Raw genomic sequence first — 115,898 nt, forward strand, 5'->3', positions numbered from 1 at the left:
GAACATGAACAAACTGAAAACGATCAGATAAATAAGATTTAAACCAGCTCAGTACAGAACCTTTTAGGCCAATTAAGTGATCCAGTCTCTGCAGTAGAATTTGATGGTCAATTGTGTCAAACGCCGCACTAAGATCTAATAAAACAAGTACAGAGACGAGTCCTTTGTCTGAAGCAATCAGAAGGTCATTTGTAATTTTAACTAGTGCTGTCTCAGTGCTATGATGCACTCTAAATCCTGACTGAAATTCCTCAAATAGATTATTATCCTGGAGAAAATCACACAGCTGGTCTGCGACTACAATATATACACACACATATTAGTATATTAGTAAATATAACAGTTACATTTTGAGTCAGGAGTGAGGTAGCTGACCAGCTATATTTACCCACATACCTCAGGGAGTTTGCGGCGTTGGTACTTATGACGAGTAACCATTACACTGAGTGTCAAAGAAAGGTCTGTGAGAACACTATGATAGAATATAGAACATCTCACGTTTGTTCTTATGAGGTTGTTTCAGCATTTTGAAATAAAATTGTAGATCAAGGGTTACTGGGGTGATGGAGCCGAAATGGTAAATGGACTGCACTTGCTGAGGCTACCATACATGGTGCCACCTGCTACTCAGTAACCATTATCAGTGTTTAACAGCGTGGGTTTCCTCCAGGTGCTCCGGCTTCCTCCCACAGTCCAAAGACATGCAGGTTAACTGGTGACTCTAAATTGTCCGTAGGTGTGAATGTGAGTGTGAATGGTTGTCTGTCTCTGTGTGTCAGCCCTGTGATAGTCTGGTGACCTGTCCAGGGTGAACCCTGCCTCTCGCCCAGTGTCAGCTGGGATAGGCTCCAGTCATGAATGCATGAGCTCTATCTTGTCTTCTATCACCACCTTGAATTAACTTACAATCCTTCACAGACTGTGGTCAGTATGTGTCCGTCACTTTGGTCCAACAAAAAGGTATCAAACATGTTTTCGACAAAGACAGCCGTCCGTGAACAAAGACACAATATGAGTCCACACACTTACAAAGAAAGTTAATTTGAATTTTGTATAATATTCAAATAATTTCTCATAACCCTGACCAATTTCCATGAAATATTGCGTGCTCACAGTCATGTGAAACAAAGAGCTGTGTCAACAACCACAAGTTTGAATCTACTCATTTAAATGAAGAACAGCCAACAATGAAATACAGTTTTTCTGCTCATCGTGCCACGCAAGTGTTTGTTCTTTTGTTACACTGACACAGTATTGTGGTGACAGAACTTGAGTATTATGATGCACTTTAGTCATGCAAACTGAAGACAAACTCAAACCCACAGTACTGAGGCCTCAGGTCTGAGGCTTCTGCCACCATTTCAGCCATTTGAATTGAAATATTTTGTTCTTGCTTCTTTTTTTCCAGCTTGGTGGATGTCTTTTACAAACCATCGCTGAGTCCTCCAATCTTTACTGTTGAAAAACTGACTTTTAAAACAATTAGAATTATCACCTCAAGGTTGAAACCAGTCAGGTTTCTCTGACAGTTTCCATGCATGTCTATGAAAACATGGATGCTTCACACACCTTCACCTGACCAAATGTCTCCCCTTCTGTTAGACATTTGTGTGAAATTTTGTCAAAATTAGCATATGTATGGAGCTCTTTCAATGCTACGGCTGAGGTCACAGTGACCTTGACCTTTGACCACTAAAATCTAAATAGTTCATTGTTGAGTCCAAGTGAATGTTTGTGCCAAATTTTAAGGAAATTCCTGAAGGCCTGCTTGAGATATCACGTTCACAAGAATGAGAGGACACACGGTCCCACTGACTTTGACCTCTGACCTTCAACCACCAAATTCCAAGTAGTTAATACTTAGAAGTGGACATTGTGCCAAATTTGAAGAGATTTTCTGGTGTTCTTGAGATAGTGCATTCACAAGAATAAGACAGACACAAAGTCACAGTGACCTTCAACCTTTGACCTCCAAATTCTAATCAGTTCAAATTCCCTCCTGGTCTTCTTGAGATATCACATTTATGAGAATGAGAGGGATGCAAGCTCACAGTGACCTTGACCTTTGACCACTAAAATCCAATCATTTCATTGTTGAATCCGAATAAACGTTTGTGCCAGATTTGAAGGAAATTCCTGAAGGCCTGCTTGAGATGTCATGTTTACAAGAATGAGGGGACACAAGGTCCCAGTGACTCTGACCTTTGACCTTCAACCACCAAATCCAAGTAATTCATTCTTGAGTACAAGCGGACATTTGTGCCAAATTTGAAGAGATTTTAAGGTATACTAGAGCTAGCTCTTTCACGAGAATGCTACGGATGCAATCACAGTGACCTTCAACCTTTGACCATCAAATTCTAAAAAGTACAAATTCCCTCATGGCCTTCTTAAGATATCACATTTATGAGAATGAGATGAATGCAAGGTCACAGTGGCCTTGACCTTTGACCACCAAACTCCAATCAGTTCAATGCAGACATTTGTGCCAAATTTGAAGAAATACCTTCAAGGTGTACTTGAAATATCCCATTCATGAGAATGCAATAGATGAGTTCACAGTGGCCTTGACCTTTGACCACCAAATACTAATGAGTTCATTGCTGAGTCCAAGTGGATGTTTGTGCCAAATCTGAAGGAATTCCCTCAAACATCCACTTGGACTTAACGATGGACTGATTATATTTTGTTGGCCATAGGTCAAAGGTCAAGGTCACTGTGACCTCGTCTGTCTCACTCTTGTGAACGTGCTATTTCAAGAACACCATGAGGGAATTTCTTAAAATTCAACACAAATGTGTTAGATTTTAACAATTTGGTGTCATAGCTGTTGGCCTTGGACTCAGTGATGACCTGATTAGAATTTGGCAGTCAAGGTCACCGTGACCTTGTGTCTGCCACATTCCTGTGAATTCCCACATTCTCGATATGTTAAGAACCACTTGAAGAATTTTTTTCAAATTTGGCACAAACACCTACTTAAGAAAGAACTGCTAAGATTTTGGTGGTTAAAGGTCAAAGTTCAAGGTTACCATGAACTTATCTGTCGTATTCTTGTGAACACGATATCCCAAGAACACCTTGAGGGAATTTCTTAAAATCTGACACCAACATCTACTTGTACTCAAAGATGAACTGATTAGCTTTTGGTGGTCAAAGGTCAAAGGTCAGTGTGGCCTTGTATCCCTCTGATTCTCGTGAATGGTATATCTCAAGAACACATACAGCGAATTTCTTTAAATTTGGCACAAACGCTCACTGGGGCTCAACAATAAACTGATTAGAATTTGGTAGTCAAAGGTCAAGGTCAGTGTGACCTCAAAAAAATATGTTTTGTCCAGAATTCGTACATTTATCATGACAAAATTTCACACAAATGTCTAACAGGGTAAAAATAACGATGATATGACATTTTATATCCAAAAGGTCAACTTCACTGTGACATCATCATGTTTTGAAAAAACTGGCCATTATTCAGCGTCATATCTCAGGAACAGAGGGGAAGATATTTGGTGACTCTAATCTTGACACTGTGCTGACTGTATAGATCTTCTGAGTGTGAAGCATCCATGTTTTCACAGACATGGATGTAAACTGTCGGAGAAACTGGACTGGTGGGCGGAGTCAAACAACTGTGAGGTGGTAATTTTAGTTTAAGTCTGTGTAGATGCATGTTAAGAGAAGAAATCTGTTCATGTCCAGTATGAACAGGAGCAGTTATTAAAATGAAACCAAAGTTTCATGGAGAAATGTCTCCTTGATAATGACTCAGAGACACCGGACATCTGGATTAAGATTTTCAACTTGAATAATTTGCTTATCTCGATCCGATGTGTGATTTAGGTGTTCCCTTAATTTTTCTGAGCACTAATAATAGTATAAAGTAGCTTAAAAATACTCAAAATTGTACCTTTGTGCAGTACTTGAGTAAATGTACTTTGTTTAATTCCACCACTGAGACAAAGACACACCTGAGTACACTGAAATGTAATGTTAGAGAGTGAAGAGATGTAAAAGGTCATTTATAGCCTAAATCTGATCACTGTGAATGTCTGTCACTACAGGGCTGTGTGCCGTGTCATCTCACGCTGAACGTCAGTACCATTTTGTTTATGACAAGAAGAACATGACTGCAGCACAAAGTTACTGCAGAGAAAATTACACAGACCTGGCCACTTTTGACAACATGGAGGACGTGACCACCGTGGTGAACATGTTAGATTCTGCCAAACTGGCTGACTCATTCTCAGTGAGTTCACCTTTGTTTCGTTTTCATTTCAGAGTCATTTTGATAACTGTGTGGTTTGAAAGTATTCAAATCTGATCCTTCATATTACTAATAACTTAGTGTAGTGCAGAAATAGCTCAGTGTTCCTCTCTGAAATGTAGTAGAGCAGAAGTATACAGTGTTTTTAGTGGAAACTTCCCTCATCACGTTTCCTTGTTGAGCTGCGGTAAAAACATAAGGAGGGAATTTTGTAATAGGCAGACTGTATCTTTGGAGGATATCCACAGACAGCTGAAGCCTCATATTAACTTCACATCAACCTTTCAATATGTTTTTACACAGATCGACTGTGTACTTACGTTGAAAGTGCATGACGAGGGGATCTCTTAAAGGGAAGTTTCTGTATTTTCCCACCTGGCTCGTTGTGTCTAAGTAACTAATGGGAACAACTTTTAAAACTGGCCCAGTATTAGTCTCTATATACAGACTCTACATTCAGTGAATGTAGAGTCTGTAGGCAAACCCCGGAGATCTTGCCTCCGGAAGAAGAGCGGAAGAGCCCTGGTTTCCGGTTGTAGGCTGTTTGTAGTCCATGTGATATTGACCAATCACATTTGAGCTGGCTGCAGTTGTCGCCACGTTAAACGGTCCATGTGGTGAACTAACGAGGCGGAACATAATTGGCGTCACGGCAAACTCTGAATCCATCGCAGTGGTTCAGCATAGACTCTTTTAGGGCCGACGCCACAATGACATCATTTCATTATCTGGAGGTGCAGCTGCCTCTCCCCCACAGGGCTGTAGGCTCCACAGGAGTGTTAAAATGTGTTTGTCTTGTTGTGTTATTGGAGCCAGAATAGAAGGAGTCATGGCTCAAAACCAGCCGCCACTGCCCGTCAACAAAAACAAAGATGGTTAAATGTGATAAGACCAAAGGACTGGACGGAGGCCATCATCAAAAATGCTCACATGTGCAGCGCACACTTCATATCAGGTTAGGGAAAAAGTATTTCCTGTTGTAGGGATGAATAAGGTTATGTGTATTAAGGGTTATCATGTCCACCTCATCAGAAACTGGGGAGGGATTAAGAGGAAGATTGGATTTCTCTGGAACGCTAACTTTTTAGCACATTAGCTAATGTTAGCTTCCATAGCAAAACAAACAAGTGTGGTCCTCCTTTGTGAGATTGGCTTCCTGTGACATCATCCATCCACTGAGTGAGAGCATACGGGTCGGCCAGTCTGGTCCCGTTGGTCAGTGTTTACTTATTCAAGTAACACTGGCGGTCCCAGAGAGAGAGTGACCTGACATGGTGCGTTGGTAAATTCAGTCTGACGCTCTACACTAAAATGAGAGCCCTGTTGGTGGAAGAAACGGAGCGTTATATTTCTACATGAATGAACCAATGGTTAAGTTGATCGCACATTCACTCCGCTCGGCGCTCTGCTGCTCTGAGAGCGCGGTGCTCTGGATAAACAAACTGTACATTCATACAGCGCTCTGAATTTTATGAACTGGGAATTGTTTTGCCTCCAGCTAAGCCCCGCCCACCAAAAAACATCGTACTGTTTTCTCACAGTAAAAGCGTCTATTGAGCAAGACGGCTGCAGCCAACAGTGGCAAAACTGGCTGCAATGTAATGTTGGCAGGCAGTTGAGCACTGTCAATGTTTGTCCACTAAAAGTGTTTGTTTTTGTCACTGACGGGCTCAGATTGTTATTCTAAATGTCTGAGAACATTACAGAATTGATCCCTACAGAGACAGACCGTTTTGTCAAAGTGTACAATCTTATTCGTTCTACCAGAAACAGCCCCCATATCACCATCACAAAACCCACCAGACTCGATTCAAATAAACAGTAATTTTAGTGTGTAAAGAGGCAGCATGTTTTCAAATCTATCTGGGTGAATTAAGGGTTAATTTCAACTGAACCTGAATTGGGGATTGTTGAAACACTGAAAACACAAAACAAGATGAATTTTGTGAGTTTTATTTTGTTTCTGTCTACTTTGAACTAGGTGTGTTTTATGATGATAAAATTACTGTTTATTTAAATGGAGTCTGGCAATTTTGGGCCTTTTTCTAGTTTAAAAAAAAAAGATCTAGTCTTTAACTAAAAGGTCTTTCTCTGCATGCATCCTTTTTATGATGTTGTTATACACTTAAAATAAAAATCTGATTCTGTCAGTGGCAAGAACAAACACTTTTCGTCGACAGTGCACAATACCCCCAAGTGGTTACACTGCAACCGGTTTCACCACTCAACCCTGGACCAGTTTCATAAACTGTTGGCTCTATCCCTAAGTGCTAAATCGTATGCAGATAAACTTGTTTGAATTTCTTGAGAATGTTTCAGCTTTCATTCAGGAGGCTTCTTCAGCTCTGATGAGAATGTGTTCAAGAAACTCAAGCAGACTCAGAACCTTCACCAACATGTTGTTGCTATTAGCTACTTAGACACAAAAACGTGTGAAAATGGGATCCAGCTTGAAAAATAACGACGTCACCCCTTAATGTCCAGTATTAACGGCAGGAATGATTACAGAAAGCAAACCTGTTTCAATCTTCATCTGGGCACCTGAATATTGTTTGAAGACAGACTTGAAAACTTGTGAACCTGTCCTTTAAGAGTTTTGCAAATTGAAACTCTCAGTCTTAAAATCCTTAAATCCTGTGACAGAGTCATTGAGGATCAAACTGACAGTTTATGTAAAAAATGTTGCTTTGAACAAAAGTTAGAGCAAGGTCCAACTCTTTATATCACAATCAAATACTGATTTCAGAAGGCCTGGATAGGACTGTACGATGACCGGTGCAGCTGGAAGTGGTCACTGGCAGACACAAGTTTCTACGAGGATGGAGAGACGGAGTACAGAAGCTGGAGTTCTGGACAACCAAACAACAAGAAAGGTGCAGAACGTTGCAGTTATATGACTAATCTTGGAGGATGGCATGACAGCCGTTGTGGAGACACCTATCCAGCAGTCTGCTTAGATGACAAAAGTGAGAATATTAACTTGTTAAGTTTTCCTTCTCTGCTTCTTTTTGCCTCTTAGTTTTCATTATTTGAGCCTATGTCAGTCGATCCAGAGAACAAATTTTATTTGCAGCACTTCTCATACAGGTGAGTGTGAGTGTGTTCAAAGTGCTTTAAAGGGGACAGACAATAAAGCTCCGTTTTATACCAAACACTTTCAGTACAGTACCTTTAGTACCAACAGTAACCCTTCAGACATGGTACCTAGACTCTCGGTCTGTTTAGTGTTTCCACTACAAACAGTGCTCCTAAATGTGGGCGGGTTTGTTGTCACTCACTGATCTGTCCAGCACTCGCTGTACTTCCTCATCAGCGGTGACACAGATGGAAGTCTGCACCTGGTTTATCGTCCACAGAACGAGGCTGCACTTTCTCTCATCATCCTGGTTTTTGATTTCATATTCTGGTATCTTGTGTACTTTGTCTCTTGAGTTTTCTGTTTGTGTTCCTTGTTTCATGTTGTTTAGTTATTTTGTAGGTTCTCTCCTTGTGTGTCATGTCCAGTTTTACTTCCTGTCTTTGTGTGTTTTCCCACCTGTTTTCTGCCACACCTGTCTCAATCACAGCTCCACCTTTTAGTACCAGATCTGTGTGCTAGGTACCCCAACAGAGGGGGGGCCAAACATGGGGACGGTACAGAATGGTTCCATTGGTACCATCCACAACTTTTCACAGTGGAAACAGTAAAAAACAGGGTACCAGACTGCTCAGTGGAAACACAGGTGCAGCGCGTACTAGTGGTCGACTATCAGCTGCAGTCTTTGCGGTGTGTTCATGTGTAACTTGGCAGACATGTGGCAAAGTAAGGCGACAGGTCAACAGACACCCACCACCAGCCCAACACTGATTGATGGTTGATCATCAGCTTGGTATGTCAAGGCCTTTCAGAGACATAAGGAGCAGTTATCTTTTGCTGTGCTTAAAGGCTTCTCAGAGGTTTCTCAACTCTGAGTACAGATCAAATACACAGAGCTGAGGCTTGATTTTGATCACTGAAAAATATTTCTCACTGTTATCTCAAGAGCTGATTATTTCAGACAAATAACGAGTATGAACAAGTACTGGGAAATGGTCCAAATCTAAGAAATAGGCTGGAGAAAAAGCTTATTTTGAATTTTCCTTTCCCCTTGGTGTTTTCAGAGAAAGCGTTTACACTGGTCTTCATCAACATCTCCATGACGTGGCCTCAGGCCCAGAGTTACTGCAGAGCAAACTACACAGACCTTGCCAGTGTGAGAAACAAAATGGAGAACCAAAAGGTACAGACGCTGATTCCTGCAAATCAATCAGCCTGGATCGGCCTCTTCAGAGATGGCTGGAAGTGGTCGGATGGAAGTAGCTCGCCGTTTACACACTGGAGAGACAGGAGACCTCAGGGCTCTGCTACTTGCGTGGTTGCAGATTTTGCCACAAGTGGAAAATGGATAAACTGGAGATGTGACAGCAAGAGAGCGTTCATTTGCTATAGCAAACGTGAGTGCTAACCAACGATTCAAATAGTATTTAGATTTAGATTCAGGTTTACTTTAGCATCAGATGAGAATAAAACAAAAACAGTACAAGACGTCAAGGACAATAAATTTTACCTTTATTGATGCTGATCATCTTCATGGAATTGTTTGTAAAGTTAGCGGCAGTGGTGATCCGCTGCAGAGGAAGTTCATGGTGACTTAATGCTGAAAATATACACAGATGTTACTGTTATTTTATTTATAACATTCTGAAAATTTTCCACAGCTAAACCAACAAAGCAGGCTACGAAAAAGCAAGTGTTCCGACTGAAGTTTACAAACACTGACCCCTCCCTCGACCTGAATAACCCTGCTGTGGCGGAGGACATCTTAAAACAGGTGAATCATGTTTTCTGATTTTATGCAACAATAAAACAACCAAATGACTCCGAAAAGCAAATTAAAATAAGACTTGTATTGATCACCACAGAGAAAATTAACGTTACAGCAGTACAAGAAACAGACTGAGAAGCAAACAGCTGAAGAGTTATTAAAATAATACCTGCAAAATAAGAACATTAAGTAAATGACATTTAAAAACTATATACACAATATACACTTTAACTCTTTACATAATATAAACATGACATGACTTGAGCACTGTGCAAATATGTATATGCAAAAGGGTCAGGGCATTTTCAAAACCAACAGGTTGGCACCATCTTAGGTAAAACTAGAATTACCGCTCTGCTGTTGTACGCCAGTTTAACTCCATGTCTGTGAAAACTGTCCCGAGAAATGACACTGAGTGATAACCTGTTACACTTGTGTGGAATTTTGTCATAATTAGCATATTAATTCTTCAGATATAGTCAAAAACATGTTTTGTATGTTTTGTAGAAAGAAGATTTTTGTGCCAAATTTGAAGGAATTCCCTGAAGGTGCACCAGAGATATTGCATTCACAAGAATGAAACAGATGCAAGATCACAGTGACCTTGACCTTTGACCAACTAACTCTAATGGAGCGGAGCATTCTTGAGTTCAAGTTTGTGCCAAATTTGAGGAAATTCCCTAAAAGTGTTCTTGAGATATCACACACACGAGAATGAGATGGTTACAAGGCCACAATGACCTTTGACCACCAAAATCTAATCAGTCAATCCTTGAGTCTGAGTTGAGGTCTGTGCCAAATTTGAAGAAATTCCATCAAGGTGTACTTGAGATATTACGTTCACGAAAATGCAATGGATGAGGTCACAGTGATCTTGACCTTTGACAACCAAAATGAATCTGTTCATTCTTAAGTCCAAGTTGACATTTGTGCCAAATTTGAAGAAATACCCTCCGAGTGCACTAGAGATATCGCGTTCACAAGAATGTGATGCATGAGGTCACAGTGATCTTGACCTTTGACCACCAAATACGTACCATTTCATTGTTGAGTCCAAGTGGATGTTTGTGCCTAATTTGAAGAAATTCCCTTAAGGTGCACTTGAGATAATACATTCACGAGGATGTGACGGATGAGGTCACAGTGATCTTGAGCTTTGACCACCAAAAACTAAAAAGGTCATTCTTGAGTCCAAATGGATGCTTGTGCCAAATTAATAATAAATAAAAGGAATTCCCTCAAGGTGCACTAGAGATATCGCGTTCACAAGGATGCAATAGATTAGGTCACAGTGGTCTTGACCATTGACCACCAACATCTGATCAGATCATTGTTGAGTCCAAGTGGATGTTTGTGCCAAATTTGAAAGAATTCCCTTAAGGTTTTCTTCGATATCGCTTTAATGAGAATGAGACAGATACAAGATGACAGTGACCTTGGCCTTTGACCAACAAACACTAATCAATTCATTCTTGAGTCCAAGTGAACATTTGTGTCAAATTTGACAAAAAAATCTCCAAGGTGCACTTGAGATATCACGTTAACAAGAATGAGAATGATGCAAGGTCACAGTGACCTTGACCTCTGACCTACAAATTCTAATGGAGCAGAGCATTCTTGAGTTCTAGTGCACGTTTGCGCCAAGTTTGAGGAAATTCCCTCAAGGTGTTCTTCAGATATCGCGTTCACGAGAATGAGAAGGAGACGACATAATGCCTCGGCTGTCGCTGGTGCAGAGGCATAGAAATATATAAAAAGCAGAGTGCTCCCCACATGGAGCTTCCATGAATGAATGAATGAATGAATGAATGGGTACAGCATAACTAACAGTGCAGGATGTGATCTGTGTGTGTGAGTGATAACGTTGAGGATGTTTGTGTCTCAGCTCAAGCAGAAGCTGAAGGACAATGGGCTGGGTGACAACATCAAACTGAGCTGGAAGAAGCAGCCAGACAAGAAAATCTTCCACAAGGAAGAGAAGAAGAAGAAGAAGAAGAAGAAAATCAGAAAGGATGAGCTGTAAGGCTGAAGAGTGATTTCTCTTCTTTATGTGACAGGTTAGAGGAACAGAGCTGCAACAATTAGCTGATTCATTGATTAGTCTGAACTGTTTTGATTATCAGTTTGTCCTTTCAGTCGTTCATCAGCCTGGTTCACACCTCTCAGATATGAAGAGTGGATCCTTTTCTTTATCACATATGATCATAAACTTAATATCTTCAGGTGTGGCTTGACTAAAACAAGACATTTTAATCTATCTGTCTGGGTTGTGGGAAATCATAACAGGCTTTTTCACAATTATCTGACATTTTATAGATGAGATAAGTTGACACAGTTTATAGTGTCAGATACTGCAAAATAAGATGCTTAAAGAAAAGATCTGACTGAAGGCAGCTCCAGTGAAAAAACACCTTTTCAAAATGAGCTTTGATGTTTGAAGAGTCGTTAAAATCTATTCATTCATTCATTCATTCATCTTCTAACCGCTTCATCCTCTTGAGGGTCGCAGGGGGGCTGGAGCCTATCCCAGCTGACACTGGGTGAGAGGCAGGGTTCACCCTGGACAGGTCGCCAGACTATCACAGGGCTGACACATAGAGACAGACAACCATTCACACTCACATTCACACCTACGGACAATTTAGAGTCACCAATTAACCTGCATGTCTTTGGACTGTGGGAGGAAGCTGGAGCACCTGGAGGAAACCCACGCTGACAGAGGGAGAACATGCAAACTCCGCACAGAAGGGCTCCCACGCCCGGGATCGAACCGGCAACCCTCTTGCTGTGAGGCGACAGTGCTAACCACCACACCACCGTGCCGCCCGTTAAAATCTATTTTAATGAGAAAATAAATCTCTATTATTCGAGGGTAATATTCATAAATGTGTTGTTGTCTCCCTGTAATGTGTCACAATATATTAAAAGAGTTAAATGGAAAATAAAGCATTTAAGCAAATAAGAAGTTACTTAAAGGTCCAGTGTGATTTCAATGGAATGTAATCAGTGTGTTTTCTTTAGTGTTTAATCACCTGTAAATGAGACTGGTTGTGTTTTCGTTACTGTACAATGAGCTGTGTTTTCCTCATATAAACTGTAACGCTGTGTCTGAGTCAGATTCATTGTATGTGTTCACATATCTGATCAATAAAGCTGATTAATAAAGTTGATTCTGATTCCTGTGAGTTTGAATTTTCACCAGAGGTTCAATCAGCAGTATTTTGTTTAGTTTTTACTGCATGTCAATTTCAGTTTCTCTTTTGTTCTGTTATCATAACTCTGCATGATGTTCATTTTCTTCACATATTTACACCCTATTTGCATTTGTATTTATTTAGACATTCACTGCTCTGTTAGCGTTTCATATTTTATATTTCCCAGCATTTTTCAATTCCTTACTTAACACAGGTTTTACTTTTTCAAAATCAGAATCTGCACCAGCGTCTGTGCATATATTTATCTTTAACTGCATTGATTTCATCCACAGAAGGTAGTCATTATTTCTGTACTGCTCAATCACCTTACATTACAACACCTGCACTGCCAATCACCTAAATTTACACCACCATCATCAGCATATCTGCTGTACTAACAGCTCTCTGTGGTGGTGCTGGGACTAGACTGCCCTCGGTGCTTGTTTCGCATCACGCAAAAAACATCTGATAGTTAAATGAGAGGAGAGGAGACAGCAGCGCTGGTTTGTTGCTCACTGTCAGCTGAGAGGAGGAGACGATCAACAGTCCGAATATCGCCTGTTATCAAGCTGAGTCACTCAGAGAAAGATGTGGCGTACAGGTACAGTGAAGAGACTCAGAACTACAAAGACCATCTGTAGAGAGGAGTGCTCACTTCCAGTTTGTTTGTGCCTCTTGTCATGGCTGCATAACCCCACCAGGGGGCCCCAGGGCACACAAGTTAATTGTCAGATTTTATTATCTATAGTATTCATTTAATGATGATAATAATTATTATTATTATTACTACATATGAATGAATGAATGAATGAATGGAAATTAAATGAATAATTTATAAATAAAGTTGTTGTTGTTGTTGTTGTTGTTGTTGTTGTTGTTGTTGTTGTTGTTCTTCTTCTTCTTCTTCTTCTTCTTCTTCTTCTTCTTCTTCTTCTTCTTGTGTGTCTTTATGTGCTTAATGACCTGAGCTGGGTGAGGGTACTGATTGTTTTGCACTGACCGTTAAAAGACTGAAAACCCTATAAAAAGAATTGCAATATAAATAAATGAAATGTCTGCCCCTAATGACCTCCTGATTGTGGTGGTTTAGGAATACAAATTTATTTAGGAACATGTATCATACGTTTTGTCATAGGTTCGATTGATTTATGGGAAATGGGACATTGATTTGTGAAAAATGCTCATAACAACATTCCAGAGCGTTCCTGAAGAAAAGACGCAAATCCTGACATTTAAAAACTAGAACCAGAATGTTTGACATTTTTGCTTGAAAATTACTAAAAAAAAATTTTATTGACCGATCGATTAATTGACTAATTCCTGCAGCTTGACTACAAACTGAACAGCGTTCATTTCATTGACGAAAACCCATGATGAAAATTTTTCATCAACGACCTTTTTTCCAAGACAAAAACGAGACCATGGTGAGCTAAAAATAGATCTTGATAATAAAGACTAAGACAAAATCTATGTTTCACTTTCATTGATGAGACGAAAATGTTTATGGTGGACGTTGAAAGCCGAGAACGTGCTTACAGTTATCTTCAAATGCTGCATGAGCGACAGGCTGGTAAACTCCAGTAAATAGTCTGCACCAGGATGTTTCACCAGGCAGCAGAAACAGTTGGAGCGGAGCAGCGTCAGCAGTTGGTGCGAGTTGTGAGCTGTAATTCAGCAGTAAATAATCAGCTGTGTGTGTCTGACTGATTTACAGTTTATTAATGGAGAAAATAATTAGCAGATGATCCATAATGAAACTAATCATTTGTTCAAAATGAGCTCCAGCTCCAGCTACAGCAGTAAAATCCTGCTTTTACATTAATGTGAGTCAGAATCATCTCATGACATCATTTAAACTTTAACAAGATTTTAGTGATAATAGTTACGCACTTTTACTGAAGGAACACTTTCAGTTCTGTAACAGATTACTTTTACTGCGTGGTGTTAGCACTTCTGCTTCAGTAAAGTACTTCCTCCACCTCTGGTTCCCACACTAACTGGGCTGAGACACGAGCTGAATGTGATTAGCTGAGGATGTTCCAGTTTAAGTGAATACTGAAGTGGCCTCTGATGTCTAAATGAGCGATGAAAGGCTGCTCTGTCCATCTGATTAACTTTAATCCCTCTTTTGATCCTTCTCTCTGCGACTCTGCTCATAAAGTGAACTTTGAGTTGGTGAAGATGTGCTTCAAGATCGGAGAGTTGAATTAAATTCTCTACTGATTTTCTTTGCACTGTAGTATCAGTACTTTCATGTCAGTAAAAGGTCTGAGTGTTTCTTCCACCACTGCTTTAGTCAGTGAAGTCTGTCAGCGCTCTGCATTAGTGTGTTTAAAGCAGTTTGATTTGTGAGCAGATGACTCTGTGTCATTGTTCAGTGATCAGCTCTGAGCAGAGACAGAGCAGCTCTGTCGTTATAATAACCGGGCGTTTCTCCTCACGTGTGTCTCTGTTGTGGTCTCTGGACCTTTTCAGACCCAAACGAGAAAATCAGTCGTGTCTCATAAACCCTGCTGCATATTAAAAAGTTCACGCCCCATTCTGGGTTCTAACAACCCCAAAACTTAAAAGACATTGCTGTAAAGTTTTGGTGGTTTTCAACTTCTCTTTCACTGGTTTCCTCTCTGACGTCAGAGAGTTTAGTTCGTCAAGTGTTTATTAGTGTTAAGGGAAAGATGTAAGAATGTAAAAGGCCAGCAGTTTATCCATGGGTGGGGCTGAGGGCAGGATCAACAACTTTGCCAGACAGGTTGGACTCAACATCAACACCTCCAAAACAAACGTGATGTGTCAGAGTTGCTTGAGTTTCTTCAAGACGTTTCATCTCTGATCCAAGAGGCTTCATCAGTTCTATCAGCCTGGTGCAGAGTCGCAGGCTTCAGCACCATTAGAACTAAAGAAGCCTCTTGGATGAGAGCTGAAACATCTTCAAGAAACTCAGTCTATCCAGTTTGGGTACCCACTTGAGTCTGTGGAAGACTTCACCCACCTGGACAGCCTCATCAGCAACGACAGCAGGACCCAAAAAGACATCGAAGCAAGGCTGAGAAAGGCTCAGGCTGCCTTCTCCCAACTCTCTTGGTCCATCTGGAGAGTTGCCGAGTGGTTAAAACCAACACTGTCTCACCAGGACCTCGTCACATATCAACGTTTGGTCATGGACTTCCACACAAGACGTGCAAGGTACCCTGGGTATGTTGGTTGTTAACGTTCTGGGACACTCTGTCAGGTTCTCTTCTTTCAAAATACACTTCCATTTTCACAGGAAATGTAATGTTTACATACAGTCTCTTTCAAAATAAACACACTACGTCAGTACAACACTGTGAAGTTACGTTTTTTTTCCTTCAACAATAAAAAGGTTAGGTTTAGGAAAAAAGAACAGGGTTTGGCTTTAGAATCTTACGGGATGCAAACAGCGCTTTCTCAGTTGAAAGTTGGTATTTGTTGGACTCATCATGCGCCCCACTTGAACTTTCCCCACCCTAACTTTCGTCCTTGTCCAGCCATGTTTCCCCCTGACGCCACCGAGAGCTGTAAAACTATAACGGCAACCACCTGCGTATCATGCCAACGCTTAAGGACACCTTTTCTCGTTGCTTTCTGACGCCTCAACTCACTGCCCAAGCACCAGATTTCTATGACTTCGGAATAAGACCATGTTCTCAAAACAGACATGATGAGAGTGGAAGCCTCCGACGAATTTTGAGAGCATAAATAGAGAGATGTTGGGCTTTTAAAATGATGATCAGTGAGTGTGTGTTCGTAACTCAGCCCTTAAACCTGTCAAACACTAGTGGAGAAAGGACAGTTTGGAAGTGTGCAGAAATTATTTGTAGTTGTAGAAAAAATAGTCTAAACGGAATTTTTATACGACCTATCACCTTTATTATAATTTCTGATACATGCATTAGCCTCAGGGAATTAAAGATAGATATAGAAAACATAATGAATAAAAGTAATGACTAAAATGTCATGAACTTTTGTTGACTAAAACTATGAAGGATAAAAATGACTAAAGTGTGATTAAAACTAATGAGCTTTTTCGTTTCAAAACTGAGGGTGCTTTCACACCTGCCGTTTGGTTCGGTTCAATCAAACTCAAGTTCGTTTGCCCCCTCAGTGTGGTTCATTTGGGCAGGTGTGAACAAGCAATCACACTCAGGTGTGCACCAAAACAACCGGACCGAGACCTTCTTGAAGAGGTGGTCTCAGTCCGGTTACAATCAAACTCTGGTGCGGATCAATTGTGGTGAGAAGGTGTTCAGAAAACTGTACCTGAGTCTTGTCATCGCTCCACAGATCTGATGTTTTTGTCTCTTCACTTTGGGTACGTCATCATTTATTCACTGAATCTGACAAGAGAAAAACTTTAGTTGTGACTCTTGAACATTTTTCGAATTTTCAGAATTTATGCAAAATTTAAAATGTGTCTAAAACAAATGGATGGAAATGTACTTACAGATAGAATCAACAAGTTTACATCAAATACAGGAAACAACTTTATTACAAAACAAACAACATAGTTTGGAGACACTGTGTTTTCCATCCTTTAGTGGTTTTCTCTTTTTTCTGGGTGGAAAAGTATTTCAATCACTGGATCAGTGTTCATATTCAGTTCCTGACGTTTGAAAACATTTCTACCAAAACTGTGTAAAGTTACATCAGGTCCAGTTTTTTTTGCCATAATATATTTTTAACCAAACACAATTCCAGGACAGATCTCTCTCCTGTTTATTCATACATGTAGGTTATAGTGATGCTAATCACAGTAGCTACTGAAGAAAAATACAACAATAAAATGGAGACCAGCTCCGACAACATGAAGCACTTTCATATAGAACAGTTTGAGTTTGTCTCTGCCAGCAGAACGATGACTGATGTCCTCAGTAAAGAAGATCTCAGGTGAATGTCCTCCACTGCTCACTCTCTGTTTGGGACTAAAGTGAGTTCATCATTTAAGGCACAAAGTCAGTCCTTGGTGATTTCTGTCCTCTCTGGTCCTCAGACGTCCCCCAAAGGAAACATTTAGCTTGATGATAATCGTACTGTCTGTTTGTTGGATCACAGCGGCTGCGTTCACACTGTCAGATCATTACTGGCTTTATTTTCACCTGGTCGGTCCACCACGTTGGCCCAGAGTGAAATATCTCAACAACTATAGACCTTTGAGGGCCGATGTCACGATGACATCAGTTTGTTATCTGGAGGTGCAGCTGCCTCTCCCCCACAGGGCTGTAGGCTACAGAGGAGTGTTAAAATGTGTTTGTCTTGTTGTGTTATTGGAGCCAGAATAGAAGGAGTCATGGCTCAAAACCAGCCGCCACTGCCCGTCAACAAAAACAAAGACAACTAGGGATGGATAACGTTATGTGTATTAAGGGTTATCATGTCCACCTCATCAGAAACTGGGGAGGGATTAAGAGGAATATTGGATTTCTCTGGAACGCTAACTTTTTAGCACATTAGCTAACGTTAGCTTCCATAGCAAAACAAACAAGTGTGGTCCTCCTTTGTAAGATTGAACTCAAGTTCATTTGCCCCCTCAGTGCGGTTCGTTTGGGCAGGTGTGAACACAGCAATCACATTCAGGTGTGCACCAAAACAACTGGACTGACACCTTCTTGAAGAGGTGGTCTCAGTCATTGTTTGGGTTAAACATGAGCATGTTACAGTCCTGGAGGATTATTAATGTGCACCTCCTCCTGTACTGCCTTAATATGCACATTCAGCACATCCAATGCATCAAAACATTGTTTTCTAGTTGGAGCCGCGCCTCGTTTTCAAACTGTATGCTTTGACTAAAATGAACAATGACAGCAATATAGTCCACGATGAGCAGCGCTACAATCAACCTGCGTAGTTGTCCCTCCATTGTGACATTAGAAAGTGTCACATTTATCTTGCAAGTGTACTCTTCTTCAACGTTTGCTTTACTTCCTGGATTTTTCCCACATGGAAATTCTGACCAATCAAGAGCAGCTTTCTCACACAAGGCATTTGATCTGGTCCTCTTGTAAATGCTGCCGTGAGAACACGAACCAACTCTAGGCAATTATACAACTTTGGAACAACATGAGTCCCTGATTCAGACCAAAGGAGACGACTCTAGGGCTGAGAGTAGCCTAAGTGTCAACCTGCAGGTGGTGCCAGAGGTAAAGTCAGAGGATCATCACAGTCATCAGGATTCATCCTCTGGGGAATGAGAATATCTGAACCAAGTTAAAGTCAGATTCGCTCCATCTTTTACATACTGAAAGATGTTTTAAGAGGAACAACAGATTGGACAGACAGTGTGAACGCAGCCAGCTACAGGAGGAAGGAGGGCTCACAGCGTGAGAAGACGACGTCCACCGCTCACACCACAGAAGCAGTCTGACCCAAAGAATCATGGGATACCTCTGATCCACCTCTCTCTGAGTCTGACTGAGGAACCTGGAGGGAGGAAGAGGAAGAGGAGGAAGAGGCAGCAGGGAAGAGAGACGGACTCTGCTCATTGTCTGCTGTTTCTGAGTCCTTTTCTCTCTCTCCATCTTCTTCTCTGTCAGCTTCTCGCCTCGGCTCCTCCTCTCCCTCCACCTCCTGCCCTCCTCTTTCTCTCTCCTCCTCCTCCTGCTGCAGGACGTTGAAGCGCTCCACCACGCAGTGAGCCGTCAGTCGGGCCTCTGGGTCATGATCCCAGCACTCAGTGACGGTGGAGCAGAAGACGCTCATCCCCTGGAGGACAGAGGACCATAGTTAGACAGCAGGACATCAGAGGACACAAACAGTTAACACCAGGACATCAGACACATCGTCCTTTCATGTGAGTCTGAACTCTGACCTGGTGCTGCGTCCACGCCGAGGGGATGTCCGGCCGTCCTCGGTCCCTCAGCACCAGGTCTCTCATGCTGTCCACACACGGCTGCTCACAGACTTTGGAGCCAAACGCCGGCTCGTAGCTCTTCACCTCTGCGCCAACACACACACACATACACAGAACATTCATGAACGTGTTTCAGTTCAAATGGTTCTCAATTCAAATGGGATATTGGGAATGAGGGAATTCACAGGAATGCAACAGACACAAGGTCACAGTGACCTTGACCATTGACCACCAAATTCTCCAAGTGAGAAAGTGATCAGCTTTGCCACAAAATTTTTTAAAATCTGACACGTTTGTGTCAAATTTGAACAAAATTTACTGGTATTCTTAAAATAGTGCGTTCACAGGGGTGAGACAGGGGAGAGACAGACAAGGTCACAGTGACCTTTGACCTTTGACCAACAAAATCTAATCAATTCATTGTTGATTCCAAGTGGATGTTTGTGTCAAATTTGAGTAAATTCCCTGAAGGTGTTAAGATATCTCTTTCACGAGGATGGTCCAGATGGACAGAAAGATGTCCACACTGACAACCAGAAAACATAACGCCTCCAGCATTATTTCCCAAACCTCAACCTGAGCTGTGAGACGTGTGGACAGACGGGTGGTCCTCTCAGTCTCACCTCTTTTCTCCTGAGGATTAAAAACATAAGGGAGCTCGTACCTCCGATGGCGTGGCAGCGGGACGCCATCTCCCAGTGAACCAGAGCCATGGAGTAAACATCCATCTGTTTAAAGGCCTCCAGGTCCTCCAGGTTCACCCTGGACTCAAGGACCTCAGGGGCCATGTAGCGAGCCGTCCCCACCTGGACGGGAGGACACAGAGAAGCCCAATCAAATGATGCAAATTCTGCTTGTGATTTATTGACCCGCTGCTCAACCTGTACAGTTTACCTGTCCACTGTTGGCGTAGTCGTCCACAGTGAGGGAGACGTCCAGTCTTAATGCCAGACCGAAGTCACACAGAGCGCACTCCCTCCTGCTCTTCACCACGATGTTACTGCTCTTCAGGTCCCGATGTGCCACCGGCACCTACGGCAACACAAACAGATAAATATCATCAAAACTGAGACGCAATCTGCACAACAAAAAGCAACGATTAAGGACGGACTCACCTTTGGTACCCCACCGGGTGTTGTGTCACTGTGGAGATGAGCCAACCCTCTGGCAATGCTGCCTGCCATGGTGACAAGCTCCTCCCAGCTTAGGATGTTTGCTGTGAGGAAGTCCTGCAGGTTCCCGAGGCTGTGATAGGCCAAAACCAGCCAATACTTCCTGTGGGCGTGGCCAGGCGGGCCCCTCTCTTCAGCTGCAAGGAATCTGACCACATTTTCGTGCTCCAGCATGGGGTCAGAGAAGATGGAGCACTCGTTTCTCCACGAGGCGTACTCGACAGCTGGAAACACCTTCACCGCCACAGTCTCGTAGCCGTTAGCTCCACCCTTCTCGCCCTGCAGCAGGCATGCCCTCCACACTTCAGCGAAGCGCCCCTTCCCCACCAGGACCTCCAGCTTGATGGGCAGTGGTTCGGACAGCTGGGTCTGCCACTCTGTCATGCCATTGATGATGTCATTGTTGGGAGATGGACCCTTGGCGTTAGACTCCCCCCTTTCGGGACCCATCACACCTCCTCCTCCTCCACCCTCTCCCCGAGCCCCCACACCACCACATGGCAGGTCGAAGGCCTGGTAGAGCTCTGGGGTGCGTTTTGTGGGCCAGGCAGGGCGTGCAGGGGGGCTGGGTTTGTTGGGACGGTGGGTGCGGTAGAAGTAGAAGGCGGCGGTGGCAACAATGGCCACCAGGACGGGAGGAACCAAACTCACCACCACCACTGGGATCACGTCTTTACTCTGCAGCTTAGAGAATCCTGCAGATAGAGAGGACATACTGAAATCCAACTGTCCATCCATCCCTCCCTCCCTTCAGTAACCCCTCCACCTGTTCATGTGCTCACCGTTGGCTCCCTTGTCGAAGATGAGCTTGTCATTACACTCGTGTTCTCCATGGCAGCCACACACCATCATGGCTCCATCCTCTGCGGGCTGGGGAACCATGTGACACTCTCTGGAGGTGAAGTTCAGCAGCAGGCCGGGATCCACGCCCTCTAGTGGCAGGGTGGGGTTGTGACACATGGTGTGCACCGTCATCGTGTCGTTGTTCTTCCTCCTGTAGGAGCAGAGGAACACGCATCCAAATTTATTTGTGTTGCTGGTTCATTTCTCAAAACGTAAGTGTTTGTACTCTTCTTCTGTATAAAAATAAGTGTTTTGGGTTCACTTCACAAGATATTAAAAGACCTGAACTGTGAAAATAATGTCTCATTTTTATGTGTGAATTTCTGTGTCCATACTTAAATGTCCAAGGCATGGACTGGATTCAGACATTTGGAAAAAATTACACTTAATATCATTTCTTTAGTGTACAAAAACCACACAGTGGCCAACAACAAAACTAACAAAGTAAAACAAAAAAGCTGCAGAAAGCAAAACGTGTTGAAAATTACAGAGATGAATCAATTCCCAACTTCTTGTGGCGTACGCCATTTGAAGTTGCACAAAACAAAGCAAATCAGAGCTAATACTAACACAAGATAATGCTTCACTTACATTAGCTTCACAGCTATGTAACTTTTTAACAACCCTGTTCTCACAAGAATTCTCAGATAGTAAACATTCAGGTGGATGATGATGAAGAGGAGGAGGATGTGGACGGCACACAGGATGTAGAGACAGAGAGGGAGGATAGCTCCACCCCTTCATGCAGCTGCGGTGCCAAATGAAAGACAGGGAGGGAGTGGTGACAGTCAGATAGGTAACTCCAGTGGAGAGAGGCAAGCATTCATTTTGTCATGTATTGCAAATAGTCATGATGAAATAGAACAATAAAACGTATCAGAATCAGTGTGCAGGGTTTCTGTGTGTAAACACTTTTGTTGGATGACGGACTCAGTGTTCAAAGGCCTTTACACTAAGATCTGACACATTTCAAACATCCATATGAAGACTATGTGATTGAAGGACACACCTGCAACCACTGATTTAAATCTCATATCCCACTTATCTCCTCTACCAAGTCTGTGTAGCTGCCTGTGTTTTGTTGTTCTGTCTCTGTTGACTGTTTCTGTTTTTATTTTGTATTGTAATGTGTTTTTGTTACATAACAGGAACCTGTGACACCAGGGATCAGCACGCTCAGGGCCCTGCCCACCCGGCACACAGTGCACCGGACCCTGATTCCTGTCCCTGCGGCTGGTGGGCCCACAGGGTCTCCCCATACCAGGCAAGGTGCTCAGTCTTCAAATATGCCGTGTCATCAAGGTTTTCTTGAATCACTTTTACTGTACGTTCAAGCCAACAGCGACTAGAGCTTACAAAATGGCGGAAGTCATTAATTTTCAATGAGAGCCCGGCAACGTGGGCGACCTGGTCGTCAGCCGCAGGTCTTGGGTGACCAAAGCAACCAGAGCGGTCCGGAAGGGAGTTAAAACTCATTTAACTTCATGGTAATGATCTCTGACGTGGTTCGGCGACAACCAATTGGAATGCTGACGTGCTTCGATGAAGCGGGACCCAGAGAACAAGCCATGTAACTTTGGTTCCTACAGCACACTTGTTCCAACAGTGGATATCGAGAAGTTGATACTTGTGTTCGTGTCCACACAGTCCTTTATAGTGTGTCGCTGTTCAGTTACAGAGACCAATATAAAAAGAATGAGGCTTGGGACCGCGTCGCGGAGGTAGTTGGTTGGTCTGGTGAGTTTTAAAGTGTGTAATGTTAGTAACAGAGGAGAGAATTGCAGGCTAATGTTGCGATGTAGCATGCAAGGCTTCATTGACCAAACATAACTTTCTGTTGACCAACTATGAGCTTTTTGACTGGACAACAGCAAGCAGCAACTACACTGCTTTCAAGCCAGTAGTCCGTTCAATGATTCACGTGATGAGCGACTAGAGCAACCAAAGCTGCCACAAATATTTTTGATAGTCGTGCATCTTGGGCGTCCGCGAGAGACTTTGCCTCTTCGGAAGCTTCTGGTTTGAACGTACAGTTAGTCTGGCCCCTTCCCTGGACCATTTTGCATTGGGAGACCTTATCAAGAGCTGTTAGCCCCAGGCCATGATTACGCAAACGCCTCCGGCAAGTTAGGGTGGTGATTCTCTGAGGGACAGGCATGTCCCACACACACTGTTACTTTTAATTCCTGTCCTGTATAAATAAATAAATGAAATGAAAATAAAATGATTCTTGCCCAAAGTGTGTCTGTACCAGATTTAAGACTTAAGACCAATCAGAACAAATGTTGTGGTGTTTTTTCTTCATCATATAAATACAGTCTTTGGGCACTAATGAGGTCTGACATCATTCAGCTCAAGTTTCAGCTTCAACTTTTATGTTTAGTGTAAAGTCGAGACATGTCTGTCAGATAACAGTGCAGGGCTGCAGGTCTGACAGAAGCTTTATTTAACCTCAGGATGTTTAGTGAATGCAGCTCCTGTAACTGTTGTTGTTTGGTGAACTGATAGTTGTGGCGTTCAACAAACACAATGAGTCTGACTGTGAGTCAGTCTGAGCCGCTCCACTCTGATCTCCATCAACTTTGGCCTGAATAAATCAGCGTCTCCCTCTGTGTTCTGTTCTTCTTCTCTCCTCTTATCTCTGGTTTCCTGCAGCTATCTGGGAGGGTCGGCCCGGCTGACGTGAACAGGAAATGAGAGGGGCGCAGTGAGGGGGATCCCGGCGAAGCTCTGTTATCCAAACAAAAGCCCGAATCAGCAGAAAGTTTCCAATCCTTAAGAAAGTGACGGCAGAGTGTGTGAACGGTCTGACGGGTCGTCATGCTCTCATGAAAAACAACTGTGTGAACGTTTGAAACCAAATGTGAAAAAGACAAAAGAGCAGTCACATGTTGTTTTTTGATTTTCCTGCAGCAACAGTAGCGAGCTGAGAGAAATGACTTCAGGATGTTTCATAATGCTGATCAACAACATATTGAAGCAGCTTAGCTGTACTGTGGTGGACTCTGCTGGCTCAGGGGATCCTGCTGAAGGAAAACAACCACTGCACTTTGATATTTCTGCATTTCTCTGAGACACTGATGGCTCCAGGACATTTTGGTTATGACTCTTTGATTTGAAGAACAAAACCAAGACAGAGTGGTTGACACATTGAGAAAAATACTGAGTACACATCAACACAAATACGACAGGAAATGAGAACACACGCACATTGTGTTGGACATGATGTTATTAAACTCAGCTCAGCTGATTTTCTTTTTAGTTTTTTTCAATCAGAGTCAAAAACACTGAACCTTCAGCTGTTCTCTTTGTTTACTACTGAATATGTAGCTCTGTATAAGCTCTATACATTAAGGGACATATGTTTCCTCTTACCTGTAGGTATAGTTTTATCAGTCTAGATCAGGGATAGGAAACCTGCGGCTCCAGAGCCACATGCGGCTCTTTAGCTTCTCTCTAGGGGCCCTCTGTGGCTTTGACAAAACAATTATATGGAAATGAATAGACCCTTTTAGGGCCAACGTCACAGTGACGTCTGTTTGTTAGCTGGAGGTGCAGCTGCCTCTCCCTCACAGGGCTGTAGGCTACATAGGAGTCTTAAAATGTTTGTCTTGTTGTGTTATTGGGAGCCAGAATAGAAGGAGTCATGGCTCAAAACCAGCCGCCACTGCCCGTCAACAAAAACAAAGATGGTTAAATGTGATAAGACCAAAGGACTGGACGGAGGCCATCATCAAAAATGCTCACATGTGCAGCGCACACTTCATATCAGGTTAGGGAAAAAGTATTTCCTGTTGTAGGGATGAATAAGGTTATGTGTATTAAGGGTTATCATGTCCACCTCATCAGAAACTGGGGAGCGATTAAGAGGAAGATTGGATTTCTCTGGAACGCTAACTTTTTTAGCACATTAGCTAACGTTAGCTTCCAAAGCAAAACAAACAAGTGTGGTCCTCCTTTGTAAGATTGGCTTCCTGTGACATCAATATTCCTGAATGCACCACTCTCATCATCTTCCTCCATTGTCTAAAACAAGCCAACAGAACTTGCTAGCTAATGTCTGTGGAGAATTGTTTTGCCTTCAGCTAAGCCACGCCCACCAAAAAACATGATGCTGTTTACTTACAGTAAAAAGGTCTATAGTGTTTTACATTTTAATTTATCTAAGCTGACCCTAAATTCATTCTCTTGTCTCCTCACTAGATTTCCGTTTTTTGTGGTGCTGTGTCTCTTGGCTGTCTGCTGCTTACAATCTGACACCTGGTCATTAACTTTTTATAAAGTCCCGTCCTCATAAATGTCCTCAACATAGTAAAATAAGAAAAAAATAATAATCTCCAATCAGATGGCAGAGTTTGTGCAGATAAACACATCACCACACACTAACAGTGGGTCATAGTGATGACTAAGAGGGAGCACTGCTGTATGAGACTATACATTGTTTTTTAAGAAACACCAAACTCTGTTGGACCACCAGTCAAACTACAGCAAACACTGTGTTGTGCATAGAGAGAGTAGACGTTGACTTAAAACCAGAATACATCATATGTGACATGAAGAAGACCACTGACCACATGGCGATGCAGATCTCGTCAATGGCGGTGCAGAAGGAGGACAGGGTGCAGTTACTGAAGCAGACGCTGTCTTTGCACACCGGACTGGACACCTCACACCACCTGCACAGGTTGAAGCTCAGGTGGCTGAAAGACTGAACACCTGGAGCACCTGCACGGTCAGAGAGAGAAGATGTAACGTCACATTAGGCTCCTCAAGCTAGCACATAGAGGTGGTAAAATACAACAGTCCAATACGTCGATACTATGAACACTAGAATTCAGATAAATTTCAACTTTTAATTCATTCATTTTCTGTAACCATTTAAACTGTTGGGGGTCACGGGGGAGCTGGAGCCTATCCCAGCTGACACTGGGTGAGAGGCAGGGTTCACCCACCAGACTATCACAGGGCTGACACATAGAGACAGACAACCATTCACACTCACATTCACACCTACGGACAATTTAGAGTCACCAGTTAACCTGCATGTCTTTGGACTGTGGGAGGAAGCTGGAGTACCTGGAGGAAACCCACGCTGACACAGGGAGAACATGCAAACTCCACACAGAAGGGCAGGAAGTGCTGACATGCTAACTCATTTCCAGGTTTAAGGACTCATTCCTAGTGCACTCTTTTGGTGAAGAGCACATTATGACCTGTTTAGGACTCAGAAGTTTAGTGTAGACTTGAGACTTACTACTTACAATGACTTGGTCCCATCTCTCACTTTTACTGTAAAATGTTTAATACAGGACTTTTACTTATAACAGAGCATTTTTACAGTGTGGTACAAATACTTTTACTGCAGTAAAGGATCTGTGTGTATCTGCTCTGCCACGTACAGCATCACATCACAGTGACTGTGTCTGTGCAGCAGCAGCTGGGTGTGTCCCTCTGACACTCATTAGCTCCAAAAACATGTTAGCATGAAGCTGAACGTTCAACTGAAACTAACACCCACGACAGATACACACTGTAGATACACACTCCTCAGTGTGTGTGTGTGTGTGTGTGTGTGTGTGTGTGTGTGTGTGTGTGTGAGATGCTCTGCCACATCATAACAACAGCAGTGATCAGACCCAGATGACACAGAAATGCCAGTTAGACCAAAACAACACACACACACACACACACACACACACACCACAGCGCAGATCTACACAAACATGCAGTCACTTACACACACAAACTCAACCACACTGCATCATAATTACATACTTTATACACACATACAGGACTGTACACATAAACACACAACACTTCATTAACTCTGTATGCACGCACACACACACACACACACACACACACACGCACACACGCACACACACACAGTTGAAGTTATTCCAGATGTTTCTTCCAAACAGAGCTGAAGACAAAAGAAAAAAGAAAAGTGAAGGAGCTCGAGAGGCAGCGAGCTCACTTTAATTACAATCAGCACTGTGAGTGTGTGTGCGTGTGTGCGTGCGTGCATGTGTGTATGTGTGTGTGTGTCTGTGTGCCTCCAGGAATAAATTGAAGCCAGCAGTGAGCTGCGTTCAGAGCCAAGTTAGCATCCAACGCTCCGCCCTCAAAGGCTCATGGGAAATATCTGAGCACTCCACGCTGCCGAGAGGAGGAGGACGCCCTCCCTATCACTCACTCACACACACACACACACACACACACACACACTTTCCCTTTAAAGGAATAGTTTCACATTTTGGAAAAACTACACTTCATCTCCTCTCTGAGACTCAGATTAATTCCACCCTCAAGTCTGCAGTAAATATGAAGCTGCAGTCAGCAGCTGGTTAGCTTAGCTTAGCTTAGCTTAGCATAGCTTAGCTTAGCTTAGCTTAGCATAAACACTGGAAACAGATGGACACAGCTAGCCTGAGAACGTGTCAGAGCATGTCATATTTAAACGTGTAGTTCCTCTGACAGAGTGGCGGTCTTTAATGAGTTGGGATGAGAACGTGTAGAAAGCTCACTGATTAACCAGTTAGATCTGATTTAATCCCCGTAAACAGAAATCAGAATCTGTAGACGTCAGGACAAGGTTTTGGTATCAGAAGTGTTCTGGTTTCCGATTGTAGTCCAAGTAGTGCTGACCAGTCACATCTGATGCATTGGCAGAAATGCAATTCAAAACCTATCAACCATAATCAGATGACAATTAAGCTTTTAATTAGCTTTATTCAAACGTATCTGCGTTCACTTGCAGATATCTGTTTACAGAGGTGAGTAAACAATGACACAGAGGAGGAAGTCTTGGCCCAGATATCTGTTATCCAGAAACCGCTAGATACACCAGAACCTCTGTGTTACTGGTGTTGCCCTCAGAGGCCAAATCACCATCACACATGTAGCTAACGGGTTCAGAGGTTGTATCTGGTTTGTTTAATTTGTACAAATACAAAAATGACAATTAGGGATGCAAACATGTCAACATTACTCTACCATGTCTAGAGCCATGCATGGTGATGTCTGTCTGTCACTTTACTCCCCATATCATAATACAGTGGTTTGTATGATATCTAATGAATTAGCAGCCCACGAATGACACTGCCATTTTAAGAACTTAAAGTTATAAGGGTTAGATTTAGGAAAGTAAAGTTATGTACGTTAAGTTTGAGAAAGTAAAAATACGTACAGTACAGGCCAAAAGTTTGGACACACCTTCTCATTCAATGCGTTTTCTTTATTTTCATGACTATTTACATTGTAGATTCTCACTGAAGGCATCAAAACTATGAATGAACACATGTGGAGTTATGTACTTAACAAAAAAAGGTGAAATAACTGAAAACATGTTTTATATTCTAGTTTCTTCAAAATAGCCACCCTTTGCTCTGATTACTGCTTTGCACACTCTTGGCATTCTCTCCATGAGCTTCAAGAGGTAGTCACCTGAAATGGTTTTCCAACAGTCTTGAAGGAGTTCCCAGAGGTGTTTAGCACTTGTTGGCCCCTTTGCCTTCACTCTGCGGTCCAGCTCACCCCAAACCATCTCCATTGGGTTCAGGTCCGGTGACTGTGGAGGCCAGGTCATCTGCCGCAGCACTCCATCACTCTCCTTCTTGGTCAAATAGCCCTTACACAGCCTGGAGGTGTGTTTGGGGTCATTGTCCTGTTGAAAAATAAATGATCGTCCAACTAAACGCAAACCGGATGGGATGGCATGTCGCTGCAGGATGCTGTGGTAGCCATGCTGGTTCAGTGCGCCTTCAATTTTGAATAAATCCCCAACAGTGTCACCAGCAAAACACCCCCACACCATCACACCTCCTCCTCCATGCTTCACAGTGGGAACCAGGCATGTGGAATCCATCCGTTCACCTTTTCTGCGTCTCACAAAGACACGGCGGTTGGAACCAAAGATCTCAAATTTGGACTCATCAGTCCAAAGCACAGATTTCCACTGGTCTAATGTCCATTCCTTGTGTTTCTTGGCCCAAACAAATCTCTTCTGCTTGTTGCCTCTCCTTAGCAGTGGTTTCCTAGCAGCTATTTGACCATGAAGGCCTGATTCGCGCAGTCTCCTCTTAACAGTTGTTCTAGAGATGGGTCTGCTGCTAGAACTCTGTGTGGCATTCATCTGGTCTCTGATCTGAGCTGCTGTTAACTTGCGATTTCTGAGGCTGGTGACTCGGATGAACTTATCCTCAGAAGCAGAGGTGACTCTTGGTCTTCCTTTCCTGGGTCGGTCCTCATGTGTGCCAGTTTGTTGTGGTAGCGCTTGATGGTTTTTGCGACTCCACTTGGGGACACATTTAAAGTTTTTGCAATTTTCCAGACTGACTGACCTTCATTTCTTAAAGTAATGATGGCCACTCGTTTTTCTTTAGTTAGCTGATTGGTTCTTGCCATAATATGAATTTTAACAGTTGTCCAATAGGGCTGTCGGCTGTGTATTAACCTGACTTCTGCACAACACAACTGATGGTCCCAACCCCATTGATAAAGCAAGAAATTCCACTAATTAACCCTGATAAGGCACACCTGTGAAGTGGAAACCATTTCAGGTGACTAGCTCTTGAAGCTCATGGAGAGAATGCCAAGAGTGTGCAAAGCAGTAATCAGAGCAAAGGGTGGCTATTTTGAAGAAACTAGAATATAAAACATGTTTTCAGTTATTTCACCTTTTTTTGTTAAGTACATAACTCCACATGTGTTCATTCATAGTTTTGATGCCTTCAGTGAGAATCTACAATGTAAATAGTCATGAAAATAAAGAAAACGCATTGAATGAGAAGGTGTGTCCAAACTTTTGGCCTGTACTGTAGTTTAAGTTTAGGAAAGTAAAAATATGTAATTTAAGTTTGGGAAAGTAAAAATATATAGTGTAAGTTTTAATTATGTAGGCCAGGTTTGGAAAGTAAAGACATGTAGGTAATGTTTAAGAAAGTTAAGTTACCTTGGTTAGGTTTGGGAAAATAAAGTTGCGTAGGTTAGGTTTGAGAAAGTAAAGATACATAAGTTAGGTTTAAGAAAGTAAAGTCACGTAGCTTATGTGTAAGAAAGTAAAGTTATGTAGCTTATGTTTAGAAAGGAAAGTTAGTTTAAGTTTAGGAAAGTAAAGATACGTAGGTTAGGTTTAAAATAGTAAAGATATGTAGGTTAGATTTAAGAAAATAAAGTTACGTAGGTTATGTTTAAGAAAGTAAAGATACGTAGGTTTTGTTTAGAAAGTAAAGTTAGTTTAAGTTTAGGACAGTAAAGATACGTAAGTTAGGGTTAGGCATTATCACATAACGTACTTGACGTAAAGTTACATACTTAACGTGACATCACAGCCTGACCTCATACCACCGGACACAAACACCGGTATTCTGGGGGAAAGTCCTGTGTTTGTTTGACCCGACTTTTGCTTCTTTTTTACGCCCGTCATGCATTGGTCACGTGATTGAAGCCCTCATAATTATGTGGGTTACATATGCATTCTGATGCATTACTTTCTATAGGCATAAGTACAAACAACATGAGACAGGCAAACCAAAGCCCTGATGGCTGAATGATTTCTTTTTTTTATTCACTCTGGTAAATTCTACTGTGACTAGGGCTGCCACTAACGATTATTTTCATTGTCGACTAATCTGTCGATTATTTCTTCGATTAGTCGTCTAATCATTTCATCAAAAAATGTGTTAAAATGTTGAAAAATGTCAGTCTGTTTTGTTTCAGTTGAACCCCAAAATTACGTCATCTAATGTCTTGTTTCATACTCATGCCAAAGGGTTTTAGTTCACTGTCATGGGAGAGTGTGTAAAGCTGCCAATATATGATTGTAAGAAGCTGCAATAAGAGTATTTTGGGGTACTTTTATAGTACTTTTCTATGAAAAATGACTCAAACTGATTAGTCAGCTACTAAAATAGTCACCGATTATTTTAATAGTCGATTAGTCATCGATTAGTTGACTAATCGTGGCAGCCCTAACTGTGATCTGAACTAAGATGGAGCACAGGTGTCAGGAGGCCGCAGGATGTCGGAGCAGCTGTCAGACTGTAAATCAAATCGACTGATACTAAAATAAACCCACATGTGTCGCTCAGCTTTGCTCAGATGCTCTCACTTACACTGCTGTTATACAACCATCCAATCACAGCCCACTCCAAAACCACACTCTTGTTTTTTGAATTTGAGAAACAATGACTGAACGTTTGCAGTGAGTCTGAGCTGTGAATATCTGCAGCAGTGATGACAGGTTAGATGGTGCTGGTGTAGTTGTGAGGTAGGTCAGAGAGTGAGTGGGTGTATAAATACAGTATCTGTCTCCATTTGCAATTCATCTGAGAAAAACAGAGAAAAATGATCCTGTTTACTGAAACTGCTGAATATTCAGAACCGTTTGCAGTACAAGAAAAGACTTCAAGTGTTTCAGATAAAAACTTCAGTCTCTTCTCTCAGACTGACACTCTGCCTGACATGTGGTCGAACAGTTAACTCTGTACGCTCTGTAGTAGCACAAACATTATTTCAGGTCAAACATGTGATGTGAAGATGTTTTACTGAAGTCAAAGCAGAAATACTACAGTGTACAATGTCTTTATATACACTCACCAGCCACTTTTTTAGGTACACCTGCTCAATTGCACATTAAGGCAAATAGCTAATCATCCAATCACGTGACAGCAGCTCAATGCATTTAGTCATGCAGACATGGTGAAGACGAGCTGCCAAAGTTCAAACCGAGCATCGGAATGATGAAGAAAGGTGATTTAAGTGACTTTGAACGTGGCATGGTTGTTGGTGCCAGACGGGCTGGTCTGAGTATTTACTGGGATTTTCAGCACAACCATCTCTAGGGTTTACAGAGGATGGTCCCAAAAAGAGAAAATATCCAGTGAGCCAAAATGCCTTGTTGATGCCAGAGGTCAGAGGAGAATGGCCAGACTGGTTCAAGATGATAGAAAGGCAACAGGAAGTCAAATAAGCACTGGTTCCAACCAAGGTGTGCAGAAGAGCATCTCTGAAGCAACAACACCTTGTCCAACCTTGAAGCAGATGGGCTACAGCAGCAGAAGACCACACCAGGTGCCACTCCTGTCAGCTAACAACAGGAAACTGAGGCTACAATTCACACGGGTTTTCTCACCAAAACTGGACAATAGAAGATTGGAAAAACCACATTCAGATGGAAGCATGGATCCATCCTGCCTTGTATCAACGCTTCAGGCTGCTGCTGCTGGTGGTGTAATGGTGTGGGGGAGATTTTCTTAGTACCAACTGAGCATGGTTTAAACACCACAGCCTACCTGAGTATTGTTGCTGAGCGTGTCCATCCCTTTATGACCACAGTGTACCCATCTTCTGATGGCTACTTCCAGCAGGATAACGCACCATGTCACAAAGCTCACATCATCTCAAACATGACAATGAGTTCACTGTACTCCAATGGCCTCCACAGTCACCAGATCTCAGTCCAATAGAGCACCTTTGGGATGTGCTGGAACGGGAGGTCTCATCATGGATCAACTGTGTGATGTCATCATGTCAATATGGACCAACATCTCTGAGGAATGTTTCCAGCACCTTGTTGAGTCTTTGACACCACGAATTAAAAAGGGGGTCCAACGTGGTAATAGCTTGGTGTACGTTATGAAGTGGCTGGTGAGTGTATATATGTTACTATTTGACAGTGGTGGTACAGTGGCATACAAAAGATTGGGCACCCCTGGTCAAAATGTCTTTTACTGTGAATAGTTGCATAAGTATAGGATGAACTGATCTCCGAAAGACATGGCGATAAAGATGAAACGTGCTTTTCAATGTTTTAAGCAAGATCAGTGTATTCATTTTGTTTTGCACAATTTTAGAGTGATAAAAAATGAAAGGAGCATCATGCAAAAGTTTGGACATTTGAGCTCTCAGACAACTTTTACCAGGATATCAGACTTTAATTAGCTTGTGAGGGCTCTGGCTTGTTCACAGTCATTCTTAGGAAAGGCCAGGTGATGCAAATGTCAAAGCTTTATAAATAATCTGACTCCTGAAACAAAATAACTGATGCCAACAAAGCAGAAGAAGACATAAAAAGGTAGCAAAGTGTTTTCAAGTAGCTATTTCCTCAGTTCATAATATCATTAAGCAATGGCAGTTAACAGGAACTGTGGAGGTCAAGTTGAGGTCTGGAAGACCAAGACAACTTTCTGAGAGAGCTGCTTGTAGGATTGTCAGAAAGGCCAAAACCACTGTTTGACTGCAAAAGACCTGCAGGAAGATTTATCAGACTCTGGAGTGGTGGTGCACTGTTCTACTGTGCAGTGACACCTGTACGAATATGACCTTCATTGAAGAGTCATCAGAAGAAAACCTTTCCTGTGTCCTCACCATAGAATTCAGCGTCAGACGTTTGTAAAGGAACATCGAAACAAGCCTGATGCTTTCTGGAAACAAGTCCTGTGGACTGATGAAGTTGAAACAGAACTTAGTGGACACAGTGAGCAATGAGGTATGTTTGGAGAAAAAACTGTTCAACACGGGGGTGGATCCATCATGCTTTGGACTTGTGTTGCAGCCAGTGGCACGGGAAACATTTCAAGAGGGAAGAATGGATTCAGTTAAATTCCAGTAAAGTCTGAAAGCAAACATCACAGCATCTGTAAAAAAGCTGAAGATGAAGACAGGATGGCTTCTACAACAGGACAGTGATCCTAAACACACCCCCAAATCCACAATGGACGACCTCAGGAGGAGCAAGCTGAAGGTTTTGCCGAGGCCCTCACAGTCCCCCCGACCTAAACATCATTAAACATCTGTGGATAGACCTCAAAGAGCAGAGCATGAAGACGACCCAAGAACCTCACAGAGCTTTCTAGTTTTGGTTCAGTTCCTGTTCACACTGTCTCTTTTGCAAACAAACCCAAAGGAGAAAATATGAAGTTCTGACCGACAGGTAACTCATTGATTGGACAGTAATGATTTGGGGTTTCGTACTGCGGGATCACTGTCACACGGAGTCGGATACACTGATGGCAGCTTCAACAACCTTTTAATCAGGGAAAATCCCCTCACTAACATGCATATGTGTTACCATGGTTACACATATGCACTAGCATAAATAGGTTACCGGGTATACGTGGCCTTTATCAGGATCAGTGATAAGATCGTGGACAGATTTGATGATCAGCAGATGGATTTGTTATTGGTTTAGCTGTTGCTAAAATGACATATCTGCTCTCATAAAATCTTGTGGGTGATTTGTTTTCTTTCACACCACAAACACACCGCACCAGAGTCTGTTTGGAAGTGGACCAAGACCCACCTTTTCAAGTGGTCTCGGTTCAGTTGTTTGGTCCGCACTAGTGTTCGACTGGCAGCTTTCACACCAGCCCAAATGAACTGGACTGAGTTTGTTCTGAGTTTGTTTTAACCGAACCAAACAGGGCAGGTGTGAAAGCAGCCTTAACATGCTTTCACACCTGCCCTGTTTGGTTCGGTTCAATTGAACTCAAGTTCGTTTGCCCCCTCAGTGCGGTTCGTTTGGGCAGGTGTGAACACAGCAGTCACACTCAGGTGTGCACCAAAACAACCGGACCGAGACCTTCTTGAAGAGGTGGTCTCAGTCCGGTTACAAACGAACTCTGCTGCGGTTCGTTTGTGGTGAGAAGGTGTTCGACCTGGATCTGAACCAACTGCAGTCACATGACACATTGTTTGTACTGTTACTGCATGAAACTGAATATTTGTGTACTTTTACTGACTGAAGTTGACAATATATATGTTATAAAAGTATAAAAGTATATTTCCCTCTGAGGTGAAGTCGAAGTATAAAGTAACAGAAATACTTGAGTCACGTACAAGTACCTCAAAATAAGTGTCTTTCCAGTGTAACAGCTGACACACAGATATTTATTAGATATTCATCAGCAGCTGTGTGTGTGTGTGTGTGTGTGTGTGTGTGTGTGTGTGTGTGTGTGTGTGTGGAGTCATCAGGCCATCACCACGTCACCTCACAGTCCTCATTAGTACAAATAAAACACTCACACACACATAAACAAACACACACTTTCTTTCAGTGCCAGTCGCTCTCTTCTCCAGAGTCTTAAGACGGAGCCAAGAAGTGTGTGTGTGTTTTTGTGTTTCTCAGATACACTCGCTCTTTGTTAGATGTGAGATAATAAGTTGCTTTTTAATCGCACACACGGTTCATCTGTTCATTCATGTCACTTCAGTTTCAAATCACACTTCACTGAGACCTTTAGACAAATAATATAATATAATGTAATGTAATGTAATATAATATACTACAGTAGTTCATCAATGATAAAATGCAGAAATTAAAAAGGAGCATTAAATCAGCAGCTCTATGAGCCTGAACTTTAAAATCAGTGCTAACATGCTCACAATGCTAATGCTAATATTAAGCAGATATAATGTTTACCATGCTGACCATCTAATTATATAGCGTGTTAGCATGCTAACATTAGCTCATCATCTGTAAACACAAGAGTCCAGCTCAAGTTCTGCAGGTCACAAAGTAAAAGTATTGGACACATGGACATGTTGACCTGAACTTTACAATACTGCAGCACTTTGACCGCTAATACTTTAACTACATAATACTGATACTTCTACTGCATGGAGAAATATTTGTGTACTTTACCTACATGAAACTAAAAAAATGTTTGTACTTTTACTGTAGTGGGATCTGAAGGCAGGACTTTTCACTTGAATTGCAGTACTTTTACTGCTGTTGCTACATGGAGCTGTTAATACTTGTGTACTTTTATTACATGAAGCTGTTAATACTTGTGTACTTTTACTGCATGGAGCTGTTAATACTTGTGTACTTTTACTACACAAAGCTGTTAATACTTGTGTACTTTTACTACACAAAGCTGTTAATACTTGTGTACCCTTACTACATGGAGCTGTTAATACTTGTGTACTTTAATTACATGGAGCTGTTAATACTTGTGTACTTTTACTACATGAAGCTGTTAATACTTGTGTACTTTTACTCCATGAAGCTGTTAATACTTGTGTACTTTTACTGCATGGAGCTGTTAATACTTGTGTACTTTTATTACTTGTGTACTTGTGTACTTTTATTACATGGAGCTGTTAATACTTGTGTACTCTTACTACATGGAGCTGTTAATACTTGTGTACTTTTATTACATGAAGCTGTTAATACTTGTGTACTTTTATTACATGGAGCTGTTAATACTTGTGTACTTTTACTACACAAAGCTGTTAATACTTGTGTACCCTTACTACATGGAGCTGTTAATACTTGTGTACTTTAACTACATGGAGCTGTTAATACTTGTGTACTTTAACTACGTGGAGCTGTTAATACTTGTGTACTTTAACTACGTGGAGCTGTTAATACAGTACTTGTGTACTTTTACTGCATGAAGCTGTTAATACTTGTGTACTTTTACTGCATGAAGATGTTAATACTTGTGTACTTTTACTGCATGGAGCTGTTAATACTTGTGTACTTTTATTGCATGAAGATGTTAATACTTGTGTACTTTTACTCCATGAAGCTGTTAATACTTGTGTACTTTTACTGCATGAAGATGTTAATACTTGTGTACTTTTACTACATGAAGCTGTTAATACTTGTGTACTTTTACTGCATGAAGCTGTTAATACTTGTGTACTTTTACTACATGAAGCTGTTAATACTTGTGTACTTTAATTACATGGAGCTGTTAATACTTGTGTACTTTTACTACACAAAGCTGTTAATACTTGTGTACCCTTACTACATGAAGCTGTTAATACTTGTGTACTTTTACTGCATGAAGATGTTAATACTTTTGTACTTTTACTACACAAAGCTGTTAATACTTGTGTACCCTTACTACATGAAGCTGTTAATACTTGTGTACTTTTACTGCATGAAGATGTTAATACTTTTGTACTTTTACTGCATGAAGCTGTTAATACTTGTGTACTTTTACTACACAAAGCTGTTAATACTTGTGTACCCTTACTACATGAAGCTGTTAATACTTGTGTACTTTTACTCCATGAAGCTGTTAATACTTGTGTACTTTTACTGCATGAAGCTGTTAATACTTGTGTACTTTTACTACACAAAGCTGTTAATACTTGTGTACCCTTACTACATGAAGCTGTTAATACTTGTGTACTTTTACTGCATGAAGCTGTTAATACTTGTGTACTTTTACTGCATGAAGATGTTAATACTTGTGTACTTTTACTGCATGAAGCTGTTAATACTTGTGTACTTTTACTACACAAAGCTGTTAATACTTGTGTACCCTTACTACATGGAGCTGTTAATACTTGTGTACTTTTACTCCATGAAGCTGTTAATACTTGTGTACTCTTACTACGTGGAGCTGTTAATACTTGTGTACTTTTATTACATGGAGCTGTTAATACTTGTGTACTTTTACTACACAAAGCTGTTAATACTTGTGTACTTTTACTGCATGAAGATGGTAATACTTGTGTACTTTTACTACATTAAGCTGTTAATATTTGTGTACTTTTACTGCATGAAGCTGTTAATACCTGTGTACTTTTACTACATGGAGTTGACAGTATTTGTGTACTTTACTGTAGTAGGATTTGAAGGCAGGACTTTTGAATTGCACTACTTTTACTACTGTTGCTAGATGAAGCTTTAAATACTTGTGTACTTTTACCTGATGAGCATTTGTGTACTTTAACTACATGAAGGTAAAAATAACTTGTGTACTTTAATATCAGTAGGATTTGAAAGCAGGACTTTTAAATGTCCTGGAGAACTTTTACTTTGTTGTACTGTTTTTACTCTTCAGATGAAGCTGTGAATACTTATGTACTTTTACTTTAGTAAGATTTAACAGAAGGTATCTAACTTGTCCTGGAGTACTTTTACTTTGTTATACTGGTACTTTTACTTTGTTCTCTCTAAAGCAAACTGTCCCAGTTCCCCCGGGTCTCCTGCCCGGCCTCAGAGCTCCACTCAGCCCGGAGGAGAAGAGAGAAAAGCGGAGCGAAGAGGCAGCACTCACCGGCAGTCAGCAGGACGAGGATCCCGATCCAAAGCGTCCGGCACCGAGCCATCATCTGCGGCCACAAAACTACACAGGAGCTCGGTCTGTCTGTCCGCTGCTGGGTCCGTCTGTCTGTCTGTCGGTGTGTCGGTCGGTCCTGGGCCCCGGTGTCAGCGCAGAGCCTCTCATGTATGTAACGTTGAATAGAGAGAGTCCAGATGTTTTTCATCCAGATGTGGTTAAGCCCCGCCCCCCGCTGCTGCCTCTGTGTTTCCACTGAAGAAGGACTGCTGCTGCTGAAGGTGATGATGACGATGATGATGAAGAAGACTGTGTCTCATTATCAGGACAGGATCATCACTGTACTGCTAAGAACAATATCACAATAAAAATACTTCAGTCCGTACTTCAGACAAAAAGTACTTAAAGTATCAAAAGTAAAAGTACTCACCAGGCAGCTCCAGTATCATAAAGACCTCCTGCATTAGCCTTTAATTAACATTACTGTTAATATTTATCTGGTCCAGCTGGAATTAATTTACTTTATATACTTTAACCCTCAAAAATACAACATTTACTTATTTGTTTTTATTTGAACATTTTTAATCCACAATGAAAAAAAAAACGCACTTTATTATAAAGAACATCTTAAAATACGGAAGTTTTAACTGCAGGATTAAAGTATCAAATATTAAAGTACTCATGATGCAAAATGATATTCACATTCATTATTGTTTATTCCTGGGTCATTATTATACGTAGCAGCATCTGAATACTGTTGAGATGGAGCTCACCTATTTCTAACAATTCTCATATATTTTTTAAACATATTTTATTATTTTTTAAACACATTTTTTCTATCTTTATTTATTTATTGCATTATCTCTCTCTCTCTCTCTCTATATATATATATATAGATTTAAAACAAAAATAAAAAAATGAATTTTTAAAAAAATAAAATCTAATTAATATCAGTGTGAAGAATGAAAGCATTTCAGTACTGTCCATTACATTAGGAGGGAACAACAAAACTTTCACCGAGAGTCCTTTTATGTTTTGTTTCGTTTAGGGACTGTTCTTCACTTATCACAGGAAGGGAGTGGCTGTTAATTTATTTATTAATTTTAAAAATATTTTTCCTTGATCCTCTCTGAGTGGCTAGCGTTTTTTTCTCTGATGGAAGCATTTGTCACACATGATGTGTTCAAGGATCGTCAGAAATTTAAAAAAATCCAACGATAGTTTCTGGCTGTGATAAATGGTGCAACATTGGTGGTTTTTAAAAAAAAACATGGTGTCCAAACCTGCATGTTTTCATTAGAAATGTCAAATCTACAAAGTCTGGAAAATCTGCAAAAATTTGCAAGGCATATTTTCTGTAAAAGTCACCGGTAAAAAATTTTTAAAGATATTTTTGGGGGCATTTTTTTTTGCCTTTAATTGACAGGACAGCTAAGCATGAAGGGGGAGAGAGCCCGGCCACTGCAACAACAGCCTTGTACATGCGGCACCTGCTCTATCCACTAATCCACCGAGACCCCTTCACCAGTAAATTAAACACAAAATACAACCAAGGACCATCTGACATTTCAAAATGCAACAATTATTATCAGCAATTTCTGTTTTTACAGTTTCTAGCTGATAAATGGTGTAATTTTGGTGATTTTGTTAAAGGAAAACATGCAGGGTTTGGCTTTATGATCTTACAGGACACAAACACCGCTCTCTCGGGTGAAAGTCAGTGTTTGTTGGACCCACCCACCATACTTGGACTTTCGTCGCATTAACTTTCGTTCTTGTCCTGCCGTGTTTCTCCCCTGACGCCACCGAACGTTGTTAAACTCTAACAGTGACTGGCTGTGTGTCATGCTGATGTTAAAGGATGGCTTTTTCGTCAGTGTCTGACGCTACAAGCGCCGCACTTTGACGACTTCGGAGTGAGACCAGGTTGACCCCTCCCCCAAGCCAAAATAAAAAAACATGTTCTTCTTCAGTGCCTGAAAAATTTTTTGTAAACATCACATAATATCATTATTAATTTATTTTCTTTTTCTCTTATGTAACACTTTTCATTATTGTCACCATTTCTCTTTGATATGCTTTTATATCCCAGCTGTGTCACACTGAGAGTTAATGAAGCTGACACACACACACACACACACACACACACACACACACACGGAGACACATGGAGCTCTAACAGGATTATTCCACTTCATCAGTCACATTATGATGAAACACAGTGATATGAAGCAGCAGCCACACAAACTCAGTGTAACATTACACGGCTCTATTTTTAACTGTGGATTTTTATTGTGGTTTAACACATTTTTTTCTGGAATAAATGTTCATTTATTGCTACTTTATATTTCTACTCCACATTTCAGAGGTCAGTATTATTCTTTGTTCACTGCAGTGATTAAACTCCCCACACTGTAAAATATCTGACTGTACATTTACAGTAAATTACTGAGACATGACAGCTGTATACTCTGATCTCACAGCAGCAGTAATGCATCACTGTGATATCACAGTATGTTCCTGTGAATTATTGAATTTAACTGTAACTTTACAGTTTATGTTCATTTGATAATTGTGATTCAACAGAATGCTCCTGTAGAATTATTGTATTTCACTGTAATCAAACACTTAAACTGCTTCTGTGAAATCACCACATCTACCTGCATGAATTTCACAATAAAATTCAGAATATGGTTAAATATCACAGTAAAAGCCTGTGAGGTGAATATAGATACTCATGAAAAGGACCAGCACCTCAACATTATCAGGTACTTAAAGGAATATATCAACATTTTGACAAATAATATTATTTATAATCTTTCCAACTGAGAGTCGGATCAGATGATGACATCACTCTCATGTGCTAAGCAGTTAGCTTAGCATAAAGACTGTAAACAGAGGGAACAGTTAGCCTGGCTCTGTCTGATTAAAATAAATGTTTACACATATTTATTCACATTAATGTTCTGCTGCAGGTGAGGGTGATAAATCCAGAAGTGGAAGATATGTTGAGATATTTTACAGGTAAAGATACTGCATGATTAAATATTCTGTTTCATATACATTTACGTAGAAGAACCAAAGTAGTACAGTCAGATATTTCATAGTATTCATAACACTGATCTGATAGCTGTCGTTCATTTTCACCTTTTACATTTTAAACACAGGATGATTTTATAAAACTCATTATTAACTGGATTCAAACTGAGTGCTTTAGTAAAAGGTTAATGTTTGAGTATAGACATGTATTTGTGTACAGAATGATTAAATGTAAATTTTTGACCTAAGGAGATCAGATTGCTGGTGATAGGTTTAATGTTCTGCTGCCGCCTGGTGGTCACCTGGTGTAACTTCAGTCAAATGACTGAATATGAAGCAGAATTTTTTTTTTTTTGTCAAAATAAAATAAAATAAAAATATCAAATGAAATTAATATGAAATGAAATCATGAAATCAAATGACAAAAAATATATCTGAAGCTTTGTTGGGAGTGACCTGTTTCAGACCACGTCTGAGTCGTTCTGACTCACTGAGGGAAAAGTAAGTGATTCAAAGTATAAAAAAAAAAAAAAAATGACTTACTGAAACAATAAACTACAAGTTTACATGTCCTGTAAAGTCAGAACATAAATACATAAGGAAAATAATTACTTTTTTTGTTAAAGCATAAAATAATTCAATGATAACAAATATGCCGGATTCAAAACATTTAGAATTTCTTGTTTTATTTTATTACATTTTTGTTGAATTCGTTTTTTGTTTGTGTGTTTTGCTTTTATTCTGAAAAAAAGTATAGGTTTATTCCGTGGAGATGCCCTTCAAAGTAAAAGCAGTGCAGGAGTTTTTAAGCGTTTTTTTTTCTTAAAGTTTTAAAAATGAAAAAATAAATAAATAAATAAAATAAAATAAAAATGAATGAATGAATTTCAGGAGAACAGACCTGCAGGAATATTTATGTACTTTTTTGTTAACTAATGAATGATTGGTAGGATGGAGACCTTCGACCATCTAACACTGGCATTTTGTCTCTTCAAAAGAGGATATAACTGTTTAACAACAACAAAAAAAATTATTTACGACCAAATATATTTGCACAGAATATTTGGACTGCTTTTATTTCAAAAATGTTTTTCTAAAAGACAGACTTATATTTGATGTTTTCCTTCACGATTTTACAGATTTTATTTTCTAAAATTTCTTAAAAATATTATAAACCAAAGATGCAAGTAATTATTACTACCATTATTGATTAATCTGTTGATTATTTTCTTGATTAATTGATTGTTTGATCCTTAAATGACCAAAAAAAAAGTGACACTACAGTTTCCTACAGACCAAGGTGATGTCTTCACAGTGTTCTTTTTATTCGACCCACAGTCCAAAACTAAAGATATTCACTTCACTGTCACAGAGGACAAACAAAGGCAGTACATTATCATATTGGAGAAGCTGGAATTAAACATCGAGCTGCAGTTTTGATTTAAAAATGACTTAAATGATTAATTCACATTCTACATTTCTGAAAATACAGTATTTTATTGTTTTCTTCATTATTGTCTTCATTTATTCTTTTGTGTTTCCTTCATATTATTTTATCACACTTTTCGGTTATCATTAATTGGGTTTACTATTTTTTTTTCTAATGAAAAAGATAATTAAACAAAACATCTGATATTCATTTCAATCTTGGCAGTTATTGTCCAAATGTATGATTTATGATGCTTTTATTCTGAAAGAGATGTGCCGGAAGTAGTAGTGTTGTTTCCGCCGATGGAAAACACAAACTGTAACTGGTGTTTGTAAATAAAGTGTTGGTCAAACTGAAAGTTAAATGAGATAAACCAGCAGAGAGTTTGGCTCAGAGTCAGAGCTGACGGTGTTTCTGCCTGAGACAAGCAGCGGGTCGGTGTGAGTGTGTGTGTGTGTGTGTGTGTGTGTGTGTGTGTGTTATCAACGGAGATTGCAGCCGGTTTACAGCCGGCAGAGAGCTGCTGTCAGCGGGATCACAGCTGAACTGTGACCCCGGACCTCTGGACTCTGCAGCGGACACAAACTCCTGCAGGCTTCCAGCTGAGTGTGTGTGAGCTGTGTGTGTGTGCGTGCGTCCAGAGATGAAGAGGAGACTCCTGCTGGTGTCCAACTCGACCCTGCACGGCAGCGGATACCTGGACCACTGTCAGAGCAACATTTCACAGTTCTTTGGCAAGTAAGTTTACTGCTGCAGCTCCTGTACGAACTGCGACCGAAAATCCTGCAATTTAACACTTCCGTGTTCCTCAGCAGACACGCACGTCTCTATGAACCTGTCTGATAACTCTGAGTAAATCTTTAGTTGTGTGGCAAAGTTCGGCACACAGGCAGCACCTAATGACTAATATTTTAATTTAAATAATGAGTAAATAATTATCTTAAAAGTCTGAGGTCTCGTTGTAGGTTCGTATTCAAATGCCTGTTTTTTCAGTGGAGTTTGGTGTGGAGAGAGTCGACATACACTGTAGTAATGATTTCTATTTATTTAGGAGTTAAATGATCACTAAATGCAGGGCGTTTAAATGGAGCTTGTGTGAAGAGATTTAATTTAAAAGGAGCATGACATTCTCTACATGTATGTCTCTATGAAGATATTCCCTGTGTATCAGTAGGCGTGTGGTTAAGTTCGGCCTACAAGCAGCACCTCATGATGAATATTTTAATTGATGATGAACCTTAAATGTCTGATGTCATGCTCTCAAATGAGTTTGGTGTTGATTCAAAATGGACTCTGTCCCTGTTCTCTGTTCTGATGACAGTGTGTGTTTATATTTTTCAGAAATGTGAAGAAGGTTCTGTTTGTCCCGTACGCTCTTCATGACAGAGACGCCTACACTAAAACTGCCAGGGACAAGTTCAAGACTCTGGGTATGTCTATGTGTGTCACGTTATCAAAATCAGGACATAGTTCTGGTTGCAGTTCTAAAATACACCTACTGATGCTACTTGGACACGTCTTCAGTGATGAACCCAGGGTCATGGGTGTTTTGGGATTTAAATCATCAGATACGCTCGCCCGGGCGACCCAGCTGGAGGTAGTCAGTCCTCAACTTGTGTCCAAGTGGCGCACTATTCCATGGGTCCCTCCTCCAAATCCACTGCCCAGCAAAGCCTCAGCACCCAGCCTCAACTAACTGGCATGGGGCTCTCCACTCTAGAAAAAGCTCTGCGTGTTTAGTCCTTTAAGTTTGTGGGTTTCTCTCATCTGGTCTTCCCAGAGGACAGTAAGTTCCAGCTGGACCACTTGCTTTGTTGACTCGGATGTTTACACCACATCTGGGTGGAGTGAAGAGGCTGTGATGTTTTCTGGAATCTTGAGCTGTATTCCTGGGTCAGTTTGGAGCTGTCAGTCCCATGTGGTGACAAGAAGCCCTCCAGAGCAGCTTGGCTTTGCCTAGCTAGGTCTAGGCCTTTCCCAGCTCTGACGAAGGAGATGAACTGTTTGGGGGCGTGCCGACTCTTGTTGTACTGAATCACTGTGCTGATTGTGTCTGTCAGCACCTTTAAGACCTGGTCATGACGCCAGCAGTATCACCTGTCCCCCAGTGCTCTTGGGCAGCAATCAGAAATGAGCTCCAGAGAACCCCTCCTCTGGCACAGTTGACATGGTGGAGTATCTGCCACGCCCCAACAGGGCAGACTGGCCAAGCTTGGGAGAATGCCATATACGGATTGGATGAGGAACTTGATTCGCAGTGGTTTTACTCCCTAGAGCTCTGCCTAGGTAATCTTGTGTTGCTCCATGTGCTCCCACCTGGTCCAGACACCTTGCTTGTACCTGCCGCCCATCTTGCTGGATCGTTCTTCCTCCACCTCCACTTGTATCTCATCCTGGACTAGCTGATGTCTCCCTTTCCCACTACCCAGACCTGCACACCAGGATGCTGTGCTGAAGCCATACCTCTGCTTTGTCAACTGCTTCATGTGCCCACCCCTTCCTGCTGGTCTTCACAGTTATTCCTTCCAAAGTGACTTTAACATCAGAGGAGTCTCTATACATCATCAGCTCCCTGGCTCTGGTGAGTTTCTCTGACAGGACGCTGTTGGTGGAATGCCCAGAAAGGGCGATGGTGCTTAATGACCGAGAGAGCCCCAACCAGCTTAACAGGAAGTGGCTGATTGTTATCTCAAGTGCCTCCACTGTTGTCACGGGCACCTCGTAGACTAGAAGAGGCCAAAGTAGCCTTGGCAGGACTCCATGCTGGTACATCCAGGCTTTGACTTTGCCTTGGAGTCCTGACTTGTCTAAAGCAGTGAACAATGCTGTCAAGTTGTTCCTGGTTTGCTGAAGTAAGGCGGCGTCACTCAGGCAACTGTTGAAGATTTTGCCCAGGCTCCTGACTGATCTTTCTGACACTGTTGGAATCTGTGTCCCTCCCAGGATGAAACAGAACTCGTCAGCCACTCTTCCCTTCTTCAGGATGAGAGACCTGGACTTGGTGGGTTTGAAACTCATCCTTGTCCATAAGATGAATCGCTCACGCTTCTCCTGGAGCAATCTGCAGCCAGGGCCGGAAGTTGCTGTCACAGTTAGGTCATTCATGAATGCTCTTATGGGGGGGCTGCCAAGTGCCAGATCTAGACAGGGGGCCCTCCATTCTACCTCTGCATGTCCATGACCAATGAGAAGAGTGTCACTGAGCTCGTGCAGCCAGTTATGTCGGGCTAATACTATTAACAAGAAAAGTCCAATAGTTTAATGTTTATATAGAGGTGACCTTAAACCGTATGCTTTCTGTATGTCTTATATTTCATATTACCTTCCCATATATATTCTTTGTATTTTGATGTGATGAGATGTTCTCTAGGTGTTTTCTTAATGTTTTGTCTGTATACTTTCTGGCCCAGGTTATGAAGTGCACAGCATCCATGAGGCCTCGGACCCCGTTGATGCTGTCCGGAAGGCTGAGGGCATTTTCATAGGTGAGGAACAGGAGAACGGAGCAGCAGGGACACTGCAGTTGATGGTTCAACTATGCTGATGTCCTCCTCCACTCCAACCTCCTTCCTTTTTTCACCTCCCACATCAGCCTGTGTCCTCAGTTCATCTGTAGCGTTTCTGTAGATATGAATAAAGTGTGTGTGTTTGCAGGAGGAGGAAACACTTTCCGGCTGCTGAAGAGTCTCTATGACAACAAGGTGGTGACGGAGATCAGGAAGAGAGTGCTGGAGGTGACAAAATACACACTCACACACACTAGATCCTGACTGATAGACAAACAGTGTCCCTATAGTTGGTCCACGACAGAACAAAAGTCTGGTGTCATTTGTTTAAACACAAATTAAGGATAAAGTACATCACCTCCTCCCTTCCTCTCCAGGACGGTGTCCCCTACATGGGCTCCAGTGCTGGCACCAATGTGGCCACCATCAGCATCAACACCACCAATGACATGCCCATCGTCTACCCTCCATCCTTCTCCGCCATCGGCCTTGTCCCCTTCAACATCAACCCGCACTACCTGGACACCGACCCCAACAGCCGCCACATGGGGGTGAGTCAGGAAACTTCAGCCTCTGCTTAAAGGCCCAGACACACCAAACTGACTTCAGAGAACTAGCAGCAAAGAACACTGACTGTTGCATCATCTCATGTGCCAAAAAGTTGCACATGAACACATTGCAAACACAACAGCTGACAGCCAACCAGCACATTACTAACACAATCTAGTGTTGAAAGAACAGAGCATATTCACAGTGCGCCCGTGAGCAATAACACAAACCATCAGGAAACATTTCTGCGAAAGAGAAAAATAATCTGACCATAAGGAACAAGTTTGTTTTGGTTTCACTTTGGAGAAAGGGGTCCAGTTTGGGAAGCTCAGAATTTAATCTCTGCTCTTTGCAGATGCTTCTGTTGGTTTCATGACACCGTGACCTCCAGCATGCATGGGGGCAGTTTGCAGACAAGTGTGAAGCAGTTGGGATAAAAGTCAGCACTCCACTTCACTTTTTTGGGCATTTTTGCCTTTGTTGATAGGACAGCTGTAGCTAGACAGGAAAGGTGGTAGAAAGAGGGGGGATGACGTGCAGCAAAGGGTCGTGGGTTGGAGTCAAATTCCAGCTGCTTTAATGGATGTAGTCTATATTGGGCACACACGCTTTACCAGTTGAGCTAAAGATCGCCCCATGTCACAGTTCTCTGCCAGAAAACAGTGGATTGCACCTCTGGGTTAGGAAAGAGTTACTGCGTCAGGCAAAGGAGTTCAAGTGTCTCAGGATCTTGTTCACGAGTGAGGGTAGAATGGAGCCTGAGATGGATCGGTGGTTTGGTGCAGCATCTGCAGTGATGTGGACACTGCACCTGACCTTTGTGGTGAAGAGAGAGCTGTCCCAACCCTCACCTATGGTCATGAGCTTTGGGTAATGACCAAAAGAATGAGAATGTTGATACCGATGCCGAAATGAGTTTCCTCAGAAGGGTGGCTGGGCAGCCTTAGAGATAGGGTAAGGAGCTCAGAGCAGCGTTTCTCCTCATCGTGCCAATAGGAGCTAGTTGAGGTGGTTCAAGATCTGATCAGGATCCTCCGGGGTGTTAGAGGTTTTCTGGGCACGTTCCAATGGTAGGAGGCCCTCGGGATCCTCCAGGAGGAGCTGGAAAGTGTTGCTAAGGAGAGGGATGTCTGGAGTATTTTGCTCAGCCTGCTGCCCCCGCAACCAGGCCCCAGATATTTGGATCAAAATGGATGGATGGATAATGAAGTGCAAAATATGACAGCGGACTGTTGAGCAACTAAAGTTGTCTATTACTCAAGAACAGGAAAAAAATTACTTTCAAAATATCAACATGTCCTCAGTTCCCAGACGTTTACAGAGTGTCATTCATTTATTGCGTTCTGTTTTTCGTTATGCTGCAGAGTCTGTTAAAAGAATGGAAACTGTGCAGATAAGGACGCAGTAAAACACACACAGTGTCTCAACTCTGAACTCTGTCACCTAGCTGATTAATGAGAGCGGTGATAATTTGGCTGTCACTGATTGGCTGATTACCTGCCATACCAGTTACCACCCTCACTGTCCTTTAATCAGTCATCTCAGGTCAAATAGAAGCTGTTTGGGATTTGACATGTCAGCAGCTGTGAAGGATTAAAAGTCTGTAGCTGTAGTGAGAAACAAACGGCCTGATGTTCCTGCAGGAGGAAGTTATACAACATGTGAATCTGTGAAAACTGCCTTGGTGAACAAAAAGAAATGCAGCGTCAGCAAACTGAAATAAACATCCTGACGTTTGACACTGTGGAGGTTTTTAACAGTTTACAGTCATTGAACACTGCAAACCAGCCGTCCCTCTGTCACCTGCTGACTCAAATGTCTGAGTGCGATGATCTTTTCCAGAATCATCTCTGTATGATGTTATCATAGTGCTCACTAAAACAGGATTAAAGTTTTCCAACAGTGTTAAAGTATTTCGTAATCTGTCTTTCATTTTCTCTAGAGCCCGAGGTGACGTGTCAATATCGTGTTTTCTGTGCCACCACCTGTCCAAAAATATTCAGTTAACTGTGAAAAAAAGAGAAATCATAAACAAAAGATGCTTCAAACTCGCATTCCTTCTCTGAGGCTCACTTATCAACACGGTCAGCAGGGGGAGCTGCAGCAGTGACACACACACTCATCGAGGCGATTATAGTACTTCCTTAGCACCCGTTTGCTCCAACTTGCCCCAAAATCACATTCCTTCTCTGAGGCATAACTCGGTCAAATCTGAGCACACGGACATGATAAACACATTGTTAGATTCAGCGTGACACAGTTTTAGAGGTTGTAATTATCTTGGATATCTATCATGGATAAATGCCGATAAATCTGTCTAGAAAACACAAAAAACAACACACTTGTAACTGCAGTTAAACATTGTGTTCACATCATATGCAACGCGAAAATTTGTTTGAAAGTTTGAACGCTAGAATATTTCGTGTTGACTCGCGTCATACGTGTGTGAAATCAATGAGTGAACGTCCGCCAGTATGCCCCCCTGCTGATTGGCCATTGCGGCCCGAATTGGTCGCTGAAGTTCAGATTTTTAAACTCTTCTAAGTAAGTGTATGACACAAGTACCTTATCATTACGGTCAGCAGGGGGAGCTACAGCAGTGATATACACTTGAGGAGACCATTATGTTACTTTAAAACATGTAGCACCTGTTTGCTCCCACTTGCGGCAAAATCGCACTTCTTCTCTAAATCATAACTCTTTTTTGAGGATGTAATTATCAATAATAGGCAAATAAATCTGCCTAGAAACCACAGTAAAAAGACTCTCCTTGTAGCTGCAGAAGTTGATTGAGAATCTTCTTGTTTTTAAGTTCTCTACAGTGTCCCAGTATCCAGTGACAGTTGTCTGTACATCCACGTGTCCTCTGCACACAGGACCTGCTAATCACTTATCCAGCCTACCTTTATTAATAGAGACTAAACAAATATAATTATGGGCTGTGTTGTGTTGTGGTTCTTGTGCAGGAGACCAGAGAGCAGAGGATCACCCAGTACCATGAAGAACCTGATACTCCATGTGTCCTGGTGAGACAGGAAGTTATTCCTTCCCCTGTTAATCCAAGTCTCCTATATCAGTAAAATCAGTGTGATCTCCATGTTTAATTGCTGTCTTGAAAAATTCAGTGTAATGTACATTTCTACAGCACTAATTGTTTTCTTCTGTATTTGGGTCATTCTTTAACTGTCGTCCATTTTGGTCTGGAAACCTACAAAACCTTAACGTTTCCAGTAATACGACACTGGCATTTTCACTGTCAGTTACAAATGTATTTCCCATAACAATACACAAAGTGATGGAAATGACCTCTTTCCTTTTTCATTGGTGTTTGACGCCGATATCAATGACTGAGTGGAGGTATTTGACAACTTCGGAGTGAGAACTGGTTGTAGAAGCAACTAACCCCCAACCCCTCCCCCAAACAGTGACTGTCCAATCACAGCTTAGAAATTTTAGCTCAGTACAAGGAGTGTTTATCTGCTCTCGTTAGCATGTCCAGCTAAAGAGCTAACTGTATCATGACCTGTTAGCTTGACTAGTCGTCTCTGTGATCACCAGGGTCTGAGGGAGGGATCCATGCTGCTGGTGGAGGGGAACAAAGCCACGCTACTGGGAACCACCAAGGCCAGACTCTTCACCAGGTAACACAGTCAGGACCTGAAACCAGTGACACCACCAACACCAGTGACACCACTAAAACAAGTGACACCAGTGACACCAGTGACAATGATCACCATGATGTGTGTTTCAGGGGGAAGCCCTCAGTAGAGTACGACCCAGGTAGTGACCTCAGCTTCCTGCTGACTCAGTGACCAATCAGAGGGAAACAGGAAATGACGGTCTCACCAAGTCATGATGTTCTTCTGGACGACAGAACTCAGATTATCATTCTGCCTGAAACAGAATAAATATTTTACAGAAACATCTGTTGTGTTGTGATGTTTTTGGACTTTACTTTGAGGTACTTTAACTTAAGCATTTCCCAGTGGCTTAAGGTAGTTACAACGGGCCCCAGTGCACGCCATCATGATAGCCCCAAAGGCTCGCTACTACTTTGTTATGCACCATAACTAGCTACTGCATGATCTTATCATCACATGATCAAATTGAGACTTGACACTGAATTACACCAACATGCATATCACCCAGAAATCTTCACAGCATACATGTATCGGACAAAAATACCAAAGAGTTTTTATGCCTTACTTATAGTTTATGTAGAGTAAGCATATACTTTATATTTTATAACATTTTGTTCATATATTCAGAGCAATAGCCCTGCCTGCACTGACTATATTTACAGCCCTGCTATTTCCATTTTCTTCTATTAAATACTTTGCACTCTTTCCACTATTTTACTGTACTACATTTATCTGACAGCTTTAGTTTCTTATTATTGTGCAGACTAAAATTTCACGCACAAAAACAAGACAACAATTCATCATGTTTGAAAAGTTCATGTGTTTTTTTTAAATGTAAAATGTAATAAAATATCAAAGTAAATGTGAAGCTATGGTCAGGGGACAGTTAGCTTAGCTTAGCATAAAGACTGGAAACAGGGGAAAACTGTTAGCCTGGCTCCGTCCAAAGGGAACAAAATCCACCTACCAGACATGAGACGATGACAATGACAATCTTCTCTTCCGAACCGTTCCTTTAAATAAAAAATAAAAGTCTGTATTTTGTCATGACTTCCTGTGATAAAAGCAGAGAATGCACAACTGTAATCCTGATTTATAATAACTGATTCTTGGGTTTTAGTACTTAGTGCACCAGCAGGATTTTACATGTTTATTAGCAGATAGTCCACTGGTTGAATTTGGTAAAATGGACTGACAGTTTTCTTTTCAAAAGGTCTAAAACTGATGTGTTTTTAATCAGCATATTTCCTTTATTACATAACTAACCAAGGATTCAGGAATAAGACATCTTGTCCAAAAACACTTGTTTTGTGTGAATATTTCAGTGTTGGTTTTTTTTTGGTGAATTTAAAAAACAAATAAATTGTTTGTTTTGTGAATACATAATCGTTTTTTGGCGAATACTTTTTTCTGTTTTCTTAAATAATTACAACCGAACATGTTAATATTGTAATTAAAACTACAGATAAATAAATTAAATAGATTTAAGAGAGTAAAGACCATTGAAGGTACAGATACCGCAGTGTAGAAATACTCAGTTACTCAACAACTCATTAATTCAAAATGCTACTTTAGTAAAAATTCAAATAAATTTGGAACAAAATTTTACTAAAAAATTAAGTAGTAATTATGCAGAATGGCTCATTTCAGAATCATGTATGTTAAATGATTAGATCTTAATTATTATTATTATAATAATTATTTTCCTCCTGGGGAACAACAAAGTTTTATTTGAACTTATTGTAATAATACATCACTGTTATTTGGTGATATTTTGCATAATTAATCTGCAGAGTAACTAAAACTATCAGATAAATGTAGAGAAGTGGAACATAAAATAACAGATAATGGAAATACTCAAGTAAAGTACACATACCTCTGAGCTGTACTTAAGTACTGTACTTAAGTACTTTCCAGCACTGGTGACAAAATATAAAACTTTCCAACAACATAAGAGTAGAGGTTTGTCTCATATCTAGTGTTTTATGTTCAGAGTTTCAGATGTGTGCTTCAAAATTAAAAAAAAATACGAAGACAAACAAAAAAAAAACCAAATGTGAAGAAATCAGTTTATTTCAGTTCAAAGGTGAGATCATCTCCTTATGAAATAGTTATTTTTTTATTCTCTAGGTGAAAGAACACATACATCAAAAATAGTCCACATGTTCTGATGGCAGAAAGACATACAGAGACGGCGGTATTTAATATAAAACACAGTGAAAACCCCTCAGACAGACAGACAGACAGACAAACGACTCTGTTCAGTCAGTTCGGGAAGGTTTGATTCTGTCTTCAGTTAATTTTACGTGTTTTTAGGCTCTGATTTTATTTTATTTTTCTAACGTTATCTGTAACTCGGCTGTCTGTATTTGTCCTCAGAGCACAACGTCTGACCGCAGATTTTTCAGTAAACTGCAGCTTTTGTTTTTATATTTTGAAGTGACGGAGTGAAGAGACTTCAGTCCTGCTGAACGGCTGAAAAGTATTTCACTAATTTAAACACCAACGTCCTTAAAAAAAAAACCTTTATAAAAGTTTCTACAGTGCAGTGAGTCCCTCCGTCCTGACGAAATATCTTCTGAGCTCATACTGAACATTTATGACCTTTAATTAACGGACCTACCAAGTCCTAGTTTCCCATTATTTTTGAGTCACTTTAATGCACCGATTAAACCAAATCAGTGAGTTCATCTTATCTCCTGTTATGGCGTCTGCAGGCGGCTGTTTTTGAACTTACTTGGAAGCCACAATATTTTGTATCTGGAGTGATCTGTGACACTAACGTCCAACAGTAGTATAAGTACATCCCTAACGTCTGCTGTCAAACAAAGAGCTGCAAACAAAATAATGACGGCAGAAGTGACATCAGCAGAAGATATTCAGCGGGACGACAGACATGAAAGCGAAAGATTAAAACAAGATGTATAATGTGCTAAAAGTGTTCCTGTGGAGTTATTTCATTGTGACTGTTAAATGGATTAATATATTTTCTAAAATTATCATCAACCTTGAACAGTAATTCATGATGCGAACCCAATATGGGCAAATTCATAGCAAAGTTTTTTTTTCTTTCTTTTTTTTTATATATTTATATTCACACACTCAAAGTCACTCATACCAGCAGAAAATGGCAACCTGCCTCTCGCGTTTTTGTTTCTCAGCAAAGCTGCCACTCATGAAATCTGACGACAAATAATACTATTAGAAAAATTATAAGTAGAAGAACAAAGAAGCCTCAGTGCAGGGCGGGAAAGATCCAACTGTAGCTATCTGACTGTTCGTTAAGCCCCGCCCTCTGTGGTCAATGCTGCTGGCACATGTACAGTTTAAAATGATAATGGTGGCAGATTCTCCACAAATTCTCATTTCTACCTACATTCTATTAGCTGTAGCTAGCTAGCTAATAAAGCTAATATTAGCTCTATGGGTTCGTTAAAAACACTGTCTCCTGCTGACTTTTTATATTCTTCAACTGGTATTTAATCTAAACTTTATGGCTACAAGACATCATGCTAACACACAGAGGCTAAAGCTAACAGTCTTGAGATAAAGTACGAGAAATTAAAGTAAAAAAGAAGTGGAGGAACAAAGGCTTCAGTGCAGGGCGGTAAAGATCCAACAGTAGCTGACTGACTGTTCCATAAGCCTTTGCTATAACCTTTGCTACGCCTGTTAGTATTTCCCATTCTCGTATGGCACACGTACACTTTAAAATTAAAACAGTGGCAGATTTACCGTAAAAGTTCTTAGTAATGTAAAAAAAAAAAGGATTCTCAAATTCTCACAGTAGTAAACAAAAGCAGGATCTCATTTCGAACAACATTTTATTAACTGTAGCTAGCAAGCCACAGTTAATAAAATGTGGCTAGCTAGCTAGCTAATTAAGCTAATGTTCCACTACATACGTCTCCGGCTGACTTTAATATTCAGTTTAAAAACTTGCAAAACTGGTCTTTAATATACTTTGTGGCTAGGCTACATGATGTCATGCTAACACACTGAGGCTAAAGCTAACAGGTCCCAGTTCATAACATCATGCTGTTGATGTAGAAGACATGAAAATAAATAAGCATTGTTCTTGATTGCACTGTAGAGCTAGTTTATTAGTATTAGAAGTATGTTGAAAAATAATATAAAATCAGACTTTTAATTTGTGCTAACATAACCCTGTTTGGCTAGTTTGCTTACGTACATGTTTGTGGTTTCAAACCATGTTTTCAATTTTAACGTTACAACTGTCTCCCTTTGAATTCATCTTTTTAAAGTAGCTCAAGACACAACTGATTAGATTTTATAAATTTCTTTTTGTTAGGTCCATTCCAATTATAATGTTGTATCTATTTTATGGATGAGAAATTACTGATGTGTTTGACAAACGTAACTTTATCTCAGCTAACATTAGCTGGAGTTGCCTGTGTATGAACGCTGACAAAGATCAGGACACGTTAGCCTAAACTCTGATAGCATCCAGGACTTCAAACACAGTGAAGAAATACTACATGATTTGCTCGTCATTAACCATTTTTTTAAAATCATAACCTAACCCAACAACTTACTGTCATTAGCTTATGACATGCTAACTCTTAGCCTTGGGGGTAACACTTACTTACTACTGTAGGTTGTAAGCTAGCTAGCTGGACATGCTAATGACTGCAGTTTAATTTATAGCAGTTTAATATTTTTATTTCACTTGTGGTTTTTTTTTAATGCGTCTTGCACACCGTTAAAAATCTGAATACTGACAGACCTGTTGTGCCTGGCTGTGGTTTGACATCACTATTTTGGGGGCGGGGTTTAGCGAACTGTCAATTTTACAAATTACAGACTCATGACTTGCATTGATTTTCCAGCCAAACATCATTTTCTTACAAAAACTACTGAACAAACTTTGCAAAACAATTTCTAAATCTTGTTGAAATGAGCCGGACTCATGATCGTTTTTTCTTTTTTTTAGAAAATACATTAAAAAAAAAAAAAAAAATACTGAAAACACCCAAACCAGCATCCCAAAGAACCCCCACCCCCACCCCCAACACACATGAAGCAAAAAGAATATATCAGGGTAAATATATTACTGTAACACTCCTTATCTTCCCATATCGTAGCAAACGAAACCATCTTTATCCAAAAATAAAGAGCTGAATACAGATTATCAGACACTTATTGCCGACCATTCAAATTTCATATTGCTGCATTATTGCTGTTGGAATTAATCACGAACAGCACCTGAACAGGGCAGTCGTTTCAGAAGTATAAAGGCTGTGATGACGACCAGAAATCATCTGGTTCATCAATTGATTTGTTTTGTTTTTTGCTTAGCTTAGCTTAGCTTAGCTTAGCATTGACATGTGCTTTTTTGTTTTCGTTGCAAGTTTTCAATAAATTATGCCATTTCTTTTATTTGTCTTTTTTTGTTCATTTGATTGTAATATTTAAAAATTGCTGTTACTCTGTATTGTGTTTAGTATTATACATGATTACTGGGAAGACGAGCTAGCCCTTTGTGGAAGCTGATGAAGATACCTTACCCGGTAACCATTGAGCAGAATCTCATCTCAGACGGTCTCAGATTCAGATGTAAATCTTTATAAATCCACAGAAGATAAACTACAGCAACAACAGTTCACTGTTCTGTTCTTGTAGAAAACAGGTTTGTTGCTCGGGGCAGGATAAAAAAATACATCAAATTTATCAGCAGTTCTGGACTTTCTGGGCAACAAGCCCCTACAGTTCATCAATTATTTTGGGTTTGGAAAACAAAATGTGCAAATTAAATATCAGGCCAAACTCCACAAGCTCTGGTGCGACGAAAACCTCCAATGTCAACATAAATTACACCGATGTTTCATTTACAAACACCAAGTTTTGACCCATGAGGCATTCAGGGGTCTGGTTGTTATGTTAAAAGGAGTAGTTTTGAAATTTTGGGAACTATTTTGTTCCAGGAGTTGGATAAATACACGGTAAATATGTACAGAAGCAAATAAGACACAGAAGTATTTTACTTTTGACAACAACTGAACTCTGAACTGCTTAATCTATAGTATTGAAATATTTTACTTAAAAAAACAAATTAAAAAAAAGTATCTGAATTATTTGTTCTGGATTCACCTCTTTGAAAATAAAGCATGAAAATTCTTAATTAAAAATATCGACAGCTGAATTTGAATATATTTTTTGTCAGTGTTCACAAATTTGGATCAAAGGTTGAACTTTTACAATTCAACAAACATATTCAGGTTGCTAAAATTTGATTGCTCAAATTCAAATCCAAAAGTTAAAGCAGAAAAAAAAAAACGCATTTATTTATTTTAAAAAACTTGAAATATTTTGAGAAATGTTTTTTTTTTCTTTTTTAAACTTGAATTTTTTAATGTTGACAAAAATATCTTCAAATTCAGCTTTGAAATTGCAAATCAATTAAATTCATATTTTAATTTCAAGGAGGTGAATTTCAAACAAATAAATTAAGATGCATGTTTTTTTAAGTAATATATCTTAATGCTTTAAATTCAGTGATATTTTAATTTCAATATTTAATATTAAGTGGTTGTTGAAATTAAAATACCTAAGTCTTTTATTTGTTTCCATACATATGAAGCTCCTGGTTCGCTTAGCAAAGCAACTAAGGTAACAAAAATCCTCCTAACAGCACAAAATATATGAATTAATCATGTTAGTTTTTATGCTAAGCTAAGCTAACCAACTGCTGGTTGTAGCTTCATATTTACTATACAGATGTGAGAGCTGAATCAAACTGAACATCTGACTCTCTGATTCCCAAACTACTCCTTAAACTGTTGACTTTTAATATTGAGCTGTGAGGGTTTCACCTGCGACAGGTAGAGCTCAGGTGGAGCTTCTCTTTTGGCACAAACACAACACTCGTTTAACAAAAAACAACCCTTACTATATCTTAAACCAGTACCATTATCTGCCACTCAACAGTGAATACAGTGAAATTCTCTCCGCGTCCATTTTACCCTGAATTTTTTTTCTCTCCTGGACTTCCTGTCTGTTCGAACACAGTTTGACCTCTAGGCGTCAGTGTTGCCGTTCTCCTCCGGCTGCAGCTGCTCCTTCTCTGTGCAGTCCTCCTGGGGGGGGCGGACACGCTTAAAGAAACCCAACTGAGGAGGAAGAGGAGAAGAAGATAAATGCAGTTAGTTTAGTGCTGGAGCCGATGAGGTTTGTCTTCATCAGCCTGAAATCTATGACATCGGCTATGTTGGTGGAGATTCTCAGTCGTCCAGTTCATGGTAATGTTCAGTGCTGTATCGTAGGCAACTGGACCTAACTTGAGTTTCTTGAAGACGTTTCACCTCTCATCCAAGAGGCTTCTTCAGTTCTAACAGACTGGTGCTGAGTCACAGGCTTTAAACCATGTGTGGGTGTGAACCCTTAAAGAGAACCTTAATCCGTCTCCTGGGACCCTAATTGGACCCATCTAACCCTAATGACACCCCAGATGGCTGGATGGGTCAATGACTCATGTGACCTCAACGACTCTCTCAGGGCTCACACCCACACACGCTGACAAAGTGACATCACTCGAGGACATATATCAGACATCAGGCAGCAGCTTCCTCTGACAGAGACACGAAAAGATTTACACTCCTGTTAAAACCTCAGTGTCCTCACAGTGTTAGTGTCTCACCTTGTACATGATGAAGATGAGCAGCGCCAGCAGCAGCAGTCCTGCCAGTACAGCCAGAGCCACCACCCAACCGGGCACCGGCTGAGTCTCTTCTGTCACCCACATCACCGACAGACTCACCTGAACACACACACACACAAACTCCTGTTTAAACACTTTTTTTACACTTGCATCTGCATGAGAGGAAGAACTGAGAACAATCACACGTTTTACATTTAGATAACGCTGATATCATTTACGCTCTCTTTATGTCATATTTCTACCGTACGCTGATGACTTGCGTGTGTCTGTGTTTGTGTGTCTTACAGTAGTGCTATTAGATGGTAGGTCTGACACCAGGTTCTTGTACGGCATCTCGATGACACTGAAGGAGGCCGTCGATCGAACCACGTATGAACGATTCTGATTCTCAGTCTGAAATGAAAGAAAAACAAACACACGTCTAACAAATCGTCCATCCATCATGACGTCCAACGAATAACAGGGCTGAGAAAAAACAGAATCCAGGCTATGTTGTTTTTTTTTAGTTTATATATGTTTCTATGTGGTCAAATGTTCTCCGTTCACAGAGAGCTGAATGATGAGCAGCTCCTCTTTGAAGAGTACGCATGAATGTTCACACAGCTGTCTGAGGGAAAGTTAAAAACGATGATTCTCTGGCAGTTATGAGGAGCATCTGTGTTTCTTCTTCTGTGATTACCCTGAGGAAGTTGTTGACAGTCAGTCTGGAGTAGATGAAGAGGATGGCGTTCTTCCTCCTTTCCAGACGACCGACCTGGCATCTCAGCCGCTGACACGCTGCTGTACTGCAGTCCTATACACACACACACACACACACACACACACACACACACACAGAGTCAGTTATGTAGAAAATAATCACAGACTTTCACAGAGTCAGATTTAGTCAGGGACTAATTTTGAGTAGAGTTGGTTTGTGTTTGTGTAATGTTCTAGTACAGGATACAACTCCTCCGCAGTAACAAACAAAACAAAACCCCAGTGTATGTTATAATAACTATAATTACACAAATAATCACAAATCAGCTTTTAAATTATACTTAATATCTCTTACAGACCAGAACTGATGCAAGAACCAGACAGGGGATCAGCACACTGTATTAAAAGCTCCTAGTAATTCTAATTCTATGTTTAGATCTGACAGAGATCTTTGTCAGGCATGTTGGAAATTTAAAAAAATGGATTTTGGAGAACAAAATGTGCAGATGAAATAAAAACATGATTGGATAAGCTTAGTGACATGTTGCTTAAAACAAATTACTGTGACTGTCACAGGTAACCAGCAGATGGCAGTATTTGTGTGGTGTCAGGCTGGGACCAAGTGACGAGGATTTCAGTTTTATTAGAATAGAGCTGAGCAAAATTTTACGACATCCAATTTTTTTTTATCACATAGACAAATTACTTTGTTGTTGTTCTTCTTCTGGTTACCTCCACCAAAGAGTTTGCCTTTTTATTTTTTTTAAGTAATGTGCATGTGGAATTCAAATGAACTGTCAATCAGTACACCTGTATCTTTTTCCTCTTCCACTTGCTGAACCACCACATCTCCAGTTGTATATTTAACTCTACTATGATTAGATTTCCCAGTGTGTAAATGTTTAAGTTTCTCTGGATTTGATTTCAGTAACCATCAGTCACACCTACTACTCATACCACGGAGAACTTCTTGAAGATGGACCGTGTCAGTGTCCTTCATGATTATTCTAGATATTTCTGTGTCAACAGATTGGATCACACTTGGTAAATATTTACATAAACAAGAAAGAGTAGCGGGGCGAGCACGGATCCCTGTGGAACACCAGAGGTCACCAGTTTCCAGCCTGAACTGGCACCATTTACCACCACCTGCTGTTTCCAGTGTAAGAAATAATGTATTTATTTTATCCTGTAAGTGTTGTGTATAAATTAAACTTACAGGTGTGTGTGTGTGTGTGTGTGTGTGTGTGTGTGTGTGTGTGTGCATTACCAGTGTTTGCAGGTCGTTCTGTGCGTCTCTTGACTCCAGGTCTCTCTTGCGGCGGGCTTGGTTTCGGTTCCGTCCCTCCGTGTCTCGTTCTCTGGTTGGAACCCCGCTGGTGTTCTTCCCTGAGGACAGTGGGTTCTAAAAAAAACACACACACACACACACACACACACACACACACACATTACAATCACAGTATCAGGACCTGAGCACAGAACGGTGCGAGGACCAAGCTGAAACTGAAGGACACAAAGAAGTTCAACTCATGAAACTTTAAACAAACGTGAGAACTGGTGTTTAATAAGTTTATGCATGTATTTGTTTGTGTGTTTCTCACCGAGACATTGAGTGGGTTGATCTCCACGTCGGTGGTGCAGTTGATCGGTCCGTCTGTTTCGAAGCTGGTGATGTAGAGCAGCGAGTCGTTCTTATAGCGGTATGGCCAATCGATTTCCAGAGACGCTTTACTGATGGTACTGGGCCCGCTGTTCAGGAGCTGAGAGCAGACAACGTCGTCTTTTTAGAGATTATTGGTTCAAACAATAATGTGCTGAATCATTTTGTCCTCTCTACGACACATTTAGACACTGAGTAACAAAGGCAGCAGCTGCTCACAGGAAGCTGTTCTTCATTTAGAAGCTAAATAACTCAAACATTAAATATTAAAGGTTTAAAAAGCTGCAATTGAATTTGAAGTTGAGTCAAATTAGAGACGGCTTGGAATAAGGTGGACATACTGCTGGGTATTTCAATACAACATCCTTTATTACTGATTATATTGTGTATTAATAAACTGCAAGTGTTTCTATAATTTGAGGACATTAGGAGCTTCGCTAGAACCTCTGTTGGGGGGAGTCGGGGATCCTACCTTTTTTAATACCTGTGCGTTCCACAAAATCACCCCACAAATTGATAAACATACTTTTCAGAGTGGTGCAAAAACATCGTAGTTTCAAATTTAATCTACCTCATTTGTTATATCCACCCTCTGTGTCTGAGAACATTTTTGTATGTGCATCTGTGTGTACTGTGTCTTCATGTGTTTGTCTGTGTACCTCGTAGACGTGAACTATCTGTGGTCCAATGTCGTCTCCGACCACAGGAGGATCTTTAGGTTTCCAGTTGGCGATGGGAAGAAGCACCTGACTGGGAGATGATGTTCTGGACACACACACACACACACACACACACGTTATAAATCTATATAAATAAAGATTACAGCTGCTTTTAGGGTTTAAAAATAATTATTTTATAAAATAGCAAATTCATACCATTTAAAACTAAAATCAGACTCATGGTCAAAAGTTTGGCACAAAATGTTAAAATATACATTAAAGTGTATGTGTGTGTGTGTGTGTGTGTGTGTGTGTTACCCTCTGATTGAGACTTTAGCGAGGACCGCCAGCTTGGTGACACTGGAGACTCGAGGACTCACATTGTCGAACTGATTGGAGCTGAAACACACACAGAGGAAACATCACATGTCATCTTCATGTGATAAAAACAACAAACAGATAAACAACATGTTTACAGAACACAAACTATAAACAGAAGGGTGTGAAGGTCTGTTGGTGCTGTAATAAAAACAGCCACAGGGTGGAGCTGCTGCCTTTCACCTGACACACTTACTGAGGATCAGTAAGTAATCCTTTTCTCCTTCCTTCCACCCATCCTTCCTTTCTGTCATCTTCACTCCCTTTCTCTAATCCTCCCTTCCTTTCTTTCCACCTTCTGTCCTTGCTTTCTTCTTATTTAAATCCTTTCTTTCCTTCTTCCTTCTATTCATTTTCCCTTCTTCCTTTTCTCCTTTAATCCTTCTTCCCTTCCTTTCCGTCCTTCCCTTTTTTTCCCTTCCATCCTTCCTGTCTTTCCTCCTTCTGTGCTTCCATCCTTTCTCTCAGATGCAGTTTCCAAATAGAAATATTTCACACAACTCTGACTTTAATATAAAAGATGTCTGAATAAAGAGATTTAATATCAGTTCTCAGGATCGGCAGAGACACTGAGGTCCCGATCATCTGCTGAAACAACACACAGGTGGACCGACACATGTTCAGGATCAGTTTTAAGAGTTAAGTCTGGATTACTTTAAAATATTCAGGACACTTATGGCCAAAATAAATCCTACAAAAGAAAGGCGTTGCTTTGAGCTCTGAACTGCTTCTGAATCACCGTGACATTAAACAAAAGAAACTTTTACTGCTTCTAAAGAACCACAAATTAAAAAGATTCTGGCTCATTGAACTTCATCACGCTGACGTGAAGCTCCTATAAATTGACTGAATGAAGAGCTGCAACACAATGATTTAAAGAGTTTGATTCTTTGAAGTGGGGTTGTATGAGGCTTTTCCATCGTCAATGTATCACCTCTGACACAAGGTATCCTGAGAGGCTGGGCGACCAGGTGTGTTTTTACACTTTAAACCACATCTCAACCGAGAAAAGTGTCTCCTTTGGATAAAGTTGTGTGGTAACGTTAGACCACAACATCAGATCAACGTGAATAAGATTAACAATGATGTCTACATCTGTTCTAAGGTAAGTCAACATTGTGTTTGAGGCAACATATTGTCACTTTGCTGGAAAGAAATATAAAGTTATCTTTAACATCTCTAGCTAACGTTAGCTAAAGTTAGCCTAACGTTAGCTCCTAGCTGCGTTGTTCATCATGTCACCTTGTTTGCTGGGAGTTCATTAGCCTATTTTGTTCTAGTTTTGTACTTTGGTGATCGTACATCATTGTTAGCTGTTGTCCAAAGGGCTCTAGTTAAGCTAACGTTAACTTCTGGAGCTTAGCTTCATTAACTTATCTGTAATGGCAGAGATAACAAAGGTTGGCAAACGTTATGCTGAATGATTCAGTGTAAATACTGTAGCACCAAACTAACGGAGAGACACTCTTGGTAAAGATGGTAAAAAGGCCGTTATCCTTTTCTCATATTCTGAGCCAAAAACCTTAACTTCAGTGGCACTTTAACTTGTTGTCTTTGATGGTGACGGCAACCAGATGCGGTTCACAAGCGTACACTGTGACCTGTAAATTTTGGCTTGTAATTTAAGCTTTTCATCGACCTTCTCAACAATAAAATGATGAATATATCCCTCCAATGCGTAGTTTAGGCCCTTTTGGTTACTTCTCAATGACATCTGATCGTTATGTCCCCAAAAATCATCAGTTGCCTCCTACGAAATGCCGTGTACTGTGACACCTGCCATAGCGCCCCATCACTAAATGTTGATAGTTTGTCTGAGCAGCGTTGCCAGGTGGGAAATGTAGGATTATCGTACCAGAGACTCAAAATTATTGTATTTTGAGGTAAATTATTGTACATCAGTCATAACCAAAATAACAATCCTACTGATGCGCTCTAGACAAATATAGTCACTCTAGTGTTTACTTTTTTGGTTTACTTTTTTTCCATTTTCCTTGCTTCTGTTTTTCCTCTTCTTCTTCTGTTTTGAATCTCATTCTCGCTCGACTTCCTGACGGGTCCTAGTGCCTCGTGGGGTGGGTACAGCTGACCATTCAGCCAATCGTGCTCATTGTTCAGTGACCAACGTCACCCGTATCTCACGCTAAGAAAAGTGCGATCGGCTGGAAACATGTCACATGGGAACAGATGCCTTCAGGGCTCCCAAAAAACTCCGGCATACTGATTACAACCACACACTCATGAAATGGTCAAATTATCGTACAATTGACCTTTTCTTTGGATTACTGATCGTACATCGTACAGAGGGCCAAATTATCGTACAAATATGATAATTATCGTACACCTGGCAACGCTGTGTCCGAGTGAGTGAAGGGGGGCGTAGCTTAGCCATAGGTCAATTGCTCCCAATGGCTGTTCCATCAGTGTGTAAGTGTGTTAAACAAACAAAAAAAACGAAGTAGCAAGTGGCACCTTGTATGGTAGCCTCAGCCACCAGTGTATGAATGTGTGTGTGAATGGATGAATGTGGCTCGTAGTGTTTCTGTTTTACATCTTTAACATTTTTGGACAAAACTATACATTTGAAGACGTCACGTTGTGATTAGTATTTTTAATTATTTTCTGACATGTTATAAACAAACATTCAGATGAATCCACAGTGAGAATGATGGTGAGTTTTAGCAGCAGTATAATGAATCCCTGTGAGTGTGTGTCCACTGTAAAGAGCTGAAGCAGCAGTGAGAGCTGTCAGAGTGAAACCAACCCTGTTATTAACTCTGTCTGTCTGTTATTAACATGCCTCCATCGCTGCCACACAGACACACTCAGAGGAGAGTATACTGTCTGTCTGTCTGTCTGTTCTATCTCTTCCTGTCTGTCTGCCTGTTCTCTCTGTCTCTCTGTGAGCTGCTTCCTTCGCAGTTTTTTGTTATTTAAATGAGAATTTGAAAGAAACCAGCTCCGCTTTAATGAATGTTGATGTGTCACAGACTCTTAGCAGCAGATCTTTGTCTCTCTTCTCAAGCCTGAACCTCACCAACGCACAACCAATTACATGACAACAGACCACATCACACCGGTACTGGCATCCCTGCATTGGTTACAGGTCCAGTATAGGTCTACTGTTGGTATTTAAAATCTTACAAGGCCCCCATACATCTCTGAGCTCCTCTGCCCCCTCTCCAACCCAAGACCTTTCAGATCCTCAGACCAGTTGCTCCTTCAAGTCCCGCAATTGAGACTATAGCCTAACGTACACCTCCCCAGAAATATAACTACACATCGTGGCGACGCAGACCTCCTTTGTTATGTTAATGCTCTTAGATTTTGCTGTTTCCATGTTATTGTATTTTACTTATTCTATTTAACTGAACAGCACTTTGATTGTTTGATTTGATGTCTGTGTGTTCAGATTCCACTCAGTTATGAAGCAGAAGAGAAGCAGCGACAGGAGGTCATGACAGATCCTCTGCCAAAAACAAAGAGAAGCAGGCTATGGACAAAGATAAGAGGCAGGACTGTACCTGACTATCTGCAGGTCAAACTTCACCGAGGTGTCCTCCTCTGACAGCTGATGCACGCTGAACCGCAACTCTGCCAGCACCTGGCCAATCACAGCACAGGAAGAGACAGCAAAGGACCAATCAGAGAGCAGCAGGAGACAGACAATAAAGAACAACATCATGTTAGCTATGTTTACTTGACATCATCAGTTTAAATTCTAAAATTTAAATTCGGCTCCACAAACGTGTCAGATTAGCTTCTACAATGCAGCAGGAGGCATGGTGAGTACAGTCACGTGACGGCAGCACTGACCTTGGTTCCTCCCTTCATGGGGTTTCCCAGGTCACACACCACCATCTTGGTCTGGTTCTCCTTCTTGTAGGCGCACGACAGTCTGCTGAGGGCCTGTACATGAACACATAACACTCATCATCACAGTTTGATCTCTGGTAACAGCAGAGAGAATACTGGGTTTGTTCTCATCTATATTTAAATACTCATCATGAAGCACCTCTCCGCCCAATCTTGTGTTTATGTCTCAGTTTTCAGTGTATAATTTCCTTTACAAAGGTTTCTATGCTTTAAATGTTTGTTCCTTTTCCTCGTGCTTTAATGTGTGATGTAAACCACTCTGTGTATGAAACGTGTTGCATAGTTAAAGGGAAATTTCGGTTTATTTCAACCCGTCTCCTATCGTCCTAAATTTGTTTCAAATGACTAGTGACATAAAAATAATAGTTAGCATGTTAGCTGTTAGCCTAGATACAGCCAGGGCGCATAGTAGCGTCAGACCTGTTAAAATGTAAGTGAACGGGCAACCTTCAAGTGCAAAGTTAGTCCACTAAACAAGCTTTTTTTCCCACAAAGACCGCCTCATATCGTTAGGATAAATGTCAGAGAACATATAGAAAACGACATGTAAACGTGTTGTCTTACCTTACCGGTGTGCTGCCATGTTTGTTGTTTACCATTTAGCTCTGCTTTCCAAAGCGCGGCCGAAATATCGCGAGAACAAGCAGCGATCTCATACCGTGCCTGAAATCTCGCCAGCTCTAGATAAAGCCCAGCTGGATACTACTCCAGGTGGAGGTGTCTCGTCCTCGGTCACATCCAGACCTTGAAAATAAGGCTGCAACTGGTCCCATTCCTTGGAACAGAGGCATTCCTCTTCTGTGGGCACTGGGGCACAGCATTCACAGGTACACCACCAATCTTCAGAGCTACGCAGCCTTGCAGCAGCCATTCCTCCTCTCTCGTCCTCTACCTGTTGCACCTCTCTCTCTCTCCTCCGTTCTTCAATTTCACGAAGCTCTTCATCAGTGTATTCTGGCTCAAATAAATAAGGGCGGCCATCAAACTCTGCAAAATCAAATTCCTCCTCCACAAAGTCGAAGTCTGGCAAAAAGTCAGCCATTATTCTATAAATCTTTCATAAAATAAATGAATGAACTTTTCAGGCTACTGTCCGGTTCTGCCTTCCAGCTGTTGCTGCTTGTTCTCGTGAGATTTCAGCCACACTTTGGAAAGCAGAGCTAAATGGTAAACAAACATGGCAGCACACCGGTAAGGTAAGACAACACGTTTACATGTCGTTTTCTATATGTTCTCTGACATTTATCCTAACGATATGAGGCAGTCTTTGTGGTAAAAAAGCTTGTTTAGTGGACTAACTTTGCACTTGAAGGTTGCCCGTTCACTTACGTTTTAACAGGTCTGACGCTACTATGCACCCCGGCTGTATCTAGGCTAACAGCTAACATGCTAACTATTATTTTTATGTCACTAGTCACTTGAAACAAATTTAGGATGATAGGAGACAGGTTGAAATAAACCGAAATTTCCCTTTAAACTGTCCCTCCTTTAAGGTAACTGAGGTTTGAGATGAGCTCAGAGAAACAAACTCGACACAGTGAAGGAACCAGAGGAAATGCTGTCCTGGCTTCAGTATTGAAGAGCTTTAAATGCCGCTCAGCTCTGGGCTCAGGTGACGTTACCTGACTGCGGACAACACCGGTGAAGTCGGCCTGTTGTGGAGGGTAGACGTGGAGCTCGGCCTCGTAGGCTCCCTCTCCCTGATTCTCAGCGCTGATCTCCAGAGTCAGAGCGTTGTCGTCGCCGATGTAGATCTGCTCACGGTCGCTGCAGGAGAGACAACAATAAAAGAGACTGAAAAAGTCTGTCTGGGACGATGAACAAACATGACAGCGGCAGGACTACGAGGTCTGACCAAAGCTACCAAACTGACCACTGTACCACCTAACATTCCACTGTTTATCGAACAAGGTGAAACACAGCCTGTCCTCTGCTCACTCAGCCTCTGAATCACAGCGTCACTAAGTTTATATAACTGAGATCAGAGGTGTGAAGTTCGCAGCCTGAGGTCATCAACAGTTTCTCACCTCTTCACCGACAGCTTCAGGTCAGGTTTACAGATGTTGTCATCTCCACAATCCAACAGGATGTGAGCCTGAGGAGGGAGGGAGGAACAGGTTAGTCATACAATACTGAATACTTAAAGTTGAGGCACTGAAGGCATCAGTCCAACTAAATATAATAAATGTAAGACACACACACACACTCAGGTGTGTTACCTGCTTGGTGACGTTGGACGGCGCAGACATGTCGATGATGGGCAGCAGCCCCGTTTGATCTGCAGCTAGCTGGTAGTCCAGTTTGTACTCCATCGCCACGGAGATGGGCGTGATCTTATCCCGAAACTCACGGTCATCCTGAGAGACAGAGACACAAAGAGACAGAGACACAAAGAGACAACTCTTATTCTGAAGGAGTGAGACTTTGTGTCCACATGTAGCTCACAGATGCAGTCGTCAATGCAGCAGAATCATCAAAACCCAGAGCCTACAATACCCACAATGCACTTCTCCCTCTGACAGCAGTGTGGTAGACTCTGAGATGAGCTGCAACTTCTTTCTAACCCCACACCTCCAGATTGTTTTTACTTTTCTAACTTGTAGTCTTTAACTGACGCTGACTCAAGTGACATCACTGGAGGACACTTATCAAACGTCACACAGCTCCTCTGACACAGACACTGAAGGATTTACACACACGTGTAGTCAAACACAACCTGCTGTTAATAAAACGTGATAAACCTTTCCTACACCTTTCTGTGCTTCTTCTTCTCTGGTTGTAAAGTCCGTTTCATTTGCTCACCCTCAGGAAGACCTCCTGCTCCTCACAGGCCGGGGTTTTGCCGTTGGTCACCGTCATGTTCTTGGAGTACTGGAAGGTCCCACCATGCAGGAAACGGACACGTTTGGTTGCCTCCTTCTGCTTCAGACGGTCCAACAGGAGGTCCACACGGAAATCTGGAGGAGACGAAACAGAGAGGAGGTCACGACATTGCAGGACGTATGACTGATGTTGACATGATAAATCTGTGGTGTGTATGTGTGTATGTGTGTGTGTGTGTTAGCTGTCTTCACACAGCATCATTAGAAAATTCAGCTGCTGTTGAACTCACTGAGAGCAGCTGGAGCTCCGAATCCGTTGGCCTTCAGACAGTACTTCACCTTAAAACTGGAAACACGCAGAGTTCAGTCTGACAGTCTCTATGTTTAAAGTTCCAGTGTGAAGGATTTACATACGGGCAGAGATGGTGTTTCACATAATAAGCATGTTTTCATTAGTGTATAATCCCCTGAAAATAAAGCCCTGTCCATACAGATATTTTTGTAAACAGATATTTTCCTGTTCGCTGATCTTTCATGGGAAACTGATGTAAAATAAAATACTGATGATGATGATAAACAGATGCAACTCACCAGGACACCATAGTGCTGGTACCAGGGAGTGTGCAGGTCTTCTCCTCTGGGTTGATGATCAGAGGCGTTATGTCTAATGTGGCGTTCACACTGATCACTGGACGCGCTCTGACACACACACACATACAAATAAATTAGCAAGGGAACACACTGAGCCTGTTTACAACTGGTATTAACGTGCATCTCTGTGATCCAAAACCAAACTGATGGCCGACACTGTCAAGTACTCGAGTACTTGCAAAAAGAAAATCTAACATAAGAATAGGAATGTAAGGGCTCATTTATGTTCAACGTTAGAGACGGAGATGGACGGAGCCTTCTGTCCATATTTGTGCACATTTTCTGAAAGCTTACGGATACGGACGAAACAAAGCAGTACGTTGGAGATCATGGAGGCGTAGTTCGTAGTTCGAGTGTCGTAGTTCAAGCGAGATATGACGTAAGAGATGACGAAGAAATAAAAAATGGTGGAAAGAATTCTCTGTCCACATGTTGGTATTTATATAATGGCCGCACAGACCACCACTGTCTCAAATGCTGCCTCAGTTTAAAGCTACAATATTACGACCTCCTCCACCGTCTCCTCATTTATTGCTGTGTGAAACTTTTGACTCCGCCCTCTCGCGTTTCTATTGGCTGTATCTGTGACATCACAAAGAACACATGGAAGTATGAGGGCAGTGACGGACAAAATGTGTGAATAGCCATATCTATCTTCGAACGTAAAATAAGTGTAAATACAACGAGAGATTCATGCATTGAACAACCAGTCTCTACAAAGCCCATTAATTCATAAATATAATGTTAACATAAGAAAAATGAGCAAACTTTCTGTTGCTGCCGTTACACAGGTAGCAGCACCAGTAAATTCAACAACTGCTCAGTCAGCACGAGCTAACACAGCAGGGGCTAAATCCAACACTGGGACGTTTAACGGTCTCATTAAACTCAAGCCAACACTGAAACATCTCAACACCATCGTTAAACCTGTTAATAACCATCATCCGTGTGATGCTAACAGTAAGCCCTGTCACTGTGCGTTTGTTTTAACCTTCAGACCAGCTGCTCCCCAGCACGGAGCTCACACTCACACTAAAACTAAACTATCAAAGTTCACATGTGGGAGGCTGGGCTGCAAATACTTTAAATGTTGAACGAATACTGACATCCAATCAAGTCCTCGTGAATGCCCGTCCCAGCCCACACCTTTATCTATCATTTGTCTCCAGCTGACTTGTCTTCAGATTTTGCTTTTGCCTACGTCACATACGATAACGAACCCTGTGGACAGTTAGTACATCCACACTGTGGCTAGCTGTTTGCTAACATGCTTGCTACCTAAGTTAGCGATTGTGGCAGTAGAGCTGGAGATATGACTGTCTGCAGAATTCAACATGTCTCCTTCCACAGGGCGAAATGATGGGAACAAACTGTCTAAATCGTTGTAAAAAGGCAGGTTGTAGAGTGTTAACAGGCGAAACAACCACCATGTCCTGCAGCGATGATGTGTTTCCTGTTATCTTCTTGACGGGGACGAATCAGGATGCATCACTGTGGACACTACAAAAGATATGTGGTCAAATGCTTCCCAGACCACCCCGGCAAGTGTTTTCAGTGATTGGATCACAATGCGCCCTGGTGGTCGTTGCTGTACATTTGAGGTCGGATCACATGTTAGTTTCAGGTCTAAACAGGCGCATGTTTCTCTGCTGAAGGGGTTAAACATCTCCTAATAGCATCTATAAAGTCAGTAGGAGAAAACTCTTTGATATCAGAGGTGGCCTTGCTCATTAAACTGCTCACAGACACACACACACACAGCCTCAGCAGGGGCTGCATACACACACACACACGCACACACACGCACAGTAGGATTACCTGTATAAAACTGCTTTGTCTGCTCCGAACACTCCCACTATTAAATCTGAAAGACAGAGACACACATCAGCTTTTTACACAGCAGCAGTTCATGTGATCCCTGCTGTGTGTGTGTGTGTGTGTGTGTGTGTGTGTGTGTGTGTGTGTGTACCTGGGTATCCATTCTGGTCTATGTCAGTGTTTCCAGACATGGCGTATCCAAAACTAGCCGGCATGTAGCTGGACGCCCACTTCCCCTGCAGGACCTGAGGGACGAGACACACAGTTAACGTGACACAGCACAGTGTAAATCTGCAGACTCAGACCATGTCTGTGGTATTTACCTGTGAAGGTGTGGGGTCAGGTCCTCCAGGGCGGCCATTGTGGATGTAGACCAAACCGTGACGGTCGGGGCCTCCATAAGGAGCAGAGATGGCCACATCTGGAGGAAGACAGGAGACGTGAGGTGGAGCAGGAAACGATCCACGTCAGGGACTGTGTGTGTCTGTGTGTGTGTCTGTCTTACCATTGAAGCCGTCCTTGTCCAGGTCTCCCAGCGCTACGATGGCAGAGCCGTACCTGGCGTAATCATCCGACCCTGTGAGCAACTGAGGATGTTGGAAGGAAAACCCTCCCTTGCTCAGGTACACCGACACCTGGAGGACACATGCGCACGCACACACACACACACACACAGACTGTCAGCTGCAGTAGATAGGGAGGTTATTTGGTTATTTTTTCCTTTAAAGTAATAATTCACAAGCAACAAGACTGTGTGTATATCAGTGACTTCCTGTTTTATGTTGAATTCATGAAGAAAACTTTGTGACTGAAGAATCCAAAAAGGGAACATTTGATTAACAACAGCAAAACCATATCAAAACATCTGTTTACAAACTCTCACACAACTGGTTCAGAGGACTTTCACCTACAATATTTTCAATCAATCAATCAATCAATCAATCAATTTTATTTATAAAGCCCAATATCACAAATCACAATTTGCCTCACAGGGCTTTACAGCATACGACATCCCTCTGTCCTTAGGACCCTCGCAGCGGATAAGGAAAAACTCCCCAAAAAAACCTTTAACGGGAAAAAAAAACCCGGTAGAAACCTCAGGAAGAGCAACTGAGGAGGGATCCCTCTTCCAGGACGGACAGACGTGCAATAGATGTCGTACAGAACAGATCAGATTTTGATCTCATGCATGGACGAGTAGTGTACCTGAGCATGTGCGTGTGTTTGAACTCTGCTCAGGCAGAGCTCAGGCTCAGGCATGTTCAGGCCACGCTTGTGAAGAGCTGATCATACAACTGTGAAATGAGACCTGGATAATTCTGAACCAGCTGTGTGAGCATTTGTAAACAGATGTTTTGATATAGTTTTGCTGATGTTACAGGTGGACCCTGGTTACTTCAGTTTGTGAAGAATTTAGCTTTTTTTGGATTCTTCGGTCAACGTGGAGGCACGAGAGAAACAGTTTTCTCACGGTGAGAAACTGATACACACATAGTCCTTTTAAAGTTGAAATATTCCTTTTATTTTCAGTTTGGTTTGTTCCTCAGCAGGATTACAATAAAACCTGATTGCCGATTTTCATGAAGCTTGGTAGAAGGGTGAAGCCTGGGCTGAGGGAGAACCCATTGAAGTTGGTCTGAATCACAGGGATCCACAGATTATTGTTTTCTTTCGTTAACACTAGGGATGCACTGGAATGAAAATTTGTGGCCGAAGACGAAGCCGAATATTATTAAACGCTTGGCCGAATACCGAGTACCGAAAACCAAATATCATTGTTTAGTTTTTCATTAGTTTTTGCAGATGAACCCTCCAGATTAGTGTTGTCATGGTACCAAAATTGGATCCCACTGTGCGATACCAGTGAAAATATCACGGTTCTGAGTAGTATCACGATACCACAGTGAAAATGAGGCAGATGTGCCTTTTGTCATTTATAAAAAGATAAATCACTTTTCTATAATACATCAGTGATATTTCAATGGAATAAATTACTTATTGACTTATTCATACTTCAAAAACAGCATCAATAAGTGATTAACATAGGGGGGATCAAAATAAAATAAATAAATAAAATAAAAATCAACCAGCCACCCTCCTCCCCTGACAAGTAAAGAACAGTCCCTTCACAAGTAAAGAACAGTCCCTAAAGTGCGGTGAGGTTTGTGGACCGTTACTGCCACAAAGAGAGAAATGTGAACGGCTCGTTTCTCCTCTGACACATCACATACCTGTGTGCGGCTGGCTCGGCTGTTAAGGTACTTCTGGGCAGTCATGACGCCAAGAAGAGGATATTATTGGAGCCGACTTCTCCGTCGCTGGTAAGCCGATGGCCACCGTATTTGACAGGAATACATTAACGTTACTGTCTGTGTCTGTGACCCCCGTTCAACCCACAATCGGTGGGATTTGCCTTTCGTTTCTGCTGCTGGTTGAAATCTGTAGGTGGCTCGCACAGCGTGCTGAATGATTTAAGCCTATTTTGCTCGCACAAAACTATTTTTAGTCGCAAATGCGAGTGCAGTGAGGGACGGATTGCCACACTGCCGACATTTTACTCCGCGCATCACGGCACGCTGTTTGATTGCGTTGTCAAAACACGCCGCTATTATTCAGCCGTGCTTTTAACTTATTCCACCGAATACCGAATGTGTGTTTTTTGCAATATTCGGCCGAATATATTCGGTTACCGAATATTCGGTGCATCCCTAGTTAACACTGTGAGATGGGGCATTTGGTCTTGGTAAAGGTCTGTGGTCCCAATGTGCCTCTAGTTTTCTAATATTTCAAAGGAGTTAATTTGACCTTAATGGCATCAGAAAGTCTCTGGTGAGTCTTATTTCAATAACATGAGGCATTTTCAGGCCAAACTGTTTTGGGGAGCTCCCTCGAGAACTTCACACCTTCAAGGCCTTATTTCTGTTCGCATTCACACCTCCAACAGGAACGCTGAGACGTACAGCAAGCTGACTGGTGGTTGGTGGAAAAGTTTTTAGTGTAAGCATGCTAACCTTAGCGCTAACACACATCTTACTGCATCCTTCGTTCATCTTTAGCTGCATGTGTGTGCACAGGAATATTTAGTTACTAATGTGTGTGTGTGTGTGTGTGTGTGTGTGTGTGTGTGTGTGTGTTTCCTACCTGTCCGACCTCCCTCAGTTTTCCGTTGGCCACTCTGTCCATAAAGAGAGGAGCTCCAACCAGCACATCCACCAGACTAACAGACACACACACACACACACACACACACACACACACACACACACACACACACACACAGGAACCAAAGCAAACACATCATTAACACAGTAACTGAGTACATTTACTCGAGTACAAATTTAAGGTATTTCCATGTTATGCTCCTTTCTCCTTCTCCTCCACCTCAGAGGTTTTTACTGCACTACATTTGTCTGACAGTTACTTCCTGTCCAGTGAAAACCATGTATCTCCAGATGTGGATCAAGAGTTTCTTTATGTTAATTCTCAACAGTGATGGATGAAGTACCTGAGAGCCTCACTTGAATAAAAGTACAGATTTCTTACCAGTAAATCACTTTGTTAGAATATTACTTGAGTAAAAGTGAGTATCTGATATTTACTGTACTTAAGTATCAAATGTAATTTTATTATATTAAATATAATTAGTAAGTAAGTAAAAGTACAAGTACAAGTGAATGTTGGTGATAAAGCAGCGAGCGTTATGAATTATGAAGTTTATTTCTTCTGAACATGTACACCACCTTAAAAATAGAGCGTAACACTTTGAGGTCTTTTCACCACTTAAAGGATTTCAAGAACAAAATCTAGTTTTTCCCTCCCACTCCTTCATCCGTCCGTCTCTTCCTCCCATCCTCCATATTTTGTAGTAAGTCACAAAGATGTTCAGGGGAAATGTAACATGTAAAAGTATACATGTTATTTAGAAAATGTAGAGGAGTAAAAGTGAATATTGACAAAAAAAAGTATTATTACTTCTTTACATTAAACCACTCTTTCTTAAACTATATAAACTTTTTAAAAACCCTCTTGGATGACTGGAAAAGTCGTCCTCATAAAACAGTGAACAGGAAGTGTGTCTCAAGTCACATACTTGTGTTGGTGCGCTTCAATGTTAGAACACTATGTCCACTGTGTACTTCTTGTGTGGTGTGCTAATTTCATTAGGGTATTATCTCAAATCGCACACTGCTGTTTTGTACTTACCGGAAGTGACGCACTTCCTGTGGACGCACTTGTCAACTGATATTGCTTGTTTGTCAGACATGATAAATTGTCATGATGTACTAATTATTTGCCTTTCTCTGGAGTAAACCCTCAAATGTGCAACTACATTTGCGGTACCACATCATTACAGACACAACAAACATTACTGACGGCTTCTATTCAACAACACTTTTGGCACTTAGTGCAAAAAACATGTATAATTAACAGGCTCCTTGTTGTCCCAGCTGCCATGTCAAAAGTTGAGAAGTTTGCTACGCCACAACAATGGTGATCATTGAGGGTGAGAAGTGTCCGTCCTTCCACACTGAACCTTTGGATTGTTTTGAGTGCGTCAGTGGTACACTACATTGTCCCGTACAATGCAGCGTGAATGCACTTGTGCACTCAAATAGCAAGTGTTCGGCGTGTAAGTATGCAACTTGAGAAACACTGGAGCTGTTTTTCTGACTTTTTAGAGATATGTGGTTCTCACAGGACAGCCACACAACAAATATATGACCTTATAGAATCTGATGCAACACTGTAGGTTAAACTACCCAACAGGATATAAAGGAGTTCAAACGAGCATAACCTGAAACATCTGCAGCAACAAAATGACTGCAGCAGGAATATCCATCCAAAAACATCAGACAGAAGGAAAACATACTGACTTTGACTGAAACTACTTTAACGACATCCTGCTGAGAATACGTTTACTTTAGGAAGGCTCTGAAAAGAGGACTTTAACTTTTAGCGGAGTATTGTTAGTGTGGTGTTAGTATTTTTACTGCAGGGAAGGATCTGTAACACACACACTGACATTTCTCACTACAACACACGTGTCCTCAAGGCCTCGAACACACACACACACACACACACACACACACACACACACACACTGAAAGTATTTCCTGCCCCATAAAACACGTGTAAAGTGTTTGTTTTGAATTGTTTACATTGTTTGCATCACCTTGTGGTCTTCTTCGCCTGTCTTTAATTGGCACACTGCAACATTTTACAACACTTAACTGCCACCAGCTGTGATCACGCTGCAGGTGGCAGAGACGTGTGCTGTGTTGGAGATGTTTTTCATAGTTTGATATTAAAATGGACACATTAAGTCTGGAGTTACTACTTTCAAACCACTGATTTACTAAATCAAGTTTCACCTTTAAAACTTAAGAAATGTCTCAGGTACTTCAGACTTTAGTTTATGTGTCAGTCTGCTGGAGGAAATCAACAGCCATCAACTTTGTAAAACGACAGTTTAGACAACATGTCATCACACCTGAACAGAACAGCCTCACTCCCCGACACTACGACACTACTTCCACTCGATGAGAGCAGATGGCAGCTTCGACCTTCGCTGCTATAGCAACTTGAATTTAGCCCCGTCTCCCTGCGTGACTCCAACTCTAACCCACACTCGCAAGAATGTGCGGCCAGTTAGACTCCACCTCCATTAAAGTTAGGTAAGTTCTTCTCCTGTTAGTTTCGTCTCAAAATGAGGGAGTAGGGTGAGGCAGAGTGTACGGCCCAGTCCGGTGGGGGAGAGTTCAGTCTGCACAGACGTCTCTCCTTGGCTCTGCCTCCCTATGCTCCTTCTTACTTATCTATCTACCTTTGCTTTTTCCTACTCTTCTATCTATCTAACCCTTTGTCTCCCACTCTGACCCCCAGATGGCACTACTGCTCCCATTCATAGCCTCAAGTATGTACATCACGGATGGTAACATCTAGTCCTAAACTGAACAACATCACAACTCTTTTTGCTACTTTCACTTGTCCCTGCAATTTGACTACAAAACAAAACGCCAACTGTCATGAAATCAGGTGTTTCAGGCCGAAACAATCCCATAAACAGCCCACGAAATCCTGGAGGGACGGAGATATGACTCATTTCCAAAGACAAAGGGAGATGTTAAATCTCCAGGAGACAGAAAGAGTGTGAGGAGGAGGAGGAACCATCAGTGTGCTGCCAGGAGTCAACAGAGGATATAGAAGGAACTCTCCCAGTAGAAAATGTTACCTCTCAGCTGATAACTTCAACACAGACAGACTCACCCATCGTTATTAACATCAGTGGCAGCAACCGAATGTCCAAAGTAGGCCGCCATCTACAACAGGAGAGGAGGAGGGAATAATGGGCTCATGTTCTTAAATCACTTTAATATCACAGCCTGTAAATTGTAAAAACATAACAGACAAATAAACAGAAACGCATCGGCTTCTATCGTGAAAACATCAACAGGAAGTGTTTTTCAGTTTAGTGACAGGTCTCATCAGACTCATGTACACGTTTACTGCCTGTTAACTCAGCAGGACGAAGAGGAGGAAGAGGAGGAGGAGGAGGAGGAGGAGGAGGAGGGGTTAGTGCTAAAACTAATCATTACCCAGCTGTTCATGGTGCTTTTACATCCACTACCTTTACACTCTATGTTTCAGACTCTTATTTTTTCCCTGCATGTTTTTCTTTTTAAACATGTTTACTGAATGTTGTTGGAGGCAGCCTGAGGTCGAACGCCTGCTTCTCTGTTGCTGGTTCTGTTCAGAGAGCTGAGACACTGATGAGCCGCTCTGAGGTCAGCAGCAGTTTGATTTAAAGGATCAGATGAGTCACAGAGCTGATTCAAAAGCAAAATACAGGATCACTGTGACTAACATGGGCTGGACATCAGACAAACGTCTGGGGGCGCAGGAAACAGATGAAAGAGAGGCTGGTGTGTTCAGAGGAACAGTTATGGAGGACGGACAGGAAAGTGAGGAGGAACTCTTTCATTAACGTCTGCTGATGACAGCCTCTTTTCCTGCCATTTATGTTTCTGTCTCCTCCTCCAATCACACCTCCCCTCCTCTCCCTCACTGCTGTGATCGTCCTCCATGACCAAGTTTGGAAATAATCACGTCAATGTTTACACTTCAACAACTCTAACTACTACTCTCCGGACACCATTTTAAAATGATCAGGACAGAAAGCTCAAAGCTGACACTTCAAGTCTAATTGTTACTTTGGGGCGTGTTACCTGATTTTGTGTTTTATTTTTCATTTCTCTTTGTTTCAGACAGAAACTATTCTTTTTTTCTGTTTTGTTAAGAGATGTACAGATTGTTAAATTTTGGGCCGATACCGTTTTTGTTGTTGTTAACCCAACTACTAATATGTCTGAGCGAGTGTCTGCATTTTCACCATCAGAATTTATAAATAAAATATCAACAGAAATTTCCACATCAGCTGTAGCCATCTTTTGAAATGCCTTCATGGCGCTGCTTATTGCAAAACTAGTTTTATGTTCGCCGTAGTGTCGCTGGTGCGAGGGTGTGCCATTGGAAAAATTACGTCATCACGTCTATAAGTTGTCCGTCATCGTCTGAAACCCGCCCCATATTAGATAAACAGTTTTGATTGGCTCAACGCGGGCCAGATGGGCTAATAATCTGTGTGACATGATCTCCACATCAGTCTGGTCCCAAACTGAAGGCTCAAACAGATACAGATAAACAGTAACCATCCGGGTTGTAGGCGGTGTCCTCCAGCTCACCTGTGTTCCTGTGAAGTTCACCATGGACTCCATGTTGGCGCCGTTGAAGATGTTCACCTAAAACATTAAACACAACACGGGATGTCAGCCGAGCTTCACGCACACTTCAACATCGGCAGTTTAAAACTGGACTGTGCACAGACACTGAAGTGACACCACGAGACTGTATGGAGACAGTCTTCTTTCACCATGACAACGACACACATCTGTCCATCCTGTGGGTATCAGAGAGTGTATGTGTGTGTGTGTGTGTGTGTGTTGAACCTTTAACACTTACATAACCCAGTGCTTTGTCCCCACGAGGAACTCCGGTCACATAATCTGTAGAGGACAGAAAAACACAACTGTCACTAGTTCAGTCAGCGAACGACTGTTTGATCATCACAAATCATTAATCTATATTAAAATACAATTCATCAATGAGCTGTTTGGTCTGTTAACTGACAGAAAACTGTAGAGAACGTCCACATTGTCATCAGATGTTTTAGTACAGAAACCGAAAGGAGCAGAAGTGTTCTACGTTAAATTAAAGGAGGAGATTAGTCTTTGTTCTCACCTTCTTTTCCGTCATTGTTGAAGTCTCCGACCGTCACAGAGTACCCTGAGAACATTACATAGATCATTACAGAACTCCGTCTGCTGAGGCAGGAGAATGTTCTCTACTTTAATTTAGACCCGTGTGTGTGTGTGTGTGTGTGTGTGTGTGTGTGGTTACCGAGGTAACTGTCGTCATACTGAGCGATGGCCGACCCGGTGGCAAGAGTGTTTGCGTACGTGGTGTAGAGGTGTCCATCAAACCGGGTGAAGATCTCAGAGACGTCATCAGAAATCAGCTGACCTGAAGAGGGAGGAGAAAGTTAGAGAACATTTGAGAACAGAGGAGAGAAGGAGAACGTTATGCCGGGTTCACACCACATGACATTTCTGTCCGTTCCCATGGTCACTGCGTCAGATTTGGTGATTGGGGAGTCATTAAATCATGCCATGACTTGGCCGACAGACATGACACACTCCACGATGGTACACACCAATTATCCCCGGTTGTCTTTCATGACGTATGTGATGTCATCAGGTTATTCTTGTCCTATTTTTATTACTTTTACTAACATTTGAGTCACTGTGTCTGTTCATGTGCCAGCTGAAATGTTGTAGTAACATAAAAAGCACCACCAGATGGGCGGAGCAACATTTGAAGTACTGTACACAAACATGCAAGTCACTGACTCCTCCACAACAAGTTCCTGCAAATGTTTCACAATAAAAGCCTTTTTAGAAAATGAATTCTCTCAACCAAAGTTATACGGGGCTTTTAATTTGAAAAAGATACACGAAGTGTTGAGTTTGAAATGACGATGCATTAACGCTAATAAGGCAACGGGAGCAGATAAAAAGTAAAAATATAAAAATACAGAGGGATTAATAAATAACTGCCTCTGCTGTTTCACACCATCATTTTTCCCTTTTTACTCTGTGTGGTAACGTCCCTACAGGAAGTGTCAGAAAGGCTGGGCTGTTGTTGACATACAGTTTCCACGGCAGCAGATTGCTCTGTGTTTCTATTGGTCAAAGTGACGGCTGTGATGGGAGCAGTCGTGAACGACAAATAGAAAATCAAACATCAAAAATCAAACGTCCACTATGACACACTACACATGCCGACACTGTATGACATTGTGTCAGGCTACAATCGAGCTGATATCGTGTAGTGTGTGCACGGCATTACAGAAGAGAGCAGAGAACGCAGGAGAACGAAATGGGAATTTAAGAAAGAGAAGGAGAACATTAAGGAACAATAGGAGGGGGTAGATCAGAGCAGAATCTAAGGAACAGAATGCGTTGGCTAAAGGCTGAAACACTTTTGGTTTAGAAAAACACAGAACATGTAATTAAAGGAGCCGCAGAGACACAGTGTTAACAAGGGTCTAATCAGAACCAGAGGGGTGTGTGTGTGTGTGTGTGTGTGTGTGTGTGTGTGTTGAGTCAACAGGAAACAATAATTAGGCAAACACAACCCAGAGAGGAAACATGTAGTGACGACTCAGTGTTCAGGATACACTCTGTCACAACCTCTAGTGTCAGACCATAACACACACACACACACACACACACACGCCTTGTCTGAACCCTCACCTGCTGATTAAACTCTAAGCTGGTGACGGTGCTGCAGATCTGGTGATCTGAATGATGTGAATCTGTCACTGTGTCCAACATGAAGGTTCTGCAGACATGAGGACAGTCTGTTTCCCATCATGTCTGACACCACACATCATGATATCTGAGGAGAGTGTCAGTCACACTGAATCAAACGGTGGTCTCACACCTATCATGTCTGATTCAGTTACAATGAACCCCGGTGCAGAACAAAGAACCGGATCAAGACCGCTGCCAGTCAGACTCTGGTGGTCTCAACACAAACCCACCACCCACAGCACTGTGTGAGAGGAGAGATGTGAGCTTAGCAGGGTTCTCTTTTTAAAGTGTGAAGAACAGAAAAGTGAGGAAACGACGAGGAGAACATTAGAAAAAGCAAGAGAACATCCATGTGAAGTCTCTGTGGAACCAGCTCCTGAACTTGAATAAACATCCACATCGCTCGCCACACTGCAGAGTCACAGCACCAGAAACATCACGACCTCTGGATGATGTGTTTGATTCCCACAGTGACACAGCACAGCGTGTCATTCTGAACCAGCAGCATCACGAACCACCACAACACAACGTGCAGCCGAGTCACCGGTCGAGACAAACAACACAAACGTGTCTTCAATGATCTGGAGCTAAATATTTGTTACAGTGTCAGAACTCTTAAAACACTCCCAAACATGTCCTAATAACAAAAGGACCCACTCACACACGCACAGCTCCACAGCGCTACAAGTGGAAAAAAACTGTGCAGGGTACTTTTAGTTTGTGAACACAAAGTTATTATTACTGATTAAAGTCAAAGTATGAAACAGGATCCAAGCTGTAATAAAGAGGACTTCTCCTTTAAAGGCCTGTCAGAGAATCTGGGGACAGAAAACTGCCAACTGGCAACTCCGCGTTTCAGGAGGGGAATCCTTATCTTCTGTTATTCACAGTGAGCTGCTGCAGAATTCACCTGCTGACTGTAGGGAGATGACATGAACATGGACACACACACATTAATACACACTAACACACTCTCACACACACTCACCCTGCCAGTAGAAGCTGCCAGGTCCTCCCACCACCACTCTTTTGTCCTGATGAAAACACAAAAACAAAGAAACTAGAATAACCACCTTGTGGTTGTGTACTTCAGCAAACAAGCTGCAGTTACAGTTTACACTCACATCTGTGAAAACATGGATGTGTTTTTGGAATCAAACTCCTATTGAGTTTCAAGATATACAAAGATGATAAAAGCAAGAATACGTACTGATGCATCGTGTTGGAGACACACGGACATATAAGAGAGATTTTTATTACTTTTACTTCTTAAGCGGGATTTATGTTGTGCCTCAGCTCTACGCCGTAGCCTATGCACGGACCAACGCTGTTATGAGCATTTATACTTGTGCTGTGGTCTGTCTGTGTCACTCTGCATGTTACACCTCCAAGATGGTGGAGTGCTATAAAGTTTAATTGATTAAAAACACACATTAAACACACTCACAGCATTCACAGACAAACACTTGTCCTTATCTGGACAAATTTTCCCCACAAATACAACATGCTAACGTTATTAGCACAAGCCTATGGCATTTTACATTGTATAAATTAGCCTAGCAGCTTGCAGAGATTTCCTCTGTTCATATGAAGCCAGGATAAAACACAAACACGGGACTTAAAATGGTATTTTTTGCAGGCTTTATTGTCTTCACAATTTATTGTTTCTTATCTGTGAAATTAAAGTAAATAAAAGTTTTGTTTCCACTGAGGGAAATGGTTTCAGCTTACTTGCCGTGACGCATAGTTACATTTCTGGGGAGGTGCATGTCAGGCTACAGCATTGAGTCGACGCATGAGTATAAATACTGCATTATTGGCTGCTCAGGTCAGTGGTGGCGGAAGTATTCAGGACCTTTACTTCAGCGAAAGTATGAATACCACAATGTACAAACACTCTGAAAGAAGTAAAAATAAAGGAAGATAAGTTGGTACCTTTAAGAAGTCGGCACTGAAGCCGGCCTGGCAGAAGCCCTGTCCCTCAGGTGAGCTTAACTCTGGACAGAAAAATAATTTATATCACACATTTTACAGGTAAACAGGTGATGAATGATTTTTATTATTATTGCAGATATTCAGTGGAGAAAAGAAAAGAACAGACTTGATCTGCAGGGAGAGTACTCGACCACCGTCGATCCTTTCTTCAGGTAACACGTTCCCACCGGCTCTCGCTCGGAGACGCCAAAGGTCGACCATTGATACAGAGGAGCACAGGCCTGGAAGACACACACAAAACTCAGACCAACATGGACGCTGCTCAGCGGAGGCCAGGTTCAGACCAGGAAACAATCATTGTGTCATTCTGTGTGTGTGTTTCTCACCAGGATGTGTTCTCCATCAGATCGTACCGAGGCACCAAACCACTGTTTGGATTTAAACTCCATCGGAACTCCTGCGTCATTCTTCCTGTCATCTGCAAAGACACAAAGAGAGAATAATCATTACTGATGCATATTAATTGTCATAGAACACAGAGTCCAAAATCCAAAAGTCCAAGACTAACACCATCTCTCTGCAACTGGGTCCTTCACTTATTGACAAACAGTCAAAAGTCTGTTTAGACCCATGGCGTCTCATCTTCCACTATCACACTCAACACCGGCTCCCCACAGGGATGTGTCCTGGGCCCCCTGCTGTACATGCTCCTCACATGTGATTGTTCTGCAAGGTGAGGTTTGCAGGTTTGCAGATGACACGGCTGTGGTTGGACTGACCTCCAACAATGACTGTGGACAGGCCAGAGGTGAAAGAACCGGTGCAAATTCAAACAATCTCTGCATTAGTGTGGAGAGGACCGAGGAGATGGTTGGGGACTTCAGGAGGAGAGGCCACAACCCCCCTTCCCATCGTCACCACAGGGTCTAATAAAAACAAAACTAAAACTAAACATTTTTAAACAACAGACTCAATTGAAACAAGCAAACCCACCCTGGAAACTGACACCAAACTGAAAACAAAAATTAAAAAGGAAATAACAATAACTAGAATTACTGCTCCGTGGTTGTTTGCCTCCACTTGCCAGTCAAGTTTCTGCCACGGTTTCCATCCATGTCAGTGAAAACATGGATGCTTCACACACAGAAGATCTATACAATCAGCACAGTTTCAAGATTAGAGTCACCAATTCAGTATCTGACCAAATGTCTCCCCTTCTGTTCCTGAAATACGACACTGAATAACTGCCCATGAAGTGTTTTATGCAGAACATTATGATGTCACAGTGAAATTGACCTTTGACCCTTTCTATATAAAGCGTCACCACTTCATTATTTTATCTTGTTAGACATTTGTGTGAAATTTTGTCATAATTAGCGTGAGAATTCTTGAGTTATGAAAACATGTTTTGTGAGGTCACACTGACCTTGACCTTTGACCTTTGACCACCGAATTTGAATCAGTTTATCCTTCAGTCCAAGTGGACAGTTGTGTCAAATATAAAAAAAGGAATTCCCTTGAGGTGTTCTTGAGACATCATGCCCATGAGAATGAGACAGATGCAAGGTCACAGTGACCTTAGCCCTTGACCTCCAAAAACAAATCAGCGCATTCTTAAGTCGAAGTCAACCTTTGTGCCAAATTTTAAGAAATTCCCTCACAGTGTTCTTGAGACATTGCGTTCACAAGAATGAGACAGACAAGGTCACAGTGACCTTGACCTTTGACCTATGACCTATAACCATCAAAAACTAATCAGTTCATTGTTGAGTCCAAGTGGGCATTTGAGGCATTCTTGCAATATCTCGTTCACAAGCATGGTACGGACATATGTATGTATGGATGAATGGACATCTAGTAAACATAATGCCTCCAGTCACGGCTGTCACTAACTAATGAAACTCAACTTAAACTAAACATTATTAAACAATAAAAACTAAACTGAAACAATCAAAACATCACTGAAAACTGACACTAAACTGAAAAGAAACCGAGTCAATTTGATCTCATGACATATACATACATATATATAACCTTTCAGTTTTCAGTGGACAGTTTTATTTTCATTAATCAGTTTCCAGTTAACGAGATCAATCCCACAGTCCACAGAGTATATAAAGTGTCCTGTATCCACACTGTGTCTGTATGTGTAGTAATGAGGAGGCAGCCAGCAGCCAGCCCCGCCCTGCTCTCAGCCTGGAGCCAGCTGGCTCAACTTATGCTGCGTTCAAAGACAAAAACACCAGAGAGCTCTGTGAGTGGCTGCTGAAACAAAAGCAGAGGTCCCACACAGATCTGACACAGCACACAGATAAGAGGTAGATCAATATTTAAGCCTGGTTTGGCATGTTATGGGCAGACAGGGAGGAAACGTTGGGGATTTTCCATCAAGTTGGGAAACTCCGGCCTGATGACAGACGTCAGCTGCTGGATTTAAAAAAAAACAAAAAACTGTGTGACTGATAAAGCAGTGGCCGCAGTATTCTGGTACCATCCCACACTGTGGGTTAAAAACATAAGAGTTCAGAAAAACAAATCGGATGTTTTTTTCCCTGACATGTAATTATGTTGGTCATGATGCCAAGTGTTTGTGCCAGCTAGTAACCATCCTAACAGCACTGTAACCATGACAACAGACTCTTTGTCTCTTTGTGTTTTGGTTTGTCAATGGAGGACTTCAACCCTGAACCAAAGAAATTAGTTCATGTCGACGGTCACATGATGAAAAACGATCCACAGCTACGACAGCAGCTCCGTGAGGCCGTGACGCTCAACTGAGTCCAAAATCTGATTTTAAATCACTTTAAATAAAAGACATAATTATCTGAAGGATGGTGTCAGAATAAAGGTGGAAGTAAAAACAAGACGAAGGAGAGAAACTAAACTCCAAACCACAGAGATTCTACAGAAGCTACAGACGTACTGAGAGATGAACACACTCTCAGTACGACTTCTTAAACACCTTTCTCTCTGGTCTCCTGCAGACAGAGGTGAGAAGAGTCTCAAAACACACACAGCTTGTTTGAGAGGGAAAAGCAGGGTCATCGGATGTTGGCTGCAGTCGGCGAGACATCACCGCTACCCGCTTGAGGGCAGGAGGCCCGGCTTTTGGACCTACTGCAGAGAAGGTCCATCTCTGGTGTGGCTCGGCACGTCTAAACTGACAATGGAAACGGATTTTGCCTCTCAGAGTTGTACGTATGCTGCTGCAGTAACTTCATTCATCTCACAGACTGATTAAGCTTAGCATGTGCAACTTACAGATTGATGTCACACTGTAGACTAATGAACAGACAGATTAAACAGAGGAGCAGCAACTTGGGGTATATCTATATAAACGGTGTTGTCTAAATTTATATCTTGCTTGAAAATATATAACTATATTGTACATAGTCGTTATATCGCTCAGTCCTTCAGTCACTTTTCTGAAACTGTTTTCTGCTCCTCTGCTGAGTGTTAAACCTCCATTCAGTCTCCTCCTGCTTCTGTTTTAATGCAGCACAGTTCACAACATATTTTCTGTTCCTGTTGTCCAACAACAAAACAAGTATGAAAAGTGATTTTGGTGCTGTGGTGATGATAAAGATATGTATTTCATAGTTGTGACTTTGGGTGTTCAAAGAGGGTTAGAAACAACTTGAGTCTGACATCTTAACTTCACAGTCTCTCAGCTCCACCCTCACTGAGCAGCTTACATCATCGTTTAGCAAAAGCTCAGCTCATGTCAGCTCAGACACACTCAAACACTGAGCTGGAGTTTCAAGATTTTATCAGTTTGAGTCTGAAACTGAGGAAAAGATGTGTTTATATATTTAACAGTCTTAATGTGGATGGACTGTGGCCTCAGAATCATATTTATATCTTTCTTTTCCCCCCACACTTCCTGTTATGAGCCGCACCAGTAAATGTATATTTGTGGAGGAGTCACACTTCTGGAAGAAAAGAAAAAATCAAGTAAGAACAAAAGCTTGTGGTGCTTCATGGTTAGACAGCAAGAATAGGACGGACTAACACACTGAGTCAGAGTCATAATGCCCCACACACACACACACACACACACACACACACAAGAATTCCAGTTAATTCTCTGGTCCAGTAAAGCTTTGGCCAGCAATCATGTAGGTTAGATCAACAACAAAGAACTCTATTGTGGGAGGGAAAAACACACACACACACACACACACACACACACGCACGCACACACACACACACACACACACACACACACACACCCCCGCACGCACACACAGACAGAGGGCAACATAACTAGGCCACTGACTAACAGCACTACAGCCAGAGGCAACAACATCAGTGTTCAGTCTATCAGTTTCTACCAGAGCCTGCAGCAGTGTCTACAGGGTCTGCAGGCTCTGTAGGGTCTGTGAAGTAGTCTCTAGGGTCTGCAGGGTCTCAGGGTCATCTGCATGGTCTGTGGGGTCATTTGCAGGGTCTATGGGGTCTGTAGGGTCTGCAGGGTCATCTCCGGGGCCTGTAGGGTCTGCAGGGTGTCAAGGTTATCTGCAGGGTCTGTGGGGTCTGTAGAGTCATCTGTATGGTCTGTAGGGTTGTCTTCAGGGTCTGTGAAGTCGTCTGTTGGGTCTCAAGGGTCTGTGGAGTCGTCTGCAGGGTTAGTAGGGTCTTCATCAGGGTCTGTGGGGTCATCTGCAGGGTTAGTAGGGTCTTCATCAGGGTCTGTGGAGTCGTCTGCAGGGTTAGTAGGGTCTTCATCAGGGTCTGTGGAGTCGTCTGCAGGGTTAGTAGGGTCAATTGTAGGATCTGAAGGGTCTGTAAGGTCTGTAGCTCTGTAGGGTCTGTAAGATCTGTAGGGTCTGAAGGGTCTGAAGGGTCTGCAGGGTCAGTAGAGTCTGCAGGCTCTGTAGGGTCTGTAAGGTCTGAAGGGTCTGAAGGGTCTGCAGGCTCCGTAGGGTCTGTAAGGTCTGTAAGGTCTGAAGGGTCTGAAGGGTCTGAAGGGTCTGTAGGGTCTGCAGGCTCTGTAGGGTCTGAAGGGTCTGTAAGGTCTGAAGGGTCTGAAGGGTCTGTAGGGTCTGTAAGGTCTGTAAGGTCTGAAGGGTCTGTAGGGTCTGTAGGGTCTGCAGGGTCTGTAAGGTCTGTAGCTCTGTAGGGTCTGTAAGATCTGTAGGGTCCGTAGGGTCTGAAGGGTCTGTAAGGTCTGAAGGGTCTGAAGGGTCTGTAGGGTCTGCAGGGTCTGTAAGGTCTGAAGGCTCTGTAGGGTCTGAAGGGTCTGTAAGGTCTGAAGGGTCTGAAGGGTCTGCAGGCTCCGTAGGGTCTGTAAGGTCTGTAAGGTCTGAAGGGTCTGAAGGGTCTGTAGGGTCTGAAGGGTCTGTAGGGTCTGAAGGGTCTGTAAGGTCTGTAGGGTCTGAAGGGTCTGAAGGGTCTGAAGGGTCTGTAGGGTCTGAAGGGTCTGTAAGGTCTGTAGGGTCTGAAGGGTCTATAGGTTAATCTACAGGGTCTGTAGGGTCTGTAGGTTAATCTACAGGGTCTGAAGGGTCTGTAAAGTCATCTTTAGGGTCTGTGGGTCTGAGGGTCTCAGTGTCTGCAGGATGTTTGGCTCAGAGGCACGTCAGCAGGGCAGCTGCTTGTTGTTGCGGCCAGCTGCAGACTGAATGTTGCTGAAACGTAAACATCCTGTACAGACTGGAGGAGATTTGTCAGAGCTGTGTGAGACAGATTCACCTTTTATGGACAGAACAGGCCTCAACAGCTCAGAGGCTGGTGTACGTCAGGTATTCATGTGTGTGCTGCTGTTAGAGAAATGAGCCAGGCTGATACATCAGACCACATTAATTAACTGTAGATACATGTACTGATAGGTCAGGAGAAACTGCAGTATTGATCCATCTGTCTGGACCAATACATCAATTCAGTGATCAGCAATTCAGTATCACTGATTTAAAGTGAAAACGTTGATTCATATCTGTCATCTTCTTGGGGATGCGCTTTTATTTTGAAATTCTGCCTCACTGGCTGACACAATAAATCCATTTTCTCTAACGTCATGTAAACGTACTGAGACGTCTGCCTGCAGGTGAGCTCGCCTCATCCCCCCCCCCCCCCCCCGGAGCGTTCTCTTCAAGTCTGTTTTGACTTTAACTCCAGTACACTGAGAAACACTAAGAGCTTCCCTGGTGGTGATTGGCTGAATCAGCATTGTGTGAACTTGTCTGGCGAGGACTTGAATGTAACAACAACTGGAGTCCTGTCAAGTTTTAACATCCTGTCATTTAACGCATCGGTTCTTCAAACAATATCAAACGAGGAGCAGAATTCACTCTTTAACAACCTCAGTTAAGTTTTAACCCAAAGTAAGTTTTTAGATCCATCAGTGATGCAGCCAATCAGACGAAATCAGACCAAACAGTCGTCTTCCTGTTAATTATCACAGTTTCAGCTCAGCACCGTTAACTGAAACATAAAACACCATCACTTTAACAGACTGATGGAGCCAAAAACGTTACGCATACCCCGTCTCTGAAAAGAGCTGCAGTGTGTGTGTGTGTGTGTGTGTGTGTGTGTTAGTGTGGTGAGTTTGTTACTTCCTACTTTCATGGCTGAGGTCTCCCACAGAATACCAACGAGACTCTATACAACAAGTCGCACTTACACACACAGACACACACACACACTGCTATGTACACTTCACTGTTTGTTTTTGAGTAACTCCCTCTTTTGTGCACCAGATATGTTTTTGTCTTGAATGTTTTCAGCAGTGAATCAGGAAGTACTCACATCCTTCACTGCAGTAAAGTACTGATGCCACAAAGTAAAAACACTCAGTAAAAGTCCTGCACTAACAATGTTACTTCAGTAAAGTCAGTGCAATGTAGTTAAAGAGTCTCTAACACAGCTGTCGTCAGGTCAATCACAGCTTGTGAACAGTGGTCAAATTGTCGCCCATTAAAGATGAGTCAAGACTGTTACTGCGTTGCCTGATTCTCACCTCAGAATTGTTCAAAAACATATTTTAGTGACTTTTTAGCTGTAAAATAAGAAAGACTGTGACCCAGCCGCCATGTTGGATGCAGTTAAACAGGAGTGCCAAGCACCGCCCACCAGCTGGACCAACTTTAACAACAAAATCTGCAAGTCTACAAAATCGAGCAGTTAAAACACTTCTGAAACACTCCTGATGTGGTGTCAGTGCTCTGCTAACATGAATGGAGATGAAATGATTTAATGATTTCTAGACTTTACAAATGTTATCGGACTGAACTGATTAAATCTTGATAATGACAAGAGTCATTTTACAGTGGGTTGTGATGCTAAAAAAATTTAGCCACTGTTATACAGACATCTCCTTTGCTATGTAAGTCAATGGGAAAGCGTCTTTTTGTGCTGCAGGGCATCTTGTCTCAGATTGCCAGAAACTGCAGTACCATTATTTGGCCACTATGAAAACTGGCTTTAAAGTCTGGCACACTACCTGGGGCTGATGGTCCCTCCTGGCTCCCTTACAGCTAAGATGGCGATGGAGATTAACAGTTATTTTATTTATCATGTATTGTGCCTCACTTTATTGGATCATTACATATCAGGTATGGACATAATCTGAAGACTCTCCAGTTTAAAATGAGACAAAACTTTTCTACTGATGTCAGTTTTTAAGGCACGACGAAGGCCAAAATGTGTCCTCCAACAGACGGGGAGGCTCGTTGTTGTTGAGACAATTTCCACAAAACTTGCGGTCATATGTCAATGATGTAATAAGACAGTGTGTAAACAATTTTTCAGCAACTGAGAATCACTGCAAGAGTTCCTTAAGCATACAGTAATAAATGTGCACACAAAATATGAGGCTGATTGGTCCAGTAGTTTGAGAGATTAGTTGGAAAGGATCACGCATGATCCTGTCCAGGGTTACGCCTGGTAGAGATAATAATATTTATGTCTGTGGGGCATGAGTCAGCTGTTGCTACATGACCTGAGTCGCTCCGGGGGGACAATTAAAGTTACATCATATCATTTTTCTCTCCGTGTAAAACACCTGGCTTGTTTCTACTCTCCTCTGCCCTGTTTCCAGTTTTAATCAGACCTTTTCTTTGGACTCATTTTACACAGAAGAAAACATCCTATTTCAAAACAGACGCCTACTCTTAAAGAATGACTGCAGGCAGTGGAGAAGTAAATCATATAAGAGGCGGGTTGTGAAAGCTGTAAGTCTCTGAGTTTAGTCACCGGTGGTTTAGAGAGGCTGCGGTGTTTCAGTAGAAGACCAAACGTGGTGAAATCACACCTCTCATATGTTGTGTTTCCACCAGCTGATTATCAGAAGTAAATCTTTATCATGAGTCAATACTGTCCACACCCAAAGTGATGCTGATAAACTAGCAACAAAACACAGACTGGTGCTTCTAATGCTCTGCGTTTTCTATGACGTACAGTGTGGACATGTGCCTCAAATTGTGGGTTCGAAGTTACTCCCTTAAATATTAAAGACTTCTTGTACCATTATTTGGCAGCAGTACACAGTAGAGAACAGACAGGAAACATGAGGGGGATATGTTGGTCCTTACTTTCTATGACTCCACACATCCAACAGAAACATCTCAGTTACATGAACATCCAATTAATTTAATACTTAAACGTATCTGTCCAGTCTGCAGCTGTGTCCTGCTCATTTCCTTTTGGCACTTTCTCTCGAACTTTAGCATCTTTAAGAAACCAGCACTCAGTCAGACTGACGTGTGTCTTCTTGTCACACAAGAAACAGGCTCAACTGATACTGTCATTTATTAAATATCAGAAAAACATAAATTACAGGCATAAATAGAAGATGCTGTTGGTTCTTTAGCTGACGAGCTCTCCTAAACTTTCATTATCGGCCCCTAAAAATGCTGATTTTACATCTGAAGTGTTTCCCATTGATCTTAAATATTCACAACTGAATTTGCAACAACTGAAGTTAAAGCTTGGACAACTTGATTGCAGCATTAACATTAATTTAGAGAGGCATTCTCTCCACCTGATGAACGTCACTCCAATAAGGTGAAGTAATTTAATGAAGTAAGTAAAAACTCTTCATTACGGCACAGTTTTGAGTTTCTTTTCACTTTCACTCTGACACATTTACCCTTAGCGGTTTTGTTACCTCATTACAACAAAATAAAACTGCACAGTTTGGCAAATTAATGATCCTAGCATGCAAGTTGGATCATAGGTTTAGTTTCACGTTTCCAACACTGCTCATCACAGAGGGGCTGCTGACTACGGTGGCCAACAGAAAAACAGGAAATCTAAAGCCAGTGTTAGGTTTGTCCGTTCTGGGCTACTGTAGAAACATGGTGGTGCAACATGGTGATCTCCATAGACAAGGACTTACTCCCTATGTAGATATAAACGGCTAATTTAAAGGTAACGAAAACAAAATGATTCTTATTTTCAGGTGATGATACACTAAAGAAAATATACCTACTACATTATCTTCAATTTCTGCCAATATATCCTCCTAAATCCTACACTCAACCTTTAAATCCTACACGTTGTAAAGATGACCTTGCTTTTCTTTAAGTGTAATCTCTGTTTGCTCTGTTTTTGGTCTCCACCAACTCCTGAGGGAAATATCTGTCTCTGTAGCTGCTCAATGTCCCACTGTGGTCTCTGACTGTGTCTGACTGCTGAGTACAGCCACTTATCTGAAAACTGCACCAGTAAGTGAAGTCAAGTTGTTGCAGGACAGATAAACAAAGAGATGAAAGCAAAATACGAAAAACACTCAGCGCTGACGGGAGCTGCAGTATCAGGTCATCATTATTTGTGACACCTCACAGACAACAACAGTTTGAAGACGTCACCTTGGACTCTGGGAACTATTTCACGAATAATGGACCCATAAAAACATAATCAATAAACTGAACTGGAAGAAAACCAAAAGCGTTAGTGTCTGTATGTGACCAATTAACAAAGACTCCTGCACAGTGAAAGTGCTACAGAGGAAATTATAACAATTCTAGGAAGCTATTAAAAAGAAGGACATTAACACATCCTGCCAAATGTCTCTGTAAGAATAAACTGTATGAACATCTCCAGGGATACAGCAAGGCTGCAGCTCCTGTCTCCTTTCATTGATCCTCTCCCAACAACTTGAAACAATAAATAAAATAACTATTATCACTGAGAGCTGTTTGCATCACAGAAACACAAAGAGCCGGAGTTCACCTCCTCACGGAGTCCAGGGACGAGTCCACACACCTCCTGCTCCACCACACATTCCTGAATGTGTCCCGACACGAGACACCAGCAGCAGGCTCAGCTTATTACTCCATCAATAATCCTCTGTTACTGCACGCTGGCAAAGCTGCTGCTGCCTCTTATTACGGATGAAAATCAGAGTGGCCTCCAGTCAGAGATGCTTCAGTCAGCTTAACTCTCACTTGTGTTTTAAATAAAATCTAAAAGTTTTCATACTTTAAGTTATAATTTTAAGATTTTCATGAAATCAAACTTAAAACCGTTTATTGCATTTTTCTGCTGCAGCCATTCACTGTGTGTGTTTGAGAACAGATGGACAATAATGGCACCTGGTAATAAATAAGTGGTCTGGCCCTGATCGTTCTGCTGAAGGTTCAGATGGTGAATGATAAAAAAATACTCGTACTAGGGTTCTGCAATCGTTTGTGTTTTCATATCAACCAATCATGGTTACTAGTAGTGTTGTATACTGGTACCAACGGCAGACCGCGGTACTAAAACACCATGGTACATATGATACCATAATGTTGGAGTACCGTTGTACTATGGTACTCGCATTCGCAACTAAAAATAGTTTTGTGCGAGCAAAATAAATCATTCAGCACGCTGTGTGAGTACAGATTTCAACCAGCAGCTGAAACAAAAGGCGAATCCTGCCGGTTGTGGGTTGAACGGGGGTCACAGACACAGACAGGAATACGGTGGAGCACTATGGCCACCGCAAGATGACGTGGTTTACCGGCGACCAAGAAGCCAGGCTCCAGGTCCAATATTTTCCTCTTCGTTGGTGTCATGACTGCTCAGAAGTACCTGAACAACGGAGCCGTGGCAGCACACAGGTATGTGACGTGTCAGAGGAGAAACATTACTCACATTACTCTTTGTGGCAGTAACGGTCCACAAACCTCACCACACTTTAGGGACTGTTCTTTACTTGTGAAGGGACTGTTCTTTACTTGTCAGAGGAGGAGGGTGGCTGGATGATTTCTATTTTATTTCTTTATTTTATTTTGATCCCTCCTGTGTTCATCACTTACTGATGCTGTTTTTGAAGTATGAATAACTCAATAAGTAATTTATTCCATTGAAATACCATTGATGTATTATAGAAAAGTTATTTATCTTTTTATAAATGACAAAAGGCACATCTGCCTCATTTTTGCTGTGGTATCGTGATACTGCTCAGAACCATGATACTTTCACTGGTATTGTACCGTGGGTCCCAATTTTGGTACCGTGACAACACTAGTTACTAGGGATGTAAGGATTCATCGATCCGGATCAATATATCAATTCAATGATCAACTATCCAGTATCATCGATGCAAAGTGAAAATATCGATCCATATTGAATATCCATCATCATAGCCATACCATTTGAAGTTCTGTGTCACCATCAAACAGCAGCAGGCAGATAAATGCGAGCAGCTGAGAGACAGATGATGAGAATAACGTTATTGAATCAGGAATAAATCAGCAGTTTGGACTGTCTGATAAGATTTGTTTTATCTGAAGCAGACTGTGTCGACATGGAACCACATGGTATATTTAGAATACTGTTTTTGTGTCAAAACAACTTGTGTCCACATCAATGTCTCCAGGGTCCTGTATCACGAAGCAGGATTAATGTCTTAGCGAGGTAACTTCAGGGTTAACCCTGGGTTTTCGGTCTCACGAAGCCGGTTCAGTTCTTATCGGGGTAGATCACCATGGTAACTTACTCTGAACGGCTATCCTGCTCCGGAGCAGGGTAAGTTCAGGATTGAATCTGATCCTATAAAAAGCACCACCCACTGGCCAATCAGCTGTTGATGGCTGACAGAAATGCAGCCCAGTCATGACGGGAAGTTTAATTCATTTGATTGATTTTGATTTGAAAGTTTATTTTGAACATTAAAAAGAAAAGAAAGCAACAACAACAGACAGTGAAAAGATTGTTCAAAAAGGAGTGGAAAGAAGTGGAACTTTCATCCCAGCCCTTCATAAGAAAGAAACTGATCATTTGCGGACACTTAATAGCACCATTAATTAGTGCCAACATTTTGTTTTGTTGGAGATAATGATCCCTGTTAAAGATAATGGGCCTAACTGACAGCTTTGCTGCTGGAAATGTGGAAAGTAGCCTATCATGTCTACACTTCATGGTGTTTGAGGGATTTTCCTTTTTGTTTCTTAAAGAGGGACACTAGGTATATTTCTGCACAGCTGTTAATTTCTAACACAGCTCAATATCAGGATGATTTTATTCAGACTATCAGTTTGGTGTTGATATGATTTAACTGTGGCGTCAGCTTTAAGCTTTATTGTAGCATATATAACGTTATGACAAAGAAGACCAGTTTATCAGACGCAATGATGTTAGACGATAATTGTAATACACACAATTCATCTGCGCAGCATTGATTTCATGGGATTCAAGGGTGTGATCAGTGTCAGATGTACAGGTACAGGTACTGTAGCTACTTGAACCAGTGATGAGTCATTTAACCTACACATCATTTTATTTGCTGCCTTGTTTTGTCTTGATTTTTCCCCTCTCTCCTCCTCTATTTCTTCTTTCCTCACCCGTTTCTTTTTCTTCTCTATTATGTGATTTCATTGATGTTTTGACAGGGGAATTTCTTTGATAAGCTTTTAGTGGCTTCTAACCTCTCTGGCACTTTTCTTTTTTTAATCTTGTAAATGTTATACTGTCTGTTTTTAACATTATGTGCAAATAAACTAATCTAAACTAAAACTAAACATTATTCATCCCGTTATGCGTTGCCACGCATGTTTCCTCCTCCTGCAGCTGCCACGGTGTTGGCCTTTTCTCTAATGCTGCTTTTCTCCTCCTCATATTTTAGTAGAATTAATCTCTGATCCTCACATGAGAAATACTTTTGTTTCCTCACATACGGCGCTCTGTGAGGACGCTCAGTGACGCTCAGTGATGCTGCGCTTCTCTCATGATTGTGATTGGTCCGCTGCGTGCGCGTTCACGGCTCTTGATAAAGCAACCCTGGGTTGAGTTACAGAGTTGATATCCAGCGTCGTGATACCGATTATCCTGATTGCCATTGTTAGGGTTAGTCAACCCAGGATAGGTCTGGGTAACCCAGGAAAGGTTGATCTCGCTTCGTGATACAGGCCCCTGGTCTCTTTGTACCCGAACATGAAAACGGCTCAGTCTCTTCTTAGTAAACCATAACAGGGAAACCAAACTGCATCACAGCCAACTTCTGAGAAGTGACCCCGACACTACTTACTTTGTGGTCAAGACATCGTTTGACAGAATCAACTTAACACCAGGTTGGTGACGGCAGCTCTGCTGTGTCTCCACACTTATCAACATTTAAAATGAACGGTCACAGAGAAAATTGGAGACGACTTAAGTTTGTCTTCTTAACTTAACTGTCTCACAGTCGACCCTTACTGAACAGCTTATGTCATTGTTGGGTAAAGCTCATTTTACCTGGGATGCACAAGCTCTTTTTACACAGAGATGGTGCTACGGAGCCGCCACCAAGTCCCTTCTTCACACCTAGTTTACTTTTTTATACAGAACCAAACAACGGCAGCATTATGTCACTGTGATTTTAGACAGCATGCATAAATCTCCCACGGTGGGTCGCACGTTGTCAAAATGTCCCACCCGTGCTGCCCATGGTCCCATCCTGCCGGCTGTCACTGTTACACATGTCATTTTGGCGCTGTTGCTATGAGGAGTGGGGGAAATGATTGATTCTTAGATGCATCGCAATGCAGACGTGGACGATTCAGCATCATTTCACAAACGTCAATGACAGAAAGAGACAGAACTCAACGACGAGGGCAGAGCAGCATGCGGACAGTCTACAGCTCTGACATGCTGGAGTAAACTTGTAATTTATCTTTACAAAAGGTAGCAGTTGTAAATCTGTTTTATGATTATATTTAAGAGACAAACACAAAGTATACTGTGAATACTTTCTTCTGCCATCACCCAGAGACTAATGTGTACAGAGTGGAGCGTCGATAAGCAGTAACGTTAACTAAAGAGACCAGCTGACCAACATACGCTGCACTATTAAACAACTTCATCTGTGGTGGAGACATTAAGGCAGAATTTATACTTCTGCACTGAATCCTGACGTGCACCTCCACAGAAATGTAACTACACGTCGCGATGACGCAGACCTCCTGTCTGTCTCTGTAAGCTGAAACCATTTCCCTCAGTGGAAACAAAGCTTTTATTTACTTTAATTTCACAGATAAGAAACAATAAATTGTGAAGACAATAAAGCCTCCACAAAAATAGCATTTTAAGTGTGTGATTTATCCTGGCTTCATATGAGCAGAGGAAAAGTCAGCTAGTCCCTACGCTAATTTAGACAATGTAAAATGCCATATGCTTGTGCTAATAATGTTAGCATGTTGAATTTGTGGGAAAATGTGTTTAGTATAAGACAGTTGTTTTTTGTTAATTGAGTCGAATTTTGTAACGTTACCTTTGTTAAATGTTGCTGTTGTCCCTGGCTTCATATGAGTAGAGGGAAAGATCGCTAGCTGCTAGGCTAATTCATACAACGTAAAATGCCATATGCTTGTGCTAATAACATTAGCATGTTGTGGGAAAATGTGTCCAGATAAAGACAAGTGTTCGTCTGTGAATGCTGTGAGTTATAGTGAAGCTGATTTGTGTACTTGTGTTTGAAATTGTTGCTATTATTGTCAAATAGTGTTTTGGAGGTGTAACCGCAGAGTGACACAGACACAACACCGCACAAGTTTAGATGCTAACAATGGCGAAGCAACACAGCAAACAACACAGCAGTGCACTTCACCTCCCCCTCATTTTATTATTCTCATACAGGCAGGAGACCATAAGGTGCTTTCAAATTAATTAATCAATCAATGCAGTTGACTTTTTAAAATAAAAAGGCTGCAGATCATTTACTATTCAATAGTATGCAGTAATTTCATACTATTTCCTGTGTATATTACAGTATGCAATTACTGAACACTACGCCGCCAAAAATATCACCACAAAAGAGAAATGTTTGTAACCACAGATAGATACAATCCAGCTGGTTTAAAAGCTCAGGTATGGAAACAAGACAAAAAGGCAAGACAACTCTGTCCCCCCATTCCACAATCGTACCTTTAAAACAAAACAGCGAATCGGAGTAACAGTGTGAAATTCCTGTTTTGAAAAGGCAGGGTAAAAGGGGCTGTTGGAACACCAATTTGGAGTTTTAATATTATTAATTTAACCAGCTTGATACGATCATACTCCCAGTCTGCCTATCTTCAGTCTCTACTGTAGAACCCTCAACATGTTGTAGTTTCATTGTTCACGGAGGGCAGCAGCTGAGGCCAGATTAGCCAACTAGGAGGTCACAGGGTCCCTGCTGACCCCACCACCACCCCACCCTGTGTACTTTGTATGCACCCTGTCACCTTCAAGAAATCCAGAAACGAACAACTACTCCTGTGTTCAAAAATTACTATAAGACCACTGATTTAAAGCCATAATTATTAAAGAATATCCTCCATGTGAGGACAGATGACGATAGTTGTGGAGGGTTAATGTTGTTATGTAGGAGAACAGGGCCTCAGAAAGCCAGGCAGGAACAAAACCATATCTTTGTAATTCTGAACATCATCCCTATAACGTGAAAGATAAAAGAGAGTTTTTGGTACCTGAGCTGTCGAACTGCAGCTGCTGGCAGGCTGAGCTCTTCCAGGGACAGCTGTACACCGCCCCCCTCTCCACCACAACGCCGGAGGTGTTCGCCCGAGGAGCTCCAATGAGAACATCTGACCTAAGGGAGGAGAGGAGAATTAAGGGTTACATCAGATCTGCACTTTACATTCTTTGGTCTGAGATGGAGGTTTGCCGTATAATACTGTTCACTGTCGTACTGGTATAACTGTTATGTAATGTGTCATATCGTGATGTCTGTTAGATCGAAACATTACACAAATAAACCTACTTGGACGAGACAGTCTGACCAACAAATGAACATTTCCATTCCTCGAGCCATGACACGACTTAAAAACATACAAAGACGTGTGTTGATGAAGAGCTCAGAGTGAAGATGGGAGTTGTTACAGATATATGTAATAAGTGACATCATCAGACAGGGGATTTGTTAAGTTTGGAGACTATGATTCACAAAAATGAGATCACATGATGACATTCACATGGACTTCTTCTCCAGAGGAAAACATTATCCTACAGTTACCTGACTGAGATGTGTAACTGGTTACACTGCAGATTCAGATTTTACTCACAAAATATAACAATAGCAAATGATTTATTTAAATTGTGTGATTATAAAACATTAGGCACATAAAAATAATTTGCAAAGAGTGAAGTTAATATTTGGTGACCTGCAGTGTTTCACAGTAAATTTTGTTAAATGGTAAATGGGCCTGCATTTCTATAGTACCTTTCTAGTCATCTGACCACTCAAAGTGCTTTTTACACTATGAGTCACATTCACCCATTCACGCACTGGTGGCCCGAGACTACCATACAAGGTGCCATACGCTACTCAGTTTTTAACACACTCACACACCGATGGAACAGCCATCAAGAGCAATTTGGGGTTCAGTGTCTTGCTCAAGGATACTTTGGCATGCAGACTGGAGGAGCCAGGGACGGAACCAGCGTTGCCAGGTGGGAAATGTAGGATTATCGTACCAGAGACTTATTGTATTTTGAAGGAAATTATCGTACACCCGTCATAACCAAAATAAAAATCCCACTGATGCGCTCTAGACAAATATAGTCACTCTAGTGTTTACTTTATTGGTTTACTTTTTTTTCCATTTTCCTTGCTTCTGTTTTTCCTCTTCTTCTTCTTCTTCTGTTTTGAATCTCATTCTCGCTCGACTTCCTGACGGGTCCTAGCGCCTCGTGGGGCGGGTACAGCTGACCATTCAGCCAGTCACGCTCATTGTTCAGAGACAAACGTCACCCGTATCTCATGCTAAGAAAAGTGCGATTGGCTGGAAACATGTCACATGGGAACAGATGCCTTCAGGGCTCACAAAAAACTCTGGCATACTGATTACAACCACACACTCATGAAATGGTCAAATTATCGTACATTTGGCCTTTTTTTGGGATTACTGATCGTACATCGTACAGAGGGCCAAATTATCGTACACATGGCAACGCTGGATCGAACCACTGGTCTTCCGATTGGTGGACGACCCGCTCTACCTCTGAGCCACAGCTCAATACTTTTTCTTTTCAGCGCTGCACTTAATAGACAGTCCTTGTTAACTGGGCTCACAGCTGGCTGATCACACACGGTACGATATGGAGTATGGTTATCTGTTCATTATGTTATATAACAGACTGTCTTAATGACATGTAGCTCGTTGTCTTGGTTGGAAAGAAGAGTCACTTGTGTTTTAGCAACATTTCGCTGGCAGTTATTGATCCAGGAAGTTCGTCTCCGTTATTATCCGGATCAAATGTAGATGATGTCACAAAGAGGCAGAACTTGGTTCAGACTTTCAGGTGTGAAAAGGCCCTTCATGTAAAGGATTTCCTGTAATGTATTGCCCATCTGCAGCATCATTACGTCAATGTTGCTCTGTGGTATCAAATGCTATCTGGCTGGAGGCGGTGATGCTGCAGGGTCAGAGCAGAGCTCCAGGAAATATAGAAAGTCTTTGTTTACTTGCAGAGTGAAACAGGATTTATATTCCTAACTTGGCCACAAAGCAAAAGGGCCATTCGGAGGATTACACTTCGCACGAAACACAAAACTGTTAACTGTTTACACTCTGTCAGACGCTGTGGAGTTTATGGACACTGATTCATTCAGACTGAGACAGTTTTATTGACTGAAGGAGCGGATTATTTTAGGCTGTCAGGAGGATTACAACAACAACTCATGTCACTCTTCAGTACATCTCAGAGGGATGTGTTTTTTTAACTACAGCTTTTTACCAACTGACAAATATTTTTAAATATATTTTACTGCATGCCACTCAATAGGTTCTTTAGTAAAATAAAAAAGAAAGTGACATTTTAAAAACGGAGATGACCTGTATGAGGATGAGCTTTCTTTTCTGTCTCCTGATATGCAGCACACACATCATTTAAAACTGCACATTAACATGTCACGTGACCTGATGCATGATGTCATATTAACATTACTAAGTTCACTAAACTCAATGTTGTGCACTGAGGATACACTTTAGAGAACAGTTTAAGGGAATCTAACACTGGTGACAAGAATAAAGCTACATAATAAAAGAGGTTTAGATCATGAGCTGCCTGTTTTTGGTGTCTTTTAAAAAACCAACACTCGACAGGAACAAGAAGAGGAAAACTGCAGACACATCATGAGTGTTATAATGGTAACAAAGACGTTCCACTGAAACAGAAATGGAAATGAGGACATGAGCACTTTGGGTAAAATCTTCCATCACAAACAGTTTCAGAAAACTGTTACCATCTTTATATCTGTGAATACGCCTTCATGTGAGCTCAGGCTCCACTAAATCCATTTTCGTGACTCAGTTTTCCTTCAAGTTCAAAAGAGAAGCTGCTTAAAATACACCTTAGATTTAAGGGTTACAGTGGTGGAATGTAACTACAGTACATTTACTCAATAACTGTACTGTAAATTTAAGGTACTTGAGTAGAGCTCCCTTCACAAATCTGAAATCAATTATTTATTATAATATTTAATTATTAATATGATGTCCCACTGAGAAGAATTAAACACAGTTTTGGGATCTAATTTGGCTGTTTTACGAGTTTAAAGTTACTGTTAGCCACATTTACTAAAAACTTTTTATGAAGCTAAAGACTTTTTTTTCCGAAAATACAAATATCACCACCATCACAAAGGCGGTAGTGGAATGTAATGAAGAACATTTTTTTAAGTACTTGTCGTGTACAGATCTGAGGTACTTGTAGGCTGTTATCTCAGAGGTTATTATTTTACTTTTTACTGCACTGCAATTGTCTGACATAAACATAAAAAATAATAACATAAAATAATAAAAATAGGAAAATGTGAGACGGGTAGCTTCATGATACTGTCTACTGACAGTTTTTTTTCTCTTTCAGTGGTAGGTCATTGTTGCTGGTGCTTTGTTGTAATTTGCTCCATACGATAAAGCGATCCACTGTCCCACTCACAGTGTTCTCCTTTTAAATGTTATCATCCCTCACACTGGCTGCCAATCAGGGCTTTGATGTGTCACACACTTAAAATTCCAACGTGCGAACAGTGACAAATAGGTTCTCCGTGAAGGTTTTTTAAATTAAATTTGTTTATAGGCCCAATTGAAAATTGCAATAGTGTTGCAACGGTATGATAACGGTCTCAGAGAGTATTGCAGTTTATGGGAATCACGATATCACAGAATCATTATTATTATCAGTCAGAATGACCCTCGAAGGAATGAAATCAAAAGTCTCACTACTATAATTGAAACTTGAAACCACTTTTGTTAATGGAAGAAGTGTAAAAAGTCTCCTCTTGGAAAATAATTAAAATCAAGGAAATTCTCCATTCAGTTGCTTTTTTATTTCAATATTGTAAATAAGTAAATGTACACGGTACATACATCAACTTTTATATCCTCCTGAGACCTGAACTTTTGTTTGATGTGGATTTTTAACTTCTCTGAGCTAACTGGGATGACCCAGTGAGAATAAAAAAAATAAATATTGTCAACAACAGCAAAGTCCCAATGACCTCAAACAAGATGATAATAAACTCCCAATATCTTCAATGGAGTACTTCCTAATTAACAGTATCTTAGCTTGTTACTGTTGCTAAAAATGTTCAAATTTGTTTCCATAGCCTATCAAACATTATTAATCATAAATACACAAGTGTCAGACATGAATGTGATCAGACTGACTTGGCAGAGATACAGAGATTGCTGGACACGAAAAAAGTGTCCATGAATGAGGACAGCAGGTCTAAGATCAGCAGAATGAAGAATAAGGAAACAGGAAACCAAAAATGTGATGTCCTCGGTTATCATGGCATACCATAATATCGGTATATTGCTGCAACCCCACTACCCAGCACTATATAGTTATTTAACTGAGCTCCACTTTTACCAATTGCAACATTAACCTGATGAACACATGAATGCATCAGTACATCTAATACATCATAATGAGTACTTGTACTTTTAGAACTTAAGTATATTTTGTGTTACTGAACTTTGACTTGAGTGAATCTTTGAATGCAGCACTTTATTTGTTACAGAGTGTTTCTACACTTTAGATCTGATACTTTAACTTTAATATCAGACTTTAGTTGTGATGAAGGAATCGATCATTACAAACTTATCATAAATGACCAGCAGGGTTCAGACAGAACATGCTCTTCATCATCATCATCATCATCATCATCGTCCTCTTACTTCTGGTTGTCCGAGGTCTTGAAGAAGTCCACCGAGAAGCCGAAGTAGCTGCCCTCCGGTCCGGAGAACACGGACGGTTTGTCCACATCCAGATTGAAGGATCCTCCGCGGTGGAAACACGAACACAGCAGGAGGAGCAGAGCGGTCCGTCCCCCGGCCATGGCTGCTGCTGCTGCGGGTTAAAGCGATGGAAACCACCGATGGAGGTGATCCGGTGATGTTAGCTAACGAGCTGCGGTCCGAGTCACTTTACACTGATTTAAAATCTAACAGCAGCTCTCCTCCATCACCGCACACACTACAAGTACGTCATGGAAGTGTTTAAAACCACCGATGGAGGTGATCCGGTGATGTTAGCTAACGAGCTGCGGTCCGAGTCACTTTACACTGATTTAAAATCTAACAGCAGCTCTCCTCCATCACCGCACACACTACAAGTACGTCATGGAAGTGTTTAATGTTTAACAAGCCGCTGTTTCCGGTGTTACCGACGCCGTCAGACACCGCAGCCGAAGATAAGAGCCCAGAGTTCGGTCCGGTTCTGTCCGGCGGTCCGTTAGCTTGTTTTAGCCGATAAAAGCAGGAGAAATACGGGGACGGTCCTGGGGAGAGGCCGCGACTCAGTGGAAGTGTCACTTCACCAGCTGACGTCAGGTTACATTGAAGACTACACCGCATCCGGTTCATCCCCTTCAAAATAAAAGCACCAGTCACACGAGGGTTGGGAGTTGTTTCTAACTGAAGACACGGCCTAAGTTTAATTTAGACAAAATGTTTATCATAATATATTTAGACAAAATTAAATCTAGTCAAAATAAATTACATGTTATAGTAGTTTTTCACAAATAGTGATTTTGCCTTGAAGTTTTAGTATATAACAATAAACATAGTCATATACATACACATAAACACACACATATACATAAATAATAGTAACATATACAAAAATTTGTTTAGAATGTGGGAAAAAAGTTTAAAAAAGACTACATCCATGTCTGTCTAAGCTCATGTGGAGCCATGACCGTAGACAATGCTTTGAACATGGAAAACATAGACGCTTCACACACATCTTCAAGCCGACAGCCAGAAGATTTGTACAATCAGCTTAGTTTCTAGATTAGTGTCACCAGTTCAGTCTGAGATATGATGATGATTAATGACCAGAGAAATGTTTTATGCAGAATATTATGATGTCACAGTGAAGTTGACCTTTGACCCTTCGGATATAAAATGTCATCACATGATCATTTTATCCCGTTAGACATTTGTATGAAATTTTATCATAATTAGCACATGAATTCTTTAGTTATGGATGAAAACATGTTTTATGACGCACACCTCGTAAGCCTTGCCCTTTGATGTTTGACCACCAAAATCTAATCAGTTAACCGTTGAGTCCAAGTTGATGTTTGTTCCAAATTTAAGGGAATTCCCAGAAAGCCTTCTTGAGGTTTTACTTTCACAAGAATGCACAGGATACAAGGTCACAGTGACCTTTAACCTTTGACCACCAAAATCTAATCAGTTAATTGCTGAGCCCAAGTTGATGTTTGTGCCAAATTTGAGGGAATTCCCAGAAGGCCCTCTTGAGGTTTTGCTTTCACAAGAATGCACAGGATACAAGGTCACAGTGACCTTTAACCTTTGACCACCAAAATCTAATCAGTTAATTGCTGAGCCCAAGTGGATGTTTGTGCCAAATTTGAGGGAATTCCCAGAAGGCCCTCTTGAGGTTTTGCTTTCACAAGAATGTGCAGGATACAAGGTCGCAGTGACATTTAACCTTTGACCACCAAAATCTAATCAGTTCATTGTTGAATCCAAGTTGATGTTTGTGCCAAATCTGAGGGAATTCCCAGAAAGCCCTCTTGAGGTTTTGCTTTCACAAGAATGCACAGGATACAAGGTCACAGTGACCTTTAACCTTTGACCACCAAAATCTAATCAGTTAATTGCTGAGCCCAAGTGGATGTTTGTGCCAAATTTGAGGGAATTCCCAGAAGGCCCTCTTGAGGTTTTGCTTTCACAAGAATGTGCAGGATACAAGGTCGCAGTGACCTTTAACCTTTGACCACCAAAATCAGTTCATTGTTGTGTCCAAGTTGATGTTTGTACCAAATTTGATGAAAAATTCTGTCAGTGCGTTCGGGAGATATCTTGTTCATGAGAATGGGATGGACGTACATCTGTTTGTACAGACCACATGCCTCCAGCTGTGGCTATTACTGGTGCAGATGCATACAAATATCTACAATATACCTATTTTAAAATAACAGAGACATACATTTTGTGCAAGAATATGCAAAATATGGACCAAAGAATGTGTGTGAAAGGTCACAGTATAATGAGAATAAGAATAGGTCAGGTATGTGTGCTCATACTAGAGCGGCGACTGCAGTTTCAAACTCAGCTCTATTGTTTCAGAGACCTCAGGGACTCAATGTGTCAAAAAATGATACTGAAACTAGATTTTGCAAAGATTTCACAGGTACTTATACTTTACTTGATTTACTTAATATATTTAACTATGCTTTTATTCTGAAGGTCAAATATGTTTCCTGTGTTTTCCTGTCTCTGTGCGTTCAACTTGACGCAGCAGATTCCTGATGCACAACAGGAAGTTCATTCCACACACTTCTGTAAGACAGACAGGCGTCGCCAGTAATACAGACATTTTATTTTGTAGGGGATTTTATTTTCCTGTTTGTCATATGGTTTTTCCTACACAGTGTTTTTTTCCTGCTGTCATGTGTTCATCCTGGATCATCCACTCATCAGAATCACCTGCCTGCAGTGTTGAAATAAAACAAAGTACATTACTCAAGTACCGTACTTAAATATTTTGTAGTTACACCTCAACCAAGCATTTACATTTTATGCTACTTTATACTTCTACTCTGATAGATCTCTGAGGGAATATTGTACTTTTTATTCCACTACATTTATTTGTTATACTTAGCTAATATTTTCCATCCATTTTCATCCACTTACCTAGGGACGGGTCGCGGGGGCAGCAGGCCAAGTAAAGCACCCGAGACATCCCTCTCCCCAGCAACGCTTCCCAGCTCCTCCTGGAGGACCCCAAGGTGTTCCCAGGCCAGATGAGATATATAATCCCTCCGGCGTGTTCTGGGTCTGACCCGGGGCCTCCTACCAGTGGGACATACCTGGAACACCTCTAACAGGAGGAGCCCAGGAGGATCCTGATCAGAAGCCTGAACCACCTCAAATGACCCCTTTCGACGTGAGGGAGCAGCAGCTCTACTCTGAGCTCCTTCCAGATGTCCGAGCTCCTCCCCCTATCTCTAAGGCTGAGCCCAGACACCCCATGAGGGAAACTCATTTTGGTCGCTTGTATCTACGATCTCATTCTTCTGGTCACTACCCAGAGCTCATGACCACAGGTGAGGGTTGGGACGTACATGGACCAGTAAATCGAAAGCTCTTGATTTAATAGATGCCGATTCAAATAATTAATACAAACAATAATAATCAAATAAATGATGATGTATTCTTACAGATGAAACTACCCAGCAGTATATAAAGTCATTAAAATGTGCTCCACCTTTACCTTGTATACTGGGACGAGGACAGTACTCCATTTAAATGACCTAGTTGAGCTACAACAGTACCTTGACTAAACTGTGCGTGTAAACGCACTGACTGATTTACAAATGGTCATTTTGTGGCCGAAGAGTTCCTAAAAGTTAAAGTTTTGAGTACTTCCTCCACTTTCCCATGATTCCATGGAGATTCTGTATAATAGTACTGTGAAATTATAAAAATAAAAGGTACAGTTGTACTACTATTTTTCATGAAAAATCAAACGTGACACTAAATTGATAAACAGGACATTATGTTTATAAATGTTAAGTGTTGTTACTGTAATTGAAGCACTCTCTGACACAAGAATTTCCTTGGGGATAAATAAAGTTCTGTTGAAGTGAATTGCCGCCTTAACACGTTGAACTTCGGATACTTTCATGCAAACAAATGATCTTCTATACAGTTGCTAATTCTTTGCACTTCATATCTACAACTGGTCAAATATTAGTCAATGCATCCAGCTCCACTGAGTCACAACCCTTTGTTCTTTCAGCGTCTATAAATCCACTAACAGTCATGTCCGGGCAGAAACTGCTCTGATGCAAATCAAGCTGAGGGCTTTTCGTCTTATTTGGCCATGAGCTGCTCTGAATCACTTCTACAATGAAGTGTGCACTAAAGAATGTGTGGCAGGGCTCCCATGAGATCCACAGGAGGGGGGAGGTTAGTGTTTGTATATATGTGTGAGTGTGTGTGTGTGTGTGTGTGTGTGTGTGTGTGTGTGTGTGTATGTGGAGGGAGGGGGGCAGATGGGGAGGTGTAATAAATGTAGATGCTGTAAGGCATCAAGATAAACATGTACGGCTGGTTAACATGCCATTATAACGGTGTGTGTGTGTGTGTGTGTGTGTGTGTGTGTTAAAGAGAGAAATGCTTGCATGCCTGTGTATTTGTGTAAGACAGAGAGAGCGATGGTGTAATAGACGTTGTGTAAGGCATAGCTATTCAGATTACGTACCATGTAGAGCACAGATGCATGTAAGCCTTATTTCCATGCTGTGTAAAGCCCAGTGCCTTTTGTGTGTGCAAAGCTCTTGTGTGTCTATCTTTGTGAGGACCAGTTTGAGTTTGACACTGTGTGAGTGAAGACTAGGTTTGCAGTGATTTACCAGTTTCAAAGAATAGTGTGATATAAAAGTTGACAGTTATAATGTGTTTATTTGCTTATTTACAATATTGAAAGAAAAAAATGGAACTGGACGTTGAATCTCCCCTTTATTTTAGTTATTTTCCAAGATGAGACTTTTTACACAGATGAAAGATACATCCTATGAATGTGCCAGGACACATCATCAGTGATTTGACCTGGGATCATTGGGTATTTCGGGTCTTTCAACAAATCCCACCCTCATCCAGGCGACCCGACCAAAGTTGATCAGACTCCGGCCTGTGTCCCAGCAGCATTTGGCCATAGATCTGCCCTCTTGATCCAAAGCGCCCTTGTGGCTTTTTATGCAGCTTCAGTTGCAGCTTTACTTGCCTTCCTCCTTGCCTCCCAGTGATGCTTAGCAGTGTGAACGCCTTGCAGAGTAATGTCTGCAACCCCCCTCCAGAGGCTCACAGCGAGATCGCCAGCCTTGCCCCCTGCACTGTTCCACAAGCCCCTGGTACTTGGCGCACATCCTCTTGTTGGCCCCTTCCATTCGCTCTTCCTAGGGTACTGTGTGCTCTAGCATGATCAGTTGCTTGGTGGAGTCTAAGACAATGATTATGTTGGTGTTATCCTGACTGGGAACAGTTTCCAGTCATTGGCGGTGGTGAGGAGGCCAGACCCTGCTCTGGGTTGTATGTGGGGCTTCTCTCTGGCTTTGAGGAACTTGGTTGTCTTTGGCTTGCGGTAGCTCTTGTGTAAAAACTTCCATTCACAAAATGGTTTCAAGTTTCAATTATAGTTTTGTTCAACCAAAAATAACCCCTCTGTTTTCATTCCTTTAAGGGTCATTCTATTTGTTAATATTATAAATTCTGGAATACTGTGATACCCTGAAACCACAATATTTCTGAGACAGTTATAGTACCATGAAAAACTCATACCATTGCAACACTAGTGAGGACATTCAAAGGGCTGTTTAAATTACGAGTTGGCAGAAACAAGTTATGAACCTTTTGAGTTGACATGTTGGACTTGTTAGCAAACTGTTGCTTATTTTCACCTTCAAGTTACACGTCAGTTCAATATTCTCTCTTTGTTAGCTCTGTTTTTGGTCTCTACCAGCTCCCGGGGGAAATATCTGTCTCTTCAGCTGCTAAATGCTCCACTATGTTGCTAACCCCCTAACCCTAAATTTAAAGCTGCCCACCTAGGCTTTAAAGTTAGGGTTAGAGGGTAGGGAATGGATATCAGCGAGGGTTCTCTCAAGTATAGAAGTACAGAAGTGTGTGTGTGTTTCTTGTTCAGGCTGTGGACATAAATTCTGTCTGCCTCCAAACAAATGTGAAACAGCAGATGGGAAACAGTGAAGGTGAAATGTTTTATTGGTAGAACTTTATCTAACATGGCTGGTTACAGAGGAGTTCCACTCAATGTAGAAATGACTCAACAAAATCAATATATAACGACCTCTCTACATGTACCTGTCCTGGCTTTCTAAATAGTAAATGGACTACACTTGTATAGCACCTTTCTAGACTTTCAACCACTCAAGAACTTTTACACTATGTCACATTCACCCATTCACACACTGGTGGCCAAGGCTACCATACATGATGCCACCTGCTACTATTCACTAACCATTCACACACTCTAACATATTGATGGAACAGCCATCAGGAGCGACTTGCCCAAAGATGATTTGGCATGTGTACTGAAGAGGCTGGGGATCACTGATTTTCCGATTGGTGGACGACCTGCTCTACCTCTGAGCCAAAGCCGCCCCTTTCGACAACTGCCTATCAAGGGTCGACCATCACAATAACTTGGGTGAGTTGCAGACACACAAGGTAAAAAATGTGACTAATGGTTACTAAAAAACATTGACACGTAATATACTGCAGTTGAACAGATTTTAAGCACTAGCATCTGAGCATCAGCAGACAGGATGAAATCATTTTACTGACCAGAAAACTGCAGCAAGACCACAAGAAAACACCATCATGTTTAAGTTCAGTCATAAAACTGAACATCAGATCTCAGGTTTCATTTTCACCACTGTGATGTTATGTTTTACTTCCTTTAGTGTTGATAACAATTATCAAGGGAACAATTATTGTTCCCTTCATTTCTCATCATAGATACATTACAGTTATTAATGTTCAACTGTTTTTGGTTAATTGCAGCATCATTTATTTTGTAGAAAGCACATTCACACACTTTAAAGGGCTCCATCTGCTTCACTGACCTCTCAGGGGTTCATTCACCAAGCCTGTCACATACTGCAGGATCACACAGAAACCACTAGATGGCAGAACAAGCAAGCAGTTGTTGGTGGATGCGCTCCCTCTGTAAACTCTTTCACTTGGCACACACCCCCATCAGAAGAGCTGCAGTGCAGCGATGACGTATTCAAAACAAAGTGGACAATCACTGTAGTTTGTTGGAAGGAGCAGGTTAACTGAAGTTTCAGATTGTCTGGATGCATTTGCTCAGTAAAAGTGGGAAGAATTACCAACCGGGAAAAGCGGATAACTGCCCCCAAAAGGCACAACATTAACTGTGTGGCAATTAATTTGATTAAAAGTCCATTTGTTGTGTAATATGCAGGATAATCTAAACTAAAATAAGGGCCTTAAAGTAGCCCCACACTCACAGTTTGCCATAAATGGACATAGAAACAATTGACCTATGGCAAAGTCCCGCCCTCAAACGGGATGAGCCAATCACAGTGTGTATAACCATTCCCATACACTTGGACATTCTCTGCCTGGACGTCCATTGAAATTCATTACAGAAAATCAGTTTTGTTCGGTTTTATGAGCTTTTTCTGAGATTTGAAGTTTAAAAATGGTCAAACGGTGTGCATGGGGTACATGCAACTCTGACACAAGGTATCCTGAGAGGCTGGGCGACCAGGTGTATTTTTTACACTTTAAACCACATCTCAACCGAGAAAAGTGTCTCCTTTGGATAAAGTTGTGTGGTAACGTTAGACCACAACATCAACTCAACGTGAATAAGATTAACTATGATGTCTACATCTGTTCTAAGGTAAGTCAACATTGTGTTTGAGGCAACATATTGTCACTTTGCTGGAAAGAAATATAAAGTTATCTTTAACATCTCTAGCTAACATTAGCTAAAGTTAGCCTAACGTTAGCTCCTAGCTGCGTTGTTCATCATGTCACCTTGTTTGCTGGGAGTTCATTAGCCTATTTTGTTCTAGTTTTGTACTTTGGTGATGGTACATCATTGTTAGCTGTTGTCCAAAGGGCTCTAGTTAAGCTAACGTTAACTTCTGGAGCTTAGCTTCATTAACTTATCTGTAATGGCAGAGATAACAAAGGTTGGCAAACGTTATGCTGAATGATTCAGTGTAAATACTGTAGCACCAAACTAACGCAGAGACACTCTTGGTAAAGATGGTAAAAAGGCCGTTATCCTTTTCTCATATTCTGAGCCAAAAACCTTAACTTCAGTGGCACTTTAACTTGTTGTCTTTGATGGTGACGGCAACCAGATGCGGTTCACAAGCGTACACTGTGACCTGTAAATGTTGGCTTGTAATTTAAGCTTTTCATCGACCTTCTCAACAATAAAATGTTGAATATATCCCTCCAATGCGTAGTTTAGGCCCTTTTGGTTACTTCTCAATGACATCTGATCGTCATGTCTCCAAAAATCATCAATTGCCTCCTGCGAAATGCCGTGTACTGTGACACCTGCCATAGCGCCGGTCACTGAATGTTGATAGTTTGGGCGTGGCTTAGCCATAGGTCAATTGTCACCTATTGCTTGAACAGTGCCCTGATATTGCATGACAATACTGGAAATAAGGGGTGTCCCTCAGTGTAATTTCGAGTTAAAATAAAGCTTGAATTAATGAATATCTGCCCTACACCTCAAAGCAATATGAAGTTCAAAATATGTATAAAACTACAGCCTAGAGGCTTTTTAAATACAAAGTTGTCATAGACAGAAATTTCACAGACACCTTTTTAAAGTTACTTTTACTGTAATTAAAGGTTCAGTCACAAGACATTAAATTAATTGAGAGATTGTGCATAGAAACAAAAAGATTGTGCAATAAAGCAAAATGTGTAAAGTCAACAGTAAAATTCCTTCTGTCAATATAACAAAGAATGCAAAAATAAACGTTTTAATAAAACTCAATCTTGTATTTCTTAGTACAGCACCCTCTTCAGTTAATATATAACAAAGCATAAAAAAAATAAACTTTTAAAATAAAAATAAAACTCTTATGTCCCAGTACAGCACCCCCTTTAGTTCCCTGCGTTTTCTAGAAGTTCAAGTAGTTTTCTATAACGGTATTATTTTTCAGTTCATTGTGCTCCTTCTAGTTTTCTGGTGTTATTTTTCAGTTCATTGTGCTCCTTCTAGTTTTCTGGTGTTATTTTTCAGTTCATTGTGCTCTTGTTTGCTCTTGGGGTTCTCATCATGCCCTCTAAAGGAAGACAGGCTTCAGTCTGAGCAGCCGTTTTCCGTGTGGTCCCAGTGCTCGACGTGTCTCAGTTTATTCACGTGCAACCTTGTTTTTGGACAGTAAACAGTGCAGGGGACCAAAACTACCTCATGAAAAAGTGCAGGGGACATGTCCCTGTGTAAACTGACTGCAGACCTGCATTTAAAGTTCTCTTTGTGATTTATCCTGGCTTCATGTGAGTGGAGAAAAAGTCTGCTAGCCACACGGGGGCACTAGGCTAATTTATACAATGTAAAATGCCATAGGTTTGTGCTAATAGCATGTTGTGTTTGTGGGGAAAATGTTTCCAGCAGAAGACAAGTGTTTTGTCTGTGAATCTTGTGAGTTATAATGAAGCCAACTTGTGTACTTGTGATACTGTTTCTATTAAACCATGCTGTTAATGTGTGTTTTGAATCAGTCAAACTTTACAGGACAGTGAGTTGTTTTGAGACCCCACTGCAGTGCAGCACTGATTTGAAATAAATCAATCAAATAGTCAAGATCAGAAAGTACATTTATTTGCATTTATTTGATTCCCAATCAAGGCACTGGGTTAAGAACTGCTTCACTTTGTTAATATGGACTTTAAAACTGAATCTGAAATACAAAATGGCAGAATTTGAAACATGTGATTAATCATAGGTAACTATTGAAATTCAGTGATTAATCACGATAGAAAATAATTTGACAGCCTTAATTAATACATACACATAACATATACTATCATATACCAATATCATTATTATTTATATTTATTGTTATGGTTGTTATTACTGTGCATCTCAGTCTCTCAGTTGCTCTTCCTGAGGATTTTTTTTTTAATCCCCAGTGAGACCGAGGAATGTCTTATTTTGTAAAGCCCTCTGATACAAATTGTGATTTGTGATATTGGGCTTTATAAATAAAACTGAATCGAATTATTCTACTTAATATGAAAGGAGGGCAGTTATTTGCTTGACATATATTTGGATTTGTCTGAAATAAATGTGAAGAAATTAAATTGGAGTTACTATATTTTAGAGGCAGAAACAACAGAGAATTAAAGCTTCATTCACATCAGTCTCTGCCTGTTGGGTTTGGGATTATGCAGCAGGAATCGTTTTGTGTATCTTAAGAAATCTGAAAATCACATTTCTGATCTGAGGTAGACTCAGGCCGTAGATTAGAGGGTCATTAATGGGGGGAATGATGACAAGCTCCATAGATAATACAGCAACAACAACGGGGTTCACATTAATCCCAAAACGACTCAGCAAAAGCTCAAAGAATAAAGAGAAAAAATAGTTTATAAATGAGACTATGTGAGGCAGGCAGGTGTGTAACGCCTTTCCTCTGAACTCAGACGAGCTTCTCCTGCAAACAAGCAGGATGCGCAGGTACGTGAACAGGATAAAGAACAAGGGGATGACAGAAGTCGTTATGTTAAACACAGTTCCTACTACACGGTTCATAGTTATGTCCACACAGGAGAGCTGCACCACAGAGCAGAATAGCCTGTGCACTTTATCTCCACACAGAGGCAGTCGTACAGTAAGATAGACACAGAAGCCAACAGCAAATGCAGGATAGAGCACGGCAAAAAGGACAAGATATGTCACCGTCCTAAAGGTCATTTTACTGTGATAGTGTAAGGGCTGGCAAATAGCCACAAATCTGTCATAGGCCATGACGCCGAGAATCATCGGCTCACATGCTGCATAGCTGTAAATAACATGTAACTGAATGAAACAAAATGGACGTGAGATCAAATGAGTGTCAGACAGAATGTCCATCAGAAACCTGGGGAAGAAGCCGGCTGAGCCGTACAGAGAGTTACAAGACAGACTGCAGATGAAAATGAACATGGGCTGATGCAGAGACTTGTGTAGACAGACTGTGACAATAATGACAATGTTAGCAGAGATTATAGTCATGTAGACCAACAGACACAGACTGAAAAACAGATATCTGAGGGGCCCATAGTCTGCAAACAGAGTGAGCTGAAAGTAAAAAGGATTCAGGCTGCTGTTGCTCGTCATGTCTGCACAACAGCACAGCTGAAGGAAGTGATGGAAGGAAAGAAGGACAGTAACAAAATGGTTTAATTTCAGATAAAAACAGGAGGAGATGTGAAAATGTTCAGAGTGAAAATTCTGAAAACCAACAGCACAAACAACAAAAGCCTGTGTTCATGTATGCTCCATAGGCTACATGTCCCTGATATTCATCCATCACAAATTTCAGTGGAACATATTTCATGCATTTAAAAAAGATAAACTTAAATTAACACAATAAGACAAATATCAGAATAACATGAACTAAATACATGACTGGACTAACATCTTTCATCCCACTACTTCAGTGTTCTCAGGAGCATTTGAGGTGCAGACAGTTGATCAATGCTCACATGCAACCTTCAACGTCTGCATGCCAATTTCCAGAACTTCATCACAAAATCAATAGCAATTCAATCACTTAATAATGCTGTGGATGAGTTTTAAGTCTTAAATTTCAACACCACTTGTGTGCTCTGTGACAGCTGTGAAAACCATCAGACAAGCAAATACACAGCGAGGATTAAAGTCATACAATCATTAAGAAAAGAGTCTGTGTCAGTTCATATGAAACAAGATCAGAGAGACATGAAGCATCCTCCCTTGACCCCATCGAAACTGACGCAGCCGCTGATCATTTGTACTGTTTTGCAGCTGCTCTGAGATCAGCCACTCCACTTGGAGGAGCTACTGTTTCAGCATACTTTCAGCTAGAGACTTCATTCAAACTTTAAAGCTCCCCTGTGGAGTTTTGCTCATTTGCGCCATCTGCCGTGTTTTTCCGAGTACTGCAACAATAACAGTCAGCATGCGCCATCTGATGACGTCGGCAATATGAGTGACGCTCCCGCACCGCACACCGACTTTTTTCCTTCTTCTGAACGTCGCAGAGGTTGGGGAGGACCAGCGAGACCAGCTCCAGAGGCTTCGGAAGCTTTTCTGGGCCGTTTCTTTGGGTTTTCAGACATCTTTCAGTAGCTCCTCTGCTAGCCTCGTCGTCTACGACATTTCCAACTGTGCATGCGCTCTTTGAACTCCACGTCAAATGCGTCATTTCCTGTGCGACAGCGCGGGAATGTCGCTCCTGAGAGGCAATAGTGCTTCTAAACAAACCGGAGACTGTTGTGTGGTGGAGATGCGTTCAATGATCATCCTAATAACTCGTTTGGCAGTGGCTAATGTAACGGACATTGGTTTATATGTAAAAACTCCACAGGGCAGCTTTAAACGGGTCCCAACAACTTCAGCTATTCCACTATAATTCAGCTATTTGATATCTTCTACTGTTTTTGAGTTTTCACAGTTTTAGTTTTATGCTTTTTTGGACATTTTCTGCGTTTGAATGGGTCTCTATGGTGATTTCTCAGTCATTTTTAAGTTTATCCACACAAATGTTATGTTGTTAAATGTTTGTGTTCAGCAGTTCCTTGGGGTGCTCGCAGTCAACAGATTTTAGCAATAGAACCTTAGACTTTGGTCCTGCACTGTGTTTTTCAAGCAGTGGTTCTGGGCTCTAACCAGTGTTCTGATCATGACTCAGCTCTTTCAAACAGACACACTCACAGGTGCAACTGCAAATCACCATGGCAACAGTGCGCATGTTTATAAACA

General features: G+C 41.4%; 4 protein-coding genes across 4 annotated transcripts; 1 reads left to right on the forward strand and 3 right to left on the reverse strand.

The window, feature by feature from the left end:
- Nucleotides 1–18,126: 18,126 nt before the first annotated feature.
- tgfbr2l (transforming growth factor beta receptor-like) lies at nt 18,127–38,435 on the reverse strand. The gene is made up of 8 exons (XM_049594339.1): nt 38,207–38,435; nt 25,757–25,910; nt 21,125–21,336; nt 20,286–21,037; nt 20,065–20,202; nt 19,835–19,976; nt 19,129–19,256; nt 18,127–19,022 (listed from the first exon to the last, which is right to left on the reverse strand). Exons 1-8 carry the CDS (start codon nt 38,415–38,417, stop codon nt 18,663–18,665), a joined length of 2,097 nt encoding a protein of 698 aa, XP_049450296.1. The 5' UTR covers nt 38,418–38,435; the 3' UTR covers nt 18,127–18,662.
- Nucleotides 38,436–42,966: 4,531 nt separating this feature from the next.
- On the forward strand, nt 42,967–50,654 carry si:dkey-69o16.5 (Alpha-aspartyl dipeptidase-like). Its single transcript, XM_049594371.1, has 8 exons — nt 42,967–43,415; nt 44,019–44,107; nt 46,088–46,162; nt 46,332–46,411; nt 46,561–46,734; nt 49,699–49,758; nt 50,291–50,373; nt 50,484–50,654. Exons 1-8 carry the CDS (start codon nt 43,321–43,323, stop codon nt 50,542–50,544), a joined length of 717 nt encoding a protein of 238 aa, XP_049450328.1. The 5' UTR covers nt 42,967–43,320; the 3' UTR covers nt 50,545–50,654.
- Nucleotides 50,655–52,428: 1,774 nt separating this feature from the next.
- itgav (integrin, alpha V) lies at nt 52,429–103,388 on the reverse strand. Its single transcript, XM_049594333.1, has 32 exons — nt 103,070–103,388; nt 98,354–98,475; nt 82,871–82,962; nt 82,651–82,765; nt 82,485–82,546; nt 81,538–81,583; nt 79,075–79,197; nt 78,916–78,960; nt 78,637–78,680; nt 78,360–78,416; nt 76,885–76,937; nt 73,759–73,834; nt 71,123–71,252; nt 70,941–71,038; nt 70,769–70,862; nt 70,618–70,663; nt 68,740–68,847; nt 68,439–68,494; nt 68,129–68,283; nt 67,546–67,683; nt 67,354–67,421; nt 66,949–67,093; nt 65,267–65,359; nt 64,975–65,054; nt 61,391–61,471; nt 61,073–61,178; nt 60,355–60,513; nt 60,021–60,155; nt 58,731–58,844; nt 58,337–58,444; nt 58,031–58,150; nt 52,429–57,503 (listed from the first exon to the last, which is right to left on the reverse strand). The coding sequence occupies exons 1-32, from the start codon at nt 103,228–103,230 to the stop codon at nt 57,411–57,413; spliced, it is 3,123 nt and encodes a 1,040-aa protein (XP_049450290.1). The 5' UTR covers nt 103,231–103,388; the 3' UTR covers nt 52,429–57,410.
- Nucleotides 103,389–113,336: 9,948 nt separating this feature from the next.
- Nucleotides 113,337–114,272, reverse strand: LOC125899802 (olfactory receptor 52E8-like). Its single transcript, XM_049594364.1, has one exon. It carries the CDS (start codon nt 114,270–114,272, stop codon nt 113,337–113,339), a length of 936 nt encoding a protein of 311 aa, XP_049450321.1.
- Nucleotides 114,273–115,898: the final 1,626 nt, after the last annotated feature.

This window comes from Epinephelus fuscoguttatus, linkage group LG13 (assembly GCF_011397635.1).
Source record: "Epinephelus fuscoguttatus linkage group LG13, E.fuscoguttatus.final_Chr_v1".
NCBI lineage: Eukaryota > Metazoa > Chordata > Actinopteri > Perciformes > Serranidae > Epinephelus > Epinephelus fuscoguttatus.

Coding starts and splice junctions, on each gene's coding strand:
- tgfbr2l (XM_049594339.1), bottom strand. CDS start 38,417: ATGAAAAACATCTGGACTCTCTCTATTCAACGTTACATACATGAGAGG. Junction 21,038..21,124: donor CTTCGACAAGGGAGCCAACG/GTGAGCACATGA, acceptor CTCTATCTGCAG/GATTCTCTAAGCTGCAGAGT. Junction 19,023..19,128: donor CGGCGTGGACGCAGCACCAG/GTCAGAGTTCAG, acceptor TCTGTCCTCCAG/GGGATGAGCGTCTTCTGCTC.
- si:dkey-69o16.5 (XM_049594371.1), top strand. CDS start 43,321: ATGAAGAGGAGACTCCTGCTGGTGTCCAACTCGACCCTGCACGGCAGC. Junction 43,416..44,018: donor ATTTCACAGTTCTTTGGCAA/GTAAGTTTACTG, acceptor TATATTTTTCAG/AAATGTGAAGAAGGTTCTGT. Junction 44,108..46,087: donor GGACAAGTTCAAGACTCTGG/GTATGTCTATGT, acceptor TTTCTGGCCCAG/GTTATGAAGTGCACAGCATC.
- itgav (XM_049594333.1), bottom strand. CDS start 103,230: ATGGCCGGGGGACGGACCGCTCTGCTCCTCCTGCTGTGTTCGTGTTTC. Junction 82,547..82,650: donor GTACTCTCCCTGCAGATCAA/GTCTGTTCTTTT, acceptor TTTTCTGTCCAG/AGTTAAGCTCACCTGAGGGA. Junction 58,845..60,020: donor AGAACGACCTGCAAACACTG/GTAATGCACACA, acceptor GTGTGTGTATAG/GACTGCAGTACAGCAGCGTG.
- LOC125899802 (XM_049594364.1), bottom strand. CDS start 114,272: ATGACGAGCAACAGCAGCCTGAATCCTTTTTACTTTCAGCTCACTCTG.